Source organism: Hippoglossus hippoglossus, chromosome 17, assembly GCF_009819705.1.
Source record: "Hippoglossus hippoglossus isolate fHipHip1 chromosome 17, fHipHip1.pri, whole genome shotgun sequence".
Lineage (NCBI taxonomy): Eukaryota > Metazoa > Chordata > Actinopteri > Pleuronectiformes > Pleuronectidae > Hippoglossus > Hippoglossus hippoglossus.
The window spans coordinates 19,475,660-19,605,098 of NC_047167.1; the positions used below are offsets into that span (position 1 = coordinate 19,475,660).

At 42.0% G+C, this 129,439-nt stretch overlaps 2 protein-coding genes across 3 annotated transcripts; both read left to right on the plus strand.

Moving 5' to 3' along the window:
* The first annotated feature begins 21,917 nt into the window (after nt 1-21,917).
* On the plus strand, nt 21,918-99,406 carry LOC117777751 (collagen alpha-1(XI) chain-like). Of its 2 annotated transcripts, none has more exons than XM_034612660.1 (67): nt 21,918-22,317; nt 28,128-28,292; nt 31,042-31,255; nt 32,304-32,466; nt 41,931-42,059; nt 45,040-45,129; nt 45,403-45,501; nt 47,477-47,785; nt 48,972-49,037; nt 50,221-50,262; nt 50,830-50,892; nt 53,825-53,899; nt 54,382-54,465; nt 56,489-56,545; nt 57,035-57,088; nt 57,207-57,260; nt 57,641-57,694; nt 57,780-57,833; nt 58,532-58,585; nt 58,689-58,733; nt 59,446-59,499; nt 59,603-59,647; nt 60,794-60,847; nt 61,893-61,937; nt 62,363-62,416; nt 62,504-62,548; nt 62,972-63,025; nt 63,120-63,164; nt 64,064-64,117; nt 64,223-64,330; nt 65,545-65,598; nt 68,426-68,479; nt 70,167-70,211; nt 70,489-70,542; nt 71,075-71,119; nt 71,419-71,472; nt 71,588-71,641; nt 72,261-72,314; nt 72,576-72,683; nt 72,826-72,915; nt 75,552-75,605; nt 78,372-78,479; nt 78,597-78,704; nt 79,985-80,038; nt 80,512-80,565; nt 83,609-83,716; nt 86,030-86,083; nt 86,739-86,792; nt 86,918-86,971; nt 87,249-87,302; nt 88,386-88,493; nt 88,690-88,743; nt 88,846-88,899; nt 89,294-89,347; nt 91,290-91,343; nt 92,775-92,882; nt 93,011-93,064; nt 93,370-93,423; nt 94,040-94,147; nt 94,531-94,584; nt 94,667-94,702; nt 94,824-94,877; nt 95,154-95,412; nt 96,113-96,225; nt 96,372-96,440; nt 96,775-97,008; nt 97,725-99,406. In XM_034612660.1, exons 1-67 carry the CDS (start codon nt 22,203-22,205, stop codon nt 97,869-97,871), a joined length of 5,472 nt encoding a protein of 1,823 aa, XP_034468551.1. In that variant the 5' UTR covers nt 21,918-22,202; the 3' UTR covers nt 97,872-99,406. The 2 variants fall into 2 exon arrangements, with proteins under 2 accessions (XP_034468551.1, XP_034468552.1); XM_034612661.1 differs by having other exon boundaries at nt 45,403-45,492; nt 47,474-47,785; nt 97,725-97,871.
* Nucleotides 99,407-105,618: 6,212 nt separating this feature from the next.
* LOC117778692 (noelin-3-like) lies at nt 105,619-117,112 on the plus strand. Its single transcript, XM_034614439.1, has 6 exons — nt 105,619-105,824; nt 108,702-108,845; nt 109,990-110,145; nt 111,737-111,956; nt 113,507-113,613; nt 115,373-117,112. Exons 1-6 carry the CDS (start codon nt 105,756-105,758, stop codon nt 116,048-116,050), a joined length of 1,374 nt encoding a protein of 457 aa, XP_034470330.1. The 5' UTR covers nt 105,619-105,755; the 3' UTR covers nt 116,051-117,112.
* Nucleotides 117,113-129,439: the final 12,327 nt, after the last annotated feature.

Sequence of the window (129,439 nt, forward strand, 5' to 3'; positions counted from 1 at the left end):
ATGTGGCCCAGGAGGTGGGGCGGGTTGTCCACTAACCAGAATGTTGCCAGTTTGATCCTAATCTCCCTGATGTTGCCAGCCAAAGGGTCCTCGGGCAAGATATGAGTGATATATGATGGAGAAAGTGCTGCATGTATATGTATAAATGTGTGTGAATTGCAATACATATATTTATATATATATATATATATATAAATATATAATCCTTTGTGAAGTTATTGAAGTCTGCTACTTGTCAGTGGTGATGGAATTTCTTAAAGCATTGAACTACAGCCAGGTTCATCACATTTTTGGGTCCCCTGGAAACATTTCAGTTGTCGGTATTTGCCTTGTAGAGTCACTGCACTGCAAAACTTTATTACCCTTAGCTGTGCACGGCATTTTAATGATCCACGTAACGCCATCAAGTGCACTAACAAGAGTTTCTTGTTACGACAAGAGATGTGTCACCACAATTTTACCCGAACATTTTACCAAATAAATCACATGTTGGGACCTTTTTCCTCGACCGAATGCAGCGAGCAAGAAAAGACCCGTAAAGTCAGATCCACAGGCTCTTCCAATGGAAAGTTTCAGCCCAGTGTCCTCCTTTCTTTTTTCTTTCTGCCTTTTTGCCGTGATGATATGTTGTGCAGATGTTGGGAAAAGCTTTCCATCTCGCTGCAAAGAATAACAGCAGCAGCGGAAGTCCCCCAGGAGAGGTTCATGCTCTGAAACGTACTAATACACACACACACACACACACACACACACACACACACACACACACACACACACACACACACACACACACACACACACACACACACACACAGAGCCAGACATGGGTGCACACGTGAATGTGCAGACATGAACTCAAACACCTTGATGTTTCTAGTCATCGAATCAGACACTCTCTCTCTCTCTCTCTCTCTCTCTCTCCCCCCCCCCCGTCTCACACACATGCTCCTCATCCATTCTGAGTAGACACTTTTTTTTACGGACAAAATGTGCTTCTCACATTGAGACATTAAAGGAACATGCGTAGATTCTAATCCTGACCATACACATTGAAGTCACTTACAAATTATTCATGTCAGAGTCTTAAATCTTTTATTAAGGACAACAGTAGTGTGGTGTAAGGAGGATTACCAGCCCAAGTAATTATTGTTTAATGTACCGGTTAATCTTTTGATGTATGTTTTTAATTAACACATGACTTGTTTCGTCGTGGGGGGATTATAAACAAACGCCTGTCATGAGTTCCTGGAGTCCAAGGTGTTGCCTTCCAAGAAAAAGACGGCCAGACTGATTTTGTCCCTGAACGAATAAAATGCAGTGCCCTGGCCAACCTGGTGGAGGTGCCAGCACAGTGTCGTCTGGAGAGGAAAAGTTGAACCAGGCTCAACTATGTGATGTGATGTCATGTGGCAAGACGCAGCCACAGGTTAACATGCACAGGGACAATGATGACATGATGACGTCAAAGATATATGAAACAATTCCTCATTAAAATGCCTTAAAGCAACTATAGGCCCGTGTTGGATATTTGTTTTGTATATTTTGTTGCCTCGCGTTCTTACATTATCCTAAATGTTCCCAACGATATTCAAACCCAGAGGAATCCCGCATTTTAATTCAAGGTAACAGGACAATTAATTTCGCTGACCTTTGAATCGCGTCATATCTGCTTTAAAATGCACGGCTAGCCAGTCAGCTGTTTTTCCTCCCATTGTTTTTATTGGTCACTCATGGTGGATGGCAATCATTAACTGCCATCCGCTATACGTTCTGTCACCAGGACTCTCCCAGTAGAGTGCAAACGGTCATATAGTGAAGACATCAACTCCCATGATTCCACGCTGTTTCACGACATCTATAAACTAGGTCTCCTGGGCTGTGTCTGAAAACTCCCACTCACTCACTGTTCCTTATTTCACTACGTGATGATTATTATATAGAGAACTATATCGTGAGCTCATCTGGAAACGAAAAAAACACTTTTGTACACTAATGACGTCATTTTTGCAGAATTATGACTGACGGCTGGTGGAAAATCGACAAAACGGCGAACTCACTTTATAGTGGAGTGATACAGCCTTACAACTGTTTTGATTGAGAGACTTCTAATGGGTGAAATTCTGTATTGTACTTTTAAGCAGGTATAATCATATTAAGACATGTTACCGCCCCTATAAACCCATAAGAGATTTAATTGATAAAGACACTAAACAGGAAAATTTGTCATTTCTAATTTGTTCCATTACTTAATTAAAGACACTTCACTTGTACCTTTTGTCTTGTGGGAGACAGAATTTTAGAGATATTTAAAAAGTGAAGCGACAGAGATGAACAGATTTTAAAATCCCCAGTGTGTGCTGAGCTCTATGGCTTTTACATATTCTATAATAAAAGCAGATGCATATTCCTATGAGACACTCCCTGCCTGACATCTTTACTCCTCCAGCTTCTACCACAACCTTTTATGTTATAAATTTAGCACAGATAACTCTGATGACATAATAATACCACGTTTAAAAATGTCCAAAGAGACAAGAAACAGCAAAAAAAACTTAACCCTAGTTTGTGAAGACATGCTAAAGGCCTGTATACACTGTGCACGCCTTGAAGTGAATGTCAGTATAGAACTTCACAGAAGGAATGCCGTCGAGCTGCCCGAGACTGGAAAGTTCACCATAAAATTACAGATGGAGTCAATTTTATGATCCTCTTTCACAGTAGTCAGCGGGAAATGAGAGCTTTGCTTTCATGGTCACGAGCTGAGCAACGGTTTTACTGTGGAGGAAAAAATTCTCGAGCTTGACTGCTCCTGAAATGTTTGTAGTTTCTCCTCCTAAAACATTTGTTCACTTTTATTCTGAAATTAGAGCCTGTGGAAGGGTGGAGGGTTTTATTCTTGACTCATATTTCCAACCAAAGGAAAAGTCAGGGTGAAAGTTTAAGCTGAAACTTTATTGATTTTATAAAGTATTTATTTAGCATTTAAGAGGTGAAAGCAGAGAATGAAGTGAAAGCTGTTTTTGAGAGAGCAGCAGAAATCCCTGTGAGTGTCTCCCACACCTGTCCGACTCTCGGCCTTTTCCATGATATCACCGCTGGCTCCGGGATCCAGAGAGTTTCCTTTGGTTCGCAGAGCTCTGCTCCTCGAGAGCGAGGGGGGAGGAGGGAGGAGGGAGAAGGGAAGGGAGGAGGGAGGAGGGAGGAGGGAGGAGGACGAGACGAGGAGACGGACGTCTTTCAAATATCAACATCAGTCTCTCATTCATCCCACACGTGCTGGAGTCCTGCTTCAACGCACCAGCACAGACTTCAATCTCATCCAGAGGTGGGATCTGACAAAGTACATCTACTTTGTTACTGTACATAGATATTTAATGCACCTGTACTTTACTTTAGTGGATATATTTTTCGCTAACTTTTCACTTTTGTTCCACAACACATATCAGCAAATATCTGTTCTTTCTTCTCCACTAAATATTTATATAATCAACATTTATGTATTTCAAATTCACTGCCGCTGCCATCATTGAAACAAAGGAATGCACATTAGAACTATTTACATTTTCGCCGGCAAAAGGACCGTATTGGCCTTGAACGCAGACCCAGAGGAAAATAAGTAATGACAAAACAGAAAATTCTGAAAGAATCACCAACAAAAGAATATATACTGAGATATACGTCTTTCTTTTCCCAAGGTTTATGTCGGAGAACTCTTCCATTGATATAATGCAGCAGGTCCAACACTACATCAAAAGTTATAATTGCCCTTATTTTCTTGTGAATCACTTCCAGATAATACTTGAGCTTTCAAAACTCTCAAAAAATATGTGTATAATCTCAGTTTTATCATATTTTTCCCCAAAAATCAGTAACGAGAGTGGAAAGGGTCCATTGATCCAATCAGAGCGGGAAGGTACGATTAGACTCTGCCCCCTTCACTGGTGAAGACTCATTTGGGAAAAAGCTACACTCAGCAAGTACCTTTACTTGAAATACTTTATTTGAAAGCAAGTTATACGTAGTTATACTTAAATAGAAAACTTGAATTGGCACTTTTACTTTAACTTGAGTACATTTGTGTATATTTATTTGTACTTTTACTTAAGTTAAATGTTTTACTCCTCCTCATCTGGTCTTATCTCTAGTTTTTCTGACTTTTCACTAAACATAAAGTGAGAGTGACCCACTGCTGCCCTTACTGTATTTTGCTGAATGGAAATATGAAGCTTTTAATCAGTGACCAGGCCGCTCCTCAGAAAACGCTCAGTACAGATGATGAACGTCCACTTGAAACTGCAGCAATGTGCGGGACAGATGTCTGTCTGTGGCACAGGAGCTGGTGTTACACTGAAATCATCTTCTCCGTGGAGGAAAGAAATAGCAACAGGTCTTTAAAAGGGAAGACGCAGCGCTATAGGTCCCAGGCTTGTACTTACAGAGCAATAATCACAGGTTGTGGAGCTGGCACGGAGCTGGGAAGAGGTCGACTGTAAACCTTGACCTGATCTCACTCTAATGAGCTTCTGTATAAACACGGCCAGCGCCCGCCGCTTGTTCTCTGCGCAATTTCTTATGTTTGGAGTCGTAAACTGTTCTGTCCAAGTTACTGTCTTCAAGTGACTGCTTCCCTGTACTCACTGGCACACACACACACACACACACACACACACACACACACACACACACACACACACACACACACACACACACACACACACACACACACACACACACACATACACACACTCACACACACACACACAGGCCCAGATATGTGCTGGACTGGGACAAAGTAGGTCAATAAATAATAAAGTCTTGTCTTATAAGTGAAGAGCTTGACTTTGATGACACAGATGTAGAAATATTTCCTTCTGGAGCTATTGGTGCAGACATATTGAAGTTTGAGGTTATAAAAACACCAAAGTGGGTTAAGATGATCGTATAACTTAGTTTGCAGTTTCTATTATTTCAAATCATTCTTTGCGAATGCATTTTAACAATAGAAATATGTTTGAATTCCTTTTTTCTACCCCTCAAATTCCTTGCAGCACATGTCTGACTCAAAAAACTGAGCGCTTTTCTGTTGCTTCACTCCACAGGAAATTCTCCAGGTTTAAGTACTTGAGACTCCCAGCTGATGATGGCCTGTGGGGGGGATATATCTTCAGTGATTAAACCCGCATACATTCCCCCTATTTTAGTCCCGGGAGCTGCAAACACATGACGTATTAATTAGGAAACAATGCCCTCTTTCTCAGAGACAGGGAGGGGGCTGTGGGTGGAGGTGGATAAAGGGGAGGAGAAGTAAAGATCATCCCATCTCCATATGCTTATACATTTAACCCAGTTTGGGTTTTTCATGGGAAAAAGTGAAACACTTCTTCCTTGAGACTGTGGAACTGCTTAAACAACTTCTACTGAGTCTATGAAGACTCCACAGAGCAATGTATAACCACTCAGATAAACTGTAGAATATTCATATTATTTATCAGTTTTTATATCAGTCACCTTACTGCTACCATACCTTTGGACCCATTTCCTCGAATTGAGTTAAATTTACTATTTATTTATCATTTTATTGAAGAACTATATACATTTTTTGCATTTTTCATATTTTCTTAATGTTTGGTTGCTTTTTCAGGCTTTCCAGCCTGAAAGTCATTCAACTCTACTGTGAGGAGGGAAGCGTCTTTGACATCCAACCATGTTGATACAGAGCAGTGACGAACTACCGATGAAAAGTTACAAGGTGAGAGGGAATGAGAGAATGACAGAAAATGAAATGTGTGTACATGTGTTATCAGCCACATGACGGACGGCTGTTCCTCCATCGTCTCCTCCTCCAAGGTCTCCTCCTCCATCGTCTCCTCCTCAATCATCAGAGAAGGATGTTCAGACATTCAGAGACTTTGAGAATCTAAGACAGGGAGGGCTGAGGCTGTTCTTATGGTTTGTGGAGATGCAGCAACTTTTCCAAAACACACCCACCCATTATCTATACCGCTTATCTTTTGAGGGTCACGGGATGATGGAGCCTATTCCAGTCCAAGCTGACTTGAGGTGGAGACGGGTGCACACAACATTCAGAGACAGTCTCCAATCAAACTAACCCGTAGAAGAGCCATGCAGACACAGGGAGAACCTGCAAACTCCACAGAAAACCAAACCAGGATTCAAACCAGGAATTAACATTTTAAAACACACTTTGCTGTTTTTATTTCACGCTGATTCATGTTGGTTTGTTCTTTAATGTGTCACCTGTCTGAATTTCACAGAGGGATCCTCTGGATTTTCTGTCTGTGATGTTTTCGGTCCCTAAATTGACCGTAGGTGTGAATGTGAGCGTTCGTCCCATGTTTCTCTCTCGCTCTCTATTGGCTCTGCACTACACCGGCGACCTGTCCAAGTTGTACTCTCGCCCATTGTCAGCAGTGATTGGCTCCTAGAAAAATTGTGTTGATCATTTTTGACCCCACACTTACAGTATTTGCTCTCTAATAAAAATTAAGTATCTCCAAATGTGCTGACGAATTAATCCTTCAGACTCCTTCCTGTTCCTTTATGTGCCAAGAGAACTCTCCCGTTTCTTATAAACCTTTTAAAAACCCACTGGACCACTTGAGAAATGCATTATCGCAAAAGCTGAAAACACACTTCACACTGATGTTTCCTTCCTTAAAACAATCTCCCTCTCCCTTATTTTCCTCTGCGTGTTTCGATTCAACACCCTGACAAATACCTTTACGCACTCACACACACACTCAGCAGCACCGTGAAAGTTGGCCCGGGCACCGTTTGGGTACGAGAGAGGATGTTGACACAGAGGCTCTGTAGAATTTCCAGGAAGTTAATTTTGGAGGTTTTCCACGTAGCAATCTGGAAAGATCCACTTTGAGCCAAATTAAATTAGAAGCTCGGGAGTTGTGAGAGTTTTGCAGCTGAATGAGACTCATCCCGTCCAACGTGTCCCTGGGTGTCTCTACTCTGTCTATTGTCTGCTCGTCCCACAACACCCCCATCGTCATCACAGAGCAACGTCACACTGTAAACTCCACTACTCTGGGCCAGCGGGTGCACTTGAGTGTAACCGACACTAGGGGTCTCTCTAAGGATTTGGTGTGAGGAGCCAAGCTGCTCAGCAAACAAACCGACAATTAGAAAAACCCTTGGTTGCAAATTAAGCTTGTCTCGTCTCGTCGAGCGGCGGAGCAGCGGAGCAGTAATCAAGTCATCTGGTGCCATCAGAGCAGCCTGACTCTTTAAACTTTCCAAGAAAACAGCTCACAGCCTCAGATTTATCCCCTTTATTCACTCTCTTTTTAAATTTCTGTTTCAATCTGCTGGCGTGAAATCTGGAATAAGTTGCCAAATGATATGGGCCATGGGAATATAGTGTTTTAAAGAAGGAAGCAAATTGTAGATTATGGTTTCTCTATCTTTCTCTATGTGCCTAATATTGTTTTGCACTAAGGTTGAGTTTTGACTTTCTGAGTGGTGAGTTTCATTATGCATTTTTTGTTTGTTTTCCACACACATATCTTTCAGTGGTGGAAAGTGCCCAAATACAGTTTTCATGTGCTTTATTTTAGTATTTCCATTTTCTTCTACTGTAAAATATCAAAATGAAACTAAATGAAAGTAGTTCCTTCCTGAACCAAACCTCATCCTTACACCAAGTTTCGAGGAAATCCGTTCAGTAGTTTTTGTGTAATTCTGATAAATAAAAAACAAACAAACATGATCTTTGACCGAGGTAATAAGTCCCTTGACACCTCAGTTCCTGTAAGAAATATTTGACAAGCCATCAAATAGAGTAGTTTTATGAATTCCCTTAGAAAGTCACCTATATTTTCTTTAAACACCAGTTTGAAACACATTTTAAGTCATTTACTCCAATAAATATAGAAATCAGCCTCCAGAACTTTCAAGCTCGTGGTCATGCACCAGGAGTAAAAGTCAAAATGATATAATGTATGAACATACAACCCAACAGGGGACAGTAAAAGAATGATGCTGGCCGTGTTCTAACCTCGTCAACACAGCAGCGTTTCGAGCCAAAACACAAAACAACTTGACATGAACATTTCTTATAAATCATGTCATCGCCCGTAATTTACTGCTGAGGTTGTTTCCACTGATGTCTTGTGCAAAACTGTTCAGAGTCTCAATCGCACATTCTTCAGATTTCAACCCGTCACGACTCCCGCGTCGTTCGAGCGCCGAGCGGCTGCAGCGAACGTGGCCTGTCACTCACTCCCGTTTGCTCTCTACTCGATCGGGCTTCGGCCAAAAAGGGGTCTGGAGCCAAACATTCGTTATTAGGAGTGTGTTTGTAGAACGTATCTGGAGCTTGTCTGACAAAAACCACCCGGTGCTGGGGAAATGTGGGCAGCAGCGGTTTTCTGTAGCGTCACTGCAGCTTTACGGCACTAATGTGACATCATGTCGGGGGCCACTTGTCACATTTGTCAAAAGATTGAGAGCTTTCGATGAAACGCTCGGATGTTTCTCTCTCTCCCTGTCTCTCCAGGAGGAATATGTTAAATATTAGATGGAAAAGTTAAAAATACCTTCATCCATACATCACTTCTATCTCTTTTATTGTGCGTCTCCTTGCTGCCCTCCGCCTTCTGGAAAACCTTCAATCTCCGGTTTTATTTTGAGCGTCTCTCCTCACTGAACTCCTGCCGCTTTTCTTAGAGGCTGAACAATGTGCCCACATTTCTCACCCACTTACACCTAAACAGGAACTTTGAAAGTATAGCCTTTAACTTTGTGTGTGTATGCGTTTCTCTGTGTGCGTGCGTGCGTTGTCTCCACCCGCCAGTGTAGCCGTGCAGGGGAGTACGTTTGCTTCACAGTTTATGCGCGTATGTGATTTTCTGCGTTATATTTGTTCCAAGGTATCAATTTGGTGAGCAGGGCTTGACTTTGGTGGCCAGTAATAAACGTCTATTCCAGTGCTGCCTGTACAGTGGCCCTCACCGCAGGCAACTATGTGGCTGGCCGCCCCGTGCCACCACAAGGGGAGTCGTGCATTTGACTGGTATGAGTCACTGGCCCTTTGCTTCGGCTCTCAGACACAGGGGCCACAGAGATGATGAATCCAGGGTTTAAAGCAGCTTTGACTTTAAAGAAGAGTCATTTTGGGGCTTTTTAAAGAAGCTAATGTAATCTTTTTTACAGTTCACCTGAAGATATTTGCTTTGATAATGATATGACACTATGCTATGGTTAGGATATCAGTTTGTTGTGAGTTGCTTTAAGTGTAAAGCAAAAATTGTAAACTTTTCTACTTGTAGATCTTAAAAATTGACAGTTTTGCTTCACGTCTCCACATTTTTCTCATATCTTATATGATGCACACATTCACAAATATCAGTATCAAGATCTGTAAATTATTCTTGGAGAAATCGAGTCAAATATTGAAAACTGATCTGGATTTTTGTGAGCAGACAGTTGTATGGGAAACAACCTCCTTGGCAGAGGTAAGATATTTATATTATTAAAGATATTAAACATGATTTAAAGCATTTATTCATATCTTGAATTAAAAATAAAACTGTATGTCGTAATGTTAAAGAAAGTTTAAAAAGAAATTCCTGCATTCAGATCTGTACCAAAATTTATCGAGTTCTTTTCTGACACGTCTCACATCCTTTCAACAACTTTAATGAAAATCCCTCCAGCTGGTTTTGTGTTGTCTCGTTTACAAACAGACGAACACACAACGTCATTGGCGGAGATAACAATGACCTGATCTGCCTCACAAGTATTGCTTGTCTATACAAAACCTGATATAGTTTATTCCTCTGTGCCAAAATACCTAAAAACCATTTACAATATCTGTGAATGACATAATTATGCAGGTTGACATTTCTATAAACTGTATAACTGTGAACATTGTGTCGGTAGAAAGTCAAATGTACAAATACAATAGGTGTTGATCGGTGGTTGAAAGCAGCTGTTGAGCCTTTTCTCTTGAAAACAAATAAGAAGATGAAAGTATATATCTGTGAGCCATTTATAAAGATTTCACAGAGTGTCACAGACAGTGTGGGGAAGCCGGGGAGAAACTGCACCATAACACCACATCTTTGGTTTGGGTGTTTTCATGGGATTTGTTGACAGTAAAACCACCGAAGGCTCCGCATGTGTCTTTTTCACAGAAAGTATCATCACAGAATCCAACCCTCAACCTACGAAGACATAACATTATTGTGTTTGTCTCCCTCAGTCGCATTAGTCAGACGTCTCAGATCACTACAATCAAAACGTCCTTTCTGGATCCCATCCTGGTATTTTTTGTAAGGACCTGAGAGGAAAAAATGAAAGACAGAGGAAAAAATGTTACCTGAATCATGGTGAAAGCGAAGCTGACTTTGGAAACAATGACACTCCTATTGGGAGGGAGTGATTCCACATGCGGGAATGTGTTCTCACTCACTTTAAATGATTCCAGACATGCTGCGCTCCCTATCGGCTTTACGCGGGTGCACGGGCAGCAGGCGTGCACGTGAGTGAGAGTGTATGCACAAAAGATGCACACACACACACACACTTCCACTCCCTCTCCGCTGTACGATCACACACACACTCAGGGCTTGGATACGTTTCGAAGCAGGGCCTCCTCTGATCCAAGGTGTTTCTTCGCTGCAGCATCGCTTGTCGGTGACTTGTTATGGCACTTGGCATCAGAGAGACAAGAGACAGTTGTTGCTGCTCGTATAAAGCCAGCTGCTCCGTTACCTCGGTGCGCTCACTCAGAAGAAGTGTATGTAACACCGCTGGAGAGGCCAATGGATCAATGTCACTCAAAAATGTTCATAATGGCACTTTATGTTATTGAAATCCACCCAGCAGCTTCCTCTCCTCACAGCCAGGGTTTGGCATTCTTTGACGGCCAGATGCTGGACCCAGACAGGAGAAAAGAAAGGCTTCTGCTGGGGGGTGCCAACTTCTCTTATTAGGAGCAGAGTGGAGGAGTTACAGCAGCGGAGATGGGCTGAAAGAAAGCAATTAATAAAATGCTTTAAAGTATCGTCAATATCTTTATATTGGGGATGAATTACATTACTTTATGTATGTGTGAACACGAGTGGCACGCAGCAGAGCGCCAAAGGTCAAACAGTCCCCTTGTGAAACTACATTTAAATCTGTTAGATGTGGATTTTTGGTAGTTCCGCACAGAACTGCACTGACATGATAGATAAATCTCTTAAATGTGTTAGAGTTTTTAATCTACATCCACAAAATTTAGTGAAAATCCTATCCTACATAGTGAATAAAAAGAATTTCCTGGAAAACCATTCCTTTCTCCGGATCCACGCCAAAATCGAATTGTCCTCTCTTGGCCTCTGTCCCATCCTTCCACCGCCGGTCATGGAAATCCATTCAGTAGTTTCTGTGTGAACCTGCGGACGAACTAACAAACCAAAGCACAAACAAACAAACTGACAGAGGCGAAGACAGAACCTCCTCCTCACAGCTCCCCACAGCTGTAACGAGCATTTTAGCTCATTGCTTTGGTTTTCTCTCCCTCCACTCTCAGCCATTTGGTTTCACCAGTAATTATTATTTTGTATCGTGGTTTTATTGTAACCATTGTTTGAGTTTAAGTATCACAGTTATGCAACTATTAGATTAATACTTTTTTTTGCAGTTTTAGATCTAACTAGAAAGTGTAAAAGGCAGATTAAAGTGCTGATGAGACACTATTCTTTCCCCCTCCACCTCTCCTGTCTCCCCCATTTCTCTCCTCTCTCCTGGAGGCAGACAGACGCCCAAACCGGGTCCGGTTCTGCAGGAAGTTCCTACGTTTAAAGGGAGTCATTCATCACCACACTCGCAAAGCGTCTACTCATTGAGGGAAGAGTTTGGTTTCCCTTGAATATTATAACGTCTCCAGTCTTGAGATAATAAGATATGTTATAAAATGAGGTGAATTGTTCCGTTTTTTCTGGGAAATAAATCCTCTGTACACATCCAGCACCAAACAGACTAATAGAGATACTATCTGGTGATAACAGCAGAGCATTTAGCAGCTGGAGAGTTGAGTCAGGCTTCCTCCAGGGGGCGCAGGAGGGTTGGAGGGCGACAGGAAGAGGATGAATGAAGTCCCCAGGTGGGTGAAGCCGGTTTGACCTGCTTATCAACACTGTCAGCAGCTGGATGTGGAGGAAGTCAAAGTACCTAAGGACCCTGGTTTGTGTCAACTTCCTGTTCCTTCTTTGTCTCAGAACTCACTCCAGTCTGACCACACAGACATGACGCACACATGTTTGTATTCAGTGGGACTTGAGGTTTCAGAAGATGACTTCATCTCAGATCAAATGTCCAAATACCCGCTTCAGAAACAGAGATAAACTACCGCTCACCGCGGGACGCCAGAACTCGCCTGAGAATAATCACGTTTTTAAGTTTTCTTCAGTGTCAGAGTAAAACGTTGGTGGTGATGTGGACATACTTTGTATTGTTGCAAAAAGGATCTGATAATAGTTAATTCGGCATAATTTTAATGGTTAAGGAAATAGAGCCTGAAAATAAAACTGGTCTCGTGCAGATTCCTGTGGTCTCACATTATGAGAACTGTAACTCCAAAAACTTGGAACATGATAATCCCTCACATCTACAAAGATTAAAATCATATTATTAACAAAACCCAACTTATCCTTAAAGTACATTTACGTAGGTACCTTACTTAACTTCATTTTTCTTGTTTTTGTACATTAAATAGATTTACTTTTGGATTTATTCATCAGAGCAGGCAGGTAATATTAGACTTTGAAATTAATTCGGAAGATGCCACAACCGAGACTCTGCCATTATGATAGATTAGACTTGGCAAGTACTTTTAATACTTTAAGTAAGTACTTACTTACATTTACTCAAGCAGAAAAGTTATTGCAGTACTTTTACATTTCTGTCAATTTATTTCTACTCCTACTTAAGTAAAATGTTCGAGCAGTTCCTCCTCCACTGGTTGAGTGGAAGGAATGTTCTTATTCTGTGTTACTGTCTCTGTCGGCAGCACAAGCGTCCAATGCTCTGATGACGCAGAGAAAACATAAACCTCTGAAACACTAATGTAAAAGTCGTATGGTTTTCCACTGCTCTCCATCCCAGTTCTGCCTGTGAGAATGATGGCTTCTGATTGGCTTGTTTCAGAGGCTTGTGGGGGGACGCAATCGGCACCGCAGCTTCCAGGCACCGTGGAAACAACGCTCCGTCGAGCCGGTGGTGACTGTAACCCAAAACCACTCTGTTGGAGGTGACCCAATCCAGACACTCTGGGAGGTGATGAACACGGAACATTTGTGAGCTACTGTTCTACTGCAACAGATTTTACCTTCTCCACAACAATTATGAGTGAATTTATAAAAAGTCCTGGTCGCAAAGATGGAACTTTTAATGTGGGAGTTCTTCCAAATTTACTCATTTCCCAAATTTTATGGTTCTTTACTCAAACAATGCATTGTTTCAAGAGGAGTTCCAGTCAGGGGCCTCACTGCTAGTGGAACAAAATGGCCCTTTCACATTGAGAGAGAGCTGTGGGTGATACGAGTGCCGAGCTCTATAATCTACTGTATCTGTTTTTCCATATCTCCAGCCACAGTTGTGTCTCTAGGCTTCCATGGAAGTACACACAGGCCTAATTAAGCCAATGTGGTTTGCATCTCAGCCACTTTTTCCTTTGAGGTATATGGCGACATTGTCTGTTGGCGCAGATCTCAGTGCAACAAATTAGAAATCTTTTGGCCTTGACTGCACCACAAATTCTATCATTTTTTTATCAGTGTATTCGATCGCCTTTATTAGCCACATCCACGCATGACACACACTCTATTCAAAGAGGCTACGATTAAATGAACACCACTGATCTGATTACAGCAACAGTTCGCCGAGAGGAGCGGCCGCGAGCCAACATTGTAAAAAGTGCGTATTATTTAAGCAATTGGACGCTTGATCAACGTTTTCCTCACAGAGTTTAGAGAGACAGCCCCTCTAGATGTGACTAAGCAGAAAAACATGTGATCCTGGGTGTGTAAGCTGGAAGCCAAGTCATGATTTGAATTCTTGATACATGAAGGGCTTATTCAGATGGCAGCTGAAAACCTTGGCTTCTGCCGTGTGCCCCTCTTTATTTTATTTAACTCTTATTCAGCTTCTTTTCAACGTGGAGTTACTTTGAGGATAGCTATAAAGTTATCCAGAAATCACTTACAAACAGAAAAGTGGTCAAATAATGTGCCTCGATGTGCAGAGGTAAATGGTGATTATACTAAATTTACAAGACAAAGATGTTACAGTCAAGCTAATGGCTCTTAGAGGTATTTAGACAAAATTGGGCTTCGAAGGCCATAAATTTAAGTACTGGACAATTTTATTACTCACCAAAGTTACAGTTTATCCAGTGGCTAACATCGACATCTGAATCGAATTTCATTGCAACGTCTGTCATTGTCATGGTTGCGCTTAAGTGGAAAGGTCAGACGATCACCAAAGTTGTTATGGTTCGTTGTGTGTAAACCATGTCTGTTGGTAGAAAACTTTGCCATTCTATTTTAAATATTTTTAGATATTCACTGGATATATGAAAACTTGTACTCGTTGGTGTCACCAGATGGAAAGTCCCCAATCATCGAAGTCAGATATTCCTCTCGGCACCAGAACGGCTAAAGGGAGCCAACAGGATCTTTAAATCCAAAACAGACCACAGATATTTTTATTGATCATTTCTCATTCACTAGTCATATACTGTCAATTATAATCTTACTTGTTCCCATATTAGCTTTCTTCACATTTGGAGCAAAAATAAATCATGTGTTGATTTGCAGTATAAAGTTCTTTGAGTTCTTAAAATAATCCACATTGTGCCAGTTCAGCTGATGAAGTTGTTTTATGAGAGTTCATATTCCCGTTTGATCCCTTTTCCTCATACTTTCTTTTTATTTATTCACATAATGAAAAAAAGCTGAACTGTCCTTTCATGAGAAAGAAAACATAACAAGACAAGGCAGGTTTTTCAGGGCGATTTGTGAAAGACACCTGGAGCTTTAAATGTTACTGGTTTCATTCCCAGTACTTAGTCCAGTAATGTTTAGAGTCCCCTTTAAGAGTCCATGGGAGCATGTGTCCAAACAGCTTCATGTGCTGCTAAGAACAATCTGAATTAGCCAAATACCAAAATTCAGCTCCGTGCGCACAGCTGGATTCAATAAATATGCCCATATGTGTTTGTGTGGAACTGTTATCTTAAAAGGGTGAAGGCTGGTTGGAACAGGAGTCTCTCCGCTGACTGCTTTTATGACTGGAAACCCCTGCGTGCCTACCCACTTATTAAGATGTCAGAAGGAATATACCTGTTGCAATAAAACGTTAGCCAACAGACATTCGCTTAGTCACTAAGCTGTGAGCAATGCAAACTCTCTCTCTAGTCGGGGCCATCCTCAGCAGATCAGTGGAAAGAAAACCCCTCTGCCCCAGCAACCCCGAACGACCTTATACAGGCCCGTTTCACATGTATTTAGTTTATCTTAAAGCTATTTTCAGTGCAAAGAGTGAATGCTTTGAGAAGTGGGGAACTGTTTTGCTTATGTTATGCATGCAACGGAGTATGTGTACGTTTCTGTTGCTGTTTTCCTGATATTCCACAGACTGGCACAAACGCCTCAATGACTGCATGCATGCATTTCCCCCTGGGAAACTGGTGAAAATGTAAAAAATCTGGATCTGATCTGCCCCTTTGTCCCAATCTGCCCCCAAATTGAATGGGCTCTTTCTTGCCCCATGTTCCTTTCTTTTCTGTAGTTTTTGTATAATCCTTCTGACAAACCAATAAAACAACCAACAAACAAACCAATGGACAGTGGAAGTAAACAGTATTAAGGTAAACAAAAAAAAGCAGGAGAGAAGATGTGTACTTGTGCAACAGCTGTCAAATACATTGAATATCTGTCTTGCGAATGTTTAATGAGACAGAAGAGCACTAAGCATAGGTTTTGGTAAGAAATGGTGACATAAAAATATTTTTTTTATGTGAATGGAACAGATTCTAGAGAATTATTATCATAAAGTTCTATATCTTGGCGTGACTGTCTGAGACTGCTGGATCCTCACGTTAGCTTTGGCTGAACTGCAGATTGGATGTTTGCAGGGAATGTTGCTGTTCACCTAGATTTATAGGTCCTACGCAGCAGAAATGAGCCTGTTAGCAAAAACTATCCACTCAACCTTATCTTTATCATCCAAGTGGACTCGTGTTTCTGGTCACCAAGAAATCTAAGTCTGTTTGGGTTGTGTCTGCAAAGTCCCGAGTGAAATATCGTAATTTTCCAGGTGTTTTACTAACTTTATCTGATATTTGCTATTAACTTGAGCTATCTCCAGCTAGCTGCTAACTGTAACGTTCAGCAATTAGCATACAGTGGACATCAGACTTGGTTTGCTTCCGTAAATAAGATCAATCATAGAAACAAAATCTATAAGCCAAAACATTACAGTTGGTTTTATATGCAGCCATTTAATTCAATCGAGAGAACATTGATCAATCCAACACTCTGCATTACTGTTTACGTCCTCAGACTCATTACCTAATCCCCAGATCCCGTCCCTCTCTAAACCGTCGTCCTCCTCTGCCCACAAAAGGATGTTTGTGAGAATCATCCGACTCGAAACGACTCCTGTTGTAAAAATGTCAAACTGAAACTGAATTCTCTAAATAAACATTTTCAGGCAGAGCATCAAAGATGACAGAGATTTATACATGACCACAAAAAAAGAAAAAAGAAACAAGGAACATTTGTGGCTTGCGAATAAAGCAAATCCCCTGGTTCTCTAAATCCAGGAAGGTTCACGACTTCAAGCATCTTCACTGCCTCCATCTGCCAAGTTCTACGCTTTTTTTTTACTGTTTTATTCTCTTGTCTTCTCTCATCTGTTGGAGTCTCACCTCAGTCACCTTGTAACTTCTATCACATGAGGTCATTCCAGGTTAAAGCCTAAAACTCAAGTAAACTGTATTAATGAATTTGTCAGTGTCCGTCTGTGCCTAGCTGTTTGTCAGCCTCCACGCTCTGTGTCAGCCAGTCCCTCTGTGCTATCTCTTTTTACTGCTGACGGCTGGAAACAGGGCTCAGGGAGACTGTGGCTCATGAAATACGAGAAGCTCTGGGCATGTTTAGATTATCCCAGACCTCTCCACTTAACTCACCATAACACTGCTCACTGCTGAGAGGAAAGGCATTCATCACACATACTTGACAAGAAACATGAAAATAGGAAGGCCTGTCCTCATCTCTGTCACTCCCCCGGTGTGTTTTGGAGGTTGAGCTTGGTGATATCTGATCTTCATCTGGGACTCTCTCTCTCTGTACCGCTCTTATTGTGCAGTTTTTACTCTGGGTATAAAGATCATCATGGAAACTTTACTGTTTCTGCTCATGTGTACGGTGATAGTCTCTCTTGTTGTGTTTATAAAATTCAACTTTAGTGTGATATTCCTTGGTGTGTGTACATTTTTGATTGTTGTTTGCCATGCTACCTGTGGAACTCTCTATTGCATGGAAAGTCATGAAATGTGGCCCAGATATTCATAGTGGCAAGAGGATGAAACCAATGATGAATCTCTGTGCGTCTGTTTTGAGATTCTCGGCTCATCCAATCATGTCCAAAATGTATAGGTGTACGGTTGAGGACACAAGAATTTACAGGGAATCTTTGGAGGGATTTGCGACTTTCAAACAAAGCTTTAGAAGTTGTACAAGTGTATAGAGGCAACTTGGCTTTCTTGTGTTCTGAAGAACTGAATACGCCTCTTGGGTGAGCGGTGAAACGTCTTCAAGAAACACAAAGCAGGTCCAGTTGCTTACGTCCACTTGTCCAACTTCTGAAGAGACCATGACCTGGACATCTTCAAACAAAGCTTTTCCATTTGTTTCTTGTTGGAAAGGAAAAGGCAGATCTAAACAGCAACACCTGGACATTTCACATCACACATGGAGATTTCCAGGAAATGCAGAACTCAACGGCTAAGCTGTCGCCCAGAGAATATTGGAGTGAGCAAAACCATGTCAGGTGCATCGTCCAGTGTAAAGATGTTTGGCTGCGAACTGGATTAATTCAAGTGTTAGACAAGGTTAGTATTGTATCACACGATATCACAGAATTACTGCTGCCGTGGTATTGCCATGCACTTGGTCAGTGTAAAGTACAGTACGTGATGACTTGGCAAAGTAAAACCAGGTGACCTCATAGAATCTGAAAGTGAAAGCCCACCTTCCCACATCTTAACCGTCTCCCACTAGGTGAGGCTGTCTGGGTACCACATGCACCTATAATAAGCAGGCCCAGACAAACATACATTCCACTCAGTGGTTATGTGGTCTGCAGTGTCTAGTACGTATCCCTCTCCACCCCCACCCAGCCGCACACTGCCTTCTAGCTGGGATAATTCATAGTAATAAGAAGCTCTTGAGGTTAGCTTCTTGTGATCTGGTCGAGGACGTTTGACTTCAGAAGATCGGGCTCTAACTTTGTTCTTACTGTAGCTTTTCAGGCATCTAGATGAAGGGGAACCACATTCAACTGGAGGACCTGGTTTCAAGAGAATCCATGTCATTCAACTGATGCTACTTTGAACATGCACTGAATTTCTACCTGCCCCAGGTTTGCTGCAGTCACCAAGAGCTATTTGCTGGGTCATGAGGAAGTGCTACTGTAGATTTAGTTAAAAGAGGTTTCCTGGACCCCCCCCCCATATTGTTTCATATGCATCATACCGAAAAAATCATCTGTCATCAATCATCATGAATTTGATAGAACCCAACAGACCTTGTAACGAAGCTCTAAAACATCAGCTGCAGTGTAATACTGAGTGTCTATGTAAAAGTAAAGGTCCTGAACTCCGGCGACTGTAAATCTACAGAAGAGTGCGCTGGTCTACTGTTTCTGGAAAATAACTTGAAAGCACCTCAGATTAAAAGCTGCCCCCAATAGAATAACGAAGCCGCTGGGCAACATTTCAAGACATTTTTTGTTTTTATAGCTGCTTTGGGCAGAGCCGTGCATAGAGTGGAGACTTATTATAGAATAATTATACAATGTCGTCTTGGTACACATGGCAGGGAATGCATCGGTTGTAATCATATGCTTCCAGCTACAAAGAGAGCAGCTCCAATGTCAAACCTTGCTGAAAATTGTAGACTGTACCAGAGGCACAAATCTATAAGGAGCCGTTGAACTTCTGTCAGTACATTTTGTCAGCTGTCCTAAACCCATTTGAACCAAAAACTGAACACTCGAGTTATGGTTTCTAAGCATTGAGGTTCAGTTGTCTGCCAGCGCAGCAGGGCTTGTCAAATCAAACCAAACATTTTGGGCCACAGTCCCACTGTCCCAGGCTGCAACATGAATAAGGGGTTCTGACATTGTCTGCCAAACAACTGACAAACAAAGCCAACCGACTACCAGAGAGCACAGCCAGGCTGTCCTCAAAAGGGTTGTTCTACTCCTGAACACGCACAAGGCCATCAAATGCAAACAACGCACACAGTCCAACTTCATAATTTAAAGAGTGAACCTTTCTGCTCATATTTTCATTTTGATTATTTTTGAAGGTCCGAATCAACCTTGTCAATCTATTGATACTGTATGTTTGTGGTAATGTCAATCATTTCTCCACCCAACTGAAATATATACTATTTTGTGGATAGCCATGAAATTATGTGCTAACATTTTTATTCCCCAGGTGGAAGAAGCATAATGGCTTTGGTGATTCTCTTACTTTTCCTGTTGTACCACTAACAAGCCAAACTGGTGAAATATCTAAACCTCTACCAGGTTGATTACCCAAAAATGTTCACATGTCACAGACGATGTGTCTTAGCATTAGCTCAAAGCACAGTTGAGGATAATTACAGCCTCACAGAGCCCTTAGCATAGATGTAGACACGTATATCTTCTCCAACTCAGGGAGATCAATTATCTACCGAACTGGAAGTTATTGTCATTTCAAATTCCTTGTCAGGTAGAATAATGATTTCCAAAGGAAATGAGAAACACCATCAGCTCAGCAGCTGTCACTCATGAGCAGGAGCTGCACAGTGGCCAATAGAAAGCTGTGGTTTTAAATCTACTGCCAGATATGGATGTTTTTAAATATACATGAATCAGACCACTAATCCTACACAACCTGGAATCTAAAATACGAATCAAACACACAAACAGCATTTGGCCTTTTTTGAAAGGAAGTCCAGGCATGTAGCCACTTATCTGCATTTTATATCTAATCCTTTTTACAGTAAACATGATTCAAACAGTTACTATTTAATCAGCTACAACTGTTCAATGCTGTGTTACATCTGCAGTTCAACACACTGAATATTTGCTGAGCCTGTGGTTCTAATTTCAGTCTCATGGCAAAACACGTAAACACTTCAACCATTTTTCCGAAATACGGTTTGGGGTTTGTATAACAATGGCCGCCCTCGCACTGTTAAATCCGTCTTTCATTGGTACACATGGAAATCCAAATCAAGGGCTCCACTCTATAGCTTCCACCTGTGCTTCCATTCTTTGTTCCAGTTTAACCATTAATTATTTTCAGGCCTTGGGAGCCCTGCTGTCCAAAAAAAATGTGCTCCTTGAGGAAACTCCTAGAGTCTGGAAAACATTTCTCTTTGACCACTGAAGCTTTTATTTCAGCGATCGGCCCATGTAGGGGCTATTCAGGCTCTGATGTCACATGCTGAGGCTTTCAGGAAACCTCCCAAAATGACAACTTCACTCCACCACTTCATTTGCATTTAGTGAAGGTAAGTACTCAAACATTTTACTCAAGTAAAAGTACAAACAAATAGACATAAATGAGCTCAAGTAAATGTAAAAATTCAATATTAACTTTTCTACTCAAGTAAAAGTACATGAAGTACTTGCTTTTAGGTGTACTTAAAGTATTGAAAGTAAAAGTGTTTACTGAGTATAGCCTGTTCCCTAATGTAATGGTCTACTACTACATTAACTGTGCCTACTATATATTCTGTTTAATGCAAGAAGTTTGTTTCGGATGATGCCGCTGAAAACTTTTGCATTGTCATATTAACTAATACCTGAATCTCATTGGTCGCCTTTTCCAAACCCATGCTGTACTACTGCTGCAGGAGGCGGAGTCTAATGTTACCTGCCAGCTCTGATTGGATAAATGCACCTAAACAATGTGAACATGTAAAGCAATGCTGAGTAAAGATGTAAAGTAAAGATGGATGGATGTTGGAGTAAAAGTATAAAGTACCTGAGATATATCTACATAAGTAAACACATCTTTAAGGATATTCAGTCATCCAGGTTATTGTATCTTCAGGAGTTTTACGAGACAACTGGACTTGCTTGTGTTTCTAAAGGAACGACTCTCAACATATATTCAGACCCATAGAGGTTAAAGACCTGAACCTTGAGTCAGTTAGACCTAAAGATGCCTTTTGGATGAGATGTGAAACGTCTTCTGTAGAAACAAGCAAGTCCAATACAAGCTACTCAAGTAAAGATGCATGAACAAATGTACAGTAATGAAGTAAATGTAGTTTCCATCTCCTGTCTGATCTGATCTGAGCTTATTTCTTTGTAGCTAAAATTGAGATGTTTGCAATTTCCTCCATGTATCGAGCTCTGTTCCTCTGAATCTCACTTCTTGGCTTGATCCAGGAGTTCTTCTAGGATTGTTTCTAGTATCTGTCTGGGATACTGCACTGTGTCCTGTAATTAGGTTTCCCCGGGATGGAGTGATGCTGCAACTGATGCTGCTCAGACCTCGTGCCAAACATCAGGGGAGGGAGGGGGGCGGGTCCCCGAGGCAACTTTCCCGGCCGGTGATTTGATGAGCGGAGGATTTTCCAGTGTCGGTATCTTCCACTGGGTTTCGTGCTCGTGTTTGCGGGGCGTTTGTCCAGCCTCCTCCTGACGGTGCGCAACGCTCAGGCGGCGGAGTGGCTTGTTGCGCTTTTTTTCAGGAGAGCCCTTCACCATCAGTGCGAGAGCTGGGCTGAGGGGGAGCGGATCTGAAGGGCCCGGGCGGTATTCCCTCACACATGGAGCTGTAGAGTAGCCACACACTTTTTTTCTTCTTCTTTGTGGACTTGTGGAAGGGACAGCGTTTCTCACTCCATTTAAAAAGTCGCCCGTTCTCAGCACAGACGCGGGCGCTCACCATGGAGATGCAAAGATGGACCACCAGGTGGAAAACGAAACGGTCGCTATTGGATTCAACGCTGACCGCTTTGGTTACATTAATTTTACTTCTACAAGCGGCCGAAGTCAGAGCAGGTAAGAAGACGCAGCGCCTCTCCGACACTTTGCCAACTCCAGGGCATCCAGGGGCGCACAGGGGCGCACAGCCCTAAGGTGTTAGTGGAATCAAACCCACCTTAACTCCCGTTAAACACCTTCCCAAATGCTTTAAGACCTTATTCACCACATCCAACACACTGTTTAATAAACCAGGCAATTGCAATGATTGGTTTGTTAAAGTTTAACAGGGATTGGCACCAAATTGAGCCCAAATCACGTGACTACACCCACATCCAAGTTGCGAGTAAATTTTAAAGTCTTTTGAACTTTTAAAATTGTGTCAATGTGTCACAATTAATCTGGACTTGATTGAACTTTTACGATTTATTTATTTATTAGTCCACGCAGTCAAAGCAGATGTGATTGTGTCTTAAATTCCTCTGGGTGTCTAAGTAGGTGAAGTCTGTCTTCCAGGTGTGGTCAGCTACTGGAAGGACTGGAAAAAAAGTGTGCGTCTAAGTGATGAGTGAGCGATGATGGATCTCACTGGTGGTCAAAAATGCCAAAAAAATTTGTAGTTTCAGAAGCTGAGATCATCACAGTAAAAAAAAACATTCCTTGTGTATTTTCATTCCACTCATCACTTTGCAGGAGGTTAATATTGGAAACTATTCAGATTTCCCAGCAAGAAGCTCACACATTTTTTTCCAAAACAACAATGAGAACAAAATGTGGCTTCTTACTTTTGTCTGACAAGCTTGTGGTTTGTCTGACTGATATCAGCAGCACATTGTAGCTGAAAAAATAGGGTTTTGTGGTTAATTTCACTGGGCACCGTATCATGGAAGAAGTCTGCGAGTGAAATTCATATTTTGGCCTGAGGGATCTCCATCTTTCCACATTATCTGGGCTCCCACTGAGTCCAAGAAGGGGCGTCGATGGAAAAAGGAAAAAAAAAAATCTGAAGTATTTTCTCGGCTTTAAAGGACATATGTGGGTCACATTAACCTCTTCTCTTATATTTCCTTTGTCTGTGAAGTCATTGATGCGTCCACCCAGTATAATGTGACTTTATCCAGGATAATTCAGTGAGTCAAAGTTGTGCAACATCATAACTGTTTGAACTTTTTCTTTTATTAAAGCCCCAATAGTGACAGAAATTAAGTTTTTTAACAAAATTTTAATCAGAGTGTGTCATATAATAGTTGGTCATCCCTCTCTGAGGCCCCACCCCACTTTCACCACCATCACCTATTGATTTTTAACCCCTGTGATACTTCTAGAAACCACTCAGCGGCCTGCAGATTGCTCCGAGCTCCCCCAAAGATGAAAAGATCATTAAAGCAAATACCACAGTGGCATGGCTTCCCCATTGCCCATCTCTCCTCACTCTGACTGATATTTAAGCTAACCATAATTGCATGATGTGCTAGCAAACATTTACAGGCCTTCCAGTGCACTTTAATTGCTGCCTATGCTGCCAACTCTCTGTAGATGGCAGTGACACAAAAAAAAGAGAAGGACCGTCACGACGTCCCGAGATGCTGCTGCTGCTGCTGCGACCACAGAGCCACAGAGCCACAGAGACATTAAGTCAAGAGTGTCACAGATTTAAACGTTAATCACGAGTTCAAACCTTAACATCAAACTGTGCGTCTCTGGTGAGTTATGAGACGGGAGGGGAAGAGCTGGAAATTTAGCCTGTATACAGCTGAAAATGGTAATTTTAATGTGCAAGGGCTGAAATTGCTTTAATTACTTTAACAGAGGTTTTTTTCTCGTGTCGCTACGTGTTTCAGTGCCTCCGGGGGAAATCACTGTCCTTTGTCATGTTAGAAGCTTGTTAACACGGCAGATAGTAGATCACAAGTCCCCGACAGCAGCCAGGGAGATGTGTCATTAAAAATCAGAGAGACTGACAAATTACCCCCTCAGACACGACTGTGACTGAGAGTCTGCGTCTGCGTCGGTACCTTCAGCACGAGAGCGCCGTCTTCTCTCTCTCTTGTGGTTTTCATCCATATGATTAGAATATGGTTTATAATCGTTTGGAGGGTGGAGGGATGGGAGTTTATATATATTTTTCAGGATGTGTACAAACTGGCTCAAACTCCTGCGAGACTGAGAAACTTTTTAAAGAGTGCTGCCTACTCATTTGGGGTCTTTAATGGTTTTGGGATATTGCCTGTTTTTCAGGGCTTCTGTGAAGCGATGGCTGTGGAAGGAGAGGGGTTGAAGAGCTGGGGTGCGGGGTGGGCAGGTGTGTGTGTGTGAGTGTGTGAGTGTGTTGGGGAGGGGGAGGGGGGTCGGTCCAGGCCAATTCAGCACATCTGGAATATATGAGGCCTTGAGGTATGCAGTAATGCAGAAAGACATTCTGAAACTCACAAAGAGACCTTCATCCAAGCTTTCTTTCTTTTTCTCTCTCTTTTCCCTTTCAAGAACCAGTAGCTCTGTACTTGGGACAATATTCAGAAGAGCCACGGACTATTTTTCTTTTTATGAGACATTTGTTGTGAGGTTTTAAAACTTGGCGTTTGCCTTTTATTCTGTCTGTGTGCGCCAGTCAATAGTCAGTCTGCCTGTCTGCAGGACAAAGTGAACCCTGTGTCTGTTAAAAATCCACTTTCTTCTTTCTAAAACAACTTTTTGTTTTTAAACTTAACTTCTCCCAAAGTTACTACAGGACTGAATTTAATAGAAATCAAAAGATCTCCCGGCTTGATGCTCGACTGTGGCATCGGGTGGTTTTGGACTCGCCCCAGCACAAACGACTTGAGTCCTTTCCCGTCACTTAAAGAGCAGATCTGCACAACTTCCAAAAACTATAGAGGCAAAAAAAAAAAAAAACCTCCAAAAAACAAACCCTGAGCATGTGCTGAAATCAAGCGAGTTGGATTCACCGCTGAAGCTGTTATTCTTCTGGACACAGGAGAGGTAGCTACAGGGATGGGGCCTTCTCGGTTTAGTCTCATGTATGTTTAGTTAGGGGGGGGGGAGTGGGGAGTGGGGAGTGGTGCCAGAGCTATAATGGGTTCAGCATGTGGGCTTGTAGCTCCACCCATCAGATCCCCCCCCCCCTCACTATAAGAGAACAGGAACCGCACAATCAGCATTTCAGGACTTCACGTGACTTAGAAAAAAAAATGGAAAACACAAAAAAACATATACTTTTACCATCAAATTATTTTCTTTCACTTTAGGGTGATGTGGAAAAGTTTAGAGAAGAGAGAACTACAGAAAAGTGTGATGAATGTATGGACTTAACTGTCTGGGGTCTACTTTTTAAGTGGAGATGAGGAACATATGGTCCTTCCATTGATGGGAAAACATTTTATAGCACCATTACTTTACATGAAATTCTTGTGAACACTTTTCTCACCACCAGTAGACGCTGTCCTGGTTCGTCTATTATCTCCTGACCAACTGTTCTTCCCGGTTCATGCCGTTTAATGGAGTATTATCATGCTGATGACGTTTCCTGCATCGTGGACTTCAAGTAAAGCTGCAGTCTGATCCCTGTGAATCATTTTCCCACAATGTTTTCTTGCCGGTATCAAGCACATGAATCCAGTTTTTTATTTTTATTTCGGAGGGAGATTTCCCATTAAGCCTGTTATCTGCCATTTCTTTAAGGCCTTATCATCCCATTGGTATTTTAAGCAGTGGTTGTTTATCATGGCTGAGCCTTTGAAGAGGATACATCCTGCCTCTTGACTCACTGAAAAAAAATAAAATCCGTAATGTAATGTCTGGACACAGCTGAGCTGGACACTGCGGTGTGTGTGTGTGTAACAGTTTAACAAGTAGCTATCGGGTTACATTGTTAGTCACTTTGTTTTATACGTTGGACGTCTGCACCTCTGTTGGATTTTAATGTCCTCTCTTAAAAAGAAGTTTCTGGCCAGTTTGTAGATCAGAATTTTCCTCAGGTCAATACTTACTACTGAAGAGAACAGAGCTGTTATTACATGTGGTGAATGTCATCAAATTACAAGGGAGCAGGCACTATGGAACATTTACATATACTTTACCTTAGTTGGTAGATATTTTTACCCAAAGCAACTTACAACACTAAACCTAAACCACAGTATAGATCCTTTACAATTAGGTGTTTGATATGTAGTTTATTGAGTAAATTCCATTAAATTAGTAGCAAAACAACTAAATATTTCATTTAGAGACACCTCATCAACATGAGTCATATGACTGTGTCACTTTTAAAAGACAAACTCTTTCCACACAAAAGCAAAGTTTATAAGTCTAAGCAATAATATGAATCATTGCTCACTGATTTTGTTGCCTTCGTCTTATTTGGTCTCACAATACTGTCTAACTTCAATTGGAAACTTTATTGTCTCCGTATATTTTCTCTATTCTTGTTTTTGTATAAAAGGTTTGAGGTTTTACACTCACATAGATCACATACTTGTAAATAGTCATTGGCTGATGTGTTGTTATTGGGCTTGAAACACTTTAACTCAATGCAGTCAGATTGTGTTGCAATACTTTATGCACGTGTGCATTGTATAATTAATGAATTACTTCAGTGAAGTGATAATTTAAGAGCCGCACTGTCCCAGTCACAGACCAAAAGGCAGAATAAAATACGTACATTTACTATTCTCCCCACCACCACGCCCGCAATGACCTTGAATCAAAGACCAACTCTTATTGCATATGTTTAAGCCCATGCAGCCTCAGGCAGATGTGCATTAAATCACAAATGACGCTGTGCTATATACGTCAATACCCCTGCTTATATGCAAGCCTTAAAACACACCCTGCTGGACTTCTTAAATTCTACATAATCACACTATAACTGATGATGTGCCTCGAGGAAGTGGGGATTTGAATTTAAGAGCAAAAAACATTTACACAAGGGGGTTGGGAGAAAGATGCTGAGAGTAAAAACCTAAAACTCTCAGGAATGAAGGCAGATTTAGACAATTTGCAGGAGAGAGATGAAGTGAGAAACTGTGTTAATGGCTGCAAAGCTCAGTAGTTCCAGGTCCATTGAAGGAAAAGAGTGGAGTAGTACTAAGAAGCGTGTAAAGCTCCTTGGTGTTCTCCTTGGCCCAAAGACCCAGTGATCAGCAGCAATGGGTTTTATCATCCCATAGATGCTGTGGGAGTAACAATGGAGGTGAGGAGGGGGGAGGGGGGGGGGGGGGGCAATTATGCAGTCTGAATGGTTCCTAACATTTTTACTGCCCCTCTGCCAAGGTAGCTCATAAACAAACCTCTGGTTGAGCTGACAGATTTGGCCGACAGTCCCCGAACAGGCAACGTGTGTAATGATGTGAGTGTTGACTTATCATCAAAATGCCAGGTCCGATTAGTTTTTCTGTCAACAGCTGGAATTAGAGTAAAAAATTACATGCAGCATTTACAACATACACACTTGTAACACATTGTTATGAAAAAGCCTTTTTCTCAAATAATCTCACACATTCCTGTGCAAACTTGTATTTCACATAAAACTATTAAAATTCAAATAGTATCAGAATATACTTTGAGATATTTGCAGACTTCTCTCCAGCAATTAAACCGGTTAGTTTCCAAATTAAACAACTGCACTTGAAAGCGACCTCGTACTTCAAAGCTCAAACAAAGCTGCTGTTTCAAAAAATATCAAAATTAAAATGCCTAAAATTGTTTTTCTCTTTGTGATAACAAAAGCTTTTTGAGTTGCACCGCCCATATAAAGTCTGTGCAGGGGAAACATTCGACTCAGCACTCAGCAGCTTGTTTGGACAAAGTTCCCAAACAACCCATTACTGTGTACATGTACTGCCCAGGTATGATTGAAGTATTTTAATCAATTCTTTGCTCTGCCTCCGCAGCCGAGCCCGTGGACGTACTGAAGGAGCTGGACTTCCACAGCTCTCCTGAAGGAGTTCGTAAAACAACAGGCTTCTGCACGGCCCGCAGAGGATCCAAACCCGACGTGGCTTACCGAGTGGGAAAACAGGCCCAGATCAGCGCTCCAACCAAGCAGCTCTTCCCAGGTAACTCCTCACTTTGCTCAACTCACACAGTTCTCCAGCGTTTACACTGAACCGGAAACCAGGCAGCTCCGGACAGTAGAGGGAGGAGCTCAGAAAGCATTTACCAGCTCATCTGGGTCTATTATGCTTTACACTAAATACCAAATATATAAAAAAGACACTGAAGTTCTAATGTTGTTGAGTGCAGCATTTTTCTTCCTTACTGCTGTTCAGGAGATAGTTAGCCATCTGAAATCTATTTGAGTATGATGAGAGGCATTTTTTGGGTTAAAACTCAGCCGAAGCCCCTTTTACACTGACATAATTTCACTGAGAGCCGATGCTAGCAGCTCTGAGACTCCGACATGTTAGCAGCAGTAACATTCTCACAATAGCTTAATTATCATTTGCTAATTAGGATAAAAAATAAGGCTGAGGCTACCAAAAATATATTATTGAAGGTATTTGTTGGAAGGGTTAGGGTCACAGACGTTATTAGTAATTCATCTTGAGAGGAACATTAATCACTGTACGAAACCTCATGGTGAACCAACCAGTGGTGGCAGAGTTATTTCAGTCTAAACCAAAGTGGTGAACTCATCTCCCCCCGACTCACAGTGCCGCCCCACAGCCACACCATGTGCATCGTTAAAAATTTTATGCCTGCTCAAAAAAAACAATTGTTTATATGAAAGTGTAAGGAATGTTTTCGTTTGACCATCTTGTTCCATTTATCGACAAACCAAAAACATCTTAAAGACACATTATATCTATTCCACAATGAGGCAATCAATAACTTTTAATGAAGCCCCTTTGCTCCGAGCACCTGCGTTTTCTAAAATGCAGTGCAGACGTTCAGCAGTTATTTTCCAGCGGACGCCCATGTGTGCAGTGGCGTTTCACTTGGCTCCAAAAGCCCAGAGGGCACGAGGGTCACGCAGCACATGCGGCGTATGAAATGTCATGTAAACATATGACTCAAGGAGAGTAACACCGGAGTTTTGTTACTAGATATTTTTTTGGGGGGAAACCCACAGTTTATTACAGCAAATCAAAGAGAGGAGCATTTCCTTTGATTCTTCGCGGAGTGATCTTGTCAATAAAACGTCTGTCCTCACGTTTGATTGCTGGCAGCCTTGGGTATGGCGTATTTTGGTGGGGCAATCAAATCTAGCAGGGTTTTTTTAAATTGAATGCACATTGCCTGACTCAAAGTGATAAAATAATGGTATATTAATTTTTTTAGGAAAGAGTCCACTCTGCTTAACTGTGTACCCATTAGATTAGCTACCTCCTTACGCTCTGGTGTATTCACTGCTTCCCATCATCTCGTCCAGTGTGAACGTCCCTGGCTGTAGAAAACCAGTGAACCCCCTCACAGATGTACATTTGGTATTTGCCAGTTTACTGCTTTCCATATGCATCCAACTCAGTTACGAAACACGCTGTATTTAAACATGAACACCATCCATAATACTATATAACAATAACACTCACATCCCTAGGAGACCTTTTCATTCTTTATTACCAGGTTGAAATGTAGAAAGAGACCCCCGCTGATAACTTGCTCAACACTGACTTGGCAAGAGAGTTGATGTATTTAAAACTGAGTGCTGTTAAATGCATTTCCCCAGTCTGCGCAGAACGTGTTAGTCTTTTTGAATTTGGCTGGATTGTAAACAGTAAAAAGAAAATGCTAAATAGTTTTAAGGAATGAAAACATGGGTCTCTTTGTTTTCGGCTTAGACTGGAAGCACACCTTAGAGACGTTCAGTTACGTAAATTTGAGGAATATAATTGTGCTTGAGAGGCGTTGGAGGTGTCAAGTGTCAAAATGTCCTCAGTATTATTTGACTTTTATTTTATCAGGATTAAAATATGACATTTGTTTGGCAGTATTTGTAAAATTAAAGCAGCGACATCACCACTGTTGATTCCCTTTCAGTGAACGCCATGGTCTCTCCCAGCTTCCCTAATAACCACTGCTCCAGGTCCAGTCTAGACGTTTGGGTTTAATGTGAGGAGAGAAAGTCAGAGGGTTAATAAACTTTAACATTATTCACTTCAGTCATTACTAATAATCGTCAGTAGAAGATTGATGTGGAACAAAGCCCAGATGGTAAAATGGAGTCTGCATGAACATACAGTCCCCAGATTTGGCTCCTATACATTAAACAGAGATTTTTAAAAACACAGAGCTCCACTTTCAAGGATGCATTGCTTCATAATCTGTGTAGTTGAAGGACACAAGGGGTAGAAATATGTTTTTAGTTTGACATTATGGGAAAGTTGCAAATTCATCTTAGAGTTAGATGTAAAGAGCAGAACCACTAGCGCATCTTTGTGCTAAATATGAAGCTACCACCAGCCGCAGGTTAGCTTATCCTAACACAAAGCCTGGGAACGGGGGTAAATAACTTGCAGGTCTCTCTCCACACTCAGATGCTGGCAGTCGCTCTTTTAGAGTGATATCTATTTTCTCATCCGAATAAGTGTTTTCTTTCATTTCCTCAACTTAAAGAAGGATGTCGGCCAATTATCTGCAACATCCTGACCCAACGTCCCCACAAGGGCTGTTCAATTGAATGTAATTAGAAATACTGTGGTTATACTGGGACGTTCCCATGTGTGTAACTGTATGAATCAGATGCTGAGCAACGCTGTAAAACCTCTGGCAAAAATGTGCACTAACCCAAACATTTTAAACTGCATATCTGTTGGTCTTTGCCAACATACCAACCTATATGCCTGCTGCTTGTTCCACTATCAGGGGGAGTTTTCCCAGAAGATTTCTCCATCCTGTTTACCATCAAACCCAAGGCGGGCCTCCAGTCCTTCCTGCTGTCCGTGTACAACAAGCAAGGCATCCAGCAGCTCGGCGTGGAGGTGGGCCGTGCCCCCGTCTTCCTGTACGAGGACCAGCATGGCAAGCCTGCCCCAGAGGAGTACCCCCTCTTCCGCTCCATCAACCTCGCTGATGGAAAGTAAGTGACGGGTTCTCAAGAGAGAGGGGGGGTGGTCTGTATAACCAGATGAATCAAGGTTGTTAAGAGGGGAATTTCAAATCTCGAGTTTGCTGTGAAGCTTGCTTAATTGGCTCAAAAACAAAGCAGCACGGTTTTGAGGCTCATCTTGAGCAGTTTATCGAGATTTATAGGTTATGTTGTACGCTAAACCAAACCAATCTGCCTATCGTATTTTCTCAGGCCCTCAAAAACTGTTTTATAAAGGATTTATTGTCATCATATTTGTTCAGTCATTAATAGCACATGGAACAAATCAGGCGTTAATAGCATTGTAAATAAATTGCTGAGTGCCTATTAGCAGTTGTATACAAAGTAATGGGCAGGATTTTCACAAATCGCCGTCCAAACGTGCTCAAACAAATAACTGTTAGAAGTTGCCATCGATCATTTGCACATATGCTCACAGAAATTCGTTGAAATGATCCCATGTGTGGTTGTCTGTCTGAATTATAGGGGGTGAAAAAAACCTTTTAAATCCGCAGTACAATCATTACATTCACTTACAATTTTCCAAAATCCGTAGCTTTCAGTAGTGGGCAGTTAAGAAATGTTGACGCAGTTGAAATGTGCTTAAAATTTCCAAAGAGCTGTCCCCACACAACCAATACCCAAACCAGGGATTTGTCAAATAGCATTAGTCTCTCTGCAGCACTGTATCATTTAGTGTAAGTACATTTCCTTACATACTCAAACATGTGGAACCTTTGAGTATTTAAGTAAATAGCCAGACATTTTTTGGACAATACACTTACTTGCTCTTGTGCCCAGAGTTATATAACCAGCAGCCGGTTAAAGACTGAAGAGAAGGAGAAACAATGAGCAGGAAGAAACGGCTAGCATGACTCTGACTCGTCAGACCAAAACAATCAAATCCTCTCTGTGATGGCCCCTGTGCCGGAGCTTAACCAAAAGATCAGTGTTAAAATCTCAATGACTGAGGCTATTGTCTTGAGAGAATACAAAGTGTGAGAGCATTTGTCCTAAGTGTTGTTCTCGCGCTGCACAGATGGCATCGTGTCGCTATCAGCGTGGAGAAGAAGAGCGTCACCATCATTGTGGACTGTAAGAAGAAGGTGACCAGGCCCCTTGGCAGAAGTGACCAGGCCGTCATCAACACAGAGGGCATTACTGTCTTCGGCACCAGAATCCTGGATGAGGAGGTCTTTGAGGTAAGACCGACATATTTCACCCCTGGGTCAAGCTAGCTGCACTGTGATGGTTATGGTGGGACTTTGTTTAAAAGGAAGGTTTGACTTGTTTTGGGGTAATTCCCGTATTTGCTTTTCTTGTGGAGAATTAGACGAGAGGATGGATACCACTCTCTTGGTTATGAATTAAGTTCAGACCTGGGACAAGGAGACTTTGAAACTTCTGGGCAATACAGCAAATACAGCCTATTTTCCAAAATGTTGCATAGTCACTGTTGTGCTTATTGCATCCGTTTTTGCACATATTCTGGGGAAGATAAAGTACTTTTCACCCCTGACACTGAAATCTGTGAGAGTAGATGGCTTCAAGATTTCTCCGTCTTTCACACAGCAGTGTCTTTCACAAATTTAATGCAGGCATTCACCACTAGATTGAAGTGATTATGTTTTGGCAGAGTTCTGAAGGCTCACAGGCAACTTTCTCTGGTCTGGTTGAGTGCAGATATAATTGAAAGCATACTGGGAATCCGACTTCCAATGAATGTTATTGACTAATGTGAAAAAAAGGAACAATTTTAGTCTCTAATACTTTAAATCCACATGTTTTAAGGCTGACAATTTATTTGTCTTTCATTAGCGTGTGCATACAGTAAATATAGAGTTTTATTGGCCAGAACAACAATATTGGCTTTGTGTACTTGGTAAGAGCCTTGGGCAATGTCTGTGGAAAGGCTCTTTGCACATTGTGCCGTCCAAAGCACATTGTGCCGTCCAACGCTTTTTATTTCTTTTTTTCCTCTTTACACTGGTTTGACTTAATACAACAATGACTGTAGACTAGTACTATTTGTAAGATAAGGGTTTTCTTCATATTTCCCTTAATAACTGAAGTAAGAATAAGAATTCCCAGCTTAGTGTATAGTTACTGAGATGGAGATTATGAAACGGTGGCCTGGGTTTGCCAGGTTTAGCACTGGTAGGTTTGAGCTGAGTGGAAAATGTGAGCTGAATGCTAGCTCCGAAGACAATAGCCTGTCTTTGAAGTCTGCGTGCGGAATGCTAAGTAGAACGGCTCGCAAATTGTTTGCCTCCAGGTTAGAGATGACTTGCCAGAGGAGCCACTTGAAAACACGGGGCCGCTCTTCTTCACTGATCGTCTGAGAGTGATCTGCTTTTCGTTAAGGAGATCACATCGCTTCATGTCGTGGTTCAACATATAGACAAGCAGACGAGTCAATATGATGACGTCGCATTGGAAATTTGCTCCTGCCAAAGCACAAGTAGTACAACACTAACAGAGATAAACACTGTAAGAGTGAAAGCCTCAGTGATTAGAGTTGAGATTTGAATTAGTGTAAATAAGAGTTGAGTGGATAAAAGTCGCCCAACACATTCCCTTCAATTTGAGACAAGTCATTCGCTCTTTTTTTGGACACATATTACACTAAATGGTGTTTGTTTTGTTCTCATCTTAAAAACCGGAGAAGAGAAGAAACTGGTTCCCTTTGGTTCCAGGAGTTGAGGCTTTGTGCACGTTGCAAGGTGGTTTTAATCAGTGTATCACACCATAGCAATGCTGTCGTGACCCAGCGAGAAAGGCTTATCTCAAACGCTAATTATTTCCGCTTCACGTTTAATAATCTTGGATTGGCTGATTTCAAACTGGCTACTTCAAGGCAAACTGTGGACAGGGGGAAACAATCTGACTGGCTTCACTGAATTTGGGTAATTATTGAATATTCGCGTACATAAAAAAAACGGTTTGTAAAATAGATGTTATCCATGTGTTTGGTTTGGAGTTTTCTCCGGGGATTTCTACTTTGGCATTCGTTCTGAAGCTGCTGCAGGTGCACTGCAATCAATACGTCTCAGTGGCTATGGAAACTTCTGGGCCATTGCCTAACTAATTCTCTTATCAGATAAACATGTCAAAATCTAAAACATGTCTGCTATTAGGTTTTTGAGATTAGTTCCTCCAAGGTACAAGGTGTGGAATGTATATATTTCAAATTTTGACTCTATAAATCTCAGGATTGTGCACTGTAGGTTCAGATAGTGGACAACAAGACACCTTGACAACTACTGGACAGAATAAAGGAATAGTTTGACATCATAGGAAATACATTTAAATGCTTTCTTCTTGAGAGTTGGATCACGACATCGATGCCACTTTGTGTTAAATGTGGAGCTGCAGCCAGGAGGTGATTAACTTATAAAGCATTTAAAAATATATAAACAGGAAGCAAGCGGGAAACAACTGCTCCTGGCCCTGCAGGAACAGTTCATTATCTAACCTGGTTTACACATCCACCCTGCACGTCTCCACTCTAAGACTTACAGAAGTCACTTCGTCTATCTGCCAAGTGGGCAGAGGTGTTATCAGGTGCAGGTTTGCAAGTGTCCCTGCATATTTCAACATCCCTTTAGGATTCAGCATGCACATTAATAGTCATCCGAGGATAGATTCCAATGATTTTGTTGAATCCCGACCTTTGTCCAACAACATTGTCTGGTTAAAATCTCCCTTTTGCCATTACATTGGTGCAGGTTATTAGATTATTGTGAAATGTGGTTATTCAAAATAGCCAGAGGACAAACACGTATGTTCTTAATATTCTCTGGACATGATGTTCGGGGTCCTGCTTTAGTCACTGGAAGAGGCCAAAGTCTTTTCCAGATTTTCACTCTTGGCCACAACCAAATCTTACCCAACCCATTTCATAACCAAACTTAACTTTAAACTGTTTTAACTTTGTTAACTTAAACCAGGACATTCCCTGCTGCTTGCCTATAATCGGATTTACAATTATGATCATCTTTCTGGGACCTTACAGATAAAGTTAGCTTCATAAATTGAGCATCTTCTTGGTTTAATTACTGAAGATGGTTGTGCCTTTTCACCATTAGCACTGCTGTGAGCACATGGCTACCTTAGTGGAGTAGATTGCATAAGCAGGTGTCAAAGCTTGGGAGCACAAGAGTGAAGTCTAGGGGAAAGAATGATCAGTGTGTGCTGAGTCTTGGCTCAGATTGCACAGCTGTTTAAAAGATATGGTCACTGACCAGGCCTCCAAATGCCTTTTCCCCCTTTCCTCGCTTTTCTTCCTTGTAATAAAAGCCACAAGATATTTGAAGTAAAATCATCTCCTCGTCTCATTTTTATGCAAATTCATTTTCAAGACTGAGTGGGATCCTTTGTTTGCTCCGAATGTCAACATGTGTGTTTATGTGGGTGCTATAATGTACAATACATGCATGCATGCATAAAAGTGCAGGTGTGTGTCTGTCTGTGTGACAGACATGGGAGAAATGGGCCAAGCCGGTTTGTTTATACGACTGTCATTACTCCATGGTGGATCGTTCCAAACTGCTGTCCCTCCAGCAGGACGAGTCGCTGGCAGATGGATCTAACACGGCTCTGATGGGCTCTCAGCCTTAAAGTGAATCATTGTTTATAGTTGGGTTGGCAAGAAGAGAAAGGCTCTGACTGTTTCTCATCAGTACCGTCACTAAATGTTTTCTGCTGGTGTAATAGTAATATAGTCATTATTTGAGTGTGTGTGTAAGGAGCGTATGTGATACTTTGCAATGCTGTGCCTGACCTCCTTGTCCCATGTGCTGTGACCCACTAAATGGTATCAGCCTGACCTGGAAGTAATGGACCCAAGGTGCTTCTTAAAAACTTTTGCGATAGGAAAAGAGCAAAGCGAGGAAAAGAGCAGATGGAGAGAGAGAGAAGTAAAGACAGGGCGGGTGGACAAACAAGCAGATGATTCAAACAGTTCAACAGTTTTGTGAGCTACTGGCAAGCAAAATGTTTTAATATTTGAAGGGTGCAAGACATTTGTATGTCCCCAGTGCTTGAAGAGAAACCTTATCCCTGCACTGACCACAAAGGCTGCATTTGATCAAAAATGCTGGGAGAAATCTGGAGAGTATTATACATTTTTCCTCTTCCCTGCTTCTTGGTTAATTGTTGTCCTTGTACAGTTTTGAAATTCCATCTGTCTATTTGTTCTTTCAAGATGTGTTCCCCTCTCAGTGTTTGGAAAAGCAGCACACGTGTCAAGCTTGTGCAGAGGTGGGCATGTGACATCAAATAAGGGAAATACAGAAGTAAAGTTATGGTTACAAAAGAAAATTTAAGTTTTTTTACAATGTTCAGAATCCTGTGGTGGAGCAACATGTGTAAAATAGCTGATGTGAACAGGCGCGGTCTGCGAGGCCTCTGAGCCGGCCACATCTGGCTGATGGGGCGGGGGAGGTTCAGTGTCCCAAGAAAGGTGAAGTGACACCATTAAATCTTTTATTACTTCTTTTTTTTTTTTCTTGAAAGAAGGTTTTTGAAATGAAAGCAGTTCACAGTGAGGTCTCTGACAAAAAAATCCTGATTAATATACTCGTTTACTTTTATTAGTGAAATTACAGTTTAAAAAACCATCTGGTTAGAGCTTGTGGAGTCACTTTTCAAGCCCTGAAACATCGTTGTCAATTTATATTAATGTTTTGTCTTTAGTAAAGCTGTCTATGAAAAAGATATTGATGAGGCAAACTTATAATTCGTGAAAATATTGGGGGTCTTCTTTCCTTCCACCTCTGCATGTATGCATTTGCAAACGCTTTGGGCAGATTTCCAAGTGTGTGTCCTGGGCGCATTGATATCCCCCAACTGCTCCTGCAGGCAGGGACTTACTGCACCTGGCCACAGACAAAAACCTTTCCACCATTTGACCATGCACTCACACATTGTTCTCTAGGCTTTAGAAAACATTATCAATTACTCTGCTAAGTAAAATGTCAGCAAGTAATTGTCAAATACCGTGTTGAAAACCCAACCATGTTTGATTTACAGCGATGGGACATCCGTAGATCTTGATATTGAGGAAGTTGGACGATTTTTCAGTTTTCCAAATCACTGATTAATGCTCCAGCTGTGGCCAGATTGAAATAAGAGACATTGGCCACATCCAAGTGAAAGTAATAGCAGCTGTAAAATTCTGACATTAAACTCATACTGTACAAATAGTTTTGTATTTGTGGTTAGATTGAGAGCTTCAGCTTTTCTCTTGATTTTTATATTTCACTTCTTTGGAAAAGGCACAGATATTGAAATATCTTCAGGGTTGTGCAGATATGACTTTTTATTTGCACCAAATGCAAAAGTGTTCCTGCATTTTTAAACCTCCCATAGGCAGCACTTCATCCCAGCATTACTATCAGTCACAGAAATGCAGTTTCTGGATAGTTAGGGGACCACATAAGAACCGTGCTTGAAGTAGGAGAGTGGGTGGGGTTTTTTGAACTCTTGCAGAATGAAGCTTAAATCACGGCAATATGTCTGCAGGCCCTGAAAATACGAAGAGCAAGGTTTGTATCCATCCAGAAATCGACACTCTGATGTTGATAAAGTTTGTAAATCCAGCATGGCCTTAATTTTGTGGAGACAAACACAGGCTTCATTTTGTTTATGTCTCTAAATTAGTCCAACAAATGCAGGATGAGAAAACCCTTGTGCTTCCTCCCATCTCTGATCCGGCGCCAGCAGGAGCTATCTGCATTTAATCAAAGTTGTGTCTAAATCTTTGAGCCCAAATCTTTGTGTGCTCATGATCGGGGGGGGGGGGTCAGCAACCTGCCTCATCCCTGTCCTCCATCTCTCTGAGTAGCATGCTGATGCTGGATCTTGACATCCTGCTATAACAGTGCACTGACAAGGACACATTTCAAAGGCTCCTCAAGTTTTCCAACACCACCGACTATTCGGTGATCGTCCATCTGCCAGTTATTTTCCTTAAGTGGTCCTCGTAGGTGTGGGGTGTGATTTGGGAGAGATATACTCTGCTCAGCAAAAGTCAAGATCACCAAGCCCATGCAGGGAAAATCAGTAGTGTGTGTGTGTGTGTATTCGTGTTTTGGATCATTTACAATCAGATGTGAAACATTAACACAAGTGAAAAACATGTGGTGTGTTTATAACTAAGTACTTTTGTATTTATCTTGTCTGGCGGCCTTTAACAAACTCTTGAATTGGTTTGCCCAGGGGTGGAATGTCGATGGAAGGATGATTCCAGTGTCCTTCCTTTTCTTCAGTCTCATTAAACCTTCCTTGTACTTTGTCCCATCAAACAGTTGTCGCTACAGTTTGAGATGAAGGTTAACATGTGTCGAGGCGTGCCGTATAAACACACACACACATGCACGTTGTACACAGACCCATTAATGAATTCATTGTAGTGCAGCGTAGACAGATGATTTATTCCACAGTGTCGGTGCCAGCTCCCGAGGCAGAGCCAGGGCATTGCTGTAGATCACTGCTGGAATTCTGAGGAGGAATCTCAGCAGATGCCAGAGAGATGCGCTGTGCCTTCCAGACAATAACATCAACAAAAGCACAGAGATGCAGACGAGGAAGACACAGAGAGTGGAAGGAGAGGGGGAGAGGGGGAGAGGGGGGAGGAGTCAAGTGGGGAGTATGGGAGTGATTGAATCTCTGACTGGTTTTATAAATGGGAGAAGTGTGTGTGTGGTCTCTTGACAAGCCTTGTATGACGTGTTTGGACCCCCCTGCATGTTTTCTTGTTTCAATGAATACTATGTTGTTTTATACACTTTATTTTATCATTGAACACACATACAAACAACACACACCTCCACCAAGGCCCAATAGCCCCTTTGAATTCAATCAAATTCAAAGTTCCCTAAAAATGCCAGATTTTTTTTTCATCGAGAATTCATTGTTAAAGAAAATGATGAAGAAAATTGATCTGTCCCCTAATCTGGATCCTCACCAAAGATTAATAGGATCTTCTTTGACCCAGTTTTGTGGAAACCATAGAAAATGCATAATCTTGCCTTCAAACAAGTAAACAAACAAACCAACGACCAAACAAATGGACACAGGAAGAAGGAACCAGACATTTTGCCAAATGAAGCAAGTCTTTGTTTTGAATGGCCCTTCTCTGTTCTTTGGCTTTAAGGTTGGATCCATTTGTCCTAAACTTCTGTCATTGTAGTTTCTCTTCATTGTGGTAGAGGTTCACAAGGTGCAGGCTGAACTTTGGTGAGCAGGATATTTTTCCCCTCAATAAGCAGATTCTCTTTTTCGCCGAAACGCCCTCCTCCACGCTCGGTTACACACATTCACACCTGGAAGCTGCCCAGTGCAACCGCAGTCGGATCTCGTTGGCCTCACTTCGCATTGCTCACATGCTGCCCACTTATTTTAATGAAGGGGCTGCGGAGGTGGATTCAGAATAGAGACAGACAAACTATGAATAAAAGGTTTTTCTCTAGTTATTATTTTACTACTTCTTGCAACTCTTATAGGAGAACTTCCTACAGCTGCAAACCTGAAACAGACAATGTTTCAAATTCAAAGTTTGGATTGTGGGTAGTACTGTTTGAAACGTGTATTATTATTAAGACTTAAATCTATAATGAATGGGTTTTCTTGTGAGAAGGGAGATCTGCAAGTCATTGATAAGCACATGTTAGTGATTATGGCCTTAATGCCACAACCGCAGGTGGGATGAAAGTTATTAAGCACCAACGGATTGTTCCATATGAAGAATTAATTCATATCATCTTTGTTACAGTTGTTGTTGGGGTTGTCCAATACCCTGTGGAGAGTTAGTGGTCACGTATGATGGGAGCGTGGGGCCGTAAATATCTAATGCGTTCCAGAGGTCTAAGCTTGTGCAGATGTTGCCTCCTGTAATTTAATGCAATCTGCATGTATGTGCTTCCTCTGTAGAGGCCACCCTGATGGTGGCCCCTCTTCACCTTTGCACAGCACTGGGGATTTTTTTTGCCCATTCATTCGTCCTCTTGGTAACTAAAGGTCAGGGGAGGTGGCCATATGGTTAATAGGTATAGATAACATTCCCTCCACCAGTGACACAGCAGTTCCCGGTTGAGAAATTCCTCTGGAGAAAAATCATGGAATAGGAGCCTTTGGCCGATCGAAGGGTTGTGAGCACGGATCTAATTTCCTTTTCCAACAGCTCATGAAAACCAGACGGCCTGAGATAAGTACGGACTTTGGTTATTTATCTGCTGTGTAGCGGACTTACCATCTCGAAGGGCTGAGCGAGGGGGCCTATACAATAGTTCTTTTTTATACGCTTACAGACCCTTCTAAAGCCTTGAGCTATTCCATAAAACTATATGTAATTAATAGTCGAGAGACTACTGCCTCTGGGACGCTACAACATCTGCCTCGTTGTTTTATTGTCACATTTAATTATCACCACGTCTGTGCCACGCTGGGGCAATCAGGCGAAGAGGAATCTGTAAATACTTCAAGGACGTTAACATTTGGTTTCTATTTGTGATCATGAAAGAAACAAAGAGTGGACAGTGAGAGAGGGTTTCTCCGAGTTCCTGAGTTATTTTGGGCGTCAGGACACTATAAGTAAAATTCACAGTCAGTTTATTGCGCAGTTTTTGGTGACTGACATGTTGGAGCCCCTCCAAGGCTTTGAGGGGCATTAAAAAAGTACAGAAGATTTGCAACTGTGTCAAAAAGAGTATTCCTTTGGTTAAAAAGTCAAAAGTTCGAGCCTCTGTACAGAAAAATGCAGTGAAAACATTGACTAAAAAAACGTTTTGGGGTCCTCTTACATTTTCTGCTGCAGTTCACACTAAGGCTTTGGACTCAGCTCAGTGTTGGCTAATGGAAGTCAAAATGCTAAGCTACCATCAAACAACACAGTAAAAAAAGTGAAGTTAACAACTTAATCCATTCATTTGGCTCTGACTGCTGCCGTGCTAATGTCCGTTAGCCTGTGGTTGCTGCTTCAAGTTTGATGTGTTGCCCCCAGACAGCTTCACATCTCACATCACAACTGTTGCAGTGAGGGTTTCACCACACCTGCTCTGCTCACCATTGTCCTGATTTACGATGGACATCATTCTCTTCTTCTTCAGCATTCAGGTGCATTACTGCTTCCCTTTGATCTGGAGTGTGTAGTCACCTCAGTCCTGCTCTCCTACTTTCTCTCTATGCTTTATTACTCCAGTCCAGATGCGCTCACAGGTACAGAGATTGTACCGTCTGATATAACGTGGTATTACAGACGTAATTCGGCTTAGTACCCTTAAAATGTACTGACTTTGGTACCCAGCCCTTCTGACTATAGCTTCTCCTCCACAGCAGCAGTGGCTGAGCCTCCAGAGTATTCGAACCCTTTTCCAAACCAAACTGGAAAAAGTTGATTTCTCAGAACCTCGGTTGAAATAAATTAAACTTGTGGCCATAACGTACACGTGTACCATTGTAAATTATCCAGCAGACTCCCTATTTTTATGTTATACATTATGTTTTATGTTTTTTTGGGGGGGGGGGGGTAACACTCAGGATGAAAGAAAACAATTTGCCGTGGGGGAGTGTACGTTCCAGTCCATGATTCTCTACTCTGTGAAATGTGTTGACTTTCTGCATTCTGCTGACACGCTGCTTTTCTGTTCTTCTTCTATTCTTCCAGGGTGACATCCAGCAGCTGCTGATTGTTGCAGACTCCAGGGCAGCCTACGACTACTGTGAACACTACAGCCCCGACTGTGAAACCCCCAACCACCATGACACCCCCCAGGCTCAGGAACCTGAAGAGGAGGTCTGTATCTGGAAGGGGAAATAAGTCACGTCAGGGGGTATGGATTTAGGAGGTAGCGAGATGAGCTGTTCTCCAGAGGGAGGGAAAGGGGGAAGACAGAGGTGGGGGAGGGTAAGGGGAAGTAAAGAGGTTAGAGATTCAGTGAGGAAGAGAAAAGTTAAGAGTTAATGAGAGCTGGAGTTTGAAATGTAGTGAAGGTGATAACAGGACTTTGGAAGGAGAACTTAGGACTTGGGTGTTGTCAGTAACAGTTAGAAAACAAAAGATGAAGTAAGACAGCGAAATAGAAGGCGTGGAACGGTGAAAATGAAGTAGGTCAGAATGAAAAAACAGGGAGTTGAACTGAAGTTGACCGCTTTTTGTGTAAGGAAATGTAAAACTTTAATGCTCCTACAGCTACTGGATTCTTTTTTTTTTTTTTTTCAAGAGGATAGAACGTCTGTATTTGGACATTTTTTCCAAGAGCAACATTTGAGCTGCACCGTGCAACTTTCCTGTTGTGCTGACAGGAGATCATCATGACCCTGTAAACCTTACAAACTGTTAAACAAGATGGTGTTCTCCTTTTCAACAAACCAAGATGTGTTTAGACCAAGTATAAAAAGTAAAGACATCGTGCTTTGGTGCTCAGAGTGAGGATTTGGGGTTGGACAGTGTTGTGTTATTTGAGATAGACCAGGGGAAATCATCGACTTCCTCTTTTTCCTAAACCCCATTTTAATCATTTGTCAGAAAACACTTGGTCTTGGACAGATATTAGTAGAAGCCAGTGCACATTCATGGTGCCAGAAATACAACAAACACTAGAAGAATATCCTCTTCAAATTGCATGCTCCTAAAACCTTTCTACAAACATTCCTTCAGGCATAAGTGCTTTGACAGAGACAGGCTGGTATGAGTTTCTATGTAAACTCTAATTTGTCTCTTTCTCTTGTCTGTTTCACTGTTGCTGTATCAAAATACCTTTTTGAGTTTGAACCCCGTTTAAATTTTGCATTTTATTGCCACTGGCTCCAAAACATCACTTGTAGCCTTTTCAAATTTCTTTGTGTCAGGAACTTTTTTTTCGTCATTAATTTTCTGTTATTTTGCTGGTTCAAGCCTTTCTGTCGGCTGACATTTTCCTTCAGCATTTCACTAAATAACTGATGAGCTCACTCTGGAAACTTTTCCCTTTTCCCTGCCACGAAGTCTGAGCCCACTTTGGAGTGGCCCCGTGATTTATATCACTAACGAGTTCTGCAGGCTCTGCCCAGACTCCCAGGGAAATTTAAGCTTTTCCTTCCCCAGCTCGAATCCCAGTACCTGGAAAAGCAGACTTTGAATCCCCTCTCAAAGAAAAGAAAAAAAAAAAAAGTCCATACTCCATTTGAAAACATTGGCTGTACAGTTGGTACCATGTCCTGGAAAAAATTGCTTCATCTGGAAGTTGCTCTTCATTGCCAAGACAAGGAGCTTGTCAATTCTGAATAGACAGCGGAGAGGATTTTGCACTTAAGAACATTGTAAATCTGGTTTATCAATTTCTGTACATTTATGACAGGAATGTTTTTCCCCCATTCAGTCATATTTAAAATAATTTATTTCCTCCTGCACAACTGACAAACTGAATAGTAATTGCTCCAATTGATAAACCCCTGTCGTATAAGTTAAAATATCCAAAATTTGTGCACTCAGAGGTCTGAACCCTCTTTTTTTAATAACCAGACCTCTATAATTCTGTAAATGCACAGAGCGTGGCTTTGACCTTTCGCCTCTGAAGATGCTCCTTGACCTTAAGCCCTTCCTCTGCAGTCATGAGCCACATGTCTGCAGCTGGGTTAAAAGAGGAAGGGAGATTGCTGCAGGAGACGGAAGAGGGAGCTTTCCTTTTTTTTATGAGCTCACTACAGTATTTATGCCTTTGATCCAAGCCTGTGGTGAAGACCTTCAACTCAGCCAAGCGCTTCAACGCCATAAATCTCTATAAGTCCTTCTCTCGTCCTCTATCTTCTATTTTCTGACCCTGTCCCTCTTTCTGTTTCCGGTGTCAGTCAGTCTAGTCGGTCTGGCCAAGGGCTTCTCTCTGGTTTGACCCCCTCTCTCCGTCTTGGCCGCTGAAACGAGGCCAAGCCAGCATTGCAGCAAACCGTGGATCTTGTATTATTTTTATGAGCTTAGCAGTTGTCCAGGGACTAATATTTATCCCTGTGTTGATAGAGCGTTGCATATCAGGGGTCGGTCTGTTAACTTAATCTACCTCGCCTCCGTTTTGACTGTGTTAGAGCAGCGAAAAACAAAGTGAAGAGTTTTTGAAGAAAAAAAGAAAAAGGCTAACGTGGTCAAATGTTAAAACTACATAATATTCCATCAACTTTGGTTGTTTAAAGGAATAGTTTGACATTTTGGGTAGTAACACATAGTTGCTTTCTTGCGGAGAGTTAAACGAGAGGATTGATTCCTCTCTCTTCTCTTTAGTGCCAGGGACCAATTAGCAACTTAATAATATATTTAATACAGATTAAACAGAGTCAGGCTAGCTGTTTCTATCCACTTTCAGTCTTTATGCTAAGCTAACTGTCTCCTGGCTTCAGATCCCTATACAACAGAGAGACATAAAAGTGGTATAGATTTTCAGAGCTAAAAAAATCCCATCTAAAATCCTGTTGGAAGAAAACCGAGAATTTTAATATCTGTTAAATTATGCATATGAATCTCTAAGCAAGGACACGTGAAGCTCAGGGGAATCGATGACTGCTGCTTTCATCCATATCCAAAATAAGTTGCCTTTTTTAATATGGATGTGATATTTTCATCGTTTGACCATGTTATTTATAAAATAGCATGATACAGTTTTTTCAATATACTATTCAATTCTACATGCCATGTAAATACTGCGCAACATGTCTGAGTGACATTGTGCTGCCTTGTTTACATGATTGCACCAATTAACCGATTGCCCCCCCCCCCCCGTCCCCCCCCTGTCCCTTTTTCCTTCCAGTACCCTGTCTATGATTATGGTGATCCCTATGAATACAATGGAGGAGATGTAGCCACTGACGCTCCCCCAACTGAAGGAGCCAAGACCGAGGTAACGCTTCACTAATACCGTTATCATGGCTCCTACCATGAGGACACAACAACATGATGTCCTTCTTTCTCTCTCTTGTCCTTTCACCCTCTGATCTTCTTCCCTTTCTTAATAGTTATTTAGCTATATACTCTAGATGTTAAATCAGTTTACTTCTATACACACATATTACAAAGTCTCTGCAAATACTGACTATTATAATGTTAAAGAAACTCTCAAATACTGTAATGATTTGCATTTACCCATATCGCATGTTCCTGCTCTTATTTGCAGACTAATGTGGATGCAGAATACTACACAGGTGAGTATGACTACTCCACAGTGGACGGAAGTCAGCCTGAAACTCCCACTGACACCGCCGGACAAGGACAGGTAACTTTACAAAGAGTTCATTTTTCATTTTTCATTTTATGAACCTCGTCTGCAATAACTCGTCTGCAATAAAATGTATTCGGAGATAGTTGATGTGAATTAGCAATCAAGACAATTTACAGTGTGACAATTTGGATTTTAAGGATATTTGTAAAATTATACGGTAGAACAGCTATGACAGAAAACCCTTGAGGGTATCACCAACAATAAGACATATTTTTATGATCGCCAGTGGAGGTTGAAACCCAACAAGGCCCCACTAACTTCAAACAGCTCATTCTACTCCTTGATTTCATCGAGACACAGCCTCCATCCAACGGAGTCTGGATAAAGAGAGAAACGGGAAAACTTTGTCGTTAAACGAACCGTAACCGATGGAAAATCAGCAGACAGACGCATCCCATCACTACGTCTCTGCCATATCCTGAATATGGCAGATCCTGCCTTAATTTGTGCTTAACCATCACATAAAACTCAGCTTAATGAGAAACATTTGGGGGTTAAACTAAAACAATGCGGCCAATTGTATTGTCATTTACCTCGAGGTGGATAATGCAGCTTCACTCAGCTCCAGACATTATGTTTATTTGAGATGACAGGCCAGAGGGCGAACCATGGAAACTTCACATGTGCTGGAACATGTCTGATGACTGGAGACTGTGGTGCACTGCACAACTTCTTAGACATTTCATACAGTGGGTTCAAATTAGACCAAACTGCTGTTGATGCTTTTTGGTGTGTTGCAGTATTGTGTTGTCAGTGGGAGGTTGTTTATATTACTGATAACTTCCACAGTCTGTGCATCCAATTATTCTTTCATTATCCTTTTTTTTAGAGTTTAGCCCTGGCTGTCTCTGAGTGCACATTGTGCTGGGGCCGCACGTTGCTTAAAATATAACCAACTATTGAGGTCTTGACTAAATTTAGCCATAGTTTGTGGTTTGTTAAATGTTCAGTTGAGGAATTTGCTTTTTAGGTTTGTATTGTACGATAAATGTACCATGTAATGACGGAAGATTAGAGAGATTGTTGGCTAAAATACAGGGAAATGGACCTGTGACTAAGAAGTTGGTTACCAGTTTAGAACAAGGAATAGTTGTGTATATACAGTATATATATCCTCTAATAATTCTGCCTAAGATGTGTCACACTATCCCACAAAGTGAAAAGTGACTAATGTGAGCTGCAGTGCACTTAAATGCACGTTAATCAACCGAGATTGCACAAATGGAAAATTGTGTGCAACAAATTTCAACTCACAAAAAGATGATCACAGAAACAATATTTGCATGAGAGGTTGTTTCAACAAGCTGACCACATGTTTGATTTACAAACCAAAGTGCAACTGTACAATCAACTTTCCCTATTGCCTCAGATTGTAAACAGGTTTTGAAGACTCATATTTTATTTCCCTTTGGTTTAGTTCTTAAAAAGTTCTGTATTTTTCAAACTAAATCCAGTTTTTTTTTAACTTTACTGTTTAGCATTTGATCTTTTCTCTAAGATTGAAATATTTAATATAATGCTTTCTAAATTACCTTCAGACTGTAATGGTAAAACTTGAATATATTTGAAAATATGCAGCATATTTTTTGTATATTTTACTTTTAACTTGTGTCAAACATCCGTGTGTCTTTACTTTGGGACATATCACATTCTTATTGCTCTACGGAGAAACAATTAAGAATTTAAAATGTGATTATTATATCACATATGTTGAGCTATGAATGCCATCCCAAGCTAGACACAAGGATGTGTGCACAACTAAGTTGAAAATTCCCTTAAAGGAGTTTTACCTAGTTGGCGTCTGATGATTTAACGAAACTGCTAAACACTAATGCTTTGATTGTGTTATAAATAAACATGTGAATCACTGATGCTGTTCACATGTTTTCATTTAACTAACCAATCCTCCATGTTCTCTCCCATCCTAACAACCCCTGCCCCCTCTTTGCCACGCCTGCTCCGATCCCAGAGCTACGATGGGGAAATAGTGGATGATTACATCACCGGCGTGGAGCAGGTCGGGCTGGACCCCACGGCAGCTGTGGAAACGGCTGCGGCCCCCGTTGACGCCCAAGAGAAGGCGGAGCCTGGCGCTGACGCGTATGAGTTTAAGGAGTACGACCTGAAGGAATATGACAACAAAGAGTTTGTAGAGAAGCCATACGAGTATGGCGACTATGGTGATTATGGCACCACTGAAGCCAGGCCTACGTCTCCCGCAAATGAGGACGAGTTTGGTCAGGGTGCTCCGGCGGAGACAGACTTCAGAGAGAGCAACGTAAGTGCCGGAGTGGTTCGGAGAAATGATGATGGTGGTTGGTGGGGGAGGAGTGGCAGGAATGTGGAACGATGGAGAAGTTGCCGGTGGTGTCTGTGTGATGGGGTGTTTGCAATTTGTGCTGTTTGTTGTTTCTACTGGTATCGGGTTGTAGCTCGCAGCATTCTGCGTTCGCGTTCACCAAACACAAACACACCAGCAGCCTCAAACCCCACACCTTGTCTGGCTGAGTCTCCAGGAGATAAACAGATGTCGACCCGGCCTCTGTGACCTCTCGACCCCGGTGACCTCTGCTGTTTATCAAAGACATGCCTCTCCCCGGTTATCACACCAATGATCTGTTTGGATTAGCTGATGACAAACTTCAGGCTCAGCAAATGTTTTTCATCACATCCAGATCAACATCCCAAAACCAAGCAGAAGTAACTGCTGAGGTAGTGTCTGAGGAGGCTTCTCTCCAGCCCCCGTCCTGGCCTCGGGGTCCAGATTCACAGAGGCAGGAAGTGACACAGCCCATGTCTGGATGTTGGCTTTAGATCCGTCTGCTTTAATAATTCTATTAATCTAAACGGCTCTGTTAGTGCTCACAACTCTACAATCTCAGGACACTGAAGCCCTAATGCATGAAAGGAGTCCCTCCCCAGGCTTGATTGTACAATCCGGTGGGTTTTGGACGCGCTGCTGTAGGTTGGTTTGTGAATTCCCTTCATGTGAAGTCATTGTATGGATAGTGTCAGGTAACGACCTCCACATTTGTGCACAGTTGGGGTCTTTTTTTTTTTCAGTCCCTGGCTTTTTAGGAAGCTTAATAAATAGGAGTCCGACCAAAGTCAAAATTATAGCTTCTTGCAAAAATCATTCTTGAGGTTTATTTTTCCAGCAGGCTGAAGAAACCCCCCCTCCCCCCCTCCTCCTTGCGTTTTGGCTTGAGAACTCCTCAAATCCTTATAAGCGTGCAGAGCACCAGTCAGCATTCTGCTAATCTTTTCTCTAGCAGGTATGTCGGAGTTTTACGTAACCTCTATAAAAGAGAAGACACCCTGGGCATCAGTCGGGGCATCTGCTGCTCATTGGTCTCACATTTTCCCTTTTTGGCTGTCAAACCGTTGGTGCTCTGTCTTTACGTATGAATTTCTCCCCTGTTCCTGTGTAAAAAAGCTCACCTGGTCTGTCTTGTGTCTTGTAGGTGGGTGGAGGTCAGAGTTACCTGGGGGAGAAAGGAGAGAAGGGCGAACCTGCTGTCATCGAGCCAGTAAGTGAAGCATTCTTCAAGCTCGTTTCAATGCAGAGTGAGAGGATAAAGGCACATGCTGGAAACGAAATGTACTAGAAACAAACCGAGAATGTGTTAAATCCACCACTTTACAATATCACAGTATATTCGCCTGCTAATGTTACAGCTTTATGACCTCAGCAAATTCATGCAGTTGTTTATCCTTCTACTTTTAACATCCAGCTCAGGCGATCCGATCACAAGTTACACCTGTTAAACCTGTTACAGTTTCATAATGGGCCGAAAGCATTTTTCACATCTCTCAGTGTTTCCCATACGTGGAATTATTTGTGCCAACCGCCACAATATCAAAAGTGCCGCATATTGATTTCATATTTCAAACAAGTCTCATACCGCTTTTTAAATCTAACTCACTGATGACAAACCCATCTGTTCAGTCGGTCTGGCCACAAACTACATCATTTGTTTTTTGTGCACAGATATGACATATGTGCTTATGGAGCGGTCAAGTGAGATGTGATTTTACGTGGTCACTGAAGAATGGAGATTCTTTCTAAAGACGGGTGTCGTCAACTGATGAACATAGAGTTTTCCACGTGTGAATCTGAGACAGATGTTAATACTGAACTGAGCCTTTCTCAACTTTACCACTTTGTACATGATCTATATGTAGACCTGCCTTAGCTCTAACCACTGTCTATCTTTAGCTTGGTTGTTCTGTTTATTGTAGATTCTCTGCCTACTCTCTGAAGACTATGGTTTCTTTTATGTACTTTCTCTTTCATTACTGATTCACGTTTCAATCTAATTCATCTTTAGGTCTTGTTTATTTTATCCAATAAACAATCTTCCCTCCTGATGAGATTTAACTCATGTTTGCTCTAATGTCCATAAACACAACAACCGCTGTCTACACAAAATGCCACAATACATAAGATCTTCACAGAGCCTTTCTATACCATTTACCACTGTTACCACCACAGCCTCACATCCAAGTCTCTGACCACAAACACTTTATAGATCAGAGTTTCAAATAACTGGAGCTTTGTTAACATCTTGAGCTTCGTATGAGAACAACTCCTCAGCATCAAACCCTGAGCGCCCACTGGCTCTTTTCACTTCTTCCCCCTACTCCTCAAATTGCTTCTAGATTTAAAAGCCGCCCTGTAATGCTACTGTTTCCCCTTTTTTCCTTTTTCAGGGGATGCTTATAGAAGGACCCCAAGGAGCCCCCGGCCAAGGAGTGAGTATCACGTTCTCCCACACTCCTGTCTGCCTTCCACAGATGGAGAACAGCTAAAGAGGGAAAAAATGTCTTTATGGAAAGAGTGTCAGTCCTGATCGCCAGTGAAGCTTGAGTTGGGAGAGAAAGTCAAAATGTGAATTTGTGCATGAGTGTGTGTGTGTGTGTGTGTGTGTGTGTGTGTGTGTGTGTGTGTGTGTGTGTGTGTGTGTGTGTGTGTGTGTGTGTGTGTGTGTGTGTGTGTGTGTGTGTGTGTGTGTTTGTAGGGAAGTACAGGAGGGAGAGAGAGAGAGAGAGAGAGAGAGAGAGAGAGAGAGAGAGAGAGAGAGAGAGAGAGAGAGAGAGAGAGAGAGAGAGAGAGAGAGAGAGAGAGAGAGAGAGAGAGAGAGAGAAGAGGGGGTTGGGGTCCTATTTTATTTTGAGGCTTCTGTCTTTTTGAGCCCATGTCTTTCCCTCTGTCTTTGTTGGCCTGTGCATGTGAAGTATTGGATAGACTGACTGTGGTGGGACTGCTGGTTAGCGTTAATATGCTAAGTCCATGTGTGTCTGTGTGTGTGTGGTTTTCAGGGTCTTCCTGGTACCCCAGGATTGCAGGGTCCCCCAGGTGCCTCAGGAGATCATGGCGAGAGGGTGAGTGAAGACCGGCCTCATTTCACAGCTGATTACAGATGTTGTCGAGAAACCCCGTCCCCCATTCTCCTTCCTAGCAAGTTGCATTTTGAATAAAAGACATTTGGAACAAACAATTAAGATTCCAGATGACTTGTATATCAACAGAAATGCGTGTTTTTCCGGCTATAATTGGCAAAAAAAAACTATTTTTAACCTTAGCCATTCATTTTGTGGAATTATGGGTGTCAGCAAAAACACCGTGTAGTGCGGAGTGGTGTGAGGGAAGTGAGATGCCCATAAACTATCAATATACAAAGAGAAGTTGTGTTGTTGTGTTACAGCTGTGTTGGTATAACACAGGACCTGTGAGAAGTTCAAGGAGATGGCTTAAAATATGTAGAAATCTAAACTTTCTCTAAGCCTTTTTTATTTTTTTCCTGCACTGTGGGATCCCTCTCACTTGTGTGATTGATTGGATGACACAGAGTAAGTGCCCGACCCCTTCCAGAAGGCTGGATCGTGGCTTTTTTTTTTTTCTTTCTCAAATGTGGTGATTGCCCCGCACCCCCCTCTCATCGCACTCTCAGCAGATCAGTTCATGTCTCTGGAAGTTAACCCTTTCTTTGCCAACCTCAAAACACCCAAACGTGCCTCCTCCAGTATGACCAGTACAAAAGGCTTATTGTTCCACAGGGTCAAAGTGATCAGAAAATATTTTGCTGCACCAAAAGTCCCCCCCCCCCCTCCACTTATTTCCTCCCATGAGAACGAGTCTTGCTGAGGATTGACAGGGGGATTAAAAGTGACTCGGTTTCTGTAGTCTTGCGGTTTTCCGTTGCGCAGTATCCGCCTGGTCTCGACGTTTGATCGGCTCATTTCGCTCATCATCGCCACGGCCTCTCTCCTTTCCACTCAAATGCCACTTTCCCAGCTATGCAGGACGGTCATTAACACTAGGGGCCGCTGTGCATACTGTAACAGCAATGGATGCCGAGTATTTACCACCTCTGTGGGGGAAAAGGCAGATGTGAACACATGGCATCAATTTGAGTCGACAGTCTGAGATTGCAGCACATGACAAGACTGCTAAACAGATCCTGGTTTCTCTGGAACCAATGGGTACGACTTAGGCCTGATCTGATTTATGATAATTTCCTTTGTCTTTATTAAATCAAGATCTAGACGTATCATAATTTTACCGTCTGTTCTTACTGTCATTATTCAGTATGAGCAACTTTATGCAATCAAGGAGATTGAATCCACATTCTTGGCATGGTTCTTAGAACGTCAGTCAGTTTGTAATTAAAATACCTCGACAACTTTTGAATAGTACAGATATTCCTGGTTCCCAGAGGGTGAATCCTATTGACTTTAATAACTCTGACTGTTCACCTGTCACCAAACACGTTTTTGCACCTGTTCAACACTTGAGTTCATGACAGTATCCCTGTAGAACCATTGACTATATCCATAGACTGTATATAAAGATTGACGACATGACAGCCCCCCCCCAAAAGTGAAGCCAAATTGCCTGACACCTGATTGGTTGAGCATGTGACCTTGATTCTGCCGCTACACATCGTGACCACTCCTGTGACGACTCTGGCTCCAAATGACAACAATGGTTCAAGATGGCTGCACCCACTGCCGGGATATTTTAGCTTCATTTTTGTACAACAGGAGGAAGTGGAGACATGTCGTCCATCTTTATGTCCACAACCTTGGATGTAATTTGAGCTAATGCTAACATAGCATGCTGTACTATGTTGCTCTTCCCATTCTTACGGTATGTTAATATGCTACAGTAGGAATGTGAACATGCAAGGCTAATGTTTGCATTTTAGCATGCTAATCTAAGCGCTTAGCTCAAAGTGCATCTGAACAACTAATTTCTGCTCTCATTTTTGTAAAATAGGATGAAGTGAAAACACGTCGTTCATCTTTGTAAACAGTCTATGACAGTCATCATCCTTAGTAGTTTGAGCTCAATGCCAGCATAGTATATATACTATTGTAGGAATGTAAAAATGCAATGCTAAAGTTTGCATTTTAGCACGCAACTGTTAGCACTGAGGTCAAAGCAACCAAGTCATAGCCTCAAGCTAACAAATTTCAGCATAGAGGCAAAGACTGATGAAAGTTTCGCCCACGTCTGATGAGATTTCTTAAAAATAGCCCCCATGAAAAATATTTGTCCTTTTTAAATTTATACAACAATATAATCTCTCCTCTGCGCTAAACACAGGCCATTTCTCATCCATCAAACAACATTGAGTTTCTTGGAGTGTGATGATCGTTATAGCCTCACAGGGACGTGGCTGTGGATTCATTTGTCTTGTTTTAAAGTCGCTGCTCTCCTGAAGGAAATATCCTTAATGAAATACATGCTTTGTCTTTGCTTTGTCTTTGTGACTGAACTCTCCGTGTTCTTCTTCTCTGTGGGATTAGTCAATTATCCGTTTGGAATAAGCAACAGAGTGTAGCGAAGGACCTCCACATTATTGTTGCAGATAAAGAAGGGGGTTTGCTGTGTATAGATTAGTTTTTCACTGCCACTGTTATTACTGTTGTTTGTTATTATTCTTGTCAGTCTTTTTTTTTTTTTTTTTTTTTTTCAGTTTACACAGCACCTCCAGGGGGTTATAGAGGAATGGCAAAATAATCATGTTATCCCATGGGAAAATATACGACTTGCTTATTAACCACTTTTAATTCATTGTTAGGCTGGTATGCAACACAAAGCAATAGCTGATCTAAATGAAATACTTTGAAGATGTGTTTGTCGGCAACAAATACCGCAAAGACCTTTTGAGTAGCATTACTGTACTTAATGGGGATTTTATTGACTTTGCTTCGGTTGGTGACCTCAGCTCTTGCTGCATCACACTGAGGAATGATATCTTCCTGCTCAGAGAAAGACTAACTGCTTCCCCTTCTTCTGACTCACCAGGGTCCTCCAGGACGTCCCGGTATTCCCGGTTCGGACGGTGTCCCTGGGCCTGCAGGTACCATCCTGATGCTGCCAGTAAGTCCTGCAACTTTCCACACGTCCAGAGGAGTTTCTGTCGTATTTTCCTCACACGCTGTGCATCCTTCATCTCAGGCGTTGGTCCGCGAACTCCCTTCATTTAGTACGTTTACCTCACAGCGTCAGCAGGAGGCCAAAGGACCGCAGCCTTATTTTCTTTGGGTTGCAAATCACTTACATTGTAAATGTCAGCCAGTGCAATGGAGTGGAACCAGTGACTGAGGCTTTGAAAGGCTCTGTGACACATATTTTTGAATGTGTGTGTGTGTGTGTGTGAGCTGCCTGTGGTCGTTTGCCAGCATATGTATACGTCTGAAAGTGTGCGCGTGTGGCATGCTGACAGCTTTACGGTTTTCACAGAACAGAGCAAATATTTGAACACGGGCACCAGGGGAGGTCGTTAGACGTCTCACTCTGTTAAAACCTACAAGTCAATTTGATTTTTAATTGTGTTATTTGTTTTGTTTTGTCGTTGACAGTTCCGTGCGGGTGGTGAGTCGCACAAGGGACCAGTGGTTTCAGCCCAGGAAGCTCAGGCTCAGGCCATCCTATCTCAGGCCAGGGTGAGTATCAGGGGCAAACGTGTCCTCGGTGCAACTATGAGTTTCTTCTCCTGAGCCGGTACATACCTGCAAAGAAAAACATTTTGATGACCCAGAAAGTGTAGCAAATAATAAAAAGAGTAATCCCAAATTCACAAGTCCCCCTCAACCTATAAACTGTCTGAATTTAGAATATTACTGTGTCAGGTGACATAATAAAATGTCCTTAAAGCTACACTTAAGGATGTGAAACTGGGGTGAATGAACTTAAATCCAAGTTCATGCTTTTCTCTTGAGCTCCAGATACTGGGAGCAAAACACTTTTATGTGTCCAATGTAAAAGGATCCATTATCGAGAGGGTTACACAACATCAATTCCTTAGTATTTGGATAGACGACAAATTCAACTTTCATATAGACATCCTCATAAGGAATTTACGACAAACTTGGATAGTTATGTAGTTGGAGCAGTTTTTCTTTCTGTTCTACATTATTTCTGAGTGATTTATAGTCATGCCTCTGCCTCCACTCTTGAACCCTTGGATGCTGTTTAGCACTCTGCCCTCAGGTTTATCACAGGTGATGCTCGCTTTGCATCCTGCAAGCAAAACCTGGGTGGTCTCCTCTGACTGATGGACCTGATAGGCATCTGTATATGTTTATTTACAGGACTGTTATTGGGAAACTCCCTTCTTATATTGCTCTGATGCTGAACAGGTTGTCTGGCTTTCTCTGCAAGTCCCAACATGACAGATCTGCTTTTCGTGTCTTTGCACAAAGCAGCTTAAAATTGACAATTTAAATCCATCATCACAAACAATTCGTCATCCTTTTGTCCCTTTTCTTCTCAGCAATTAAGTGTTCCTCTGTATAAAGTGGTTTTATTTGATTTTCTTCTTTTATATTCTATCTTTTAAATCCTTAACACCTAGTTGACGTCATTGTCAATGAGCCCCAGCCCTCGGTGATTCATCAAGTTTAAATAAAGGTTATAAATAAATCCCAAAGCAGATTTTCACACCCACTCAGCGGTGATAGCCATGGCAGTGTTGAAAAAAAACAGAATGAAATATGCGGCTTTAGGCTTTAGGCAAGGTGTGATTTATTGTGCGACACATGGAGACTATTAAGTGTGGCACAAACACAAAAATATTCACACTTTCACAACGCTCTGTGGAGCTGGAGCATTGCCAGACCTGGTGTTTGGTAAAATCTAGAAAAACACTTGTCACCTTTCTGTGTTTGTCTTTTCTGCCAAGTGTTGGAGGAAGGAAACAAAGAAAAAACAAGGGTAGTAATGAACTGAAAGTGAATCATAGGCACAAATGCTCTTTTTGAGCTATTTGCAGTCTGTTAATTTTCATTAGTGCCTCTGTATTTATGTTTTCTGGCACCTGCAACAGAAATTCCCACAATGGGTTAATGTGTGATTCAACGTGTAGCATTGGGCATGATTTGGTTTCATGGAATTAGCAAATCCAGTCATTCAAATACATTCCAGACAAACTATTGGCAGCACCACACTGTGGTCGACCATAAACAGACACAAAGACCTGTGAAACTGTGAAAACCGCAACAGAGTCAAGTTTGCACATTTTAAGGTTCTTAAAATATGATGCTTTTGATTTGAGTTTTTTTTTTATTATGTTCAGACCCCTTGATGTTTTAAATCTAGTCTAGATGAATGAATACTGAGTCAAATTCAATATAGGAACAATGCTGCTTTATTACAGCAACTACATGCTGCATACTTAAACCATAACAAGTTCGTTTTAAGATAGATAAAATGTTCTTCAAATTGAGAATAACAAGAGTAAAAGTTTACTTTTTAATCTAGCAGAACACTCATAAACATGAACTGATGCTTGGACTGCAAACACAACCTAATCATGTTCAGACATGGCTGCACAAAAAGTACTTCATGCACTTTATTTTGTTTGAGGAAGAAATACAGTTTTATTTATTCATCCATTCACTCGTCTTAGATGTAAAACCAAGAGACGTTTGCTGAGCAGTGGTCTAATGAAACTTTTCTGATCCACAGCTGGCTATGAGAGGTCCTACAGGGCCTGCGGGCATGACAGGGAGATCTGGTCCTGTGGTGAGTAGCTATTTACAAACACACGCCACCGATCGGCTTGACCCTCCCGTTCTGTTTTGTAACTGATGAGAAACACACCAGGTGATTAGAGGAACCTCGTGTGAAAGGTTCAACTTTGAGCATTTATCATTTCCCCAGCACACGTGTATCTCCCACACACTCTCTACCTGCTTGTGAGAGGATTTCGTTTAATTTTACTCTACATCTTGATAGTGGATTGATCGGCTAATGAAAAAGGAAAAATACAAAAGCTGGCTTCTTTAATGTTACATGTTATTTACGATGATCATCCTGTGATTCTTGGATACATAAGATGCTCCAGAAGGTCTATCAGTTGTACATTTACTGTCCAAGTTTTAAATCCTTTCATTTTGTGTGTTTGGATTTGAGTTGAGTTCTGGCCCAACCTAGATTATATTGTTTTTTAAGCCAAGTGTCATCAGTGAAGACAGATGAATTCTTTAAATGTGCAATGTCTGTGTTTGATAGGGAGGTCCTGGTTCTTCTGGACTTAAAGGTGACGGTGGCGACTCCGGACCACAGGTGAGAAGGAACCAATTCATATTATTCTATACAAAGATTATCCTCGCTGTAATCTTTGCTTTATTCTTGTTTTCTCCTTTCTTTGTACAATAAGCTTCCTTGTGTCTGTTCTCCGTAGGGACCCAGAGGTCTTCAAGGTTCAACAGGTCCTTCAGGAAAACCAGGAAAGAGGGTAAGAATATATTTTTGTATCTTTACCCAGTTTTTAACATGAGTAAGAGGTTTTTAAACTTTATTAAATTTATTGGTTAAGCTCTTGCAGGCGTCCTCTGGTGTTGCAATAGAAAATTCCCATATTTCTGTCTACAATGCCCAAAGAGAAGAGCCTGTCTAATTTGAAACATGGCTATATGTCAAAAAAGTCAGCTGCTCCCAATAACATCTCTGTGTGTCAAGCAAAATCACAAAGTCATGTTTATTTAAATATGAACTCGTCAGGGAAATGATAGCATTTTCCCTGTGTTTACTCTGCGCAGCCTTTCAAGATAATTGAATACTTTCTAATGTCATTACAAATGAAGGCCGACATGATGATGTTTCCATGTCTTCCAGGGTCGTAACGGCGCTGACGGATCTCGAGGTCTGCCAGGAGAGTCCGGGTCCAAGGTAAAGCATGCACCAGGTTTACGAAATAAAAAATCATGATTATCTGTGTTTAGAGCTATAACCGTTTGTTGCCGATCTTTTCCAGGGTGACCGAGGATTCGACGGCCTCCCCGGTCTTCCCGGAGAGAAGGGACACAGAGTAAGTAAGACGAGAGATAATTTAGGGTCTCGTGAATTAACAAGATCAGAGGACAAACATCATCAAAAACTTCCGTCTCCAAAAATAACATCCCACAGTCTCTTATTTCTAGTCCTAGTTGATCCCAGTAGTTTCTGCCCCGTGCCTCACAGCAGCATCGGGCCCGATTGGCAGCTCAGACGCCGCCTCCCATCCATCTCACGCGCGCCTCCATTGTTGACAGATATGAATTTAGGAGTGGAACTCATTAGGGAGCTTGTGCCAGTTACAAGCGGTGGGACTGACTCCAGAACCACTGGGGCTGCCTCTAACCAGGCCTGGAGGCGAACAGGGAGTGCTGAGTGTGGTGTTTGTGGAATTCGAGCCTGCGTAAAAAGAGCCAGAAGAGAGAGCACAGAGATCACAGAGGGATATTTCTAGACAGGCCTTATCCTATACTAAGTAATTACAGGGCCACCCGGTTGTAGACTGGTTCTTATAGAATACTATGAATAGTGGAAACCATATAGGCCAGTGCCAATTGTGGTGACCGAGCTTATTGTAGATTAGAGACACTTACTTGCTTCTGAATTTGTGGCCCATATCATATTTTTCAAAAAGTAGAAATTAGGAGCATCTTTCCAGCTTGCAGACGCTCGTGTGACCCCCGCCGCTCCCACTCCTTTGTTCATATCCCTTCTCCTGTGATCTCTCTCCAGGGAGAATACGGTCCATCGGGTCCTCCGGGTCCTCCAGGAGAGGACGGCCCAAGAGTAAGTAGCACCTCAGTCACCATACACCTTCACCTTGTTCTGAAACGCCGTCACAATCCCTCTACATTCCTCAATAAACCTCTGTTCTTCTGTCTCTTCGCAGGGTGAAGATGGCCAGGTTGGACAGAGAGGTGTAGCTGGAGAGAGCGTAAGTACATTTCGGATCTGAGCGAACCAGGATCTTTAAAGTGCGGCTCACGTCACAGAGAAGAATACGATGAAAACACAACTAACACAGGACTCCTTTCCTTTCGCTGCCGCAGTCCTCTTCCCCTCATTCCTTTACCCCGACATTCATTCCGCCAATTATTTTAATACATAGCCTCGCCCTCCTCTCTTCTTGTATCAACATTCCTGTCTGCAAAGGACCATTGCGCTCGTAGTCTCGTCCTTGCCAAGTCAGAATGGCTCTGAATAATAGATCATGAAATTAGAACCGGGGGAAATGTGTTGTTCTGTCATTACTCGATGAGAAACTGCCATATTCTGCCCGGTTCCGTCTAAATGACTCGCTCCCTTTCTTACCCAAAACAATATTGTCCTTTTAAACTAAATAGTTGCTCACTATTTCATCACTCAGTGTCTGTATGATAAAGGAGCAGAGTAAAAACATTGATTTTAAATGAACAACTCAAGAGTTCGAGGATAAAAACAACTTTTGTTCTTTCCCTGAATTGCCCCTGCATTACCATGCATGACCTCAGGAGGTCAGTATTTTACATAGTGAGTCACTTTCCAGTGCATCTAAGGCCCTGCACATATATTTTTGCAACTGTTGCAGTCAGATTAGAATTAATGAATTTATCTCAAATTATAACTTTAACTTATTTTAATGAACTCATAATTGTCTCTATATTCAGGGTCCTAGAGGTTTGCTCGGCCCCAGAGGGTCTCAAGGTACTGGAGGACAGCGTGTAAGTACATTTTCCATACGATTTAACTTTTATACCACTCGTAATGTGTTTTTAGGTTTTAATGAAGCTATTAACTTTCATTTTGAAATTCTGATTTCCTTAGGGTCTCCCTGGAATCGATGGGCAAGGCGGTTCCAAAGGAAACATGGTGAGTGTTGCTCTTTTTTTCATATTTAGCCAGGAAAAAGTAGAAACTCATCTTATTTGCTGATTAGAGATGGTAAATCGCAGCAGAGACCGTCTCATCATACTTCTCAAACAAAGTCTGCTGAAGAGGCTTTAAGTCTTAGTAAGGGGTATAACAGAAAATCCTGTCAGCTCGTGGTCCCATCACGCATGCAGCTTCCCGGAGGGTCCCAGTGGGACGCTTCGAGTGCGGCAAACTGATCATTGGTCATGACAGTTGGACAAGCTCGCACATTGTCTGTGGTTGCGGAGCGAGTCTCTAAATCATCGAGACGCCGAGCCAAGGAAACAAACAGCTGTTGAAACAACACATCACAAGAGAAATTACGTGTGCTTCTCATTAATTTCCACAAACGGGCTGTTGATCTTGGCGTTTTCTCAAAATCGAAGCGGAGTGTATCCAAAGTAGCGGAGCTGTCCGGCGGGTTCATGGTGCCTCGCGGTGCTCCTCGAACATATGGAGGTTTTACATCATCCTCCAAGATTGAGGAACCAGAATGTTTCTAATAACTTCACTCCAATCCTTCATTTAAGCTCAGTTTTGAGGGTTTGTTTTGTGTTTGTTGTAACAGCTGGATCAGGCTGCGTCACAGGGCCCCGCTCTGTTTTTCTATTTGTTTGTTTTGTGGCACACTAAATTGCAGCACGGCACAGCCCACCACTTTCAGCCTTATCAGCTTTAATCCGTATGCAGATGGTTCTGTGGCCCCACAGCGTGTGTTCAGAGGAAGTAATTCATTCACCAATCTTCACCAGAAAACCGTCCCCCAAACATTGACACCACTTTTAGCTGCACATTCCTGACATGGATTAATCTAATCTAACCAAACAAGGTCATCCAAAGTTCTCACTCAAGCCGGCCCCACTTTCCTTGTAGAGTTTCTTTACATCCAGTGCATTGGAGCAAAAGACATGATGCACTTAAGTCTTTGTGAAGTTTTCCTTGCCTTTAGACATAAGATTAGTTTTCCACTGTATATTTTTTTATATTTAATCGTATTTTGGCAGTATTGTTTTTTAGTAGTTGCGATGTTTAGTAATGAATAGAAGAGAATCAATTTGCAGAAATTACAAACATTAATCGCACCCTTTCCTTTCTCATGTGCAGGGTCCACAAGGAGAGCCAGGGCCTCATGGGCAGCAGGGTTTGCCTGGTCCACATGTAAGTTCCTTCTCTTTTCCTCTCTCTTAGTATCTATCTGTTTTTCCTAACCCTGTTGGATCACTCTTGTCTTTCTCGCTGTGTCTCCCACTCTTTCGTCCCCGCCTCATATCTGTCCCTTTCTCATGCTCCTCTTTGACATTTCTCTTTTACATCAGGGGAAACGCAGGTGATCACTCGCGCTCCTGTTTTCTTAATCAGATGTTCGCAGGCATGTTTTTATTTCTCTCCACTTCCTCTCCCTGCTCTCTCCATCCTTCATTCCTCAAATAACCGCCGCTCTGTGAGGCATTTCCCAAACACTCACTCATATTCAATTTGAACTTTGTTGTCACAAGAAAAACATCCTTTCTGTCCCGCTGAGATGAGACGTATTGTATTTATCCAGTAGCACTGATTACACTGTCCAGTTGGTGGCGCAGTGAAAAATGTTCCGTCCTTAATAGAAACCAGAACCCCCTGATATCGTGGCCATCGCCAGGTAAGAGTTTGAAGTCCCGCTGACGCTCAAAGCCTGGACACGATGAGGTCATTTCCCTGGAAAGTATTAGCAGGAACCTGTCCTGATGGTAAACAGGTCGAGTAAATAACTTGCTCCTTTTAGTTTCACCGGGCCTGAGGCAGATTGATGGCATCCACTGAAGGCCACAGATGAATAACACAGCTCTTTAATTTCAAGTTGTTAACACCTTTTTTTTTTTTTTTTGTAATTCTACTTTGGGCGACTTCCAAATACGTCTTTAAGATGAGTGACTTAAAAATGAACTGTAGAAAAATAATGAACCTCCCTTTGCACGGCCGAGTGAACAGATGCGAACAGGCAGCATAAAGGAGCCGACCAATAAAAACAATGGTTGGACGTAGAAGAGAGAAATGGAATTTTAGTACAAATATGTAAATTACAGACGCATCACACAGACTTTTTCCAAACTGACAAAAACCAGTGTTCTGTTCCCTGCGTCATGTTGCCAGTGTTCAAGTCCTGTTATTGGAAAACGACTAAAAGGGCTCGACTGTTCTAATACATATTTCCATTGTGTTTCAGGGTCTTGTTGGTCCTCAAGGTCCAATCGGGCCTCCCGGTGAGAAAGTAAGTAAAGTGGGATCCCAGTCCTCCCTTCAGTCCTCCCACCACATCTCTGCTGCACCGATAAGTGAACGCTTCAGTCAAGACCTCATAAGTGATTCTGCAGACCTGCGCTGTCTGAGCTATAGGCCTTTGACTGGCGGCTCCGCACAGCCCTGACGGCTAAATACACACAGACGTGCAAACTATGTAGATTTCACTGTGCGAGTGCCCCTGCATAAGCACTTACTGTGTGTGACTCAAAGTATTGTTTAGTGGTTTTGTGGATTTGATAATATATAAAACAGAATTTAAACTCTTGGCAATCTCCGTACAGTAATACTGGTGTAGTCTGTCTGTCTGTCTGTCTGTCTGTCTCTCTGTCTGTCTGTCTGTCTGTCTCTCTGTCTGTCTGTCTGTCTGACGTACCTGTTATTCTGTCTCTGTAGGGACCTCACGGTAAACAAGGCTTGGGTGGGCTTTCTGGTGCAGATGGTCCTCCTGTAAGTTTCCCACTCACTATCATTTTAATACCATTCATTCATTTACATCTTCACCTCTTGATAAATCCTGAAATCTGTCTGTTCCAGGGTCATCCAGGCAAAGAGGGCCCTGCAGGCGAGAAAGGAACATCCGTGAGTATCATGTAGTTTGGATTTCACACTAAAATGTGTAATTATGTTTTTTCCCAAAGTGTTGCTGCCCAGGCAGTTTTTGCAAATATTATAATTAGCATCTGTTTAGGGTTAGTGTGCTTAAAGGGCAATTTAGATAACATCAGGTGTGAATATATTGTTTTTATGGTCAGTATTTAGTCAGAGTTTGACTACAACATATTAGATCATGAAGTACAATCCAAGCTGATAAAACATTTTCACAGGCTGCACTGTGGGGTTTTAAAAGTTTGGATGCGGTGAAACCTGCTACATAACTAGTATTTGTTATGTTATGAGTTAAGTCATGAACCTGTAGGAATCAGATGGTACTGTCCATGTATATACATCAAAGACAAAAATCAGTAAAGAATGTACATCACATGCTGTTTCTTAACCTTTTAGGGTCATCCTGGTCCTATGGGATCCATCGGCTACCCTGGGCCTCGTGGTGTGAAAGTAAGCGCTGTCTCCATCATGCAGTACCACCCCCCTGCCATGACACTTACACATCCTCCCTGAATGTCACTCTGACTGTTATTTCTCTCTCCAGGGAGCCGAGGGCATCAGAGGCCTTAAAGGTGGCAAAGGAGAAAAGGTAAACGCCTCCCTGCTCTCCTCCTTCTATTCAGCGTGGCTGACGAATGTCATTCCTCTGAAACAAATCCTGCCATCACAGTTGTAATTCCTTCCTCAAATGAGGCTTCCTTTGAATCCAGCGAGTGGAAAGAACTCTCATAGAGGCCCATCAGGCTGGCAGTTAAGTCGTCACGCCGCTGGGCTGTAATTGAGCGCGGAGCATTAAACTAGAATGAGGCTGTTTGTTCGGCAGTCTCAGTGCAGATTGATCAGTTGGCATTGTTTTCTTGGATCGCTGTGCTGAACGTAGCCTGATGCCACTGTGTGTAGATCCAACACTAATTGTGAGGGAACTGGAGAAATTAACTGAAATACTTGAATTTATCATTAAAAGCTAATGTCTCATGTATTCTGTCCTAAACATCTTCACAATGCCAAGATTTCAAGTTATAAGACTATCATATTTTACTGTATTGTGACATCATATAATATAATAAAATGTAATATAATGTAATATAATCTGGAGAACACAGCTTTCATGAAACAACGACCGAGGGACTTTTGAAAAAGTTGAAAACTGCATTCTCAGTACGAACCACCAGATGTCAGTAGAATAACACTAACTTCAGAAGTGCTTATGTGGCTGCTTTAGCTAAGTGGCCGCTAGATGTCAGTATGAATCTGTCTTAATGAGCCTGTGCACCTCAGTCAGCATTACTGTAAATGTTTATCACTGTTATTATCCCTGTTGTTTTATCACTTTAACATTGAATCAGGGTTCATTGCTTTATGTGTAAAGTGTTGTAGATTCCACTTATCGTACAGAAATATAGTTTAAAATAAGTTTGTCTCCGAGATACTGGAATCAACTCTCAGCTCCGAACAATAACTGACTACTTTTGTCCTTTTCGTCTTCAGGGAGAAGATGGATTCCCCGGCTTTAAGGGAGACATGGGTCTCAAGGGCGACAAGGTGAATCATCAACTGCAAAATAAAAAAAATGATACTCGCATAAGAGAAAAACCATGTGCTTAGTAAAGGGAAACCAATTTGAACACATGTATTCTTTGCATCCAGGGCGAGATCGGTGTGGATGGAGTCAGAGGAGAGGACGGTCCAGAGGGCCCCAAGGGCAAATCAGGACCCGGAGGAGAGTCCGGCCCCTTGGGATCAGCTGGAGAGAAGGTAAACAATCAACAGCTAAGACTGGATTATAAAGCTGTGGATTCTCCGTAATGCCTTCATTGATTAATGTGTTGTTTTAAGCCTAAGGGGAGCCAACATGCTTTAGAGTGTAATAAAAGAAAGAAAACATACACACATAAATAGTCCCTCATATGTGAATAGATAAAGTATTCACCGGGGGGGCTGTGGGACTGAGAAACAGACCAGAGCAACGAGTGCTCTCTTCCTTCAGTAAACAGGGATCTAATAACACGTCTTTAGTGAACTGAGCCGGAAAGACACAGGTCTGTGAGGAACTGTCCACTTTAGTTTCGCAGCCGTTTTGATCATGTGAGGTTTAGATTTTCCTCCAGCTGCCTTGAGCTCGGCACTCAGACCCGTTTTAATTGGCTCATGTTGACAACGTTCCTCCAGTGAGCTTCTCGCTGTGTAGTGCTGCAGTATTTATACTATTGAAAATAAGATCCTTGTAGGTTTCAGGACAGTAGTAAGGGTTGTTTTGATGAGTTTTTATTAATTAACTGTTTTCTTAGACAGTAAATAGGAAATAAATAAATGTGGATAAAACTACACAATACTCATCCCAGAAAGAAGAAATGATGATGTCAGTAACTGTGGAAGGGAAATACTGAAAGATAATTAGACTCATGTGAAAAGGAGACTTAAGAAAAATGATTTACCGCTTGTTATTTTAACATTTTTGCTACAACTGAAATCGACCTACGCTTCACAGATAAACTAATCCCACCTGGTGTGACAGCAGACTTTATTATATATAAATATTAAACCTTCTCAAGTTGTATATCACTAATACTAATAGTGGTCGTCATCTTGAGTTTTGCAGCAATACACATTCCAGCACTGGCGTGAGAAGCTTCAGATTCAAAGTCTCTTTATGAAAATATATGACTTGACCTTTATGTTTAAACGCACCCAGGAGAGTCGCATCAGATTCTGTGTAATTCATAACGACCGTACACCATCGAAAAGAGTCTCGATGGGACAGCATGGATCCACATTTGGGTGCAAAACGCAGAAAAGTGTGTGCACGGATGACATCATGTTCATAAACATGGTATTAAAATAATTCCCACACCAGGAGTAAAACTTTATTGTTATAAGTTTATTGCTTTAACGCTTCTGTGAACTTTCCCCGCAGTCTCCAGTGACACAATGAGAATACAGTGTCTTTTGTTTTGTTTTTCTTTTCTTAGGGAAAACTTGGAGTCCCCGGTTTGCCTGGTTACCCTGGAAGACAAGGCTCCAAGGTACGTGATGCACCAACCTCCGCTGGGCAGTGTGTAGAAATGAGTTCTTGCTCCCCTGAATCCACTGAGAGGTCGGAGGTCATGGATGGAGATATTATTCAGGGTTGAGGGGCAGTTCAGCAGAGGAGCTGTTTGCATTAATGTGAACTTTTGAGGGACGATTTCTCCAGTCTGCTTGTCAGTGTGGAAACTATGAGGCTTAAAAATGTGTCCGAATGGTATGGATTTTTTTCAGGGCCAATGCCAAAACTGATATTAGGGAGTAAGAAGCATATGAGCTGACATATATATTTAAAAACCTATTCTTTATGGTAAAGAAACGTAATTAAAGCTTGATTTTAATGTTTAAACATTAACTTGATTGTAAATTAGAGTTGCACTCAGTAGAGCTCATGCCTCCACCAAGGCCCAACAGTCGACTTCAATTTAAAAAACGGTCTTATAGCTCAGGTCACATCTCTCAGCTATGTACGTTACAGGTTTTTAACTCTAATTAGTTCCAATACAGCATCTGAAGAAAGCCTTCACCACCGTGAAAGCGCGTTTAAATCAACTAAATCCAGATTTTTATATGAATCTGCACTCATCACGACCAACGCCTTAAACATGTCTGAACAATTTCATCAAGATTGACACATAATTCTCAGAAATTATGGAAATGTAGAAAAAATACTCTGTCCCGCAATGTTAAAGAAATTGAAAACAAGTCCTGGATCTGCCCCCTGATCAGCGTTCACTCATTTCTAAATCTGCTCCTGCGTGTTCTCTCTAAAACTTGCTGATTTGCTGACCAACCCCGATTTGCTCGAACACAAACCCGAGCAGACACCCGCCGCCCCCTCGCCACAACTCCTGCAGGAAGCTTAACTTGCACAGTCACCTGCCGCAGTCATCAGCTGTCCCCCCTCCTTAAACTCCTCCAGACATTATCTAACGCTCTAGGGTTCCATGAACCGCAGCGCTGACCATCGCCTGCCACGGCCCCTGCAATCGAGATGTGCTGCTGCAGCTGGTTCCCCTCTGCTGCTGTCAGCACTGACAGCTTGGCCCTGATATGATGGGTCGGACACACCCTCTCTCACAGCATCCAGACCGGCAAATCTCCTGCTCTGTCTTTTAATGTCAGCAGGATCAGAGCCAGAGTATGGAGCACGAATTAACACGAGACCGAATTAAAGTGGGAGAGACTCAGAGGAGTTGGGAGGAGTGAGACGATTTTCATCCATTTGTTACAGTCATTTAAAGTCAGGTAGTCCACTTTGTTTAGCTGTGGCGTATTTTACTGTGGAATAAAACAGTTCACAAGTGAAATGGCTGTAATGAATAAGCAATAAGCGCTTGCAGTAATAGAGAAAACACAAAGGATTCCCTTCTGTTTGTATCCATAAAAATCTTTTTAAGCAAAGGCTGCCCACAAAGGTCCCCAGTGGATCCGATCTTCTTTTTAGGCCCCTTCAAAGAAAGTGTTTTTGGAGAGAGAGAGAGGCAGGCGGAGAATAAAGGCATCTTGACTCCGCCGCGGTACAAACAGCGCCACGCTCTCTTCTTCTTTTCTTTCCAGCATTTAAAAGATGTAAGTTGAAACAAAGTTTGAAGCTGTCAGTGGTAACTTATAATGGGAATGCTCTAGACCAGAACCTAAGATAATTTACTGTATTCCTCACCGAACCTTATTATCCCCTCACTTTTTAGCCTGTTAAACCATTGCACAGTAACACCAGTGTTGTAAAATGTCACATTGTCCTTGTGAGTAGGTTCAGGGTCAATGCCGGTGAGGCTGCTCGTTTGCCTTTATCCCTCGTCCATCAGCCGTGTGCTCGAATCCCTCCACTGGCTGTGGTTTTGGCTGCTGCACCCCATCACCCTCTGTTAACAGCCTTGCCACACCGTTAATTCCTGATGCCATTTGCGACAGCTACAGCGTGCCGTCTTATCTCGGTGGCACAAGTCAGGCTCGTCCAGTGCCGGTGATCCTTTCAGTTTACCATAACTGCACCTCTGTGAAAAACTCATTAAACTGCACAGATCTCCCTTCCTGCTGCCTCCACAACTGTTGGGCAATTTAACCTCTTGCAATTCTGCCCACGGCACCTTGTTAGGTTGCTCCTGCGCATATGACACCGAATTATGCCTCGTATACATATGCATGTGATCGGTAATGAGCGCTACAGATGTGATCTGCATTGGATTATGTTCTAAACACAAAGACAAACCGGAGACAAATAAATATTTAACTTAAATAGACCTAATTTATTCAGCGTTTATCCCACCTAATGTTGCATGAAGTGACGCTGCACTGCTAAGCTGCTTGGAACTCATTTCATTCATCCAATAGTGATTCCACTCCCCTAGTATTTGTTTGACTGGCACCGTCCCCGCTATCAGAGGGCACAGCCCGCGAAAGCCCAATAACTAAATTGCTGATGGGTATCAAAGGGGAGCTGCTCTTTCCCCGTCCTTTTGTCTTTATTTGCTCCCTCTGGCAGTTTTTGTTAACTTCCTATTCCTGCCTCCTAACTGTGCCAACATCCTAACAGCACTTCTCTCACAGGGAGGAGGAAGAAATGATCCCACTGAGTTTGTTTGAAGCATTTAAAGTAAGGTGCTCATTTATCAGCCGGGAACTCACAAATCACCAACTGCAACCTAATGGAAACAATGTGCTGGCTGGTGTTGCAGTTTTTATGGTCGGACCTTTAATTATCCTTTGTCAGTAAAGCACAAGAGGAACGCTGTGAGGTCCTCTCTTATTTTATACCTCCCCCTCACTCTTACCTTTTCTGTTTCTCTTTTCCTCTAACTCACTTTTTCTTTATGTGTCTTGCAGGGCTCCAATGGCTTCCCAGGGTTCCCTGGGGCAAATGGCGAGAAAGGAGCAAGGGTGAGTCCGAAAAATTCATTATGCTCTCTCCTGTTGAAGACATACACACTCAGTCACTAAGGGGTTTCCTATTTAGCAAAAGGGAAGTAAGTGCAGAGGATGTCAAATATTAAAACACATCATGGTCAAGGATTATTATAGCAGTTCAAGATGCACAATAAATAACTGATGCTTTCACACTATACCTTGTTTGTTCTGGACCTTCAGACTCTTCTGTTTAGTTCGTTCGTTTGCTGTGTGCAAACTTTTTTGGGGATATTTCTGACTTTGGCACCAATTTGAAAAGTTGAGACGTCATTAAACAATAGAAGAAGATGGTAGTAATAACATAATGATAATGATATTTTCTCCATTCAAACGGAAAGACTACTTTATTGCTATGCTCTTAATTCAAAAAAGTTGGCAAATGCAGCAACTGAATTGACAACACGCTGACGTCGGATGCTCCAAATCAATAAATGTCAATTATGGGTCGATGCTGCGCACGTAGGTGTCGACGACAGGTTGTAAATATGTCTTGACTTTTAGATTAAAAAGGCCCAAAGACTTTACTGGTGCCAGGCATAAAATAGAGTCAAGTATTGATTTAACATCTACTTCAACATTTTTCTTTGTGCAACATAACCCATAGACAGTATGCTTTGCATACTTTAAGAATATAATAATATGGATATCATCATCATTTTACTATCTTACCGAATATGTATGTGACTGTTTTTATAACCCAACTGTGTATAAACTGCATTTTAAATGTATGGAAACACCAGAACAAAGTACCTGTACACCTGAACTGGCTTTATTTCATATTTGAACAAAAATAGCAATATTATGCTGCTATCAGAGTCTCCACTTTGTTGGGACAACTTTCCATGAGATTTTGGAAACATGCTTTTTGATTATTTTCTCCTACTCAGCCACTTAAGTGATAAAGCCAGTTGTTCCAGTTCTTCTGGATGGAGCTGAGGTCAGAACAGACCAGTCAAGCTCCTGCACATCAAACCAGGAAAACCATGTATTTATTTACCTCACTGTCATTTTGAAATAAGGAAGGGCTGCGTTCCAAGCTGTTGCCACAAAATTTCTACCACACTCACTCCCAATAACTATCATCACATGTTGTAGCATCAAGATTTACCTTAATCAGAGATAAAACCACGAAAAGCAACCCCAGACAAAAATGCCCGATAAGATTTGAACCTGAGTGTCCACAGACTTTTTGTGTAGCTGTGTGATCAGGTTTTAACACTCGGTGCAGGACTAACAGCTATGTTCAGCTCTGGGATCGTCACCGTAGACTGGGTCCAGTTGAAAAGGGTTAGAGCTTAAGCGAAGAGAGGGAGGGTGGCAGAATGGTGGGGAGGGTTATTATTGACGAGACAAGCTCCTCTCCGCTCTGAGACGGACATTGAGAGGCAGACACCTCCCGGCCCCATCGGGCTACAACTGACAGGTAGTTCAACCTGTCAAGTGCCTGTGTGTAACCACTTAGCAATTTGATTATTTATTTTTTTGTCCATAGACGCTCAGATGATTCTATTTCGTCTGAGTCCCAAACCCCCTCAGCATTTATCTCTGTCCCCCCGTATAGTTGCAATTTCGAATTTCTTTGGCTCAAAGTTCTGGAAAGAGATGAAGTTTTACTCGAAGTTTTCTGTGCTAAATCAAAGCTTTTGTTTTTCTTTCTCAGGGAATCGCCGGCAAATCTGGCCCCAGAGGGCAGCGTGGCCCAACGGTAAGCAATTCTACTGTCTGCCCACGCAGCCCGAGCCATCCACATTAATGATTTACTGTGTTCAAATGAAAATCTCCTCCTTCGTGTAGTCATGTATAGCCTTTATTTTCTTACTGCATGGGGAATTGTAGAAACAGGCAGGGAGGGCCGTAGATGCTGATTACCTCGTTGTTTTGTTTTGTTATACTATTGTTAGATGTTCTAAAATAGAGCAAAATTCCGAAAAGGGCATTTATTTACCAGAACGTTGCTGCTTTGCTTTATAAACTGTGTCCAGGGTCCACGTGGTGGGCGCGGTGCAAGAGGACCAACAGGGAAACCAGGTGCAAAGGTGAGAACCAGGGTCATTGTTGAATTCTGGAATTCAGTTCATAGAAAATGAATGTGTCTAAATGTCCAAAACACAATAACACAGATCAGAGGTGGATTAGTACATTTGATATAATTGGTCGGTTGTTACTATTAAAGAGGTTGAATTGTTGTGGATTTCTTACTAATAGCAAATGTACAGTATATTGTAATGGTCAGTAATCTGAGGTACTAATGTGTGGTGTCCCTCAAGGAAGCGATGTAGGACCACTTCTATTTCCTGTTTATTATTGTTAATTTTATTTTTTATCCATTTGGACAATGCCAGATGTGCAGTATACGCAGACGACTCCACAGTATACACGTTAGCTCCCATGTCTGGAGAACTGACGAGGGCTTACTTTTACTTTTATTTTTACTATTTCCCACCTATAATACCATCCTGTCTTATCTGTGATCAGAGGATGTGAGTTGCTTTGTTGATTATTTCAGGTGCATTTCAGACTTTGACATTTTTGACAAACTTTTCCTCTGCACCTTTTCTTTTTCCTCAGGGCACCTCAGGCAATGATGGACCTCCCGGCCCACCAGGAGAGAGGGTCAGTATCAGACTGTTTCTTCAGTGGCTCTTGAAATATTGAAGTTTAGAGTTAAACAGTAAAGTACTTCAGGGACATTCTACTTGAATCTTAGCTCAGAGTGAATCACAGCTATTTCTCTCATCAAAATAATCAAAAGTTGGATTCTGAACCTTTTTACTGGAAAGATAATGAAAATTGTTTCCCTATTACAATGGTACAAAAAGGGAATTTGCCATTTAATATTAAACTGCCTTGTCAACTTTAGTCATGTTGTGTTTCTCCACTCACTCACTCCATTCATTTAATTTTCATCCCAGGGACCTAATGGACCACAGGGACCCGTCGGCTTCCCTGGACCCAAAGGACCCAACGTAAGTAGCTGCTGTCAAACTGTCTGTCCTCAGCAAACCATGTCCCAGTTTGCTTTTTACATATTAAAACACACTTACAACCAGTATAACTGTTACATTTTTCACCCCCCCACAGGGCCCGCCAGGAAAGGATGGGCTGCCCGGTCATCCCGGACAGAGAGGAGAGACGGTGAGTGGGCAGTTTCATCTCCGAATGCATCCTGTCCTGTCACTTGATCCTGAACATCGTGCATTAGTGCCGACTCACTCCCCGGCTCAGCCTTTCGCCCCCTCGGATAGGTTAAACAGAAAATACAGCGCGGAAGAAGGAAACTGAAATGGCAAAGTGTTTATAGAGCGAGAGTGAGGCACGAGCTGTCGACAATATAGACACTGCAAACTGATTTCAGTCCAAGATTATTGATTGTTTGTTCACCACAAGTCATCGGGGCCTGACTCTATATATAGGGATCCATACTGTTTAATTAGGTTTAACTTTAAATGTCTTTCCCTCTGAGGGAAGAATACATTTTCCATATATTTTGAATGTAACTGGAAAATAGTTTGTCAATGGGGTGAGAATGTACAGTAAAAGAACCTAAAGCTATAATATGTAATCAACTTTATATATTTTGTTGACTCATGTACTTTGAGTTGTGATCTGACGCTGCTTCATGACATCACTAAACTAGGTCTTTTGTCATTGTTTTGACTGAGAGACCCCTAGCGGCGAAAGTTAAATATTGTACATTTAACAAATAAGAGTGATATGTCTGAATCTTTGCATATATCTTCATCCTCCTCTTCAGGGCTTCCAAGGAAAGACCGGACCTCCAGGACCCGGAGGGGTTGTTGGACCACAGGTAGACACACAGCACACTTCACTACTATGGTTGCATCTACTTCCTCATTCATCCTGTGTCCGGTTCTGGAGAAATCTAAGTATATAACTGTAACAACAAAACAATACCTGTGTGACCAATCAAGATGCATGAAAAGGCTTTGACGCACTAGTACCATCTAAAGTACTACTACTGCATCAGTATCCTGTATGGCCTTTAGAACACAGGTGAAGACATATTTATCATACATTGACCTTAACACATCTCTGTTGTGCTCGACAGGGACCAACTGGTGAGACTGGACCCAGCGGAGAGCGAGGGCACCCAGGCTCTCCTGGTCCACCTGGTGAGCAGGGTCTGCCTGGAGCTGCTGGAAAAGAGGGTGGAAAGGTAAATGGATTCCACTTAATCCTGCACACTGGACTTATAAAGCCTTAGTGTAACACCTAAAGCAATTCTGTGTTTAATTATTACCTGACATTGTCTTAGATGTCAGTTATGCAGATACTCTTGCGTCTCTCTCTCTCTGTAGGGTGATCCAGGTCCTCAGGGTCCCGGTGGCAAGGCAGGACCCGCCGGCCTGAGGGGCTTCCAGGGTGTTAGAGGTCTTCCAGGGGGCATGGTAACACACAGACCACACACACACTCCAACACACCAATGCAAACATACTCACATGTACACGAAGAAGTGTGTCATCCCACATCCTGCGCACACACTGGGTTGAATTTAGCTCCAAACTCTAATTACTGGGCTAACAACCTGCTGTTTAACCAAATGTCAGGCTTGGCAGTGGACCTGATGACAAGGGGCAGAATTAGCTTACATGGATGAAATGGAGAGGACTAATCCACACACAATATTAACACACTTTGTCATCATTTAACTCAGCAAGGTTGAAATAGGTTGTACTGGGTTGTAAATTTCGGCTCTGGCGAAGCTTTTTAACTGGTATATGTCGCTGTAATCAGAGCGTTTAACTCGACATTCACAGCTACGCTAGTTTCAGGGCCTTTTCTTGAAGGAATCCTGGTTTCCCATCAGATGGACGAATGAGTCAAAGCCCACAACTTTGTGAGCGTGCAGCCGAGCCTGAGCAACTCAAATTAATCCTCAAAGGGAGGGGGCGTGGGTGAGAAGAAGTTCAAGGTGAGAGTGGGTGGTTGTTAGAGGCTGACGGAGGATCAGCTCGGGAGCGACGGAGGCCGGAGCTAATTTCAAGGCCGACCATTAAGTGAAAAGACGACAGCGCCGCCTAGACTTATTACCGCGGCGATGTCTGCTCCGTGTGTGCAGAAGGATGGCTTCTTCTTCATAACTGTGGAACACACTGCACAAACACAAACACACATACACGCACACGTCCTCCCACGCTCTCTTCAAGTGTTCCCATCCAGTCGCACACAGACACAAACACCTGTTGTACAAGCAAGAGCATAAACGTTTATCTCGCTCCTTTTGCTGAAAGGTGCTTACGTGAATAGTTTATTTTTCTCTTTTGGTTTTCGCATACTCACACACACACTCTCACACTCTCACACACACACACACACACACACACTCTTTATCCCGTCTTGAGGAGAGGCACAGCGACAATATATACAGGCCAGTAAATAACCTTTTTGTGTGTCCGGCACAGAAAGATCCTTCCAGGCTTCTAATGCAACGTGGTAAACTGTGGAAGCCGGGGAGGTGGAGAGCCAGCTTGGCAGCTTCCGCACCCCCCTGGCTCTGTCGGAGCCTGTAAATTAGTTATTATAATGAAAGTCTTTACTGCCTCCAGTGAACTGTGTTTTCCATATGCAGCCTCAGCCTCCTGGTGCTATGATTCAGCAGCACAGGCGCTGCCATTCAAGGGCGGGGATCTGGAGGAGGTGACGGAGATTTCAGAGATAGATGGACCATACCTGAACTTTTCACCCACTGCAGACTTTATTTTGAAGTTCATTTATTGGCTCCTTTTTAAAGTTTCTCTTTTTTTAAAGGACATCTCTTTATGGCCTTAAATTGGCTTGGATGCAATTCTACCCCTTTCCCTCATTTGGTATTCACGCATCTATGAATTTGCAAATCACCCGCAGCCTCTATCCCCACCCGCCCCTTCAGCCGTCACCTGCAGCTCTGCTTATCAAACACATTACGTATTCTGTTCTGCAGCTACTATACGCAACACAACGGAAAATGGTAATATCGGAGTGAACTGGGCAAACAGGTTTGAACCGAAGCCCGGTTTGCGCAGGGTCACCTGTTGATTTATGGGAACGATAATGTGTTTTATGTATTGTTATCTACAACATAACAACAGTTGATAAGATCAGTTAATAATGTAGACAATAGATAAATAATAAAAGATAATATTTTGCTAAAACAATATTATGGAAATTGTTTTTCTTGGTGAGGTTTGGTTTGGGCATCTTACAGGTTGCCTTTAATATTTTTCTTGACTTGAACTACAGGAATAAAACTAGAAAATGGGTGTGTTCCATAACGTTATGAGCTTTGGTTATAGTCTGTCTCTGAGATTTCTTTCACCGCCCAAGACAAAGGAGGTGAATGGGAAGAGCTGAAATATTTCATTTAAAGTATTCAGCAGCTGAAGAACTCCCATTTTGTTCCTCTGTATAATCCATGGACCTCAGTGTGAACAATTCCTGTGGCGGAAAGTAGTGGCTGTAAAATCTGTGCTGCTGGATATTTCCAATGTAATTTTCCTGACTGAGAGCGCCACAGCCAAAGAGCCTTTCAGCTCTTTATGATGAAGGTGGCAGAAAGAAGTAAAATCAAAGGTATCTGCAGGGCCTGAGAAGACTGGAAGTAAGAGAGAAAACATGTTTTTTTATTGACCTGCTGCCTCAGTAACTTCGGGAGGTAATAACGTGCCGACTGTGGGCATAAATGAGGAGAAAGCACATCTTGTATGTACATAAATTAACGAGGTATTTGCCGTGTGTAGGGTGTAGAAAACTTTACTTGAGAGTCAAAACAAGAGAGTCAACCGAATTTTAATCAGTATATCATTTCCTTCCGTCTTCTTTTAAATCGTGTAATTGCTGCTGCTCTTTAGTATTAACCCTAATGCCAACTCCTCCACACACACACATGCTCACTGAACGTTATTCACACGTCCATGCACACACATATCCACGCGCACAGTAACATTTAAAGCTCCATTTGACAGCTGTAATCACCGCTCGTGGAACGGCATTGAGCAGCGGCCTGCAGCGAGCGAGATCTAACCCTCTCCTGTCCTCTGCTTTCAGGGTCCAGCTGGCTTAAAGGGAGGAGAAGGGCCTCAGGGTCCCCCCGGCCCCCTCGTAAGTATAGCCAGTTGCTATGGTTACCTCATCTCTCCCACCACACAGAAATTGCAGTGAAAAGTGACTTGTGCCTTTGGAGAATGGAGTTGCTGCACATGCTGCGTGCTCCGGTGATTCGGCAGCGTGTGCGATGTAAGCCGCGGTGTTGAAGGATGGTAAAGTAGAGCAGGGCAGGGCTGAAATCAATATTCAACACCAGTACGGTTAGAAATGTGAATGTGCATCGTAGTGTTAAATGTCTAATGTCATTTTTATCTGGTTTTCTTAGTTTAGTTGAATTGGAAAAATATCATAAAACACTTTTACTCACTTATTTTCTTATTAAATGGATAGTTTGAATGTTGTGTTTTGTTTTCAGACACAATTTTCACATCTATCATCATAAATTTATCTGAATATCACCTCTCATGCTGAGTGTTTCAGTATCAAATCAAATTAAACTAATTTTTTTATCGCCCATATTCACAAATCAAGGTTTCACATCTTTCCATTAACACTCGACTAGGGTGAGAAAAAACGTACAAATACAAAACTTTTAACTGAAGAAGATCACAAGTATTAAAGTAGTTTTATAATGATCAAGCTTTCGCAGTTTGAAAATAAAAAGCCTGTGAATGTATGTAACACCTGTTGATAATAGCAACACACTGCTCGAGTTACAACAGCTAAAAGATATTCTTAGGTATGAAATTAAAATGGTCTAATGATTGCTTGATTGCCTAATTGAACAAAAACTACTTTTCATCCCAGTAACTTAATTCGTGTGTGATGGTTTTTCCACTTACATGTAATTGTTACCATAGCAACTGCTGTGGCGCAGATTGAGGAAGTTTGTCTTATGTCGGTTTTTTTTTTTTTTGTATGACTTTTAGAGAAACTTTTCCCTCAGTTAATAATAACACACAAACATCTTCCACTGCATCCCCGACTCCACCTTAATCGCAGTAATGTGCATCCTTCTAGATACTGTAGCTGCAGCCGTGCACTGTATCTGTGCCACATCCGACGTGCACTCACATAGTGTAGGACCCTAAAAAGCAGCAGGAGTGGCAGGGTAATCCATAAAATAAGTGGGCCACTTCTTTCGCTGCCTTTGTCTTTGAGCCCAGCCCCGGGAGCTCTGGCGGTGAATCTGTACAGAAAGCTGACTGACAGGCAGCTTTGAACCGCCTGACATTTTGTTCAAGCGTTAAACGCAGGCTCCCGATAATTGCCCCCCCGCTCACCAGCGACAGAGCAACACCAGATTAGATGACAGCGGATATGCAGAGCACGGATGAAAAGATGATGAAAGTGAGGAGAAGGGGCTCGCTCTGAAAAGAGTCAAATCGTTGCCACGGCGAAATGAGATAGTTTTTCTTAAATTGGCTTGAAAGTGAGCCATTGGATGAAAACATGCCATTGACTGTTTTGGTAGTGTTTGAAAAACTCCCTGAAAAAAGCAAAAAGAGAGAGAGGACAGCGCACAGTGCCCACGCACACGAGAGATCTGATATTTTCCTCCATCGATTTCCTGCCAGACACTGAGCTGCTGTTTTGCTGTGGGAAAGTCTGTGAGTGCTGTGAGTGCGTGTGCGTGTGCGTGTGTGTGTGTGTGTGTGTGTGTGTGTGTGTGTGTGTGTGTGTGTGTGTGTGTGTGTGTGTGTGTGTGTTGTGGTTTCACAGTCTTTTAAGAGGCTTTGTGTGCATGTGTTTGAAAGAGACAGACCAAGAAAGAGCTGAGCAGCAAACAGGGTGGATGAATGGGACCGGCTGAACGGCAAACTCTGGTTGTGTGTCTGCATGTTTTTGTGTTTGGGTTTTGATCTCTCGCCACAGAATCACATGTGGGAGAAAAACATTGGTGAAATGAGAGGCAGGGAAATATTCTGATAGAATATGAAGTTACACAAGGCAAAGAAACGTCTGTCTCTGTGTGTGTGTGTGTGTGTGTCCCTGTGGGCAGGATGGCAGGCTGGGGCTGACAGTTTGGAGCTGTGTGTGTGTGTGTCACTACTGGCAATGTCTATTATGAAATGGGCCAGGCATGTGAGTGCCAGGTTGCAGCTGAATCAGTGTCTCTGTGTGTGTGTGTGTGTGTGTGTGTGTGTGTGTGTGTGTGTGTGTGTGTGTGTGTGTGTGTGTGTGTGTGTGTGTGTGTGTGTGTGTGTGTGTGTGTGTGTGTGTGTGTGTGTGTGTGTGTGTGTGTGTGTGTGTGTGTGTGTGTGTGTGTGTGTCTGCATGCAAGTGAATCAAGGTGAATCGTTGGTCCACACACATGCATGTGGTTTATTTGACAGCAGCCTCAGACTTCCTCAGGTAGAATGTCTCCATAATGACCTGGTGATCAAAGATGTAGCCGCACTTTATGTGATCTGAGGCGCCTACACAGCGACGAGTGGAGAGCAGGGTAATCAGACATGCTAATGCAGGGAAACAATAGAAAGTCCGAACCCTGTTAGTTACATAAGAATTTTCTCAGCACCACAGTTCTGGCTTTGAGGCCGACAACGGATTTTAAATCTCATAAATCATAGTTTAAATAATTGATGTAACAGCTCGTTGCAGCTGTCAAATAAGTAAATAATCAAATAAAAAAACACAAATTTATAACACAAAATGTTTCTTTAGATTTACTCAATCAGCAGCCTTTCAAACAAAGTCAACTTTTCCTGCTTCAAGTTCCTGTGGCTTTCTGGTGCTACTGTACCTTTTCTCCGGGACTTCTTGTTCACCGCCACTTAAAGCGGCAGTGAGTGATTGGCCTGTGTTCCTTGGTGACAGGGTTCAACTGGAGAGAGAGGTGCCGCTGGCCCTGGAGGTCCCATTGGTCTGACAGGACGCAACGGTCCCCAAGGACCACCCGGCCCCGCTGGAGAGAAGGGGGGCCCTGTGAGTATTCCTGTTCAAGCCCTCGTTCAGTCAAACTCTTCTGTGACTCTGCAAACTGGGGATTTGTCTGCTGGTGATGTGAAACTTCCTTACGTCTGTTATCAATGTTGTGTTTAGGGAGAGAAAGGGCCCATGGGCCCCGCCGGCCGTGATGGCATTCAAGGTCCCGTTGGTCTTACTGGCCCAGGTGGTCCTCAGGGTCCCCCTGGAGAGGACGGTGACAAGGTAGAGTACATCTTTACATCCTAGAACTCCAGTAATCCTTCATTTGAATATCTACCTTAGATAATTGAGTATTTTTCAAATCATAACGGTTGGATAAATATGGAAATCAGACGCTTACATTCTTAGAATTCTACTTAAACATCTGAAAAACGTCTCTAATAGCTTGAATTGTATCATTAGAGAAGTTAATGAAGTTGTGAGATATAGGAAAACGTGAATCAACAGAGCTGTGACTCTGCTGTAAAGAAACAAAGGGTTGTTTTTGTTTCCCTTTATAATTAAGTAATATGTTATTGTGGTATTACAGAGAGATGAGTATATATATATATATATATAGTATATGTTTTAAAACTATCTTTCAAGACTACTCTGGATTCTTCAGATTAGGTGGAATGCTATATCCTTTCAGGTTTTTCAAGCCTTGCTTTAATTTCCGAGTTATTCTTTGGGGTATTCACTATATTAGCTTATATGTACTGAGGAGATAGAGTCAGTAGAGCCTGCAACACTGTTGATAAAATGAATTTGGGAAGGACTAAATTTAGCACAGGAGTCCTAAGTTAAGTGGTGATGGAATCACTTTCTTAAATTTAGTTACAGCTCCATCAAGACGTTTCTGTCTAGGTCAGTAATAGGAGTTTAAAAGTAATTAAATAGAGGTCTGATAAAAGAGGATTCTGAGGGACGACTATTAAATGTTAAATTCCAAAGCCATAAGCCAGAACAAGGTCGAGGGTGTGGTTCAAATTGAGTGGTTTAAGGCTATCGACAGCCATGTGAATATTAAAGTCACCTACTATAATTACTTTATTTGCACCAAGGACTTAACTTGAAGAACTGAGAATTAGGATAAACGATCACAGGAAGACAGATTCATACATAAATAAAGATAATTCCAAAGGGCTCGCCTCTTTTTTTTTTTACCACTGTTTACAGATAAACAGGTATATTTACTGAGAGCACCAATAGTTTACACATCCTGTTTAGCCTCAGGCCACAAAATCCCACATCATCAGTTGATCCCAAGCTCTGCATCTTTGCATTTGTAACCATCAAGCCTCTCAAATCCCAGTCACATCTGCCATCGTGTCAATCACACTGCCAATGGGGTTAGACAGGAAGCCAATGAATTAAGTCGCTCCAAACACAATGGGATCTCTGGAGGAATATGAACAGCCCCCGTGGTGGCAGAGGTGAAACTAAGATATTGGACTTTGATTAAAACATGGGGGCCAACGGAGAGCAGAGATGTGAGCTGTGCTGTTTGTGTTGCCCCACAGGGAGAAGTCGGTGGACCTGGACAGAAGGGAGGCAAAGGAGACAAGGGCGAACTGGTGAGTCTTGACTTTCTCTCTTTTATAACTTTTCACACAACTTTGAATGATAATCCATGCAAACTGTGTGAACACTAACATTAGCTGCTGAATTCTCAAATGAGCTGAATTAATTATCGAACATGAGTAACTTGGCAGTGACTCATCTCAGGTTATCGTGCCCTAAATGGGCTGCAGCATATAAATTATTGACTGGAGCGCTGTTATGTTTCCTAAAAGGTTGCTTTAATATAATGAAGAACAGCAGTTTGCTCAGTCCTCGTTTTAAACATCTGTGTTTTTAACCAACTGAGGTTTGGATCACAAATAGAGTAAATTTTGAAATATGTTTCTTCCCTTGAGAAATTACTTTCCGTTCAGGTGTGAGGATAAACAGATTCATCATTATCTTCCATTCTGCTCTAGTGTTAATGGAAACAGGGAGTCTATCTTGTTTCATATTTCATATTGTTTATTATTCCTTGTGTTTTCAGGGTCCACCCGGTTCAAGTGGTCTTCAGGGTGTGGTCGGAGCTCCTGGTCCAGCTGTAAGTGTCACTTTCTCTGTCCCTTTGATGAAATATCATCATTTACACTTTTGTTGAAGGACGTCACAGTCAGGAATATAATATAACATGAAAAGAGTTATACTACAAGGGCTCACCAGTATTCATTCTACATGACACTTTCTCATTTTGAAAAAATACTTTATTTGGCATTACCTCAGTGAGCTCTGAGTCTCAATCAATAAAATGGCAAATATTGAAATACTTGAAATATTGTTTCTGCAGTGCTATACCCTGCCATCCAGTAGTTTCCAACTTTGTTATGTACAGAGTAATGTGTACTGCATGCAGGTTTTTACTTTTTAAAAGGTAGACACCTACCTCCTAATGGTCGGTACTTGGAAATCCCTAGAACTAAGGAAGCCTAATTTAAAAAAACAATGTTTTATTCCCAGAATGGACATTTAGCTCAGTGCCAGTGAGGTCAGGGTACTTTATGCTAGAGGCAAGTTCTTTTTTCTCGTGCCTCTGCAGTCCGGCCTTTATTTAAAAACCCCACTACCTTTATCATCATAATGTTCTAAATCCGGTAATTTATTTGAGTAACGCAATATGAGTTTGTGTAATGTAGCACAATAATGTCAGGATACTGCACAAAAAGTTTTGTCATCACAGTTACTGGCATCTTGACCTTTTAGTAGAAGGTTTTCTTTACTACGTTTATGAATTCAGATGATGCATTGCTTCGTGATTGTTATATAGGAATAAACTTATGACCTTCCGTTTGCAAAGGACAATGGTAGCCCAACCTGCCAATTTCCGCCTATATCCTCACATGGCAGCAGACCTAGCAGAAAATACTGCTGCGCACGCTGCAGAGCATCATCTTCTCGTCCACCTCATTAACACAACAGCACAACAATGGGCTGATGGCCTCGGGGCAGCTAACACCTCATTGCTGTGAATTATCAGGCCTTAACAACCATTCTAGCAAATATTCAGCATCTGCAGGGCTCTGTGGGGGCTAGAATAGAAACTGGTGAGACGGATTGCCAGAAGCAGGTAGCGCGCCCAAGCTGAATAACAAATTAACAGTTGTTTGTCCTGGTGAGTCAGTCTGCTCATGTGTATTCATATCTTCATCGCTGAGTCCTAACTCGTGCTGTGCAGTTTCAACATTATCTGCCACTCTTCTTTTTTTAATTACTGCATGTCCTAATGCTGTCATCACTTTTGACTGCATCCAGCTCACCTTCCAGTCCAGGAGAACTGCTGGTGTTTGTGGGGGAAATTATACAATTTTCATTCTCAGTTAAGGCTTAATAAGGTTTACAACAGCTCAATCACCAGTGCTGTTGTCCTCAGGAGGCAAAAGAGGTGAAGCACTTAGAATAAAAGAGTCCAAAGAAGGGCAGTTTTTAATCTTCATCGGGGCAGACTTCCTTTTCTATAAAATAAACAGGTTTTTATTTAGCAGTATCATATAAAGAGTCATCAATGTTTTAGGAGAGTCATTTCTTTCGGATTTAAAAGTTTGTGACTTTCACATAAAGTCAGGCAACTTGAGGTGACAAATGCCTCCAGGCCTAAACATCTCTTCCACCCACAGGTATGATACAAGGGAATGATGGACAGTAATGGAGACATGTGGACAGTTGTAGGCGTTAGACCTGCTGACTATTGGATCAGGGACAATTAGGATTTTCACAAATTCTGATTCGTCCACAGAATGCCCATTGGTTCGCCGTAAGGAATCTGGGGTTTATAAGAGAAGCTATATACACAAAATACAGCTAACTTGTTTCCAAACAGCAACACTCAGCACCTTAGCCCAGCTAGCATTAGCCGGCTTTCACATTAGCTGTAGCATCTACTTAGCCTCCATACTGGTGGCCTGCTTGCTAATTTCGCTTTAGGCAAAAAGTGATACGAAGATTTTACCACCATAGCGCTGTCGATGGGGCTAATGTAGTTTATTGGACTTCTGACGACTAAGCATAGAGACGTACTCACGGTGAGATGCCTCACTCCTGTTATCAGAGAACCAGGGTTACCTCTGTAACCTCAAGTTCTGGGCTGCCCTCCATGTTGATTTGGACGTTTCTTTCCAATTTCACCAAGGACTGCATCAAAAGTCTGAAATATGATGGTGCAATTTGTGCCTGCAGTGTTAAAAATGATACTGTATTTCATTTTTTGGGACTCTACAGCCAGACACATTTCTGAGTCCAGTCCCCCCCGAGCAGCTGTTGGCGCAGCAAGATTTGCGACTTCCTTTTTTTGTTTCAGTCTCTCTTAACTTTAGTCCTCCTCGTCTCCGTAGTTCAGAGACGTAGTCCCGATACCTGTAATCACATTTCCCTCCTAACTGATCTGCATTCAGCACAAGCACCTGAGGCTGCCTCTGTGTCCCAGGGCTCAGTGAGAGCTCCTCGAGCACTTTCAAGTGCTGACATGCGTTTGAACTGAAAACTCCCAGTTTGTCAGCACTCTTCACTCCTTCCCTGTAGTCTCCCCTTTCTATCTGCACCTCTGACTTCACAGATGAAGTCAGCATCTTTTTCACAACCCATTGGCTACACTTTATCCTGCCGCCCCTAATGAGAGGCTTTAGTGGGATGTCTGCCGTGTCCTCAGGTAGCACAGCAACACAGTGGATCATCAGTGGCAAGGACTGTTGCCTCATCCCTGTCCTTTTTTGTTTTGAGTTTAAATATCATCCATGCGTTTCCCTCTAAACTCTGCGTGGCATATTTTTGCATTAGCCCTGAGATGGAGACTATCGGCCTGCCCAGAGTTAATGGTCCTGACACTGAAGTAAAAACGTGTGGCTGTAGAGAATTGGTGGATGGATGATATTGCCATAAATTGACCTTCAGAAAAGGCATTAAGGCAAGTCTCCATCCTCAGCCTGTGTTTGAATATGGGCTCTGACCCCCTCTTTACCATGTGAGCTTGAATATACTCCTTAACCTTGAGGAGGATTAAGAGGGCAAAGAGGAAAAACCACATAGATATCAGTGTTTCCAGCTAATGTGAGTCAGAATAAAGACGTTTGAATCGTGTGAACTTTGATCTCCCACAGGGCAGCGACGGCGAGTCTGGACCGAGAGGACAGCAGGGCATGTTCGGCCAGAAGGGAGACGAAGGATCCAGAGGATTCCCAGGTCTACCAGGACCAATCGGGCTGCAGGTAAGTCTGCGTCCTGTAGAGAAACACAAACACGTCCATTATTCTCTGGACACATGACAACCAGATCACATGGAACACAACCCGAACATAATTTCCCCTCTATCAGAGCCGAAAAGCGCAGAATGAGCTTCTCCTTAAACCGACAACATTTCATCTGTCTTTACATAATTTACATTACATCAAAACACAGCATCATTTATTAATGCAGCCTCGGCTCCAAACAACACTTTCTATGGCTCCCGGGCAAATACAGTTTATTTCCCCCTCAAGGACTTGCCTCAGCGTAGTCACTGCTAAAAATCCATCACCGGAGCCAATATTTAGCATTTGGCATTTTGCCGCGACATTAATGGTGGAGGTTGTTTTCTTCTTCTTCTTCTTCTTCTTTTCTTCGTTATCGTGAAGTGAACTGCTCCCCTGGAGTATCCTAACAAAATATCAGATATCTCAATCAATGTGTCGTAGCATCATAACTTAATTAGTGTCTTCGAAATGTGTCTCGTCATATTAGATTGTACATGCAGTATTTTATTGCATAAAGAACTTAGAAGAACTTCTCACTTTCTGTCATAAATTTTTTATGAATTATGTCAGGTTTCGAGAAAAGACTAAAACTCAGGCTAACTAAACTTTACATCCCTGCTGCTCCTCTACTTTGCTCTATTCTCTTTTCCTTACAACTGGAACAGGGAGAAAGAAGGAGGGAAAATGTCAAACAGCTGAGAGCTGGACTCAAAGAAACTTGCTCTGGTGGCAGTGAATATAGAAACGGAATACTTGAGAATATCTCAAAGTCAATTATCCAAGGACTGGCTGAGGATGAAATTAGAGCGAAGCCCCCGCTGGTCAATAGGGCCAGATAACATTGTTATTAAGTGCAATTGGCTTTTAATTGGCCATAATGCACTCCATCTCCACTCTTTTAATTACGTTTGACTAAGCTGCCCTTCAATAGATGGAAGCAGCCACTGCGAGCTCAGCTCTTCAATTCAATTATCTGTAGCATTAATGATTTTTGACTATGGGGGAATGAATGGCCTCGGTTTGAAAGCCTTCCATCATCGGGGGGGCTGTGTTTGCTGTGGAATGTCAGAGTCCTCAGTGACAGGGTGAATTCCTCAGATTCAAAGGTGAAGATGTGGCCGCAGATTTAAATTGTTTGTCCTCATGTGTCCTTAAAAAGTTTAAAAAATAGGGACACGCCAAGAGATGAGAGGAGATTTATTGGTTCGCTCTGATACATGTAGATGCAAATGTGTATTTTTATGTCAAGTCATGTTAATTGATCGAGCACATTTCATATGACAAACTTTAAGATATAAGGCAAAGACGGACGACAAAACATATGAGATGAAAAGGATATTACAGATATAAAAACAAGAAAAATAAAAATCCTTAAGAGAGAATAAAAACAAATAAGATGAGAATCATTATAGTAAAAAATGCAGACCTATAATTGTGTATTAATATTACTCCTCCTAGCTGCAGCCTTCTAATCCACTGCTTCATACATTTTGCAAACAAGTCCCACGCTGATCAAGAACCTGTCACCTCCAAACATTATACATGAAATAAGTTGATGCTTTATTTATTTTTCCATTCTCGCCGCCCTCGTGCTTTATTACTCTGACTAACGTCCCGGTCGGAATCTGTTATAAATTAGCCCTCTCCGCCAACGCAGGTACAGTAAATCAACAAAATGGGCCGAAACTACACGTATGTGATCTCAGTGATCGATATCCACGTCATTTCTGCTTTGCCCCGACTTATCATCACCGCTGCTTTCCACCCACCTATTGATTATTCACGCTCCGGCGTCAGAGTTAAACCAGCACAACGAATAAGAACCGCAATTATGCAGAGAGACAATAAGCCACAATGGCAAAGTGAGAGCTCCTTCATTTTTGTTACAGATACACCTTCCTAGGCTGTATTCAAACTGTTTTATTCAAGCATGAGTGAATCCCAGAACTGGGTAATATGCAGCGCTCGTGCTTTCCCCTTTTGTTTCCACTTTCCTGCGGACATAGATAGATGGAGCTCCCACCCTGTAATTTACACAGCCTGATTATTCCCAGGACTCCCATACCCTTTAATTACAATAGGTGTCTTTTCTGACTAATTGTGTGTTTACTCTCAGGGGTTCTGCTCGTATTAATGCATTCTTCATCGCATCGCATCCAAAAGCCCACTTTTCAATTCACATCTTCTGAGAGCACCTGGTAACGAGCAGAACAAATACATTTGTGCTCTTGTGTGGACGTTTCAACGTGCAGTTTTTGTTGTTCTGAAGAGTATTTGTCTTTTTCTCAGGGTTTGCCCGGCCCCCCTGGTGAGAAGGGAGAGAATGGAGACGTCGGAACGATGGTGAGCGTTGGTCTCTCTCTTACAGGAATTCACATTGTTTGCACGTACAACCTGGTGAGGTGGGAAATCGTTCTGATTGTTCTGAAGTTTTTGGCCGGCGGCTGAGTTTGGCAACTCCATCCGTCACTTGGCAGATGTTTTTACAGCCTCTGTAAGATGTTTCGACACAAACATTTCAGCGGGTGAAAACTTAGCATTTTCTTTTTGGAAATAATATGTTTCTCTTCAATCATTTATTTATTTTGTCAGTACAATAAAAGCACCAAGGGGGTATTTTTTAAGTATTTTGTACAGATATTGAACGTGGGTTTGATTTTCTAACATCAGACCTGCAGAACAAGCACAAACACAGTGCATCCTCATCTTGTCTGACTCTGTTCACATTATATACGTCACTGGATTTCCTTGAATTCCTTTAAATTATTTAAAAAGAAGATATATACCAGACAGTATATGAAGCATTTCTGACGATGCACACGTGTTTTCTGCACATGACCTAGATTTATGTTTTGAAAAACAAACAAACAGTGTAGCACCTTGTGGTTCTTTTAGATTTATTTGGGGGGCGTTAGAACATACATTAACCTTAGAGTATGTAGCGTTTGTGGCACATTGCTCTACTGCACAAAGAGTAATTTCAGTTTTCTTCCGACAGGGTCCACCTGGTCCTCCAGGCCCCAGAGGTCCTCAAGGTTCCAGCGGAGCCAATGTAAGTTTCAAGGCTTCATTCACACTCAACATTTTTATCAATCGAAACTTCATTCATTCAAAATTCAAAAACATCATGTTGTCTGTGAATCTAAAATCGAATGAACCAGTGTAATTGATCCACAGGGTGCACAAGGTCCTCCCGGTGGTATCGGTTCAATGGGAGGTGTCGGAGAGAAGGTGAGAACTGCTCATTTTTTTTATCATGTTGTTACTTTCCAGCTTCTAAAGATACATTCCTTTCATTTCCTTCAGTATATTCTTTGTCAAAATAAGTGAATTCTGCAGAATGTTTTGTCTTTATACTTCTGAAGGACATATTTTACTGCTGTGTAATTAAATGTTTGTGTGTTTGTAATAGAAGATTCGAACCTAAAGCACTGAACTAGTCTGATAAAGCCACTGCATGTTCTTTACTCTGTGTGTGATGATCCACATTCTCTCTGTGTCATAACAGGGAGAAACCGGAGAGGCTGGAAACCCAGGATCATCTGGAGAGCCTGGTATGGGGGTAAGTACACTTTTGTGCTTGAATTTCATCTCTGGGAAAAATATCCTTCATTTCCAATAACAACAAACTGATGATATGCATGTGTAAACAGTATTTAAAAGTAGAAAGACACTCGTGTACAATTCTTCCCACAAGCAGCTGCTCGAATTCAGGCTGATCCTCGCAACCTGCAGGCTTCTCAGCAGATAATTAACTCAGCCACATTTGGATACCTCCACTGCTGCTGGTGTCATTAATCCAACCTCCTGTGCCAGGCTGTTAATAGAGGCAAAAGTCAGAATATCCTATGAGGCATTTCACCACAAGAGCATAAATGACAGGAATTTCATTCCATTCTGCACCAGGCAACATGACGATGCTGCGTATTGTGTTCGACCTGCAAACTGCCTCGACTTTTTCTTCTCACAAATGATGATGAAGTATTCACAGTAGGTGACCTGATGTTGAATATCTCACATCAGAGCAGTGCCATCGATTCGGACTAAGCAGTAGAGATCTGCTGTGTACACCGGGGCGGCTTCACCTTCGTTGGGGGGGCAGGGGCCAGTCGCCCCTCGTCGACTCCTCCTGAGTCCATCAGGGTTGTATTGACGTACCCGTCCGCCGCCACGCGTCTGTTTACGGTGACAGATAGAGCCGGCGCTGCACGTCACACGCGGATCAATTTTCAAAGGTGCCGTGCTGGCATCGACTAGAGAAGCACTCGGCTCTAATAAGCCAGCTAACGATTCTGGGCTTGTAATTATGTTTCGGCTGCTGCTCTGAGTCATGGCCAACACTTTAAGACACCGTGTCAGCAATTACAAGATATTGGAACGATGAGCGGTGTAATCATTTATTAGATGAAAAAAGAATTTACTACAGAGGATGATCCGAAGAGTTTCTTTTTTCTCCAAAGTCATGCTCTGAGTTGTCAGTCAGCTCGCTGCATGTTTCTGATGCCAGCTGGAGCGACGGATCTGATAACACATTTTGATAACACATTTGTCTCGCGCCTCATTTAGCACGATGTTGTCAAAGTCGTGTTGTGCCCTCATGTGGTCTCCATGCTCTCAAGCCTGTGGTGCTTTTTTTTATCCTCAGGGCCCCAGAGGAGAGGCTGGTGATAAGGGAGAATCTGGCCCTCCAGGAGCTGCTGGACCCGCCGGTGCCCGCGGACCCTCTGGAGATGATGGTCCCAAGGGAAACCCTGTACGTCACACACACACACACACACACACACACACACACACACACACACACACACACACACACACACACACACACACACACACACACACTCAGCCATGACTGGTGCATTATTAGAGCTATGTGTGGTTTCTCAGTCAAACTGTCCTCAGTGATGTGATGTCAAAGATCAACCTTCTGTGTCTCCGTCTGTCCGCAGGGTCCTGTCGGCTTCCCAGGAGACCCAGGTCCCCCTGGTGAGCCTGGTGCTGCTGTAAGTGTGGAATTTATACTTTAATCAGTCTAACGTTGGCGTATATTGAGCTGAATCAAGTTAAATAATTCTATGTTTGACTCATTTCTGTATTTTGTTTAGGGCCTTGACGGTTTAGCTGGTGACAAAGGAGATGATGGAGATGCCGGACAACCTGTAAGTCAAGAAAACATGATCTAAACTTGTAAAAACTTTCCCAGTAAAAATTTGTTAAAACTTTGGTCATTCACATTATGCTACTGGGGACAATTTCCCGTGGGCTCAATGATGTGGGAGAATAAAGAGAGATTTACTTTAGCAGTAATGGAAAATGGAAATAAATCTTCTATCTGTGCCTTTTCAAAGCACATTTGTATTTTATTGTTCATTGGTAATTCAGTGACACTAAAAAGTACAACGCTCTCAGGGGAGTTAATGTTCGTGATGGAGTCCGAAGGAGAATCTAACAGAATCTAATCTGTGAAAATACATTTCACGTTCTACAAATGTAGAGACAAATGTCTTCAGTTTTTGTGAAGTTAAATTAATTGTTATTTCCTCTCGACTTCAGGGTCCTTCTGGTCCATCTGGTGAGTCTGGTGTACCAGGACCTCCCGGCAAACGGGTGAGTACTTTCCCAAAAATGATGCATGTGATAAAAAGCATGATAGAATAATTAATGACAAGAATCAATCAGGAGGAGGACGGTGACATATTGTGACTTTGACGGGCAGTATTGTGAAAGCAGTAGCTCCACTGCTGCTGCTGCTGCGACTGTCAGGAAATTAACTTGTCACTTTAATTTCTGGCTCTCGATGCCCTCCTGTCACATCAGACTTGAGCTGAGATTATTCAATTTCTCTGGTGCGGCGTTTTTACGATACCTTCCATTTACACTAATAATGTTTTACAGTTGGCAATAAACCATGCCATCTTTGTACTGTATGAGTGGATGGCGAAATGAAATGAAAAGAAAGAATGGAGAGATTTATATTTGAAGTTATTTCATTCTCGTCTGTTGAGTACTTGAGCAGAAATGATGCTCAAAAATAGTTTAAGTCGTTCTCCAGAGCATCAACATCAACCAGTGTTGCTGCTGTCTCTCTTTTATATTAATGCATTAAGTACGAATAACAGATTTTCTTCTTTGGATTATGAATAAGTGGTGCTGAGAAGTAACTAAGAACAAGCACCTTACCCTAACATATATTGGCAATATTTCCATTTAATCTTACATTGTAATTCTAGTTATTTCACTACATTTCAGAGGGACTTTATGTATTTTTACTGCACCTTCCCTTTTTTTAAAAGCTGTAGATTTTCCTTAGTAAAGTTGTATGTTTCTAAAATTGAATACATGAATCATTATTTAATAAACCAGTGGTTTCCAACCATTTGGGTTTGTTGTCCACAAATAAAAAGCAGTGTTTAGTTAAAGCCTCTTGTCCTTTGTTCGGTCCCACTAAGATTTCAGAGAGTTTAATCCAAATATCTGTTCAATGGGTGAAAAGAAAATATTATTTACAAAAAAAGGAAAGATTAAAGAAAAGGACTGAATACAAATTTGTGTAGCAGAACTACACAAGAACGTTTTTACTGCTACTTCTAACAAGCTTTATGTAAAGTAGCTAAAACCAACTCCACCTTGGCCAAATACAAGAATAAACCACTCTGTCGGTATTGATGCATCGATACTAATCATCTAATGTGAGGTATAATAATTTATCATTCATATGGGTCAGCACACGTCCTCTTGTCTTTAATATTGTCAGTAGATTTTTTGTAGAATTAGTATAGAATTGGTTGTTATTACTACACTACCTGTGTTACAATACAACTCTGACGGTTTCAGTTTAAAAACAGACCTGAACCGTTGATTGTACAGAGAAAGTAAATATTCTTAGTTCCAGAATTTGTATTCCAAGGGGAGGTATCCAGCTACAGAGCAAATTAGAGCCCAGGTCCATGTCCATATTAATGGAGTTTGTGATATGATTTTCCATCCTTCACCAGCGTAATTCTGAGTTAGTCTCTTTTCTAAATTGACTCAGGTTTCGGTGTTCACTGATGCGTGTGGCCGCTTGACTACATTAGCACGAGCACACGCACATTCAGCACACATCCACTAATGCACAAACACAGTTGGCGAGGCTCATAACCTACATTGAAGACGGACGGCTTTTGTTTGGTCTGTTTGATTATGGTGTCTAATGGCAAATGACAGCCCACTTTCAAGGTTCTGACCAGAGGCTGTTTGGTGAAAATGCTGATGTGCTTTTAGCCTAGTGTGTTTGCGATGTAGGGCAATTTGCCCGCGCTGATGTCGTGTGGCCCCGCGTAACCTTCTCTCTTTGCAAAGACTGAAGGTCAGAGACTATTCAGCTGGACAGTCAGAGTGTGCACGGAACTCCTGCACGTCAGGTTCAATAATGACCTGTGTTGTGTTGTTTTCAGTAGGTCGGAAAAGGTTGAACAGTGAATTGCTGTGTTACTTTTCAATGATGTGTTTGTTTATTTCAACAAATTCATGTATGAGTTTTAATGGCTTTGTTGTTCTTCTTTTTAAGGGACCTGTAGGAAAAACGGGTCAGGAGGGCAAACAGGGAGAGAAGGGATCCAAGGTAAGTCACTGGCCTAATTACAATGTGATTCTGATTATTGCTGGGATCAAAGTAGGATGAATATAATGAAGCAAAGAAATGCAGCAACAATGACAACGTCTCACATCACGGTGTGTACTGGGGTCAGATAAACCCACAGAGGTCCGGTCATTCAGATCTACTGAACCTGAAAGTCATCTAATACATAAGAGAAATTTGTGCACAGGCATCGACAGTTCAACAATAAACATTATGGACATTGAACTTTTCCAGGAATTGATTTTAGTTTTTTAAGGATATTGCTATTTACCAAGAAATCCGTCTTGGAATGTATTTATTTCCAAGAAATATTGTCTGATTTTTTGGGGGGAGATTACAGATTTAGTGCTGTAAATCAATTAATACATTAGTATTACATATAGATAAATACACAACAAAATGTTGTAATAGATTTCAAGTTGATAACCTAGAGAGCAGAACAACACCGGTTCAAACCCGTTCTCCTACATTCCGGCTCAGACAGATGTTCATGGACGTTTAATCTCAAATAAGCAACAATGGTGTTTGTTGAAGTTTGCAGCGTGTTCGATTTCTTTGTTAAGATCCACGTGTGTACACAGTTGAAGAAGCATCAAATAGAAGCTGTGTATGTGAGGCTTAAAAGAAACTGTCTCCAAATCAGACGGTTCAAAGCAACGCACAGACAGAAACCTGACGAATATCAGACACGGCCTCTTCTATTGTTTCTCCATGTCTTTATTCTCTTTTACACAAATACACACTGTGAGAGAGACACACACACACACACACACACACGATGACACTCATTCTATCCACATTGAGGATTAGAGTTGACGTGATGGAGACAAGACAAAGTCTGGGTGGTGATTCCTGAGTGTCACATCCAGGCCTAATTGGTTGTCAGAACAATTTAATCCCGTCCTTATCTCCGAGTTGATATGACATCTGTGGAAATTCAATACATGGAAAAAAGAAAAACCTGCTGTTCCTGCTCAGAGACAGAAGAAGAGTTCTGGTAACATTTGATCTGTGCAGATGGTACAAATCCTTGAATCCATCTAATCTGAGGTTTTGTCAGAGAAAACCATGAAATCAAACAATGTGACTTACGAATACAAGATTGCTTTGATTATTAATTACTGTCAGACGTATTTGACATTTACTGTGACATGTGTGGTTCAGGCATCATGGGACATTTCTGGCATTACCAATTCTATTGTTATTCCTGTATTAAAGGAATGATTTGGAGTTTTTGACCACTAGTAGCGCTGTGGAGCAAAGATGCCTTTTATTGTTTTTACGGCAAGGACACACACAACAAATACTGATGACAGACATTAAATATAAGATAAATATTTATAGAAGGGAATTCTATCGACCATGAAAAGGGAAGTAATTTTGATTTTCTGACACCATCCCTTTGTTTAACAGGGCGAAGCTGGAGCAGAGGGACAAGTTGGGAAAACCGGACCTGTGGGACCTCAGGGTCCCAATGGAAAGTCTGGTCCTGAGGGACTCCGTGGAATCCCTGGCCCTGTTGTGAGTAGATTGTCATCAGAAAATCCAGATTATAATTGATGGAAGAATTGCTTGTAAATGCAAAACAGTTTTCTAATGATTCTCATGTTATTAAGCCTGTACTGTAATTAGTTTCTCCCTTTTTTCAGGGTGAGCAAGGCCTCCCCGGTGCTTCTGGTCAGGACGGCCTTCCTGGACCTCTCGTAAGACGTTTCCTTCCACCTCCCAACTAGAAACCTGTCAAACCTGCATCGACTCATTGCATGAAGCTCGTTACTGTAAAAGTCAAGAAATGTGCTGAATGTAAAATACTGTACCTGCCCACTCCTTATTAGAGGATGTCTGTCTGCTACATGCTGCGTTGTTTACAGCTGTTGTTTCAGTCGCTCTGCAGGATAGATGCAGACGAGTCGACCTGAATGCTCAGCTCTGCTCTGCCCTGTAAAAAATAATGCAAAGTCATATCACTGTGAGCTCAGCTTGACGACCCGATCCCCTCTCTCCACAGGGACCCCCTGGACTTCCCGGTATGAAAGGTGACTCTGGACACAAGGGAGAGAAGGCAAGACGTTATTATGATGCTAATCTCAAATTGCTTCACTGTGTATTTCCCATATCTGCGTATGCACCTTATCTGAAGCCTCCAAAGTGAGCAAACGTCCGGGCCTGTTGCCTCTATCTCTTTGTTCACTCGCTCCCAGTGCGACGATGAAAGCCTCGGCTCTGTGAGGAGTTTCTCACACGGCCATTTGATGCAGTGGATGAATATGTATAAGTCCAATAATATCATCTTTGTAATGGTCATTGGTTAAATGCCAGCATGCAGTAGTCAGACGCAGATGGCCATAACTCTGCACAGCAGCAGGTGCCGCGACAGACCACTATTGTTAAATATGACGACCACCATAAACACTCTAATTATTTATAGGCAGAAATAAGACTGTGTGTGAGGTCGTGTGGCGTTGTGCATAAAGCCGGAGGTGAATTAGCATTTTAGTTTTACTAAAGTTAAATGGCTTTTACTTTCCACTGGTGATAAATGAGCAAAAATTACATTCCGTGGATTTGAAAATTGCTTTCTGTCAGATGGATAATTGGAAAATATTGTTTTGGTGTCTGCTTTTTGTTTCTCTGCTGTTTTTTGTCTCACTTTTTTTCGCTTTCTCTTCTTTCTCCAGGGTCATCCAGGTTTAATTGGTCTGATCGGACCCCCTGGTGAGTCCGGAGAGAAGGGAGACAGAGGTCTGCCTGGACCTCAGGGTCTTTCAGGTGGCAAGGGTGATTCTGTAAGTCAATCTCTGTGTCTCATGTAGTATATACTGTTGTCATGGAAAACTATGAACAGGGCTCGGTTTATTAACATGATGACATGAAGATATCTTTGTTCTACAAACAATTCAAATATAACATGTAAAGGGCAAAGTGCTCTCATCACATGTTTAAAGAGTTTGTATGTAATGCAGTCAGTCTGTGTATTTGGTTATTTTCATGTAAATGTGCACCCTATTGTTACGTACTGTATATAAATATTTAAAATGTACTTGTGTATCATATTCAACCTTATTGTCCTGATCAAACTCAAAGACATTTTGGACAAACACATCGATCAAATACCATCTTAAAACGAAATCTCCATTTGCTGGATTCTGACTCTATTATGTGCTATCAGGGTCTCGGTGGTCTCCATGGTCCTCTCGGTCCTCCTGGTCCCCCTGGTATCGCTGTAAGTTCCACTTCCTCTCAGTTAAACGTGTTTGTGTTGCATCGCGGCTGTTGCTCACGTGTTAATGTTACTTTGTCAACAGGGCTCTCAAGGACAGAAGGGATCAAAGGGATCATCCGTAAGTCGTCTTTCTATCATTTTCAGTGTTTTACATCATTCATCTGGAAATGTGTGTAAGACTCGGTTCCCTTTATGATTGTGTCAATGATATTTGATATATATGTGTTTTATTTTGTCAGGGTTCAACTGGTCAGAAGGGAGACACTGGACTGATTGGAGCTCCCGGACCTCCAGTAGGTTTCCTGTTCAATCATCTTAACGTCTAACAATGATAATATGATCAGAAAATACCTAATAAATAATAATAAATGATAAATCATCATCAATCATGAATTATTAACAATAACGAATCAACACCTATATGATGTAAATCTATATTTTTATAGTGTCTAGTAATTGATTTTGTAAGAAAATAATTGGCAGAATAACTGATCGTGAAAATGTCAAAGACGAGTCATGCACAGAAAACCATCTCTGAATAATCTTGACCTTTCACCTTTGCGCTTCAGGGTCCACCTGGTGACCTCATCCAGCCGCTGCCCATGCAGCACTCTTCCAGAAGGACGAGGCGACAGGCTGACATGCAGGGAGACGAGGCGATGTCTGACTACGGCGTGGACGTGGGCATGGAGGGAATGGAGGATGTCTTTGGATCCCTCAACAACCTCAAGCAAGACATCGAGCGCATGAAGTTCCCAATGGGCACCCAGGACAATCCTGCCAGGACCTGCAACGACCTGCACCTCAGTCAGCCCGACTTCCCAGACGGTAAAATGGCGACCATCACCACCTCTAACCAGTGTCCTCTCAATGTCCAGCTTGTTTGGCATGTAGCAAATGGTTTATCAACTCAAAACAGCGGCTAATTAATCGTATTTCAATCAATGACGGTCAGTTATTTCTTGGAGATGAAGGAAAAGGTTGAATTCAGACACAAGAGACAATGATTTTCAGTCGGGACTCTTTAATACAGCGCTGGGTCAATGGTCGTTATTCAAGAACCAAATCGACCCAGTGCACAGAGTTTATAATATATCGTCTATATGTGGAAACGGACATAACTCACGAGGCACCACAGCTCGTTTCTTTCCTTACATGCACATAAATTTCAGGGAAAGTCTTCGGTTCTGCACGAGGAGCAATCTCAGGATGAAGGTGACCTGTGTCTAAACGTGTGTTTTATATCATCTTCCATGTGACGGAACATATCGTCATGACCCAGAATACAGATAGTTGATGATCTCAATAACAATCAACTAAACGATTAATCGTTTCTAAACCAAAGTTGGAGCCTCAACTGTTCACACTCTCCCTCATGGTTTGTGTCAAACCTGAAATACATAACACACCAGTCTATTTTTTAAAAAGTAGAGCAATCTTGTCAAGGACGACGCTGTGAGAATTGAACAGCAGCAGCCTCAACTTTCCGCCTTTTGTCCGCGTCTCATGGCTGCGTCTTCTCTCCCAGGCGAATACTGGATCGATCCAAACCAGGGCTGCATAGGAGACGCCATCAAAGTGCTCTGCAACTTCACAGCAGGAGGAGAAACGTGCATCTACCCAGATAAGAAATCCACAGGAGTGAGTAAAAGGCTCCGTCGGTACCTGATTAAAACAGGACCAATATTTCTGATTTACTGTTCTTTGCTCTCTGAATTCTTGTGAAAAGTTTAAAGATCTCTGCACGGTAACTGTCAGGAATTCAAGTTTTTTGCTCTGTGTTGTAGGTCAGAATATCCAACTGGCCCAAGGAGTCTCCAGGTTCATGGTTCAGTGAATTTAAACGTGGAAAAATTGTGAGTGAACCCCGACGACTTCTTATTTTCTTTTTCATCACCTCCCAGCCGACGCTCTCACGTCCACTTTAGATACGTTTTTCCATTTTTCTGCTTCATCACTTAGTCTCATTTACAGTAACTCTCTCCCACCGATCCCTCTCCTCCTCCTCCGTCATACTTCTCCTTCCTTTACCCTTTTCATCATGTCTTCATTCCTCTTTCCTTCACTCTTACCTTTCTTTTAACCTTTCCTCTCTGCATCCTCTCATTTATCCTCTATCTGCTTCTTTCTTTACAACTTGTCTCCCTTTCTTTTTCTTCTTTTTACCGTCTTTTTTTTATCCGTCTCTAGTTGAACTACGTGGACGTGGGAGAAAACACCATCAACACGGTGCAGATGACCTTCCTGAAGCTGCTCAGCTCCTCCGCACGGCAGAACTTCACTTACATTTGCCATCAGTCCGTGGCCTGGTACGACGCCGGCGCTGACAACTATGACAAGGCGCTGCGCTTCCTGGGCTCCAACGATGAGGAGATGTCGTACGACAATAATCCCTTCATCAAGCCGCTGACGGACGGCTGCTCGGTAAACATTGATTTCCTAATTTTCTGTCTGCAGTTAAACTTTGTCTCTGTATCCTGTGAAATCCCATTAATCCTCACAAATATGTAGAAAAATGTCACAAAATATCGTTCATACACGTAGAGACACAAAAAATCGAATAGAAGAATCTGGGCTTTTAGTACCAGCTGAACCAGTTTGATGCTCAATTTAATGGTTTGTAATTTGGAAAGTGAGTCTGAGATGATTAAAACCGATTGATTCATTGCATTTTTTAAACAAAAATACCAAATATTCACACTTTACAAATTCAGAAATTTTGGTCTTGGTCAGTAAATTAATCACTCACTAAAATACAGAAATTGAATAAATATATTTGCAGCCCGAATGGAAAATGAAATATGTCGTTTTTTGTTCATTTAATGGTGTTTAGGGAAACATTTTTACATTTTACAAAAATTAAGAAAGAAAGATGTGTCGCCTTTAATTTATTTGAACTGACACATACTTTAAAATGTTTAAAAAGTGAATCACAGTTTTCCAGTGCCCAATTCCTACTCATTCCAAACACAAGAAATAAAGACCTGTCTTTAGATCCATCCGTTTTTCTGTACCTGCTTTTTTTTATCAAGGTCATGGCTGGATCATTGTAAAATATGTTCTATGCAACATGTTCCCTAAAACATTCCTGGACCACTTCACTAAATACCTGTGTTCTCATGTGTCCTTTGTGTCCGCAGCTGAAGCAGGGCTACTCGAGGTCAGTGATGGAGATCAACACTCCTCGCATCGACCAGTTGCCCATCATTGACGTCATGCTGAATGACTTTGGGGAATCCAACCAGAGGTTTGGCTTCGAGGTCGGCCCCGTGTGTTTCCTCGGCTAGACACGCCCCCTACTCCCGCTGAAGGACAGGGTCACATCAACACCCACATGCTGAGATCCGACATCCATTTTTACCTTCTCTCCCCGCGAAGCAAAAAACCTGTGTTTTTCTTTTGTTGCCGAGAAGATCCACTCAAGCCCGGAGAAGAAGTGTGCCCCCCCCTCCCCCTCCCAGGCCCTGTCATGAAAGCGCTGACCAGGGGAAACTGCTCCTCGCCCTTGTAGGGCCAGAATCACATGACTTTGAGTGACATCAGGAAAAGGGCATTTGATGCCGTGGCGGACAGTGGCGCACTTTCAGCAACAGAGAGAGGATCCACTCACCCCAAGCCCCGTCCTCCCTCGTCCTTCCCCTCCCACCACGCCTCCCTCTCTGGATGCTCCAGGTGCTGCTCTGAATACAACCACAGAGGTGCTTTTGTGCAGAATCACAAAACGCTCCAGGTGCTACAAAAAAGTGCTTTTGATAAAACTGTAATTATTATTATTATTTTGTACAATATTGTTCCTTTCCGAATCCACTCCTAAAACACTTGCATGTGCCCCAGCTCTTTTAAGTTTAAATAAATATTTGGTTAACTATATTAGAAAAATCGATAAATATATTTGATGTTTGTTAAGAACAAATTTGGGAGAAATCGTACATTCATGACGTAATTTTGACAAAAGCTTTTATTTGTAAGTATAAAATAATCCTTTTGTAAATAATATAACTTTCATTATTTGACTTGTATGATAACAAACAAAACTGGAACACGACACTTAACTCTAAAATCATTTTTGTCTTTTTTTTCATGTCATACCAGTCGGTATGTCCATTAGGAAATTAAGCCATAATAATAAGATGAGATAGTAATATAAATATTGTAAGAAAGGGCTTATTCTTCCAGACAGACTTTACTCACCCTGATGTTTTACCTCTGTTTCTTTTCAAAATGTGGACGTATTTGGCTCCTCATCCCTCGTCCTTATATCTTGGAAACAAAATCAGGTTGGAACATTATTTGTGGTGACTAACAAACAAAGATAAAAACATTTTTGTGTAGTTAAATTCATCCAGTTTGTGATTTTTCTTCTTTGTAACTATGAACAAATTGTTTTCATGTGCCTTGAATTGTTCATTCCAAAAATATTAAAACTGGATTCTGAAACATGTCGGGTTGAACGTCTGTATTGTTGGTGTAGAAATGATTCGTGCTCTTTTTGTGATTCTGCGCCGCCATCGCCTCCGCCGCCGCCGCCTTCTACGTATTACCTTCCTTCGCCATGATAATTTAAGATTAGGAAGATTAGCACTTCCAAGTGTTTGGGCTCCTGTGAGTGATTGTGCTGAGCCCAGGGGCTGTGATCTCCTCCACTCTCCTCCCCCCCCCCTGACTCAGATTTGACTTTGATCAAGATCTGTGTGCATCTCCGCCTCCTGAGCTCACAGCGATGCCAGCATAGACTCCAGAGCCGCTTTCAAACCTGTGTAATTACACTATGTTTACAACCTATGTACAACTGAAATAAATTTTTGGTGCTTTGCCCAATGCACAATGGTTTGCATTCACTTACACCCGATCCTTCATCTGAATAGTGAGGGGAATCACATCACTGTAACGGATGTATTCAGCCAGTTTATGATGACGGTTAATCGTGTCTGTGTGTCGACACTGCGTGACAACACTCCCCAGGCTGTGACGCTTCCTAATTGCACTTTAATCAAACCACATGTCACACAAACTCCCTCCAAAGTGCTACCGTCGCTTAAAAAGTGACGTTTTTCAAACTAATTATCTCCACGTTCACATTGTCGATGTTCTGTGAAGGAGCGTTAAGGGGCTGCAGTCAAAAACGTTGCATTGTGTGTGAGTGTTGAGCAGCAGACAGCACCATTCACTTCTGTATGTCTATCCACCAAAAGCACTTAAGTAGATACTTTGATAGGGAAGCATGCAAACCATCCGATCTTCACAAAATAAATGAAGTATGACTTTCCATCACGTTGAAAACGGTTAAAGCAATAAGATGTGAAGGATTTTATCTGTGAAAGCTGCATCCGCGGTTCTACGGTTTGATTTTAGGTTTGGTTAATCGTTTTGTTTTCGGTCGGCAGATAAGTGAGCTGTAGCCTGTTATTATTTTTGCAAGCTGAGTTTTGCCTTTCAACCATTTTGTTGTTGTTGTTGTTGTTGTCGACAATGACACGACTCTGTCAACGCAAAAAGCTCTTTAGTTTCCAAACGTCTCTGACCACCGCTTGATTAACAGTGTCACTCGACACATCCTCTCTGGTTTGCCAAGTACATAAAACATGTGATGGCAGACTTTATGCTCTAATAAAATGTTATTACAGTGTCAAAAGCAACAACAGACCATTGCCCACCATTAAATATTTATGTACCCTTGCCTAATGTCAACTTGTCAGGAGATCCTTGGAGCGGTGTGTGTCTTTTGGAAGAGGTGATTTGGAAGCAAAGGATGACGACGGGCGACTCATAAACACAAAGTTAATGTTGTGTTCATGACATTTGACGCAGGGCGACGCCACCATTTGACTCGTCTTCAAATCAAACAGTTTGTCTCAGTAGTTCTGCCGGTTCCAACTAATCCGGTTCACTTTTTCTGCCTCCACACCAGTGACAGCTGTGAGAGGATCCAGCTGCAGCCGGGGGAAACAAACATGAAAGGACAAACGGGATCAGGAAGTCCAGCTTCAAACTGTTTCGTGGTTTAGGATGATGCTTATAGATAAGTGGTTATGATATTCGGCGTGGTTTGAGAAGGTATAGTTTGTAGGAGGGGTAATTTGTAGCGACAGCAAGGCTGCAGTTGCTTGAGTTCTCCGTCTTTCCGTCCAAAAATACTGTAAATGTACGTATAGACGTCCGCCTGTCGGTCTAATTTGGCAGATATATCACTCAAGGATGAACGAATAGAAATTTGGTGGTCAAAGGTCAAGGTCACCGCGACCTTACAGAACTTGTTTGCCAGAACACAAGAACTATACGATGATTATGACAAAATATAACAAAATAATCTAAATCCCTTTTAAAGTCTGCGCTCAATATATTAAGTGTGTGAGGACAAACTTATATAACTAAAACTTGACTGGTTAGCAGAAGAATATATCTATGAGGAGGTAATTCTAACTTAACAGTCCCTACATTGCTCGGAGTAGGTTTTATGTGGAGTATTTAAAAAATCGAATTTAAAAAATGAATCTCTATAACTATTCACATTAAAGATAAAGATATAAAAAATACTTTTTAACCTACACATGAGAAACATTTTGACTTTCACGAGGTCTGGTAGAATTGTTTCCATTCCACCGTATGAATCATTACATCTGTTGGTAGATTTCTGCGTGTACTTGTTAAACCTGCATGCTGTCGCCATGTTCGGTCAGTAAAGCACATATGGTGATGACTCATCACTAAGTTTGTGTGCCCAACGGTTTTGTCTCGTTTTTAAATTAATACCCAGCCACCTGGTTTTTCGTCGTTGAAGGCAGAACAACATGTTGTCGTGGTGCAGAGTCCAAGCAAGTGATAGAAAATGAGGCTGGAGAGCAGTGAGAAGATGCTGCCGGTGGCACGACTGCTTGCTTGTGATATATGAACGTATCCACTTCAATAACCCAGCCCGTCCCAAACTGATCCCAAAACACTCTGTCAGAATCTAAGAGCTGCCGTGGGCTACAGTCACATCTGATTCCAAAACAGGAGAAACGAGAGGAGGAGGTTATTTCTTCTATTCTTTGAAAATGTTACATTCTCCCTCCGCTGTTCTGTCCTTCTCTTCCCATTTAATCCTTTCCCGGGTCACGAGGGGCCGGAATTAAGCCAGAGGACAAGAACAATTCAAGTCTCAGATTCTCTTTAATATGATGGTTTTAAATCGGAGGAAACTCAAATGCACCCAACACAAAAAATAATAAAACCCACATATTTCAACACACTTACTTTCTTCAGTTTCTTTTTATTGCAGATGGTGTTTCTACTTAAAGGTTGAGTGTGTAGGAATTAGTGACATCTAGTGGTGAAGTGGCATGTTTCAGCTGAATACCGGTCACCTCATTCTCGCCTTCCAACATGTAGGAGAATCTACGGTGGCCTTAAGGTATCATAAATACTCAAAAGACCTTGTCAAGAGGCAGTGTTTGGTTTGTCCACTCTGGGCTACTGTAGAAACATGGTGGTGCAACATGGCTGCCTCCGTAACTGAAAGTGCAATGGAGAAGGAAAAGACAAGATCAGGTAGAATAGTGTAAGTGATGATTATCATTTTTCTGCATAGTTGCCTGTGAGAAAAAGATTTCCCTTTGATTTGTGTGTTGATGAACGGAAATGGTTTTAAAATACATCTCTAACAGTTTAATTCATTTAATTCATGAAGTCCAAAGTCAGAAATCAAAAACTGGCCTCCAGGGATTATCTGTACCACATACAACTCACATCTTTAGACCCGTATTGTGTTTCTTTAACACAGAAAATTGTACTGTGAAGACAGATGAGGCCAGAATTTCTCCAAAGTCAGCAAACTGTTCAGATACCAAAAGTTTGAAATGTCTGTACCGGGGAGATGATGGAGGTAAAAGTTTGTAACTAAACCAAAAGAGAAAAAAACAAGTGTACAAGTTCCTGGATAAAAGAAGATGAAGGTAACTTGTAGAGTCAACTCGATAGTTTTTCAGATGTTTTGAGAAGAGTGCTTGAAACCATTTGTATTGACTCGTGTCTCCTTTATAGTAACATTGTTTTCTCTGCTGATATTTTCTTGTAGCACTTTAAAGTGCATTTAAACTACAGAGATACCCCGGGCTCAGCATGTGTCGTAGCCAATTTGAGCCGGGATGAGCCACAAAGCGAGATGAAGCTCCGGTTGTTGCCGGAGAAGAAGCTGATCAGGAATGCAGGTCACGGCTCACGATAACAAAAAAAAAACCTTTGTTCAAGTGAGCCAAGAAACTTCTGTCTCCTACTCTCAAAGACGCTCCTTGAGTTCAAGTATTCCCCTTTCAGACTGTTTCACTGGGAAACACTCCAACAATACTGTGTACCTTTGACCAATCCATCACTTCACCCTAACCTGCTGATGACTGCTGATCTGAAGACGGCCTGGGGACGCCGCTGGCCCTTACGTCTCCAATTCATACTGTCCAGTAGCAGTATTGCCTGGAGCGCCCTGAAAAAGCTGAATATCTGACCACACCACACAGCGGATCTCTGAAACCATGTGTGCCCCAGCTTGTTAATCCTCCAGAGCTTTGCACCCTCTTGTAGTGCACATATATTAAACCTAAACAAACACAAAAAGAACAATCTACCGACTTTAGGGCTTCTTACATCAAAGTGGGCGGCTGGAGGATGGAGGATGAAGGTGACTCCTGCTGTCGAGGACAAACTTAGGCTCACAGGCATCAGCATCTTGGGAAAAGTCTGAATGACAACCCAAGGACAGAAGCCTGTGGCTCAGGCCCCGAGTCAGGAGCGGTTTCTAGGTGAGGAATCGTTCGGCCATATCAGAGAAGAAGACCGACGTCTCCATCCATCCAGAGGTTTTCAAACTGCGAGGGGCGTCTCGTCGGGTGCGTGGGAGACTGATGCAGAGGTACAGACGGAGGGCAGAGATACTGCATGAAGGGAGGATCAGTGTTGTAAAGTATGTTATTCTTTTTCAAATGCTCTTTTTTCCCGCTTATCAACACGGTCTGTAGGTTGAGCTGCAACTCAGGAGGTGACAAACACCTAGGGAAGGTTTTACGTGCTCCTCAAAACCTTTAGCGCCCAATATCTGCGTTTACCTTGAAATCTTCACCCTTCACTGAGTCTTAACTCTGTGAAATCGTAACACTCTTTGGACTCATTCAGTGTGAATCACACTTTCTGGCTGTGGCAAATATTCATATTGCAAATAAACATTCATAAACCTGAAGAGGAAAAATATGCCCCAAAGATCCTGGAACTTACCTGAATCAATTTGTTTTAAGTTTTCATCAGAATAATATTCTGTTAGTTGTTTGCATATTCATTGAAAAAAGCTTTTATGGTTTCATTTGTCAAATTCAAACAAATAAAGATTAAACTACTGTGCTGAAGTTGAGGCCTATTGATTCCTAACGTGCCCCGGTTTACAAGTTACAGGTTTATAGTCTGAATGTTTATTTTCAGAAAGAAAACTGGTCTTTTGTAAAAGCTCAGCTCAAGTGAAGTAGCTTGAGCAAAAAGCTGAATAAACTCTAATGAACTGATGAATAATGTGCAGAATTCACTTTATGTAAAACCACATCTTAGTTATTTTAAGCATTGAAATCATTGTGTCATATTAATTGAGCTGGTTTTTTGCTGAGAGGAACAAAATAAAAGCCTCAGAGAGCTTTGTGTGATTTCAGTTTTATATTTTAGATTCCTCTGGTCTTAGAAGTCCGTTCACTCAAATAATATAATATATAATAATATATAATTTTTTTTAAGACTTACCGTACATTTGTATCTACGTTTTACTTTGTTAGTCAAGGTTTTTTGGTTTCCATCCCAATACAATGGAGGTAAATGGGTTTTCTGTTTGGTTTGGTTGTGACTGACCTGGAGCTAATGTGTCTCGCCCTATTTCACATAGACATGAATAGGAAGAGAATTCAGCATGACTGCACATTAACATGAAATTAAAGCCCACCCACACAACAGAAGCAGCAGCTCTGATTGGACGGATCCCTGCCAACACAATGCAGACAGCCAATTGGGGCTTTAGATGTTGTTCTCAGGTTTTGACTTCAACAGATATGGAAATCTATAAAATCTGTGTTAGTTATGATGGCACAAATGATTTTCTTTACATGTAGTAGGCTTTTTTAAGGTTAAACATTTCTCATACTTTTTCCTCGGTTTGTGTTCTTGGCACTCACGGGCTTCTGTACAAATAAGTTTGACTTAATCCTCATATTTTGATTTGATATTTCATGATTAAATATTCTGTTTTCATATATTTGTTCTCTGTATACATGACCTTCTAGTACCTCATATTTAGATTTTATTTTTCATAGGTACATTTTTTATTGACATAACTGTTACTGGTTTCTTTTTGGCACATGTTGGCCTCCATACAACCACTACATGTTTGTTGCGTGTTGCTCTCATGCACCCCCCCCCCCCCCCCCCCCCCCCCCCCCCCCCCGCTCTCCTGCCTGTGCACGAAGCAGCAGCGCTGGTGTGATGTGGCTCCTCCGCCTTCTTATCATCATCTGGTGAATTCTATGTAACTTTTGTCAGCACATTTGCCCCTCACACACACACGCACACACACACGCACACACACACGCACGCACGCACACACGCACACACACACACACGCACACACACACACACACACACACACACACACACACACACACTAAGGCTAGGTTAAGTCAAGCGAGGCAGCTGGATGATGTCATATCCGTGGATAAGACGTCTCCCTGTGACCTGGACGCTGCTCGGGTCTTTATATTATTTCGCTGCATGCTCACAAACTTTCTTCCTCCCTCGCACAGTGACGATGCTTCTCCCCGCTGCCCACCTGCCATGCGTAACGGGGACGAGTGGATGGATGTGCGTCCCTTCTCCTCCTCCTCCTTCTCCTCCTCCTCTTCCTCCTCCGCCTCCTCCTCCTCCTCCTCAGGAAGCCTCGGTTTTCACCAGCGTGTAGTGGACGCGGTGGTGGACGTGGTGGTGGTGGTGGCGATAGTTCGAGCCTGGGGGGAGAAACTTGCGTGACAATTTTATTTTGTTCCCGCCGCGGCTGAGGAGGAGGAGGACCAGGACCAGGACAAGGATCCGGACCAGGTTTAGGACCAGGATAGGATCCGGAACAGGATCAGGTTTAGGATCAGGACCAGGACCAGGATTCAGGACCAGGCTGCAGAATGTGGTCGCTGTCCGTGGTGCTGAACCCACTGCTGTTCCTGCTGCTGTTCGGTTACTGTCCGTCAGTGGTGAGTTACATGACTTTACATTCCTCCCTCAACAAACACAAACACAAACACACACTCCGTTCAGACTGTCACTGTAACACCACTGCTGTAAAGTTGAGCTCAGTGGGGATGGGATTCGTTTGGGTGGAGCGCTGCACACACAGAATGAGTCATTTCAGTTTCCATGCTATTCTTGCATATTTGGCTGATTCTTTGCTATTGTATCCAGAGCCGGTGCACACTCCTATTGCAAGCGTTACCCGACACTAAATGTGTGGGGGGGGGAAATAATGTGAAATAAGAAAAGGAAATCAGAAGCATTGGTGGAGGAAGAGGAGCAGCACTCCTGTTTATTGCTCACATCAACCACAGTGCATTGATATTGATCCTGGGGAGCTGCCCAAGCATATAAGTCACTTTTAAGGGAGAGTTCAGACAGTGTAAAAAGAGGCAGCAGCGCTACAGTGACACTGACTGTAAAAACTGACTTGCAGTTTTTCTATTTCACGCTGTTAAAATGTTTTAAAAGGAAACGCGTGCTGCCAGTTTGAGCCTCCCCGAGATGCACTTGGGAGCATTATCAGAAATTAGGAGGAGCAGCTCACAGATCACCAAGCCTTTTGGACGAGAACAGTGGCCGATTAGGTTCATCCCACCCATGCAGAACAACCCCTGTGCCAGGGTCTTGATTACAAAGCTGAGCCCCCACATATAGCATCACTTCGCCGTGATTGAAAGTTGTGTGGAGAGTAAATGTCGTTCATTTATTCCGGGAGGAAAAGAAACAGGAGATGTTTACGGGGCTAAGTGAGCACTCCAAGAAACTGAATTCGGATCCGTCAGAAAGTGTTAATGAACGGCTAAAACAGAAGAGGAGCCAGCTGTCTGGATTATTTAATGAGAGAAAAAACTCTTTGTGCAGAGTTCCTAGCTGGAGAGTGCATCTGGCTTGGCTGTGCTACAAATTCATTTTGATATGAGGAGAAGTGCGAGTGAGAGGAGAGGAAAGGATGTGCGTCACTCAAGAGACAGAGGAGAAAGAGCGCTCTAGTAGATTAGTGAAACTGCCGCTTTCAAAGCAAAGTGAGGAAGCTGAGGAGGGTTTTTTTTTTTCTTTCTCCCTCTTCCTCTCTTATCCCATTCAGCCATGATTCAATGAGAGAGATCCAGGTACAGTCATGATGCACTGAGGCATCTAGTCTCCCTGGTAATTCACCACACGTGACCTCCATGATGTTTCAGTCAAGTGTCACTTTTTCTCTTCTGCCGCTCTGTTGTGCTTTGGTTCTTCATGAATATCAAACTGAGAACAGAAGTCCAGAGGTGAACGATACACGAGGTGACATTGTAAAGGTGACACTGTTATAGCCCACTTTGAAGGCTTTTTCCTCGGCTTCTTTTTATATTACATTACATCAGGGGCATCAGTCGATTAAGCTTTAATTCCCCAGATCACAAACGTAACCAGCCACCAATGGGGAGGTGGATAAAGATCGGCTCTGCTTTGCTTTGATAATACCAGAAACAATTTTCTCTCACAATCTGATAAAGTGACATCAGAGAGATGTTCTGGGAACAGAATGACAGCTCAGGAGATTGATAGCATAGAAGGTGTATTCTTTATTTCTTTATTTATCAAGTTGAAAGATGAAAATGTGGCAGAGGAGTCAGGATCCGAGTGTGAAAAAAAACTACATAATAAGAAGGAGTATCACATTCTGTACTGCAGATTATGATGAATGATTTACGCAACCATTTCATCCTCAAAACACTTTGTCATTGGCTTAAAAATAACAAATTTACGTTATAAACTGTGTAATTTCTTGACATTTTACCTGCAGAAAAGCAGCTTCGTAGGTGAAAACGATGAGTCAAAGCTGCTCTTCCTCTTTGACGTGACGTGCTCAGAGGGGACATGATCTTTCATGGCTGATTCCAAATGCTCTTTAAACTGCCACGGCCGACAGGCAAGGATAAATGGGAGAAGGAAACAATGCCCGCACTCTAAACAGGGTCCTTCCATTTTTCAGTCCGCCAGCTTCAAAAGGCCGCTGCCGGGATGTCGACGTTCACATGTTCCACACGTTATTCTCCCCACAGATGGAACGAGAAAAATATCCAAATTCAAATGATATCTGGTTGTCTGCCAACGAGGAGAGTGGTGCAGACAGATTTACCATCTGCAGTCAAAGGTTGCCAGTATTTGGCTGCAGGCTTGTGTTAATTTCCCAGGCTGACAGCGAACAGAAGTATTGTTCAAACACTTATTCTGTTTGTGTGTCCGATAGGTTCCAACTTTCCCGACACTTCGGGGCACCTCGATCAATATTTGGAGCAAAAGTAGTTTTTACTGCGTTCGGCCAGTGGTTGATGTTGTTGCATTACAATTTGCTGCATTGGCTTATGATGCATAACTTTATGTGCTTTAGACTTTATGCTCCCGAGCTGTGGAGCATATTGAATGTAATAAAGAGCAGGAAAAGCTCCCACAAATCAGGTTTATCTGTTTCTCGCGGCAGGACATTCAGTTACGGCGTCGGAAGGCCCGGCGACGAGAAACAGAGGAATTTCAACACTCGAGCTATTCATCAAGGCCAGGAAACTATTTATTGTAGGAGAGGAAATTCACTGGAGACCGTATACTGTGGGCGCTTTGTTTTCTCAAAGCCCGGATGTCAGGCGAAGTGGCTGGTGTCAAAGCTTGGGGGGGGGGCATGATGCTGAAGAATGGAATGGCGATGAAAATAAGAAAACTATAGCAACCGGTTGTCGCAATTTCATGATGGTGCTATCAGCAGAGTTGGATTTATTGTGTGTGTCTCTGTGTAGAAGTGTGTGTGTGTGTGTGTGTGCGTGTGTGCTGTGAATTTACGGCCGTGCCTGTGTTTGTGTGTGCAGACCATCAGGCCAAAGGAGGGGTGGCAGGTGTACAGCTCAGCTCAGGATGCAGATGGCCGTTGTGTCTGCACAGTGGTGGCACCTGAACAGAATCTGTGCTCCAGAGATGCCAAAGGGAGACAGCTCCGCCAGCTCCTGGAGAAGGTGCGTTGCAGGCAGCCACACGCTTTTCTGTTTATGTGACAACACGCACACACACACACACACACACACACACACACACACACACACACACACACACACTCTCGCATATTTACTGCAAGCAACCAGCCCACCTGAATGCACATGGACACATGACATCGATTTCTATCGTCATTCAGGCCCTTTAGTTTCCCTAATCCTCGCAGAGATTGCCCCAGCCAGGTCCCTAACCCTATTTTCTACTAATGCATATATTACATGAATGACATCAGCCGAATGGCGGCTTGTGAAGATGAGAGCGCTCTCTCTCATCTTTCCAGAACGGAGCGGCCCCTGGTTGTCTTGCAACAAGCCATTCAAGGCCATTGGAGTATTATCAGGCTTTATGCATTTGATTGGGAAAGTTATTTCTGTCAGAAAGGCGACTCGGCTTCTAAAGAAATCGTGTGATTTGTTTTTCTACTATAAAAGCATGAATTCTCTATTGATTTCATGACAACAAACCAAACAAAACAGCCAAGATTGTGTATTGAAGCACAAACATCACATTTAGTTCCACGTGTTATTTTTTTCCCCCTCCATGACGGTAGTGATTCGATGCATTATCCACAAACAAACAATTAGAACGCCAAAGGGTGTTCACTGTCATTCACTGGGGCCTTTTGACACTAATGTACTAAGCTGCTTCAGGGCTTCTGTGAGGCCATTTGAGGATCCGGCTACCAGAGCTGGAAAAGTATGCAGCGAGTACAATGCGAGTGTCGGGCCACTTTTCCAGTGATGGGCTCCAATAACTCGGGCTGGTTGCAGTGATAGAAAAGAGAGAAAGGACAACATTTCTAGTGAGCTTTTCCTAAAGTGTCAGATAAATGTATTCTCAAGCAGCAGATTATAGTTTATCCTTAAAAAAAAAACAAGCAATTTATGTCTGATAAAGTGAATTATATGTTCAAATACCGAGAGAAAGCGACAAACATTCTGATCACAGGTAGATGCTTAAAGACAATCACGTTCAAGGTCAAAATGTTGATTTATTCCTTGGGACGCTGGACCTCAGCGGGCTCCTAGACGGCTGAACACGGAGGACATTTTAATCTGGTGCCGGACGGAAAAATCAATGCTGCGCTGTTTGACTCTTTTCAAAAAGGTGCAGAACATGTCGCAGTCAATCGAGGTGTTGAACCTGCGGACGCAGAGGGACTTTCAGTACATCATGAGGATGGAGAGCCAGATCAAGGGGCTGCGGTCAAAGTTCCGGCAGATCGAGTCGGACAGGAAGACGCTCGTCAACAAAAACTTTCAGGTACATTCTTTTTATTTTCGTGTTGAGGAGCCTGTGAGAAATATCACAGGGGGGAAAATATCTCTTCTGAAGATGCCTGAGAAACATCTGAACCTGTCAACTTTCACTCTGGATGAGATCAATACAGGTCCACCACAGATCAGCCAAGGACATGCTTGTCTGTAGAGCTGGACAGGCGGCGAAGACAGTATCCATCACACTTACTGAAGACTCTGCATCAGTGAGAGCAACTGGTCCATGAAGCTGTTCAGTTTGTTTAACCCTCAGGAAGGAGAGGAATCTGTCAGAGTGCAGGTTTTTGTTTATTCTGAGTGTCTCATTAGCTTCACCGAGGAGGAGGAGAATGTTTCCATCTGTGTTTCTTTGTTTGTTCAATTGTTAGCATCATTATAGAAGAACTGCTCTGCGGATTACCAGGAAGCTTAGTGGACGGATGTGCTATGGGTCAGGGAAGAACCTGCTCCATTTTGGTCTGGATACGGGTTTATTTATTTATTTCTTTAACATTGCAAGATGACATTTTTACAGATTTCTCAGAGAATAATTCATATGATCTTGATTTAAAAAAATCTGGCATATTAAGGGGACTGTCTTTAAGGGGTTTACATCTTGGAACAGATCCAAATTAAAATTGTCATCTAGTGAATGTGAATGTGGTTTCATCAGGGGACTGTTTATGTTTGTTTCTTTGTTTTTCTTGTTGTTCATGAATAACAAAATATAATACACATCAGTGACCAAGCAGCATAGTTAGAAATGGGTTGGAAAGAATGTGAGTTAATGTAATTTATTCCTCAACAACACTGTGTTTACAGTGACGTTTTCTGTCACATAGATTCATCTTTCACGATAATCAAAAACTGGGAACATTCTGATTATGTATTTTGTTTAAATAAATTGGAAAAATTGATGGTGATGGACAATTTCAGTAATTCCAAGATGGTAAAGGTCATTTCCACTGTGAACAATTGTGAAAGTATTTTTCACAATGACTTTGCGATGACTTCCACATGAATTGACATTGTATAATTGACATTGTATAATTGACATTGCCTTTACATAACAACAATAATAGGAGTAATTACAGTAATAATTGTAGCTATTATCATCAGTGAAAATGGTTTGGTTTCCAACAGCAGCTTCTCCCTCCGCCCTTCTCCTCTATCACAGAACCAATATTAAGGTTTTAATATACACATTTGCTGCTGTCAATGTTATGGTGTTATTTTATTTTTTTTACAATAACATGAAAGAAAATCCATGTAATGCCTTTCCCCCCCTAAGTCTGGTATAAACAATAAAAATCCATCAGCAAGGTGTGGACAAAAAGTCGTCATTTGGGCAAAATCAATTGAAATTGTTTATTGACTCGCTGCCATAAGAAGATATCTATGTTTTTGCTATTGATCTGAGTCTAAGACACTTTTCTTACCGCTGCCAGTCGGGAGGAGACAACAGTTTCTGCCTCAGTTAAAGACGCTGGCTCTATTACAGTAAAACATCCTGCTGCATTCAAAACAAACAATTCTTCTTCCAGACAGACTTTGTTCAGACAGGTATCTATTTTTTACTTTGCTGTTGTTTTGTCTAGGAGCTGAAGGGAAAGATGGAGTCCCTGCAGCCGCTGATCCCTGTTCTGGAGCAATACAAGACAGACACGAAGCTCATCTCCCTGTTCAAAGAGGAGATCAGAAACCTGTCGGGTGTGTTGATGGGAATCCAGGAGGAGATGGGAGCCTACGACTACGAGGAGCTGCAACAGAGGGTCCTGAACCTGGAAAATCGGCTTCGTAACTGTATGAACAAACTCAGTAAGTCCAGAGAAATCACACTGGTTTTTAATCATAGCTGTCATATAGGAGGTTCTGTGTCTCAGTGAATAACTTACCTTTAAGTATGGTGTACCACATGGGTCTGTCCTGGGACGAATTTATTTTCCTTATACATGCTCCTGATTAGACACTTTTTGGGCAGACATGGTGTCTCTCTCGATTGTTATGCTGACGATGTGCTGATTAAACTCAAGCAAAATAGAAATCCCTTAGAGCAAATCAAATCCTGCCATCTACTGGTGCCCTAGTGGAACATATCGGCCCCTCACGATAAATCTGAGAACACCTTCTATTTGAACTTTTAAAGACACAGTGACTTTCCTGCCTGCTTCCATGTCATTGCATCTGGATTATTGTAACATGTCTTTTTACTCACCTGAACTAAAAATCTCTATCGGCTGCAAACTGAACAAGACTCAGCTGACGTGATCACCTCACTCCTGTTTTAGCCTCTTTAAACTGGCTCCCAACATCTTATATAAGTGATTATAAGATCTCAATGATCAGTTTTAAGATTCTTGGTTTAGAGTACATCGGACCTTTGAGTCTCTTACCTTCAGATCCTGAGGCAGAGGTCTCTTATCTGTTCCAGACACCGAGTTGAGAACTTAAGGGGACAGAGCTTTTGCAGTCAGGGCCCGAGGCTCTGGAACAATCTGCCCGAGGAAATGAAGTCAGCTGACTCACTAAATTCTTTTAAGATACTTTTATCAGATAGTCTCTTGATTTTACTTGATATTACATTTTCTTTTCACTTTCTTTTTTGAATATGAATTAATGAACTAATTTGAAAAGCTGTTATCTGTGTTATTGTTGTCTTATGAAGCCCTTTGGAAAGTGTATTTTGGAAAGCGCCATATAAATTCTTATTATTGTTATGACCGGGCACTGAAAAGCTGTGGTTTTCTTTGCTCCAGCCACCGACAGTGAACTCAGCTAATTAGATCAATTCTGCCTCCGGAGCAGCTTTGCCTCTGATGAAGGTTTGTATAACTGGAGCTCCAATATGCCAGCTGCCGGGTTATCAACATGGATGGGACCTGTCAAAGTGTCAGCGTGTGTGGCTAACGTGAATGCTAATGGAAAGTGGCTGGAAATCTTCCTGAGCTCCAAACCATGTGCTTGAGCTCTAAATGATTAGGTTAAAAAAAAGCTGTTAAATACTTACACTTAAGCTCAAGTTCGAATCTACTGTCATTTGGAACAATTAGAAGATGATATTAAACCAAGTAGGATAAATGTTAAACCGGCTTTGACTCACGAGACGCTAATTTACAGGTTGTTGTGTTGTGGCAGGTTTTCCTCTCATCCTCTGTATTTCACTCATGCAGAGATGCTGAACACAGAACCCCAAAAAACCTTTTACTTTTATTTCTCTGGTTTGAGAAATCAGCCACTGACAGATTTAATCACTCCGGTGCTTTGATATTTATTCCAGAAGCCACATCACAACATTGGCTGCGGTTGTATCATGTGGGGAGGGAGAAGTTTGAGCTGTGTGTGACCGGAGCTGTGTGATGTGTTCGCAGCATGCGGGAAGCTAATGAAGATCACCGGGCCGCTGACGGTGAAAACATCGGGGACCAGATTCGGAGCCTGGATGACCGACCCGCAGGCGTCTCCCAAAAACAACCGGGTGAGACCCTGATGTGCTTTTCTTCTTCTTACAGTCTGGTTTAACAACGCACGTACAACCGCTTCCCTCCTGTTGCTCAGAGGACAAGACATGTTGTTCGTTGCTTGTATCTCAATGTGAAATAACTAATCAATAACACTGAAAACCAAAGCTACTGCACTTTGTACTACTTGGCGCAGAGTCTTCATCATCGCTAATATATACTCCAGCAGCTAAACACATTAATACTGAGCCTTTTAACGGTGACGCGTCTTTAAAAGTGTTTACGCATTTAAAACCCAGTTGACAGTTAACTGCTTTTGAAAAATTGAACATGCAAATAGTGAAAGGATAGGAGGCACAGAAATGAGGAGGGCGTCACCCTGTGGAAGACATCTTGGGATTTTAATCACAGTGCATTAAAATAATCTGTGTAAAAAGCATTTGCAAAGACGTTTTCCTGTATAAACTCAAGCCGCAGAGGTCGAGGGCCATTTTCACAAGGAGCGAGTTGCTCTTGAAAAACCTGTAAAAAAGAAAAAGCCTTTATTTGTCAGACACAACATCTCGAACAGTAAAAGCTTTTCACACGTCTCTTCTAAATTTGCTTTGAACCATTTCTGTTTTTTATGACGCAGTGTTTGAGTGTTTTGAAAATGTTTTTTAAATCCATGTGAGCTTGAACTAAACGTAACCAGCAACAATCTTCCTCCGTTATCTGATAAAGAACTTTTTCACAGCAACAGCAGCACGTAAAATGAAGAGCTATCAATTAAATTTGAAATATGAATCTAAAGTTCGTGCTATAATAACTTCAATATGTCTTTAGTGTAGAGTTGGTATCAATGTCTAGTGATGGATAAAATATATTTTTTAAAGTATAACGTTCCTGCTGCCGAAGCAGAGAGAACAAGAGAAGAGAAGTAGTTCATGTTTAATGACTGAAGTGTTGCATTTGTATTCATAGAGAACTATTTAACACAGTGTGAATTATTTGTGTATTAAAAGACAACAGAGAGAATATTTTCAACTCCAATTATCACCACGGTGTCTCGTCCTGATGTTCTGAGCTGTAATAACGGAGCGTGAGTGTAAAAGCACAGACACCGGGGGGAGTCGTCAGGGCAACAGAAGAATCTTTGTGTGATTAAAATGCAACTTTAATTGTCATTTTGAATTCTGTGCAAAAAATGAAGATTCCTTTTGTTTTTTTAAATGGAAACATAAATGAGAATATCTATTGTCTAGTCTTCTTAATATGCCGGATTTTTTTAACATCAAGATCCGTGAATTATTTTCTATCTTTCTTGGCCCGTGTCCACCCAGCAGGTTTTGTGGAAATCTGTTTTGTGGTTTTTGTGTAAACTTGAAGACAAACAAACAAACTCACCAACCGCTCAAATACTTAAATCATTGTTAATCCCACTTGCTGCATTCTGATATTATGAATTAAAAAATAATCCTCTTATTTCCACAGGTAGTTAAATAGCCTGTCTTTAGTTGCAGTGTTCTTTACTACAAGTTCATCATTAACTAGTTGTCTTCCAAGAAATGTTCACTTTTTTAATATTGTTATTCATAATATATATATTATAAATTGCTTGGTTGGTTCTCCTGTGTTCTGCCATCTTCTTTTTTAGAGGATGCATTGTTTCACATGTGTTTTCATGTTTAGAGGTATGAGTAAAGATACAGTTTCTTGGAATTTGACCTCAGACCGACCACCTGTTGTTTCCTGTAAAAGAAAATCACTCAATTCTCTGTGTTTATTGGTCCGCAGGTCTGGTACATGGACAGCTACACCAACAACAAGATCGTCAAAGAGTTTAAATCCATCGACGATTTCGTGGCGGGAGTCGAGTCGAGAACATACAACCTTCCTTTCAAATGGGCCGGGACCAACCACGTGGTGTACAACGGCTCGCTGTACTACAACAAGATGCAGAGCAACATCGTGGTGCGGTACAGCTTCGAGACGGGCCGCGTGGTCACGCAGAGGGCCCTGGAGTCGGCGGGCTTCCACAACGTGTACCCCTACACGTGGGGAGGCTTCTCCGACATCGACCTCATGGCGGACGAGCTGGGCCTGTGGGCCGTGTACGCCACCAACCAGAACGCCGGGAACATCGTCGTCAGCCAGCTGAACCCCGACACGCTGCAAATCCTCAACACGTGGAACACGGAGTACTCGAAGAGGAACGCCGGCGAGTCTTTTATGATCTGCGGGACACTCTACATCACTAACTCCCACCTCACGGGCGCCAAGGTGTACTACGCCTACTCCACGAAGACGTCCACGTACGAGTACACAGACATCCCCTTTCACAACCAGTACTTCCACATGTCGATGTTGGACTACAACGCCAGGGACCGCACCCTGTACGGCTGGAACAACGGCCACCAGATCCTGTTCAATGTCACACTTTTCCACATCATTAAAACGGAGGACGACTCTTAAGCGGAGGAACACACACATGGGAAGGAAACGATTGAATTGATGGTCTCACCTGAATGTTCTGATGAATTTTATTTATTTGCAAATTTATTTTATTTCTCTGATTTAGTCCGGTGCAAATTTATTTAACGTCGTCGAGCTTTTTCTCTGTCTTCACACCGTGAGGTTGAAAGTATTCTCCACTTTTGCTATCAAATTAAAACTAATTTGTGGCACATAATGGAGCATACTGCAGGAGATATATTTGGACTCAATAATGGCACTTTTACTTTGCTAAGAATGACTGAACTACCGCTGATTTCTACCGTTTCCCTTTTCTCTACCAAATGAAAGCTTTTCCATGAAGTGAAGTCGTCGTATTTATAATGGTTCTCTCATCCAGGATTCACATTTTGTATTCATCCCCCTTTAATTTATTCATGTTTTTCAACCATGTTCACTAATTGTTCATTTTGTTTCCATTCTTCCCTTTCGCCATTTGTTCATCATCATCATCTGCTAATTCATTCCAGCCTTTCACCACCACCACTTAGCTTTCAATGCCTCTTTCTACTTTTCCTCTCAGAGGTTTTTTTGCACTTGACCTTGTACAATGAGGAACACGCTAAACCGTATTGAACCTGTGTAGTTCTTGTACTGTGCTGTTTTTTTTTTGTGTGTGTGTCCAGAAAGATTTCTCAGTCATGCAGGTTAGAGAATATCTGCAAGTACTAAGTCAAAAGTACAAGCGGAGAACCTGGGCTGCCTTTAACTTAGTACTTTGAGATGTTGTTTTGTATTTTCAGCGACGGTTTGTATGCCTTATTCAGTGCAGTACCTTCTTTAAGCCCAAGGACAACAGCTCTTGTGCATGAATGTTGGCTATCCCAATAGCATTTTTACTGTAACTGTATATCTGTGTATTTTGTATTTGCACAACATCCCCCCCTCTCCTCCCCCTCCAGCTACGACGAACATCCATTCCTAAAGCCAGCAGTAGAGGAATTCACTGGACATTTGTTGGTGTAAATAAGAAGTTATACGTACCTTTAAAAAAAATAAAATAAAAGCATTGTTTTCATTAAAGCGGCGCTCTGTGTATTTGTGTTCTGAGGACGTCACGTTAACTCGTTCGAGAGGAAAGAAAGGAAAACATGAAATGTGTCAAAAGTGAGTTAATGTTGTGTTGCATCATTTCATTTGACGTCACCTTAAACCCACCGACGTGAGCCCATTAAAACTTCTCAGCCACAAAGAGAGAGAGTTACTCCTTTGTCCTCTAAAACGTCAACCTGTTACGTGACTGACATCTATTTCTTTTATTCATTCGGTTTTTGGGAAGCACTTTGTCACCCTGTTTAGATAAGTGCCGCACAAGTAAAGTTATTTTTCTTTTCTCATTTCCTGAGGCTTTCTCCAGTTTTACATCACAGTAACTTTTGTCGGAGGGTTTTTATGGACGTGTGTGTTTTTCCTGTGCTTTGTTTCCTGGTGACTCTCAGTGAGGGAGAGGCAGCTTCCACACACACTTTGTACTGGAGGACTCATCGAAGCTTCGTGCTCTGGTTTGTGCGTCGGCTTTTGATTATTGATTGTAACTTTCAGCTGTGCTGTATTGATTGGACATGTGTTGCAGTTCTGTTCTGTACAGTGAGCCCATGGAAACACTTTGTTCTGATGTTCCTTTGTGAAGAGGAAACGGGACATGAGGCAGAGAAATGTCACGAGTCTTCATTTAGTCAGATTAGTTTTCATATTGGTTTGAATAGAAAAATAAACTATTGTTTTACACCTGGGACATAATCATTAAAAAAAATGTAAAAGAAATTTACAATTCATTTGTAATCGTGAACAAAACCTGATTTGTAAATTTGTGACCATGTGATCAGATGAAGTTTTACTTAAAAAATTAAAATGAATTTTATTTACATGTTTCTCACAATTTTTTGTGATTTCAATTCAAGCTTCACATTTTGTCAGAATCTGTGTCCAAGCAAACTACTGGTGAGTATTAAAGAAACAAAACATTTCATAAACTGAGACTTTTGGTGGGCGATGTTAATATTAATTTACTAAATAATGTTTTTTTAAAAGTGTGATAATATGAAGCCAACAACATTTATGGATTCTAAATAATAATACAAATTTTACGAGTTGAGATTACTGTGTGTGTTTGGCCTTGAGGTCTTTTTTAAGCCGTCCACTGCTCCATGCCCAGAGGTAACTAACAGTGTTAGAACAATCATTCCTTTACTACACACACACACACACACACACACACACACACAAACACACACACACACACACACACACACACACACACACACTCACACACACACACACACACACACACACACACTCACACACACACACACACACAGACTCTCACACACACACACACACACACACACTCACACACACTCACATGCTCTGGTATCCAGCTGACAGGCTCCATGTTGAAACTCACCTCCGGGTCAGATCGATGCAGATCAGCCAGACAGGAAGCATCTGAAAGGTCAGAGCCGCAGCCGGCAGCAGCTCCATGCCTGTAGGAAACACAGTGTGGATCTCCACAGATATTGATCCCTGAGGAGCAGCCATGTTAAGCACTTCTCCGTGTGCAGTAAACTCACATGCTTCTGCACTGCATTCTAATATTTAATCATTTTAACTGACAAACTTTTGCACAGCACATAGACTTTATTTAAAGATGGACGACGCATCTCTACTTCCTTCCACTACACAAAACAAAGCCAAGATATCGGGAGAAGGGATCAGGGGGTGGAGCTGCAGATACATCGACCAATCCTGAGTTAATGTCAGCTGTCAATCATGATGTTTCAACCCGTTTATATAGCATCAAATATAAAATATAAAGATTCGAACAAACCTGATTAAAATATCAGAAATCAGCTTTGAGAAAAACGTACTTGTGTTTATTTTCACTCGGCCGACTAACACGGAGGAGGCGAGGTTAACTCGCAGCCAGCCACCAGGGGGCAATCAATACCCCACTGGCTTCACTTTTTGGAAACTGTCATGTCGTCCATCTTTATAAACGTTCTACGCCGCACTGACGTCAAAAGCACAACGTGGCAGCACCTGAATCCAGGATGTTATAGCTTCACTTTTGTACAACGGGAGGAAGAGGAGGCGTGTCGTCCATCTTTAGTTACAGTGTCTGGTGCAGTAGGTGTCACAGAGCTCTGTTAAATCCTGGCAGTAAATCTAAAAGTAGCATTTTCCTATCTCCTTCAGGCAGCAGCCCGATGAGACACAAACACACCAACCCACTAACTTTGCCACTGGCCAACATGTCAGTGTTTCTGTTCTGTCAGTGAGGCTGATTCAGTGAAGCTGATTCAGTGAAGCTGATTCAGTGAAGCTGATTCAGTGAAGCACACTCATGCACACGCAGGTTTTACTTCTTTATTCAAGTATTAGCTTTTGTGCAGCACACTGTTAAGTGCCTGCAACCATCTCACTGGCTCAGAGAACACACTGTTTGTGTATGTGGGCTCATGGACACATGTAAACAACAAACCCTTTTAGAAATATTTAGACTTTCTAAATGTATTTTCAGTTAAAATACATTCATGATAGAATAAGTAACATGTGCATGTCCAAAAAACGTCTTTATCAAAGCCATGTGCAGAGTTTAGTATTTTCCTTTTTAGACCGAAGGTAAATCCTTATTTTGTTAGATGAGTATTTACAATGAAGGTCTTTAAACTTTCTGTGAACTTGTAACAACAATGTTTTGTGGCTAACGAGATTAAACCGTAAAGTACTTGTTTAGTTATTATTAGTAAAATATCATTCCAATTTTTGTTCCTCTTGACAGTGTAAACTTTGTCTTTTTCTGTCAGTGGCAACTGGATGAAAGCACAGACTTTTTCCTACATTTCCCAGGGGGCCCAGACCATTAGGCCCAGACTGAGAACATGTTGAACGAGACAAGAACCTGTTGGGAGGTGAGCTGTGTTCACATTGTGTTTGAACTCCTGTTGAACATCCACTAAGAGTCATAACAGTGAATCATGTTACACTGTCAAGGTGAACTTTAGGCTTTAGAAACTAATTTAAACTCCACACTGTCAATCTGTGAAAGAATCAAATGTACAAACTTTCACTTCTTTCAAAAGCTGCACATTTCTTCTTTGTGATCTTTTGGCTTCGGTCTGTTTCTGTACATAATATTTTCCATCAGTCGTTTTGTATTAACTTTCATTACCTTTACCAGGGAGGTTATGTTTTCAGCCTTTGGTTGTTTACACAAAACTGACTTAACCTGTTTGCACCAAACTTGGTGGAGGTCTGGGGCCTGGAAAGAATCTATAAAACCTTTGAGGGGATGTGGATTAAAGACTCAGGATTTTAAATTGTTTTATTTTCTTCCACTACATCTTATGACAAAGATTTAATTATGATTCCCAGACCACTTGATCACAATCAGTGTCGTTCAGCTTGGTGGAGATATGAGCTCCACTGAGTGACTTTCTAGTCGAGCTGTTTTTCTGAGCAAGCTTTACAACCACCTCTGGACATATTCAGCTTTAAGAAATCATTGTCTGTTTTTTAAACACCACTGGCTACTCTGCTCTGTATAAACTATGATTCGATTAAACACGTCCTGAAGTTCAAATTCTGCGCAGACCTTTCTTTGGTGGATTTACAACAGTTGGAGACAGTTGGATCCTCGCAGAACAAAATTAATGCGTGAGTCTCCACAGTGGGAATCAATCCACGAGCCTGTCTTCAAAGGTTTTGGGAGTTTTTAGTTCAAGAAGACACACACAGACATAAATCTGCCAACACCTCTGCTCATTTCTCCACAGCGTTGCTCCATGATTCCTCCGACAGCGACTACAGACAAAGAATCACGTACGCATGAACCCCCCCCCAGAGCTGCTGGATGACCACAGCTACTGTAAACTCTGCTCCGACCACCAAACCCAATCACTCCACCCTGAGGCGGGGGTGATCATTTCAGATTTTGTTAGATATTTCACGGTGGGAGATAAAAGTAGAGGCAAATGGAAACAAGGAAAATTCTCGTAAATTTATGTCAGCTTTTTGCAAGAGAGAGAGAGAGAGAGAGAGTTTTGTTCTCCGTGCCGCTGCTCCTGAGCGACTGTGTTAATTTTGAATGTCACTTCTTCTCCTGCATTTTCTGTATTTGGCTGCACTCCCCCTGCAATCATCCCTTATCTGTGTGCACAGCAGCTAAAGGTTCGTCTCCCTGAATGAATGGGCTCAATAAAGCTGTCACGGCCCAGACTTGTTGACTCTGTACTGAGTCAGGTTACACGGATCCATCCTCTTTATTGGCTTCGGTTTGGCTACAGATCCACAACGTGATGTTCTGCTCACACACACGACTGCCATTAAAACACAAAGTCACTAAATGTGCTTTCGCTTGTTTGTTGCGTTCTTGTTTGTTTCCAGGCACCATTCAGATATATTGAGTGAGTCTATAAAACAAGACTGTGTAGCTTTGTAACAAGGAAATGTTTTCATATAGTGTCAAATATTGACAGACGTCTTTAAAGACACAGCTTTATGTTTTCAATATGTTGGTTAAAGCATCAAATGCTGTTTTTCTATCAATAAAACGTTTTTTGTTCTGTGGTACTTTTAGTGTCTCAGTTAAATATCTAAAATGTAAATGTAAAATCCGCAGCAGAGCAGAGGTCACATTCAGCATCGGATCAACTTTTAGGTTTTGTCATGAATTTTTAAATGAGCCGATAGGTGATGAAGAGGGAACCGTCGTCGGGTCCCTGGAAGGACAAACGGGCTGTCAGCTTCTGCGGCTGCCAGGACAGGTGCTCACCAAAAGATCTGTGACTGACAGCCGAGCGAGTGGCGGCACAGACGAACAGGTTCCTCTTCCAGATGAACTTTCCACGGCTCAATCCTCAGAGACTCATCTGTGCCAAGGACCGGCAGATATCAGAGAATGAGAGTGGATGTATGGATTGTGGAGGAATAGGAGTTTTCACCCTGACTGCACAGTGGAGGTATTTGCAGGTTTGGCGAATTTGTAAATGTGTGATTGTGCTCAGTCATTGCTCAGTTTGAGATCTGTGTTTCTAGTTCAAACTGGGACTCTAACAGTTGTTTCTTGCTGGTAGTGTGATAGTGGCAGCCATGTTGTTAATGTTACATGTGAACCAGGAACAGAAGTCGAACAAAGCATGTTTTCTGGTGGTGGTACTTTCCAAAACAAGGAAGTGGTCACAATGTCTTTATTCTGTTATAATCAAAGGGTTAGTGAAAGAAAGTGATTTTAACTTCATTGAGCGACCGTGGCTCATCCACTAACCAGAATGCCGGTGGTTCAAACCCCGGCTCCTGCAGTCTGATGAATGGTGGGCGATAGAAAAAGTGGAGAGAGGCGCTGTATGAATGTGTGTGTGAATACGTGAACGTGTCTTGTTTTTAAAATAGCACTTTGAGTAGTCGATGAGGCTGGAATAGCACTTTATAGATACAGTCCATTTACCATTTAGCATTAATACGTCTTGGACATGCAAGGGGGGAAAGTGTCCGTGGCCACTTTAACTCTTACGAAGAAATTCTACTTCCCAAGTCAACAGTGCAAAGTATTTTTTTTATCGTCGGTAAAACCAGAAAAGTCGTCTTCTGCATTATTCATGGAAAGAATGAGAAGTTGACAGTGACCTGCGATAAGCTACAGAAGGTGCAGCTGCAGAAAGTCCTATTTTTCTCAGGGTCGTGGGTCCCACAGCTCTATGGCACAATATGGGACCCTGAACAAGTATTTGCAATAAAACTGTTTATGTCTGTTTAGAGAATATTGAACCGTGGAGCATAGGACCCTGGGAACATGGACACGCTCCCCCCGTTGCATCAGCTCCTGCTGCTGGTTAGGTGGCACAAATTCGCTGTCAGCCTCCTCTACATTAAGACGGATTGAAGCAGACTCCAGACATCTGCTTCTAAAAGCCGTCACTCAGCGACTGTCGTGGATTCCTGTGTCGTTGTCTGCGAGACCTTTTGTAATCAGCCTGTGTGATGTTGTGGAGGTTGTGTGTCCCTCGTCCCTTCAGTTGGTTTTGAAGTCTCATTTTGTTATGGTTTAAAATGAAATGAACTAGAGATTCAGGAGAGAGATATTCATTCCCCGGGCCAGTGATTCAATTATGTTCTGTGAACGAGGCTTATCTGACCTTTTAATAGGGAATCAGATCAAAGTTCAGTTTCCACAATTACCTCCATGGTCTCACAGAGTCAGGGCGTCTCCGATAGTGTCAGGAAACAACACAATCTGTAATTACTGTTCTACAATCTGAAAAACAGGATCCACTTTGAATGTGAACATATCGGACTGGGCATATTTCAATATGTGTATTTATAATTCATGTAGATTATTAGTGAGACCTCGAACTGTGGCTGATTTTACAATAAAAATATTTAGAAGTTACGATAGAATGATAAAAGATAGATTTTATTTCATGGTGCCATTCCAGAAACACCCAAGGACACTTTACGATGCATAATAAATAAACTCGTAAATAATTAAGGTAAAACCAAACGTTAGACTCAGAAACAATCTCGGGGGCCCATCGGCTACACATCGGCCTGATGAAGAGAATTTGTCTCTGAGGGAATCGGTGCAGACAGCGGACGTCCGGGCCAAGATGTCTTCTCTCCGTTCTCTGTTTACAATCTGATTAGTTTCTTTTATCACATGAGTCGAACGTTTCTCCGCACGAAACACAAACCTTCCGAGGTGTTAACATCCAGACGACATTTTGACTCTATCAACAGCTATCTGAACTCGAGAGCAGGTAAATAAAAACGCCAATAGACGTATTTCGATCAATGTGTTCCACCTATTTCTCTACAGATTCACATGCATAATATATTTATAGTAGGATTTTGGAGTGTTGGAGTGTGTGTTGGACGAGAAGCCAGTGATGTGGTCCGTGGAGTTGTGGAGGGTTTGCAGTCGATGCAGGAGATTGGTTGAATGGATTTCTTTTGTCTGTGGTTGACCACGCCCCTTCGCACTCAGAAGTTTTGAGGGTTTTTTCTCCAGCGAAGTCTTGACAGCTGCTCTCTCTCTCTGTTTGTGACCGGCAGGTGAAGCGAAAAAAACAAACTTTGACTGACATTTTTCATAATTATAATCAATAGTCCTGGAATAGCGGTTGACAGTGAGCCGTGTTGATCCATCTCCCTCAATCATCTGCTCCGCTGTTCCCCCTGTAGGGTCTGTGTACCACTGCCTCGACTCACACCTCCCCCAGGGAGCAACAGCGTGAGGCTGAGGTGCAGCGAGGAAGCTAATGAACGTATTAGTCATATCTCTAACGACTCACTGTATCGCCACAGCATCTTGGCTGGAGATTTATGCTAATCATGACTGCAGAGAAGTAAATGCATATTGTCTCAGGATGTCTTCGCTCCTGCACCGATGAGACACCTTCAGGGATCTTTTAAATTGACGGCATCCGAGCCCAACCTGTGAAAACGTTGGCATGTGCCGCGGCAAATTACAGCCCAAGGAGTTTTTGGAAAGTTGGTATTCGCATCAGCACGAGTGCGGAGAAGTGGCAAACTAATGATGAGCCAACTCTACTATTGATTGGAGCTCATTGTGGGTCCCTCGGGGTTCAGAGAAGCCCACACACCCGGACCCACAACATCAACATCTCAAGTTCCAGCGAGAGATTTCTTCACTGATACCAACTCCTCAAACTTTCTCTCACTGTCCTGTGTTTGCCTCTTAAATCTAATCCGGCAGCAGAACTTCTTCTACTTCCATTAAATCCCGAGTGACATCATCTTTAGGCTGAATTTTTGTATTATCTATCGCGTGCACTCTAAATGCAAATGTGTCGGGTTGTGGCAAAGAAGTGTCTTAACGCTGATTTAAGAAATGACAGCGAATAGTCCACAAATGAGCTGGCAGCTAAATAAGCTAAATTAAGTTACTCCCGCCTCCTTACGAGTGTTGAGGTGTGAACAAATGAAGGTTTGAGCAAGAAGCGCATTTCATTCGTACATTCTCGGGAGTTTCACGAGTACATTTTATGTAGCATGAAAAAGTGTGCGGGTGTGAGACGGCGAGAGGATGTATTTGCTGAAGGTGTCTCAAGGGCGACTCCTGCAGCCGTGGCGGAGACGAGAACACACCAGTCAGGAAGATGCAGGCTCTCTGTGCGGCGGCGGCGGCGGTGGCTCCCGTGCACTTGATCAGTTATTCCTTCTATGAGCTCACACGTCCCTCAGACTTCAAATGACACCTTCTGAAGGTCCGGCCACAGACCTGAGGAGACGGCACACGTTCCTTGTTTTGTTGACTTGAGACATTAATGGGTTCTGTTTTTTTACAAACCTGATGTTTGTGTTGTTGTTGTTGTTGCTTCTGGGTCAGGATCAGGTCAGAAACATTTTCAAAACAACATTAAACTTCGACGACTCTCTGCTGAGTGATCGTCCTGCTCCACTGTAAACTACACACATACCTGACTCTGATTCCGTCAGCACAGCCACTGATCGATTACCCACGAACGATTGATGAGCCCAGCTCGCTCAGGGAAAACGCCATGATTGCGGTAATTTGGGAAACAGCTGAGCTTTTCTTCAGGACTGACTTTATCGACGGGCGAGTTTCTCTCTGATTCTTTGAGTGGACCTGAGAGTTTTGGGATGTTTCCACACCTGGAAGTCTGAACCATGGGTCAGTTTGATCCAAACCAAAACCACCTCTGGTCGTGCTATGTTTTGATTGATTGGTCCGAAGAACCTTTCACACCTTTACCGTTATTTTGGTTCAGTCTAAAGTAAATAGTCCGAAGGTTCGGACCAAACAAGGCAAGTGTTAAAAACCTTAGACGTTGAAAAGATTTGTCTCAATATATTCAAAAATATACCAAAACTATTTCATGTGCATCAATGTGTTGCAGTCTCTGCCGATTTGGACAAATTAAAATCTGAAAAATCCACTTAAGCACAGACATCCACCCAGTTTATGATATTTTGTGTGTATCATATGGAAAAAAAGGAAAAGTACACATTTAGCAGAACTTTGTGAATAAACTTCCAAGGTGACAGGATGTACTTAAAGGTTGTTTTTTTTAAAAACGTCTCTTCTCTTGGTGCTTTTCATGTGTGGTCAGCTGCCTCATGCTGCTTCAGATGATTGTGCTGCTGGACTCTTGGAGATAATGCTGCAGACATGTGTATCAGTGGACAGCTGCCTGAATGCACAGTGATTGAGTTGTGAATGTGTCGTCAGAGATAAACACTCACGGTCCTCATGTCCAGTGCAATCAGCATCTTTACCTTTTATTGTGCGTGTGAATCTCTATCATTGTCTGCTTTTCTGTTCTGTCTCTGTCTCACTCTCCTGCAGAGACAGTAGGATACAGTATGACACACACACACACACACACACACACACACACACACACACACACACACACACACACACACACACACACACACACACACACACACACACCAGGACCCATAACGCTACTCATTTCATTTTTCTTTGGCTCATACTATAGCAGAAACTTCGCTCCTCATCTAGGACTTACATTTTTTTCTCTCCATCCTTCAACCAATGCCCCCAATTACACTTATGACCCAAACATCCAGCACTCTGTCTCACAGGCTTTAAGAACAGGACTTAAAAAGAGCATTATAATGATGTAACTCAAAAAAGATTCAGACATATTCCGACTGCAAGATGCCAAAACACACACACACACACACACAAACACACACACACACATGCACACACACACAGGCACACAGGCACACACACACAGCCACGTGTGAAAGAGTTCGAACACGTGTGTAAAGATATAGAGAATGTGGAACAAGGTTTTCTTTGCAAACAAAGAATTTAATTTTAAATTGATCCTTCATATGAAAAAAACTAATTTACATCATTGACCTGTGTCGAAACATTTATTATCATTACAGCTTCAATTCACATCTGCAACCTTGTCATAGCTGAGATTTACCAACTCAGTTGTAATATCACAAGAATAAACTCATGTTGCAAGAATGATGTTTTAATTGCGTGATAAAGTCGTAATATTAAGAGAATAAAACATTACAAGGATAAAGTCTTCATTTTTGGCTACTTATCATTTTTAGAGGGAGAATATTATAAGATCTGACTCTGCGTCTGCGTTAAAAGATTTTCAGTTTCATAATATTTTCTGACAAAGACTGAAAACATGATTCAATAACTGAACAATTACTTAATCAAATAACTAATTCAGCGAGAAATTAAAGACCAACGATCAGAATCAGAGCTAGTTTTCATTATTTTGTGAGATGTTTAACAGGATTTCTGCCATAATTTCAAATCATAAAAATAAACTGTTTTGACAAAGCTCATCAGAGACACATGAGATATTATGAGCAATTCTCTCTGTGACAAGTTTATTGACTGAATGTGCCACTCACTTTAACACATCACAAAACTTCTTGTTGTTAAATCCTGTAGGAATTTGTCTGATGCTTAAGCAGAAATCAATACCAGGTTAGTTCAGGTCAATATATTATATATTCTATAAATTTAAAACAGAGTAAAATGTGTTTTACATGAAAGTTCTTTAAAAAAAAAACCACTGTGAAATTAAAGCAGAGAGAGTCAGACTTTTTAAAGTTCGGGGCAGATTTATTTAAAGTGGAATAGCTGCGGTGTAGAATTGATTTTGGCGTAAACACAGTTTATCACATAATTAACTTCATATGTATCGACCGGAGGCAGGAAGCTTTGGATCGATGCACGTTATGTACGTGATTAGTGCCGACTGATGAGCCACAGGGCGATTCTGAGGCCGCGCTTCTCCAGGGGTCAGTTTTCATAGATGCACAGTTATTCCCTCGGCACCGTCTGTCGGCCGCAGACCATATTCTGCCAAACGAGAGAGTTCTGTGCAGGAGTATCTGCCGGTTGGGTTTTGAAAGCAACATGCGGGCTGCAAGTTTTTGATTTTATCACAACGTTAGAAGAAAAACAATTCAGATTATTCTTCTTCTTCTTCCTCGGAGCTGGTGAGTCACCAGGGGGTTTGCAGCTTCTCTGATTTCCTGCTGTGCAAAGCAACAGGTGAGTCAGACGGCTCTCATATTAAGACAGAATTCCAGATATGAAACATGCTGAGGAAGAGATTGTCTTTCACAGTGTATGATCATTATAGTGTAAAAACTTTGTTCTGTATAGTTTGAGACTGATTTGAAAATAATTAAATTGCAAAATTAATGATAAGTGAGTTAAGGCAGTTTCCATTCATGTAAGTAATTGTGAGAAAGTAATTACGATTCTTATATTTGCACGTGTAATATTCAAAGGTCACATTCACTTCACTTTCCTGTTGTTCCGCTGCTGATCTTAGACTTTAATCACACAGACTATGTTTCATTAAACTTCATTAAAATCAAAGTGGCAGAGAAGTGTCAAATTAAAACAATAAGAGTTGATGGCGTCTGAATGCAGCGACAGTTCCAGTAGATTGACTTGTCGCCACAGAGAAGTGTTTAATGAGACAAAGAGCTGTGCACTGATGTGTGATGTGACTCCATCACTGACCTCCAACATGTCAATGACCTTGTTATCTCCATCATTTAATAACTGTCATGGCAACAATGAGTCGGCCAAATATTATATTTTATTCTACATACAAAATATTTACATTATTTCATATATTGCATGTTACAGTCTTTACTTCCACTTTACAAGAAGATTTCAATTTGTTTAAGACTTTATATTTTCATTCCAGATGTAAATATTGTGTTTCTTAATTCATAGTGTATTTCAAAGTAAAAAAAATGATAGTTTATGTGAATCTAAACTGATCTACTGAATATTCCCTTTGGTAGTTTCACCCCATTGCATTAAAATGCTGCTTTGATCGTGTACAAGTAACAGCAATCACTTTACATCCTCTGTAGTCGTCTCCGATTTGAAAATTAAAGAAGAAAGGAATAGTTTTGAAAACATGTTTATTTGTGGTGAATAGCTTAGATCACGCTTATATAAAAGTGAAAGATGTCCACCACAATAACCAACAGTTGAAAGTGAGGCTTTAAAAAGTGTTTTTGTTCGACTGGAAGTCCAAAAAGCTGCAAATTGTCTGAAACATAAACTGTAAATAAAGATGGACGCATCTCTGTCTTCCCACTATTCAAAATTGAAGCCACGTCTGAAAGCACAAACTGTTTGTCATGTTTTCTTTCAAATTAACTTTTATTTACAATTCACTAACAATTAATCAATTATTCAAATAACTAACTAACTGATTAATTTTAGTCCTTCAGATGTTTTGAATGTGAAATCTTCATTTGTAAAGTAGCTGTATTATCATATGTGTAGATGAGTAAAAAAGTATAAAGTAGAATAAAATAGAAATTCTA

Excerpts from the sequence above, each read along its gene's own strand:
- LOC117777751 (XM_034612660.1), top strand. The coding sequence starts at position 22,203 with ATGGAGATGCAAAGATGGACCACCAGGTGGAAAACGAAACGGTCGCTA. Across the intron at positions 58,586-58,688 it reads CAGGAGAGGACGGCCCAAGA|GGTGAAGATGGCCAGGTTGG; the intron begins GTAAGTAGCACC and ends GTCTCTTCGCAG. Across the intron at positions 71,642-72,260 it reads CCGGACAGAGAGGAGAGACG|GGCTTCCAAGGAAAGACCGG; the intron begins GTGAGTGGGCAG and ends CCTCCTCTTCAG.
- LOC117778692 (XM_034614439.1), top strand. The coding sequence starts at position 105,756 with ATGTGGTCGCTGTCCGTGGTGCTGAACCCACTGCTGTTCCTGCTGCTG. Across the intron at positions 105,825-108,701 it reads TCGGTTACTGTCCGTCAGTG|ACCATCAGGCCAAAGGAGGG; the intron begins GTGAGTTACATG and ends TTGTGTGTGCAG. Across the intron at positions 113,614-115,372 it reads CGTCTCCCAAAAACAACCGG|GTCTGGTACATGGACAGCTA; the intron begins GTGAGACCCTGA and ends ATTGGTCCGCAG.